Source organism: Miniopterus schreibersii (assembly GCF_964146895.1).
Source record: "Miniopterus schreibersii genome assembly, chromosome: 1".
Taxonomy (NCBI): domain Eukaryota; kingdom Metazoa; phylum Chordata; class Mammalia; order Chiroptera; family Miniopteridae; genus Miniopterus; species Miniopterus schreibersii.
Window position 1 is genome coordinate 138,317,261 of NC_138101.1, and position 144,179 is coordinate 138,461,439.

At 37.5% G+C, this 144,179-nt stretch overlaps 2 protein-coding genes across 2 annotated transcripts; both read right to left on the reverse strand.

Annotated features, from left to right (window-relative positions):
• Nucleotides 1–4,087: 4,087 nt before the first annotated feature.
• AQR (aquarius intron-binding spliceosomal factor) lies at nt 4,088–93,084 on the reverse strand. The gene is made up of 35 exons (XM_081161353.1): nt 92,825–93,084; nt 88,020–88,076; nt 85,017–85,057; nt 79,227–79,262; nt 76,644–76,764; nt 74,512–74,652; nt 72,366–72,434; nt 71,237–71,337; nt 68,607–68,683; nt 65,243–65,307; nt 64,021–64,137; nt 62,586–62,699; nt 60,436–60,539; nt 56,406–56,508; nt 53,793–53,913; nt 50,768–50,909; nt 47,724–47,902; nt 44,532–44,699; nt 42,984–43,153; nt 39,459–39,700; nt 37,390–37,536; nt 36,677–36,746; nt 33,592–33,702; nt 30,979–31,088; nt 28,657–28,792; nt 26,082–26,291; nt 23,929–24,066; nt 20,124–20,195; nt 18,626–18,813; nt 17,857–18,028; nt 15,744–15,914; nt 11,531–11,616; nt 7,502–7,676; nt 5,735–5,848; nt 4,088–4,693 (listed from the first exon to the last, which is right to left on the reverse strand). Exons 1-35 carry the CDS (start codon nt 92,897–92,899, stop codon nt 4,382–4,384), a joined length of 4,455 nt encoding a protein of 1,484 aa, XP_081017479.1. The 5' UTR covers nt 92,900–93,084; the 3' UTR covers nt 4,088–4,381.
• Nucleotides 93,085–99,149: 6,065 nt separating this feature from the next.
• On the reverse strand, nt 99,150–108,437 carry ZNF770 (zinc finger protein 770). The gene is made up of 2 exons (XM_081118085.1): nt 107,998–108,437; nt 99,150–103,601 (listed from the first exon to the last, which is right to left on the reverse strand). The coding sequence occupies exon 2, from the start codon at nt 103,558–103,560 to the stop codon at nt 101,425–101,427; it is 2,136 nt and encodes a 711-aa protein (XP_080974211.1). The 5' UTR covers nt 103,561–103,601; nt 107,998–108,437; the 3' UTR covers nt 99,150–101,424.
• Nucleotides 108,438–144,179: the final 35,742 nt, after the last annotated feature.

Here is a 144,179-nt window from a genome sequence, read left to right on the forward strand (position 1 = left end):
AACATTTCAACTTTTAAAAGAAACAAACATTTAAACAACTGAGAAAATAAGACACACTGGAAATATGAACTGCTCTTCCACTGCATGGTAAGAAATGAGAAAAGCCTACTGTGAAACGCTGAAGTCTAAAATTAAAAGTAAGACAGAGAATGCTCAGTGACCTTTTTGTCGGAGGCTCACATGAAGAAATGTCATGGTACATTGATCAAACTTTTATTCATTTGCATTTTCAGGATGTCGCTATTAATACCACATGACACTCAACAAATTATACACTACAATATGAGATTCTGTATAGATCACTTCACCTCTAGTTTCTTCTTCAGCTGTGTTATTTCAGACTCTGGTTACTTACAGAAAAAGAAAGTATTAGAGTCTTTTTTTTTGTAGGGGAGGAAAAACTTTCTACCTTAAGGTCTGTGGCTGGGGTCTGTGAATTAAACTGACAAACGACAGATTAATACGGGAAAATGCCTATATACTTGTAAACAACTGAACTCAAAACCAGAAGAAAAAAAAAATCCCAAAATGGTCAAGTTTACAAAAGCAAGTTTGATATTTTAAACTTTGCTTCCACAGGGGCTACACAGAAAAGTGAAAACCCAAAAGCAGCCATCAGACTTGGAAGCTAATGAACCATTTTTTAAAAGGGTGATAAATCGTGAAGTAAATAGGCAAATGGAAAGGGAAGTTGGGCTTTTAGGGGTGGTAAGTTGTGGAAAAGTAAATATATGGGGAAACTGATGGAAAAAATAAGGGTTACTTTAAAGTTTGTTTGTATAGACTCATCTTAGTATCATCTGTTTCCAGTGACAGGGGCCAGAAGAGAGGAGACACCTATACAAAGGGAAATTTATGCCCTGCTTTTAGACAGAAGCAGGACAGAGTTCTTCCTGCATCTATTGCTTCTCAGCTGCCTTCAACTCAAAATAATCTTTATGCCAAAGTGACATATTTTAGGGTGGCTTATTATGACACCCTTAATTTTCTAAGAAGCAATTGGTTCAATTGCTCCTATGAAAATATTAACTTCCAACCTGTGCTCTGTGAACCTAGTTCCCTAAGGAGTGTTATTTATTTAAATTAAAAAAAATTTCATCTTGTTGAAAGTATTACAGACGTCCCATTTTTCTCCCACATTGACCCCCTTTTCTCTACTCTCACCCCCCCCCCCGGCCTTCACCACACTACTGTCTCTGTCAATGGGCTATGCATATAAGCATGTAAGTTCTTTGATTAATCTCTCTCCACCCACTCCCCTCTCCCTGCCTCTCCCTGCCTTCCCTCAGAGATCCCTCAGTCTGTTCCATGCTTCTATGTCTCTGGATCTATTTTGTTCATCAGTTTATTTTGTTCTTTAGATTCCACATATAAGTGAGATCATGGGATACTTGTCTTTCTCTGACTGTCTTATTTCTCTTAGCATAATAATCTCCAGGACCCTCCATGCTGTCCCAAATGGTATGAGACCCTTCTTTTTCACAGCTGCGTAGTATTCCATGGTGTAAATGTGCCACAGCCTTTTTATCCACTCATCTACTGATGGGCATTTGGGCTGTTTCCAGATCTTAGCTGTTGTAAATAGTGCTGCTATGAACATAGGGGTGCATATATTCGTTCTGATTAGTGTTTCAGGATTCTTAGGATATATTCCTAAAAGTGGGATCACTGGGTCAAAAAGCAGTTCCATTTTTAATTTTTTGAGGAAACTCCAGTTTTCCATAGTGACTGCATCAGTCTGCATTCCCACCAACAGTGCTTGAGGTTTTCCCTTTCTCCACACCCTTGCCAGCACTTGTCGTTTGTTGACGGTGGCTATTCTAACAGGTGTGAGGTGATACCTCATTGTGGTTTTAATTTGCATCTCTCTGATTATTAGTGACTTTGAGCATTTTTCCATGTGTCTCTTGGCCATCTGTATTTCCTCTCTGGAGAAGTATCTATGGAGTCTTATTTTCTTTCAAAAGTTCTATGGTCAAATAAGTTTGAGAAATGCTAAGTTAAACAGAGTTAAACATGATTTTTTTCTAGCAGGAATTCTCAGAACTTTTAATTAGCTAACAATACATTGTGATTTGATGAAAAGGGAATAATTCATTGTTTCCCAGTTATTTGACCATGGAGCATGTTTTTCAGGGCATATCTTGAGACTAGTGTTTCCTCTAATACATACTGAGAAATAATGGGATCAGCCACATTTGTGTGTATGCGCAGAAGTTTAAGCGGCCACTGAAATAAGTATATGCCAAAAAGGAGAGAGCTGACTGAATGAAGCTGGCAAGTGCCAGTCAGCAGCAGCCATGCTGCATTCGGAACCACGCTCCTGGGGACTGGGCTCTGGTTTGTTCCTGGGAAGAAAAACGAAGGCATCGAAAGCTTCTGGATCCCAATGAATTAAAACCCCTTCCTGGGCACTGAAGAGCGCCAATCCATGAAGGAAAAATGGCTCAGTGCTGCTCCAGTTGTATTATCCTTAAACATCTATTGCATGATTGCTTCATAATTACAAAGACTAACTGTCAAGCATTTTTCACAGGAAGCAAGGCGCTGCTTGGCTGTAACTGCTCTTCTGGCTGGTGCAAAAGGGTCAGCGATTTTTAAAATCTTTATCTTGTTTTAATTGAAGAAACATCTCTAAAAATACCATTCGAGTGGCTTCAAGATGAAAAGGAAAAAGCATATTCAACGTACAAAACTAAATAATGGCAACAATATAGATGGTCTGGGGGTGGGGAGCACAGGATTCGGAGCTGCCGGAAGTCATCAGCAGGTCAGAAGCCGGGCGGCGCCGTCCTTCCCTCCGCAGAATCCCAGTTCCAGCGCGGCCGGCCTCCATGCCCCATGCCACGGCAGAGCGCTTCAGAGGCCCCCGGTCGGCAGGCGTGGTTCTGGATCCTCAAAGGTCAATTGCCGCCGCGTCGCCCTCATCAGCCTCCGTGCTCCCCGGACAGGGGCACAGCTAAGCACCCAAGTCAGAGGATTGGCTGGTGAGACCTGCAGTCCCGAAGCTTCGGGGAAAAGAGGACAGTGACTAATATTCTCTGAGCACCCAGATGCCAGATATTTTTGTACACATTACCTCATTAATAAACAAACAAATCTTTCCCTCATTTTGTACATAAAGAAAACTGGGGCTTAGAGAGGTTATGAAACCAGCCCAAGGTCAATCCAAATGCTGATGAGTAAATTGGGTTGAAGTCTGAGCCAGGTCCGCGTGAGCCCACGGTCTGCTGAGCGGTGTCATGCTGTCTCCTGGTCATGAAATACACTTCATTTTTATATCGGAGCATAACCGGCCTGTTTCTTCCAGGATCTAGCAAAACATCTCGGCTCTTATCACCACCCCAACTTCTAGAGACCTGACAATGTTTAGATCTCATCCATTTGCACAAATCAATGGAGCTATTTATTTTCAACTGCTGGTAATCAACTCTCTTAACTCAGCATTTTGTGGAAAAAAGTCTAAATACTTGAATTGCTTCATTTCACGCTCATTCTCTTTGCGTGCATCTTTTTGGCTTGCTTTTAAAAATAGAGTCCAAATCATCGCATATTCAGATATGAAAAACAGGAGGGAGAGCAATGGGGACACTAATGGGAACTGGCCTCATGGCTCGGGTACCTGTGTGTGCAGTCATCCAAAAGAGGAAACTCTTGAATTTATAAAACAGTCGCTCCGGTGTGCTTGATTGAAAAAAGGAAACAAAACACTATCTTACGACTGCAGACTTGGATTCGCCCGCTCTCCCAGGTCCACCCTGCCTAAGGCTATTTGATTCAGTCTCCTCATTGTTTAAAGTAAGAGTTGATCTCTTAAGTTCCTTTAAAAATTCTGTAGTTAACTGCAACTCACTGGCCTTTCCAGTGATCAAACAATTTAAAATAATTCAAATCCCACCACCATAATCCTTTTTAAAATTTCTTTGACAAATGCAAAGGACTTACCCATCCTCTAGTTAAATTTTGAGCCTGACAGGAAATCAAGCAGCAAAGAAAACTATATGGTGACCCAGTTAGGCTGTGATTTATAGTGTTTGGAAAACGGTTTTTTAAATAGAAGTTCACTAAAAATATAAATTATGTCATATATTCTGTAGAAAATTCTTTTAATGTTGGTATGATTAAAGATACACTCAGTTAATGAGAAAAACATCAAAGGAATGATTATTTGCCCTTCTGATTGAACAAATGAAATGGAGTTGTTCATACACATACAATTAAAAAATATATATCCAAAAACAACAACACTGATATCAGTTAACAAAAACAAGGACTGACCATTATTACCTTCAAAATGGCAGAAGCAAATATAAAATACAAAAAGTAGCTTTACTTTGACTTTACGAATGAAATGTCCTCCTTAAGAAAGGCTAGCATTCAGCTATTTGGTCGCCTCTGGGGCAGGTGTGGTGTCTTGGTGGGTGCCAGCCTCTGGGGGCACGGCCTCAGGTCCTGACGCAGCACCAGTGATCTCCGAGACAGCGGAGATGGCTTCTGGACTGGAACTAGCTCCTGTGTGACTGGGGGTGGTCTCAGTCTGAGAGGCTAATGGTTCTTGGCTGAAGCTGGCATCTGTTACACTGGGTATGTCAGCTTGAGTAGGCATGCCCTCTTCTTCTGTTTCCAATTCTGTTTCCTGACTTTGAACTTCCTCACCTTCCTCTACCATAGCAGGTGGTAGCTGTAAAAAAGTCTATTAAAAAGAAAAAAATCAATATGAACTAACTCAAGTGAAAAAACACTGGCTTATAAAGTTAAGCTCTAATATTAACATTATCCCCCTAATAAATACTGTTCACTCTAGAGTTCTCCATAACACTGCTGGCCACACTGTATTTCACACAAACAACTCTGATGACAACCGCCTAGGTTTTGCTGACTGACTCCAAGAATATGCCAACACAGATATCATAAATAATGATAAAAATACATATTAAATCTTTAGAGAGGAAAGGAATATGAAAGCTATTAGATTTTTTAGCAAAGGAATTTGCTGTCACACTTCTGGAAAAACAGTGGCTGATTAGAACTGACTGACACATTAAATAGAGAAGGGCCGACTTTGATCAAGGAGCCCTGTGAGGGTGGGAGGAACCAAGCCTTAGGAAAAAGCCATGGCAGGGAGGGAGGAGGCTGGCAGGAGACTGTCCCACTTAAACACTGGAGCAGCTCCAGATGCTGAGCCTCGTTGCCTGGAGTAGGTGGGAAAGGGATCAGTGAAAAATGATAATGGATTACCAAGAGGCAAGAGGAAACCTTTGGGAATAATAAATATGTTCACTATCTTGACTGTGATGATGGTTTCACAGGTATATACATGTGTTGGAACATCAAATTGTGTAGTTTAAATATGTGGAATTTAGTGTATGCTAAATTTAAAACATAAAGGTGTTTTAAAACTATGGATGTTATATGAATAATAGCAACCCATTTTGGTTTCGTTGGTTTTCTACAAGGAATCAAATATTTAAAAATTTATTCTGAGGTGAAGGGGAATACAGTCAATAATATTGTGATGTGCTGCACAGTGACAGATGATGACTAGAATTAGTGGGGTGATCACACTGTAAGGTATAAAAATGCCAAGTCATTATATTGTACACCTGAAACTAATATAACCATTATAATATATTATATACCAACTATACTTAAATTTAAGAAAAGATTTATTCTGCATCAAAAAAGATTCTTTTTTCAGCAAGAAGACTAAGAGCCAGTGTTGAGAAAAACTCACCTGATGATAGTGATGTGTGGTCTGTATCAGGTGCATGTACATGTTGTATACGAAGTTTGCCATTTGGGGCATATTTTTTATTATCTGTACTTCAAGAGATGGTCTCTCCCCATTCTAGAAGGCAAAAAAGAAAGTTAAATATAGTGAAAAACACTAAAAGCTAACATTCCAAAAGGAGCCCACATTTCCATTTTATGTGTAAGCACTATTAGGGTCTAGAGGACATAAAGATCCAAGTGTGAGAATCCCATAAAGAATGAAGAGGATTCAATTTGAATTTAGAAAATGTAGAGATCAGGAGGGAGCTAAGTCATTAGCTTTTTTTTTAATCCTTACCCAAGGATACTTTTTCCATTGCTTCTCAGAGAGAGTGGAAGGGAGGAAAGGAGAGAGAGGGAGGGAGGGGGGGGAGGGGGGGAGGGAGGGAGGGACATGGATGTGAGAGAGACAAATTGACTGGTTGCCTCCCACACATGCCCCAACCAGGGCCAGGGACTGAGACTGCAACTGAGGTACGTGCCCTCTATGGGAATTGAACCCAGGACCCTTCAGTACGCAGTCCGATGCTCTAACCACTGAGCAAACCTGCTAGGTCAAGAGTCATTAGCTTTTAATACAATTTCAGGCTGGTAAGTAAAACATGAGTTTTGGTCTACTAACTAATGTATAAGAAAAGGAGATAAGCAATCATTTGACTAGAGAGAAAAACCTACATCGTCTAAAGTAAATGGTCTCTAGTACTGCATATGCTCCAAAGGCAATTCTCAAGGTTATTCAGAAAGAATATGTTAAAACTGTTCTTCCTATTTATGTTTTTCTAAAAAATGAGAAGCTAACAATATTCAGACTGTCAGTCATGAAGGTGAATATTCAAAAAGGAATTTTTACTAATAAAGAATGCTCAGATAGTACAGGATGCTGGCAAGCAGTAGTCTAAAGTGCAAACTCTGACTTGAGTATCTAGTGGAGTCATGTGGGGGAAAATATTAAATCACAGGGGCCCGCTCTGGCTCCACAGGTAGGTTCAGTAAGTCTGAGGCAGAATGAGGCGATTCTAGTGGAGTGGTCGTGGTCTCTCACAACCACCTGAGAAATAATGCTTTATCAGTGCGGGTAAAGTAAACCATACTAGAGTAAAGACAAACAACTTTCCTATTTATAGTCAATTATAAAATGTTTATAAAGTCTCACCCTTTCTTACTACAGGAACAATTCAGAAAACCATAACGGTAAAGAACCTTTATCAAGAAAAAGAATTTCACCTTAAAGTGACAAATTATTTAAGGCACATAAAATTAGAAATATTCAGTACAATAGCATTTCCCAGAATTAAATGGGATGCCTGGCTCGCATATAAGCAGGTGTTTTGATAATGGTCACCTTCTGCAATGGTCACAGCATCTGTGTGCAGGGACTGTCATGCTGTTACAACTGCAATACTGCCTTCAAAACAGGAGGGGTTTTTGTTTGTTTTGATCTGTTTACTTTCTTTCTCATGCATAAAACTGGATTAACAAGAAAACCTACAGAACAGGGCTATTACTGAGATGAAATGAGATAGTGTATGTAAAGAACTAATTGCTTGGTACCCGGTGAGCACTCAATAAGTGTTGGCATATATTATTTTTACATAGAAAATCTAATTTAGTTCCTCAGTGCAAGCAGCACTCTAAACCAGTAATTGGCTGATCTTCCTGATGATGTTCCTAGCTACTGTGGTCACCAACAAGAGAACGCAGCTCTATACAATGAACCAAGAAGTCCTACCTTTCTACTGGTTGGGAAAGGTTCTGTTGGAATTATATGCAAATGAAGTGGGCGGGCCGTGAGCTGGCTAAAAGCTGGAGTTAGTTCAAAACAGTTTTGGAAGAGGGATACTCTGGCAAAGATATAAAGTCCAAGTCTGGCTCTAGACATGGCCACCACTAAGCGACGGACATCCCTTTGAGAAACAAACAAAATTAATTAACATACATCAAGATTAATAACATATTTACACAGCTTTTTCTTTCTCTTACATATTCCACTAAATATTCCTGTTGTGTCAATAAAAAGTTAAATTTCTTCAAAACTTACAGAATAAACATTAAGTTAATCAATGTTATGTGACTAGTAAACAGTGTACAAAGTTAATGCTATATTTAATCTCAATGTTGTTTTTTTTGCGGGAGTGGGGGTGGGAACAGGAGGAGAGGATCACAAAATAACCGATGCACTGATTAACAAGACCTAAATAGCTATTCTGGTATTATGATATAGTTCAGCTGTCAGTCACCACTATTAAAGTCAATCTGAACCAACCCTTCCTCTACTTCTTTACCTACCAAATTCCCAGGCTCTTCAAAGTCAAATTTTAGTTTCTAGATAATTCTCACCACATGGTTTTATACTTATTTGCAATAATAATTACAAATATAAACATACAATATAATGATATAACATGACATAAAACCATGTCTTATTTATGTGTTTCCTCTAGTACCTAGGCTCGATGCCTGGCCTATAATAAGTATTCAGTGTTCACATAAACAGTAATAAAAATGGCTAAATTGAGTGATACAACTATACATATGACCACTTAATGAATTATGTCAGTTTTCTTTATCTTTTAAATAAATGATTTTTAAAACTTTATTTGAATCAAATAAATTTATAAAAGGAGGGCTATATATTAATTTTACCTCACTACTAGTATGTGTTTTAGTAAGAAAAGATAATTTTGGTTTCAAATATAGAGGACAGTTTGTTTTCTCAAGATGCCCTTACATGGCTATTTAAATTTGTGAGTATTTTACAAAAAAGACTTTCATGAGTAATAATAAAATCTGGTAAAATCATCCCTAATCCTTGAAAGAAAGTAATAGTGTTACAGAGATCAAATGTTACAAAGATCATATAATAACCAGGGACACCTACCTACTCCACTTCCCTCACATACACAAAACTATGAGATGCTCACTTAGGTAGGAGAAAACATAACCCTTTGCACCAGCATCATGAAGAAATGTTATCTTCTAGGTTACTGCAAACCAAATTGTTTTTTATTTTCTCTACATTTCCTTAGAACCCCAAGGGGCCATGCTGCAGGTGGGTGGTTCCAACAATGGTGACTAGATGCACAATGCAAGAAATACTTAGCATGAGCTCTCACACAAACATTATAAAGGAAAGTATAGTTAAAACAATGCTGTCAGAGTAAAAAGGATGGCAGTGATGGAAGCAGGACCTCAACTGCTGTCTTCATGGTAACCACTCTGTTACAATGTTCAGTTCTCCCCTTTACATCCAGAGGCTCTCCACCTCTAGGCAGAGCACAGATACAGTGCTTTTGCAGTGATCCTGAACTTGCCCCTCTGAAGACTCTTCTCTCCAGCCCCAGTGCTGCAGTGCAGTAAAGAGGCTCTACAAGCTTGATCTCACCTGCACAGGATAGTTAGACTAAAATCCTCTGCAGAGTCAAACGTAGGTACCTTCTAAGGATATGCTTGGTATCTCCCCAGCTGGACTCTAAGCTCCATGAGGGCAGAGGTCATAAATATTAGAGTTACTTCTATAGATCAAGAATCCAGCACACCAACAAATAATAGATCGACTTAAAAGTATTGGTAAATAAATGACCAAACACTATGAACATGACAAGCTACCAGGCAAAAAAGTAAATGAGTAGACAGGGTTCCCTGGAGCTGTATCTTGAACTCAAGGCAATGAGATTGCCACCTTCTCTCAGTCCCCAGGATGCAGCTGGACAGAAAGAGCACTGCTAAACAACAAGCCCTCGTTCTGACAGAACCCCTGGAGGAGACAACACAGAAAGTGCCAGTGTCACTGCTTTGAACTGAACAAGTCCCGAGCATTTCTACTGGTACCCGGGCTATTCAAATCAGGTGGGGACAAGAACAACGAATGTTGAAAAAGGGACTAGAAATGTCTCATTACTCTGGTTTCCGAATAGCCCTGCCTGTCCTAAGACAGGTCTCTGGCTCCTATACCATTACCTGACGAGTCTACCCTGGATGAAAAAGATGTGGGCAAAAGAAATATGGCAGGCACTGGAAAACCAGAAGGGTTAAACAAAGTTACCATATGACCTAGGTAACTACACCCAAGAGAAAGGGAAACATGTCCACACAAAAGTTTGTACATGAATGTTCATAGCAGCATTATTCATGATGGCCACATAGTGGGAAAAAACAAATATCTGTCAGCTCATAAATGCTGAATAAACTGTGATAATCCGCACCATGGAATGTTATTTGGCAATAAATGGTTTAAGAACATATCATGCCAACAAAGTGTCCAGAATGGGCAAACCTACAAAGAGAAGGGAGAATGGTGGTTGCTAAGAACCTGGGGGAGAGGGAAGGGAGTAACTGCTGGTAAGTACAGGGTTTCTTGTTGGAGTGAAGAAAATGTCCTAAAATTGATTGTGAAAATAGTTGCATAGCTCTATGAATATACCAAAAGCCACTGACTTATACACTTAAAATATGTAAATTGTATAGTATATGAATTGTATCTCAATAAAGCTATTATTTAAAAGAAAAATATGGAAGAAAGTAGGTTTCCTTGGTCTCTTGAAACTTTTAAAACACAAAGTATTAAAAAAACAAAGATACGACAGATTATCTCTGCAAACCAAAATATTCTATGAAGAGTTGGACAAAATTCTAGCTAAGCTACCTAAGGAATTTTGGGTAACTGGAAGCCCAAATAATAATTAAATTGACATTTCCCCTGTATACTTTAACAACAACTGAACCATCACCAGCAACCCCCTAAAGAAGCTGAATGTTCAAGAGCAAATTTTGTCAAATACAAAGAAGGCTGATTAACTGGAAAATGGTATTTTTGCTTAGAAAAATCTTGATATTAGACAATACTGAAATCAGATTTTTTTTAACCCTTCATTTACAATAAACATTTTACCATCATCATCTTTTTTTTAAAGTTTCCAGAAAAGTCAGGCAAAGATAGCACAGAGCTAAACTCATGGGAATTTGGAAAAGACAAAGCACAACGGAGTAAGAAAAAAGGTGGGGAGGGGAAGAAGCAATATTCGTGTACTTACACTGCGAGTTTTTGAGAGATAAAGGGAACTGCTTTTTAGAAAAGTTAGTTTCCAAATACACGCTTGACACTTAAATAAATAAGCAAAAATAAACTGTATTTTCGAATGCGACAGTCTTCAAACAATTTCTTGAAACATGCTATCTTTGCTTACTCTTACATAAAAGTTATTAGTCTAACAGAACCTGATCGCTGAGCTAAGCTCCAAACAGATCTTTACTTACTGATAACATTATGAGCACTTGGAGAATTTTCTTTTTATATGCACCAAATAAAATAATAAAATGAACTCTCCATATAGTTTTGCCATTAAGTCATAAGAGTTGAAGGTTTATATAAAACTAAAAAGATGTTTTGTAATAAGATTTTATTCCCATAAATCTCTAGCACATAAATACATCACAATAAATGATGAAAATAGATTGTTTGTTTTGGCAATTCTTAATCCTGAGGGTACAAATGGTTCCTTTACCCTCTAACAGTGAAGCTGAGAGACTGTGTGGAAATGTCAGAAATCCTGTGCAAGAAAAAATTCATTCTGAAGACAGTTTGTACCACTTTACTTCCCTTAATTTCTCACGGTAAGTTTCCAGCATACAGCACCAAAAGCTGCCATGAGAACTAATTACTCTTCAAACTTAAAAAAAGTAAAACTACTTAGCCACAGAAGTTTAAAACTGAAGCAGATGGTAATATTCAATAATATTATGACAGTTTTTCCTCACATACCTCAGATGGCCCACTGCCCTCGTTCGTACTAGAGACAGAAGAATATAATCATTCTGTTGACCTTGAAATCTGTCAACAGTTGTCACCTAGAAAGAAAACATGGTAAATATGGAACATTTAAAATAATCAATCCCAAAAGAGACATGATCATATACTTGGAATTCAAAAGATAAGTTAATGAACACGAGCTATGAAATAAACCACAGTAACCCGATTAGGCAATATCCCTAAGTTATTCACGCTTAAGGCGTCCATCTCCACCTCTGCTGATAACTGAGTAACTACCTGTGGAATTCACAGTCTTCCCCGCATCCATCTTTACTTCTGCTGATAGCTGAATAACTAACTACCTGTAGAATTCACAGTCTTCCCCTACATCAATCTCCACCTCTGCTGATAGCTGAATAACTAACTACCTGTGGAATTCACAGTCTTCCCCTACATCAATCTCCACCTCTGCTGATAGCTGAATAACTACCTGTGGAATTCACAGTCTTCCCTACATTCATTTTTACCTCTGCTGACAGCTGAATAACATCTGTGGAATTCACAGTCCTCCCCTACTGAACTACTCAACTTCATGAAAGCAGGGAATGTGTTTAGCTCATTACCTGGTATCCCAGTGTGATGCCCAGCAATATAACTTAGTTTGCTCACTTATTATTTAACATATTCCTACTTCTCATGTATAGCATTCCTCTGTCAAAAAATAAACAAGTAATCTTTGTAGTACTTTTTGTTCAGTTTAAAAATACATGCACGCCTGGCCGGTTGTAGCTCAGCGGTTGAGCATCGACCTAGGATCCAGGCCATCAGGGTTCGATTCCCAGTCAGGGCACATGCCCGGGTTGTGGGCTAGGCAGCCGATCAATGACTCTCTCATCATTGATACTTCTATCTCTCTCTCTCCCTCTCCTTTCCTCTCTCTGAAATGAATAAAGATATATATATATATTTAAAAAAGTTTAAAAATAAATAAATTAATTAATTAAAACTGTTAAAAATACATGCACGAGTAAAGAAATTCAGGGAGATTTCAGTCTAATATTGACACTCAAGCATTTATCTCTTTTTCATTAACTCAAAAGAAAATTAAAATGCTTATGCTGCACAACCTACAATCATGATCCTACCTTTAGATGTTAACATTTCCTTTTAAATAAGCTTCACAGAGGTATAATTTCTTACAATAAAATGTACTCATTTAAATGTACAATTAGATAAATTCTGACAATATATACTCCCATATAACCACCAATACAATTAAAATTTCTGAGACCTCAGGCCCCTTTGTTATCAAATCTGTATCCCCCAACTCCAAGCAACCACTGATCTGCTTTCTGTTACTATGCATACCCTTTTTTGTCTAACTTCTTTCGCTCAGCACATATCTCTGAGATTCATGCACGTGTTGTATCCATTAAAAGTTCATACTTTTTTACCACTGAGTAGTATTCCACTGGATGCATACACTACAATTTGTTTCTCCTGCACTTGTTCATGACTCCTGGACTGTCTCTGGTTTGGGGCTATTTTGAATAAGACTGCAACAAACATTCCTGTATAAATATTTTTGGTTTTGTGTCATGTTTTCACTGCTGTTGGATAAAAGCTGGGAGTGAAATTGCTGAACTGTATGGAAAGTGTGCATGTAACTTTATAAGAAACTGTCAAACTGTTTCCCAAAGTTTCTGTACCACCTTACACCTTCACCAGCAATGTTCCAATTCCAGACGTCCAGCCGCTCCACATCCTTGCCAACACTTAGAAGATGTCAATCCTTATCATTTTAGCCATTCTACTGGGTGTGTATCATACCTCGCTGTAGTTTCAATTTGCATTTCCCTGACAACAGATGGTGGTAAGCACGTTTTCAGGTGCTTATTGGCCATTTGTATGTCTTCTTGTGTGAAATGTCAGTTCAATACATTTGCCGTTTAATACTGGGTTGTCCTCATCTAACACTGACTTTTATAGAAGTTCTTATATTCTGGATACAAGTCCTTTGCTCTTGTGTGTGGATGTTATACTGGGAAATTCTATTGCCATCCTGACCATGTAGGGAGCTTGTCTGAGAACTGGGCTCACAAACTGAGAACGGCAGGGCAGAAGGATGAGCTGAAACCTGGTCTTTGATGACATCACTGAGTCACTGTAACCCCACCATGGAGCCATGCTACTTTCATCTTGCTATGGGAGAGAATCACTTTATTATTGGAATTAAGTTTTTCTGTTGCTTATAGATAAGGGAACTCAGATATTGAGGTCCCTCTATTTCTAAACTTTCCACATTTCAAAGTTATTAGTTTCTCATTTTTCACTCTCTATATCCCTTATGAAGTGTTTCATAGTGTCTATTCCTCACAGCAGTCTTTCATTGTCTTCATTTCTATAATTTTGTTTTATTTTCTTCCAGTTCACATTCTGTCTCTTCCTGAGTTCAATTCTATACTCTGTAGTCTTCCCTCTCAGATACAGTTACTTCATTAAGTACTTTAAAATTCAAAGCCAAATATGTACTCAAAATTTTTATCTGTTCTAGGCCAACATGTTCTCTGGAATATGTATCTTGTCTATTAGTTTGTTTTTATGCTCTTGACCTGTTTTTTGTTCCCTATATAAATCGAGCTGGTACTCGTTTCCTTTTCCCTACTATTTCATCATTGAATAAGTGAATTTCCTAAAGAAATCCACTTACTATGCAAGAGATTAGGCTGGGTGAGCAAGACTTTTCTAAAGGCTGGATGCTTTTTACAACAGAAGGTTCTCTTTTCTTCTGCTACTATAGACAGTCTATTTGCAAATAAAGACAGCTCACCTACAGGCTTCTTTGAACCAACCTGGGACCAGGGAGGCTTCAGCTCACCCTAATTCCTGCATCCACTGTTGAATAACAGGGACGTGGCTCTTGTGTTTCCGAGTGCGACATTCACCTTCGGGAAGTGTATATTTGCCGGCACTTTCAAGACTAATCCCCTAGATTCTCTTCTCCCCCCAGTTTCTTCACGATGTTAGTCACCCTACCTGTGCTATCTCATTAAACATGGAGTTTGTCTTCCATTCCTATTTTTCCCCTTACTTTTGGGTTATTTCCAAGAAAAGGTGAAAGAGCTTTTATATAGCCATATTTGCAACCAAAGTCCTAATTTCATCGTTACTAATATGTTTGGTTACCCTTTCCAGTTTTCAACTCTTTATTTACAAAATCAAGCACATTCATTTTTATTTGATATTACTCCTTCACATCTCGTTTGCTGTGAACATGACCACAAAATGTTTTTCCCACTACATTTTCTTTCTGCTACATTGCTAGCATTCAGCCTACTGGGAACATTTAATTAACCCTCAGTTATTTTCACTGCCTAGATCAGCACTGCCCAATATAAATATAACACAAGTTATATGTGATTTTGTAATAGCAACTGGTAATAGTGAGATTTTACAATAGCTGTCTTAGATTCCTGGAGTCTTGCAGATGTCCTCTATCTAGCTAATCCTTCTGGGTTGCTAGTGACTAGATAGTTTGATGTGACCACATGATCATCCTATATTCTTGTTATATAAGACTGACTGATGTGACAACTGTGGATTGAGCAAAAATTATTTTTAAAAGGGATTAAGACTCAACCTCAGGAGGAACTAAGGCAGTGGAAGGAATCACAAAATGTGAAATTCCTTAAATAAAAATGTATTAGCTTTAAATAATTGTGCCTATGTTACTCATAGTAAAAAAAAACAAAAAAACCCTTTACAGAAAAAAAAAAATCTTAGGTCTGGATGCACTGTATAATTTTCCTTTATCTTCAAGAAAAAACAGTCCCCTATACACACACAAGAGGCAGTACAAATTATACCTTTGCAAACAAAACAAAAAGTGATTCAATTCCCATTTCTATTCTAACAGTACCTAAACAATAATTTTGTTATCCATCATTTTGCCAATGAAAGGTTTTAAAAACATTTATTTCTGATTACAATCTATAAAAATCTTCAGTGTGGTAGTTGAGACAGAAGTTCAAAGAAAACCAACAACACTGTCAGTTAGGATTGCCAGAGAATTTATAGTTACCATAACTCCATTTTCTCACATGTCTTAAAAGGAGACAGCAAAGAGACAAGTGGAACAATATAAATAACTCATAATAAATATAAATCTTCCCGTCCTACCAACATCATGAATAAGAGAACATATGCATTGTATTCATAAAAGTACCTTATTTGGTCTTCCAATCAATGGATTGCTCCCGCATCGTCTGTTGATAATGTCACGAATAAGATGCTTCTGCCCATTATAAGTTGTTAGAATACTGATCTTGTCAGCAGGGTAACCAAGTAAACACATGTACATAAAGAGAGCCACCACATATTCTGCCTCTCCAAGGTTCTGTAATGCAAACATAGTCAGACTGAGCATTTATTTCCTTTTCTTTCAATTTCATAGAAAAATGGTTAACTAGCACAGTTTGTTCATTTACCACACTTCAAGAGGTGAAGAGTTAATAATCTGGACAAGTGAGTATCTTACATAAAACTGATGAACTGCCTTATTTTAGATTAACATTGATAAATAAACATAGAGTAATATAATTATTATCCTTTGACAGTTACAATATATTTGTAATATATGGAACATCATAAAATAAAAGTTACCAACTTAAAGACTTAATATTTCTGGGACCGCAAGAATCACAATACAGACCAATAATTTTCTGTTGCAGTGTACTGGAACTAGGGCTATGTGAGAAACATGTAACATAAAGGGGCGAGGTAACGCTCAGAAGCCAGTGTAAAATCCAGTCTAACAGCATATCCATCTAACAGTGTTAACTGTCAATTTCACACAATGTTTTTCCTCCTTCTTCCTATGTCACGGTACTGTTTGTGTTTAGTGTTTGTTCTCTTGTGATGGCCGCCATCGCTACCAGACCACTTTAGGTGGGAGAGGATGTGGCCCCAGGTTGTCAGTCTGGCTGACTGTGAGGTAGGAGACTGGTTTTAGACCGGTGGGAAGGAGTCTAACTAAACTTGAAAGTCAGGAAGCATACACAAGGCTGTTTAGTCCAGTTCAGTGGAGACTAAATTGGAGTACAGATGAGGGAAGTAAAATAAGAATATAAGCATAACATAAAAATCAAAAAAGAAAGACAAGAAGCCGGACTTCATGTCAAGGCAACAGGAAAATTACAGGAGGACCTTCAGAAAAGCCATTTATATTCCGGTGACACTCATACAGTTTGAGTTATCTCTTAAATTTTCTAGTTCTTTGGAAGACAGGAGGGAAAAGAAACCACATGGCTGTAAATTTTATCAATTTTGTTATCAATAGCAAACTACATTTATCTAAGCATCAACTCTAATATAGGTAAAAGAACGTATCTTGTGGTATATATGCTGCCAGACCTTTTTGTATAGATTATCAGTATATATTTCTATATGTATGCGTTTCTCTTCCTTTTTAAAAATAAAATGGACACTATAAATATACTTACAACTTTATTTTTTTCATTTAATACAGCATAAACATTTTTCCTGGCAGTAAACCAAATTATAATGTTATTCTTAGTGGCAATTTAGTACTTCATTACATGGAATAGGTAACAGTGTAATTAATCCCTACTGATTAAGACATTAAGGTTGTTTCTCATTTCCAAAATAATTTGCAGTAAAAGAAAAAGATAAACATTTTAGCATACAAGTCTTTGCAAATTCATCTAATTTTTTAAAGGACAAATTCCTAGAAGTGAGAACACTGTGCTTTTAATACATACTGACAGTCTGTCTTAAAATTACTTTCCTACGAGCCTTGCATGAGTACAGAATTTCCTCAAACCTGCCCCAGCAAAGTAGTATCAGAGGTGAAAATATGTCCCAGTGGTTTGTACTTGCTATAAATCTACATTTCTGTGTGTGTGTAAATTGCATATTCTTGTCCTTACTGCATTTTTCTGTTGGAGCACTGATTTTTTTTAAAAAGCAATGTATAAGAGTTCTATACATTCAGACTTCAACCTACTGTTTGCTAAATGTTGAAAATAAATTTTTTCTCTCAAACCAATATTTTTCTTTATGATTTTTGCTTTTGGTAACAAGCTTAATAAGATCTTTCTCACCCCAATAATCATATATTCATCAATATTTTCTTCTTTCTAGAAAGTTTGCTTATAGTTTCTTTTGTGAATGTATCTTCAATCAATCTGAAATTAAATTTTTGTGTTGTGCAGAGAAGGGGATCTAACTTACCTTTACTCCATGACTAGCCACATGGTTCTGTATCACTAATTTAGGTAGTAATTCAGTCCGGTAAAAGTTTCATGTTTTTTTCTTACCTGATAAAAGTAAGGATTAGGTTCAGACTCTCCCACTCCTTGGAAATCTTCAACATTGATGAGCTGGAAGTCATACAGCAAGCCAGCATTTGCTGTACTGAACTCTGGCAAGAGCTGCACGTGGGGTAAGTTGCCTAGTTTCTTGTATCGCCAGTTGTACAGGTTGCACAAGCTGTCCAAAGACAAATCCCCCCAAACAGGAAACGTTAGCAAGGTGAAAGCCCCTTTAACATACAGAAGGGTTTCTAAGGAACTGTGCTCTTCCTCTTAACGTTCATGTTCCCCAATTTTGTGCTCACCTTTCTAGCAGTAATGCTTCTCCAATCTTTGCCTCCCTACTTCAACTAACCAAATCAGAAGATAGAGGACATTACAGAAATGACAGTTCCCTTGTGCTCTCTGAGGTACATGCTATCTTCACTCGAATTAAAAAAGCAGGGAAAAGTCTATAAATTCAGAAAAATGTTGAGGTATCTGAGATAGAGCCTGCACACTTTATGAAGCAAGAACTGGTATGCTCACCTCTTACTTTTTGCTTCATATTTCAAAATGATACTAACCGTAGACCTTTTGGGGGCATTAAAAAAAGAAGAAACAGTGGAAAAAATAATTTGGTCAATGCACAACCCATGCCAAAGGCAATCAAGGTGCTTTCAGATACTTGGGAGACCAGTTCCTGGACAGCATGAGTGCTGAGTTTATACAGAGATGTTATCAAACACTTGGATTATGGAACTGATGTCCTGGAGTGATCCCCTCCCTCCTTTACCTTGCTCTGGCTCTCCCCTGGGCATCGAGGTCCACAGTAGGAACTCCAATCCGGACAAAGCGAGTGAAGAGAGACTGTTCCATGTTTGAATACTTCTGAAAGGCCATGTTCTTAATGACTGGAGGTAGCTGGTGATGATCACCAATCATAATCCATCGTTTCAGTCGGCTAAAACCATCCTGAGGATTCTAGAAATGACAAGTGAGGAAATGGCAAAATATTCTAATGGATACATTATCCTGCTAGTCTCCAATTTATTGCACAAGATTCTTGCTATTCAAAAAACGGCTTCATTAGCTTACTAATTCTTCATATTCACCAGCTCCACAGAGAGGAATCTGGCAAATTTATAGGATGACTTGTGAATCAAATATGGGTACCATAGCTCTTTGCTGATAGTGTGTGAGGAAGGCTGGGAGATTGAGAAGGTAAGCATGGAATTACCCTATTTTAACAGGTAGAGTAATCCAAACAGATGAGAGGCTTAGGTCAGAATTAAGCAAAGAGTGCAAAGAAAGAAACAGATGCTCATGTGGGGCAATAAAAAGATGTCAAAGTAAACACCTTGTATCATAATTATGCAGAGAGCCAGTTCTGCACCCCTCAACGCAGTAAAAATTATACCTTTTTAATTTCCTATGCTACTATTTCAATTTCCTACTCTATGTGTCTCCTTATTCCTTGAAACATATGTTGATAAAATACATTTCAAATCCCAAGTAACTTGGCTCATAAAACTACTTTTGGAACCCAACTTATTTATCAGTTAGAGCAGTATCTATTCTTAAATTGGGAACTCCACATTTTGTTTTTAATACTTCCATACTAAAGACTATTGCACAATAAGAAACATACTTAAACATCATCATTTAGCTCAAAAAAATTTAGGCATAAAATAAAGAAAAGCAATGTACCCAATAAACATCAAAAATAATTCTGGAAACAATTCTAACAAAAGAAATAAAAAAATAGTCCAGCCAGCATGGTTCAGAGGTTGAGCATCAACCTATGATCCAGGAGACCACTGTTTGATTCCTGGTCAGGGCACATGCCCGGGTTGCGGGCTCGATCCCCAGTGGGGGTCATGCAGGAGGCAGCTGATCAATGACTCTCATTATTAATGTTTCTATTTCTCTCTCCCTCTCCCTTCCTCTCTCTGAAGTCAATAAAGACATTACAAAAAATAAAAAAATAAAAATTGCTTTTCTTCCTTCCAAACTGCATAAAAATGCAATTTTCTTTATTAAAATTACTAAGTCTTTTCAAAACTCATACATAAATTATGAATTTTTAAATAGTACTCCCAGAAACAATATAAACTACTATATAACCAGTGAATGGATTAAAGGAAATTTACAGGTTTAAAACAGAATATCAAACATAATGATGTTAAAGAAAATAATTATGGCAATTAGCACCCCCAAAATTATCTAGCTTTCTGATGCTGCCCCTGGGAATTCTTAAAGCTCTTTCTTTGTTTCAAATCTCAATAGCTTACCTGTAGAAGGAGAGGTATAAAAGTTTCTATCTCCAGAATCTGAGCAGCCTCCTCCATTAAAATGTTGTCATACTGAGAAAGGGAGAAAGAGAAAAGCCTGTCAACAAGACAGCTTGAAAGCCAAACAATACCATCATAACTACAACCATCATGCAAAAAAATCCTAAATAATTTCAGATAAAAGTAATAAATTATTCAAACAGAAAGTTCACGGTCTTATTTATCACTATGCCTCTGCTTCTCCTACTTGTATTTAACCTCAGGGAAGCCCCCCAAATATATAACTACATTGAGAAGATCTTGTATATCATTGCTTGGAATATAACATCAATTCAGTTCTTTATGTTCTACATAAGCAAGAATCAATTTATCATTATATACGAGGTCATTTTCACTGGTACTTCTTTTTCTTTTAAAATTTTAAAAATTAGTTTACATTCAGTATTATTTTGTAATGGTTTCAGATGTAGAGCATACTGGTTAGCTAAGTGCATATTTTTCCTGATAGTTCTAATACCCAACTGGCACCGTACATAGTTATCACAATATTAATGACTATCTTTTTCTATGCTGTACTTTACATCCCCATGACGATTCTGTAACAACCAATTTGTACTTCTCATCCATTGGTACTCTCATCATAGGTAGTATTTTGAGGTAATTTTTCCCCTCTTATGAATCCTACCCAGCACTCAACAATCTCTTTCTGTTTCAGCCCCTGGCAGTCAATATATCACCAAAGTATGTTAATCTTACCTTCACAAAAACCCTCTTGAATCTATTCCCTTTTTTCCATTTCTACCACCACTATCACTCTAGTCTAAGCCACTACTCTGACCACTGCAAGCAATCTATTTACTAGTCCCTCCCCTTCCTGTCTTGCACCACCTAAATCACTGACACAGCAGTCATCCAATCACTTCACCTCCCTGGTGTCACACCTTTCCAATTGCCTTAGGGGAAAAAACCCTTCATATGGCTATATTAAGTTAGGGCCCATGGTCAATCTGGCCCTTGCCTTCCTCTCCTACTTTGTATGTCACCTTCTCCCATTTCATTTTCTCAGAAATGGCAAAACCATCCCTGCCTCTGGCCCTCTGCACATGCTGTTCTCTTTACTGTCTGTCTGCTTGGCTCTTTCTCATTCTTAAGTATCAGGTTAGACCCCACTGTATCTAGGCCTTCTCTGGCCTCCAACCTAAAGTGGGCTCCACGTATTCTTTTCCCTTGTGTCGTAGCACACCACAATTTGTAATTCTGTGTATTTACTTGTCTGATCCCTGTATCCTCCCACTAGCCCAGTGTACAGTAATGTTAGGCACTGCACATTTGTAAAATAATAAAATGTCAAGTATTTTTCCAACATAAGGAAATTTCATTCTCTCTTTGGTGATTACTTCTGTTTTATCTGCCTGATTTTCTTCTAGATCAGTTCTCAACATGTTTTTATCACTCTTTTCTACTTCTGATTCTGATTGCTACTTAGTGTATCTTACTCCTTGTTTTATTAAACACCTTTGAGATCTCACTAAGTACATATTAGAGTTCCTTTGTTTTATGTTTTTAGTTTTCTCCTCTTATTTTGTTTTCTAGGGAAGTGTAAAGTAGGGAGATCATATTTCTTCCCTCTTAATGCTTAACTAACTCTCTCCTTTTAAACTAATTGTTCATATATCCTATATTTCTGTGCTACTCATTTTGATATGCTTGCATCTATATTTGTCCAAGATTGGTAACTGAGCCAGATTTCCATTGGACAGGGTGAAAGTTAAAGTTCAATTCTGCACTGTTTCTTACTGAAAAAGGTTTAGGCATGTGGCTGGTATCTTCTCTAGCTCTATCTGATTCTGAATTTCCCTATTACCATGATTAATTAGGTCATCCTGCTGAGAGCTTAGGAGAAGGAGGAGTTCAAAAAGTCACACTTTCACTGAAGTCCCTGCATGGGCTCTCAGGATCATAGACACACTATGCAAAACAGAACTGGAAAAGCTCAAAGGAGACAGCTTAAAGAGTCTCCTTTTTGGAAAACTCTGAAAATGTAATGCAATTCAACTTATACAAACATATCTACAGATTCTGCTTTTGAAAAAGGAGCTTTTAACCACAAAGCAAAATTATGACAACTATATTGCGAATGTGCTCGCATGTCTCCTTGGGACAGCACAGTCAAAAGACAAGGCCTAACATGGAAATCTAACATTCTTTATTGATACAAATTAAAATAACAAAGGAAATACTAAAAGAGTTGAAAGACTGGATAATTGAGGAGGATCAGGAAGCAGGGGCCTCCTTTTTAAAATTTTAAGCAGATCTACAAGGTTTTTAAGCTCTTAAACCAGATACATGTATAAGTTGGATAAAAATAAAACTTTAAAATTAAAAACATTAAAAAATCTAAGAGATACTATCAGCACTCATGCTATCTTTAGATGTATAGTACAATGTAAGTGAAGAAAATGATTAATGAAAATGTGATAAGCTACAAGTAATATGTTTAAGAATATTCATGAGAGCCTAGCTGGGCATGGCTCAGCGGTTGAGCATCGACCTAGGATCCAGGCGATCAGGGTTCGATTCCCGATCAGGGCACATGCCCGGGTCGAGGGCCTGATCCCCAGCTGGGGGCATGCAGGAGGCAGCCGATCAATGACTCTCTCATCATTGATGTTTCTCTCTCTCTCTCTCCCTCTCCTTTCCTCTCTCTGAAATCAATAAAGATATATTAAAAAAAAAGAATATTCATGAGAAAAGCTGCATGAAAGCATAACTTGTTCACTATAATTGCATCATCTCCCCCTGTAACTAAACTGATAAGATTTAATATCAAATTCAAAGTATATTATATGTCAGCCCCAAGAATAAAATATTTAAGTGAAAAATTCTCACTAATAATTTGCAAAAGGGTAACTTCACACTACCTTTTAATAAATTAACGTATGTGTCCTATCTTGTAGCTGAGGAATCTTTCATCCAAGATAACAACAACTCTAGCACCTTGAATTTATTTAGCACCTATCTTTCAGTTAACGTGTAACACTGAAAAATTTGTCAGTTACTTTCATCAACAACAAATGCTTTGCAAACTCTGAATTCAAACCAGTATACAACCGTATTTTAAACAATCTCAGATAAACCAGCTGCAGGAAAGTTAAATGATTAGCATTAAAATCAGAGTCTAGGTCAGTATCACTAGCAAAGTCACAGAGTCTGCAAATTCAAATTTACTGCTCAGTTATTACATTCCATTTCACCGAGTCACAACACAAGCTAACAGGCTATTCCATGCCCTTTAGGTCTCTGGTTTTTATCATGTGATTAAGTCATTTAATATCTCATCCTACAGTCTAAATAAGAGTATTCCATATCCTCACATGGAGGCTTTTTATTTATTGAATGAACAAATAACGTGTGCTTAATGCAAGCATATAGATGTTTAATAGGTGAAAGCCATTGCCAAATGTTATTTTTATAGCTTTTAGTTCTGTTCAGAGATTTTTCACATATTGGAAATATATTAATGTATTTTAACAAGTATTAAAATTTGGTTAGACAATCAGATGGTTTATAATATTGTTTAATGGGTATATTACTGATTTAGAACAATTACATTTAAGGTCACTAATCATATAAACATAGGAAGTTATCATCACTTTAAGAGACATTTTTAAGTAATTATAAATGCAAACTTCAACGAGTGGTAAGCCAATCTCCAAGGGAAATGGCCTATGTTAAAAAAAAGAAAGCACAAAAAACTAACAGCTGAACAAATGATGAATTAAGGAACTAAAATATAAGTCTTTACCTTAAAACCTAACTTGACTAAATCATGTCGTTTTAAGGCAGCATGAGTACAGGTCATGGCAATAATTTTGGCTTCTTTCACCAAAAGGTATTTAGATCTGTCCAGTCCACTTCGAAGCAGTTCAGAGGCCCTAAATTCCTATGGGAATAGGAAAGGCAGTGAGAGATTATTTTAGAAAAATAAACAGTTTATGCATACATCCACACAATCCAGTTAATCAGACTTAATTCCTGAGAATTTACATATCATACACTAAGCGTAAAGAATCATAATTCTTTTCATTATTAGTTAGGTATTAATTGAATTAAAATAATAGCTGACAGTTAAGTTACAATTTGAACTGTTTTTTGTAAAAGGTAAAACATCTGTAATATTAAGAAAAATATTAGCCCCGGCCGGGTGGCTCATTTGGTTGGAGCATCGTCCCGTAGTACACCAAAGGGCTGCGGGTTCATTTCCCAGCCAGGGAACATACCGAGGTTCTGGGTTCAATCCCTGGTTGGGGCGCTTATGGGAGGCAACCTATTGATGTTTCTCTCACATTGATGTTTCTATTTATCTCTCTCTCCCCCTTCCTCTCTCTAAACATATCCTCGGCGAGGATTAAAAACAACAAATAAACAAAAACCCAACAATACTGAATAAAAGATCAATTACCACTATACTTATCTATTACTCAAGGTGCCTCCAGGAAAACTGAAACTATTTCAAGTATTCATAACAAAGGTGAATTTAATGCAGGGGACTTGTTACCCAGGGGACAGAGGAGTAGAAAGCCAATGAGGGAATGTCGAAGTAACCCAGAGATTAGCAACAGCAGGAAGTTATGACATTCCTCGACTAAGGACAAAGGGAGGAGGCTGCCCCATCAGAGCCCAAGGACAAGGGTACGAGAATAAGCTGGGACCCCAGAGGGCCAGGCCAGCAGAGATAGATGAATCCCATGGCCAAGAGAGGTGGTGTGAAATATCTTGGCTTTTCTTTTTCTTCTATTTCTTCTACATTTCTCATTGGCTAAACCCAGTAAGTCAGCTGACATGGGAAGCTGGGAAATTAAACCTCCAAGGGTCAGCCCCTGACCATGGCAGAGGATCCCCCATAGAGCAGAGCTGGGGAATGGACAAGAGATGGATGTGAGGAGCAAACAAGCCCAAACAGAGTACCTAATAACAACTTTTATCAAATGTGAACATTATATCATACTTACTTCAGACTTTTTAAATAACATCTTCATTTTGTTTTTTAAATAATTAAAACATTACAAGTACAGGTGAGGTACCCTGAATATTCCTCTCCACACTCCCTCCCCAGACAACTACTATAATAATTATAGGCTTTAATCATTTTACTTTGTTTATGTAATTATAAACATACTATAATATTGTTTTGCAGGTCTTATATTTTTATTTATTATTGCATTGTATTATTCTGTATTTACCACCCATCCACCTACCCATATCATATAACAGTATTTACTGAACATATACTATGTGTTAGATACTATTCTAGAGAGTAGGGCTATAATCATATTTAAAGGTACAAAGACAAAAGAGGCAAAGTCTCTGCTGTTCTACCTGGAATAATCCTAAACTTTCTCACTGAGGAATCTGAGTCTGAATGTGATCCCTTTGCAGGATTGTTATAGTCTTCCAATGATGTTTTCTAGAAGGAATGAGAAAACCAGGAAGCACCCCACGGGTCCCTGGGTTTCAGACATATCCTTCTCTGTCCCCTTTGTACAGTGGTGATCCTTATTTCACTTCAGTGATCAGGATCAATCATCCCGGTTAGTCAGCAACCTCACTTTTTGTCCACTGAAAAAAGGGGCGTGAAGAACTTAGAATGGCCTCATGGCAGTCTCAAATCCGAATTCAAAGAACTACCATTGAATCTTCTGATGGAAGCAAGTCTTTCTTAAATATTAAGACTTTTACACAAGAAAAGCCAGAATAATGGGCATTCAATTCATACCTTAATTTTTACTTATTTCTTGAACTAGAACTACAAATATTTGCAATAAGCTCACTTAAAAGTAACAAGCTTGTTTGTCAGATTTTAATATTTCATTTACTTCACTCAAAAAAAACCCCAACAAACCAACAACTAAACTTAAAACCTTTAAAGGAAAGTGAAAAGAACTTGAGAATCCTTACCTCAAGCTGAGTAAAGATTTTCTTAATATGCCTGAAACATCCTTCAGCAATTTCCATATCTTCTTCATAAGATCGGCCTTTAAAAATGGGTTGAGGGGCATTTGCAAAGTATTCGTGAAAAGGGAAGAAAGCAGAGACTTCCGTGGCATCTGGGGAGGCGCTGCCTTTACTTTTCACTTTGCTCATATATTCCTCCCAACGAGACATTACCTATAAAATAAGGGGACTTGACGTTAAATTTGCAGCGAACTATGTTTTAAATGATAAAATAAAAAAGAAATTACTTTACTAAGAATAAGATCTGCTAGGTAAAGGAAAAGAAAGGCAATCTTTAATCCAAAAGAACTATTTCTTATCAAAGTAACTTTTAAGATTATAGGAAAAAAAGTTCCTTTAGTCAAAAATATAGAAAGTGAGGGGAAACCTCAGGGTCATCTCATGGGACTTTATCTCGGACATTTCAGATTCTCCATTTATGCAAGACAGTTTATTATTGAGCCTTAAAACAAATTAAATCCTTATTTTTTCATTATCTCTGTTTCTCTCCATACAGGATTAAGTTCAGCTTTTAGCAGTTTTTAAATCAATTTAGCACTTAACCCTTCTCTCAGACCTTTATAATTTTTCCAATTCTCTTTAGTACATTTATAAAGAACTTCTGATTAAGCCGAGTACACATTTGAAAGCTCATTTTATGACTTTTGTGATAGAGTTCAATTATATCCTGGTATAAAGTTAACTGTGCCTCTACCGCAAAGTTCCTACTTAATTAATCTCAATTTCTGTAATTCTCCTAGGTCTTTTTCCATTACAACTTCAGTGTTTCTCAAAGTGTGGTCCTTAGGCAGACTATCTGAGAAGCTAAATAAAGATGTAGATTCCTAGATGCCACCCCCAATTGAAAAAGACTCTCTGGGGACAGAGCTTGAGAATTTCCTTTTAAACAACTTTCCCAATGTGATTCTTATATGTTGAAAATTGTTGATCTAGCCCAGCAGGGCATGGCTCAGCAGTTGAGCATTGACCTAGGATCCAGGAGATCGAGGTTTGACTCCCGGTCAGGGCACATGCCCAGGTTGTGGGTTCGATCCCTAGTTGGGGGGAGTGAAAGAGGCAGCCGATCAATGACAACTCTCTCATCATGATGTTTCTCTCTCTCTCTCTCCCTTCCTCTCCGTGAAATCAATAGAGATATATTTAGCCCGGCTGGGTGTGGCTCAGCAGTTAAGCGTCGACCTAGGATCCAGGCGATAGGGGTTCGATTCCCAGTCAGAGCACATGCCCAGGTTTCGGGCTCAATCAATGACTCTCTCGTTATTGATGTTTCTATCTCTCTCTCCCCCTCTCCTTTCCTCTCTCTGAAATCAATAAAAATATATTTAAAAACAAAAACAAAAAGATATATTTAAAAAAAAAAATTGTTGATCTATACTGAGAGTCCTCAAGTTCATAGTCCCCAAATTTATTACTTAAGCCTCCATAATTTGTCAATTATTTCTTCTACTTTTAAAAGTAGTTTTTACTGATAGTCTAGTGATTTTTATTTTGTGCCAAATATGCACTTAAGCACGAACTTTACTCCATTCTTCAAAGTTCTAAACAGTCTGAATCTAATGCAGACTACTTTGCAGGATGATGCATATCTTCCCTGTTTCGTAAGAAACCATGAAATACGCTCACTTTAAATGGACTCAACTGGCTTGCGTATCCACTTAGAATGAGTACAAACCCATTCTTTCATATATATTTTAAAATTTAATTGTTATGATTTATACCCAAAATATACAAATAGCATTAGTACAAAGAGATCAAACAAAATTATATAACGATCTTCATTATTTGATTAAGGCTTGGTCCATTTAAAATTATTAGACCAACTGGCTAGTAAAGTTTATTTGTATTCATTTTATTTGCCTTTGTTTCTCATTGGTTTCATACCCAAACTAACCCTACAAAAGCAAAAGAGCATACCTCTGAATTGAAGTCAAAACAATTTTTAATTTAAACTCCTACTTATTTAAATTAATTCTAAAACACAATTTTTGAAAATTTAAAAGGAGATGTTTTCCTTTATTAATTGATTAATATGCATAGTAAAAGTAAGTTACAAACTGCACTCTGTTACCACTAGGTAGCTAGGACATTACCTTTTGTTGAAAGAGTGAGTGAGCAAAGTTAGAAAGAAAACTGAAGGTTACCGGGAACAGAAACATTTGACATTCACAAATACTGCTTTGGTCATTTTAATTTTTTTTTTTTTTTTAATATATCTTTAGTGATTTCAGAGAGAGGAAAGGAGAGGGAGAGAGAGACAGAAACACCAATGATGAGAGAGTCACTGGAGATCGAGCCCTCAACCCGGGCATGTGCCCTGACCAGGAATCGAACCTCGATCTCCTGGATCCTAGGTTGACGTTCAACCGCTGAGCCACGCCCAGCCAGGCTGCTTTGGCTATTTTAATCTATTCACTGAAAAATAAAAATAAGCTTTCAAGAAAGATTTCAAAAACCCATCTCAGTTTCCAACTGAAGACCATATAAGTGAAGCATGATTTAAAACCCCTTAACTTCTTACCTGATATAAAAAGAAATAGCCTGCAGTCTCACAGGTATATGAAGCATCCCCTGGGACCCCTAGGCTTTTCTGCAACCGTTTGACTTCTTCTAACAGCTCTATCCGTCGAGCCAGGACGTAATTAACTCTTCCATACCTAGACATTACAAGGAAGCAAAAAGCCAACATTTGTAATGAAGAGCCTCAAGGAAACTGTCAGCAAAACATTTAAGAAAAGTTGTACTAGAGAATATAAACGACGAAATAAGAAAAAACATAGTTTATATTTAACTATAAGTAGTAGTTCTTGAATCACTTTATACCAAAGTTACTTAAAGTGCACCCTATGGATCAGTGAAAATCTGCAAATGTGCTAGTGGTCTGTAAGAAAGAAAAATCAACGACATTACTAAATACACCATTTAGTTCTACTATCAATTCTTTTTCTCTAACAAGATCTTCACAAAGAAGCAAACAGGTCAGTGCATTCCGGTGCTGGTTCATCTCATCAGACTGAGAACATACAGTTTACAGACTGACTGCCTTGAATAGCATTGTTTTATACTATTACAAAAGTAGATTCGTCTAAAGGCTTTGAAAAGTAATGTATTTTTCATTCTGTCATCCCAGCATGTGGCTTGGTCCCTGCACCCCGTAGGTTCACAAATATTTGCTGAATGAGTAAGAAAACGAAAATTCAGACAGTATATATATATATAAAATGTGGAGATATATATAATTAAGAAAAAAAAGTAGTGGAACCAGAATTGGATCCCAAAGTCTAGACATACTCTTTCCATTACAAGAAATTGCCCCTCATAACCCTCTAATAATGAAAATTATGAAAATAGTGTAAACACTGCTGTTCTCACGTTTAAAGATTCGACAAAGGAGAAAGTTATGTCCCTGACTGCTCCCGAGTTCAGAGTTTCACTTTTGAGGCAACAAGCAATGATCAAGAATAAAAAAGAGGTAAGACATGGTCTATGTTTTTAAGAATTTTCCAGTTTAGAAGGATATAAACATTAGAACAGGTAATTTTTTTCTGTGGGCTTATCTACAGTTTAATCTTTTCCTACAATGAACACATGGTAATGAGAAAAAAATTGGGAATGCTTATAGTCTGTAATAAAATCCCAAAATCTTGTGATACCGTGTTAAATTTAAAAAGCAGTATATAATGGAAGTCTATGTGAAATTTGTTCAATCATTCTGTAAATCTAAAACTATTAATTTAAAACAGCAGTGTACAAAATTATAAACAATAACAAGATTACAGCTGATAATTGAAAAAATTACTATCAAACACCTGTTTTGGATTAGTGAAATTATGGATGATCACTCCCTCTCCACTGTCTCATTAGATTTAAAATTTTTTCTTTATCAAAAATGATATCACTTTTATTGTGAAACAATATTCACTACTTTTCTTTTTAGTTACAACAAAGGTAAAGAAATAAAAGAATATGCCCAATCGATCAAGCACACACTTAACAAGACCTGGAGCTTGGTTTGTGTACCAGAAAACAAAAGTATTTTTTTCCTAGAAAATCAGTAGTACCTAAAATCATTTTAAAATCCTATTTCTGTTCTATTACAATAGTCTTTAAAAACTATACATTCTACTGCAATATAATTGTAATTGCAGTATTTAGCATTCTATCAGCACTTACATGTTCGCTGAATTCGGGATTATTAGATTTTAGACTCTAGCCCTCTAGAAAGTTAGGTTCAATATGAGGAAATACCCATGGAAAGAATTCAGAGTATCTATCACTGGCTGATACAAAATTAAGAATCTAGAGCTCCAAATAACTTAATGTGTACTGTTCTTTGCCCTCTGACTTTTTAAAAGCTAACAAATGTTTGGTGAGCTCTGTAATACAAGAACTCAAAGTAACATAATAATTTAACACTCTTTTAGTTCTTTTGATGTCTATGATCAATTTAGTCAAAGGTCATGTTCATGTTAAAGACTGTATTAAATATGTGCAGCTGTAAATTATGCCTTCTAAAACTATGCTTTAAAAATGGATTTAAATACAAACAAAATGAGCTATTATAAAACAACTTTGAAGGGAAAAAACCAAAATACTAATAGCAGAAGAAATCTGCATGGTAAAATTTTAGTCACTTTACAATATGCAATATTAAAGATAAAGTCCAGCTAAACTGGTAGTAAGTGCCTGAAATAATACTTACAATCCCAAAGCTTACACTGCCATTAATCTTTAATTGCATTTCATTAAATGAAGCAACTTTCTAATTGGTGCCTAAGACATATGCAAAGGGGGTTAAAGATTCTTTAGCAGACCATTTCAAAACTCACCCCCATTTGCTCACCTGCTGAAATCTTTCTCTGTCTCCAGCTCTTCTTCTCCGTGGCCAAGACGCAGGAGGTGGCGTTCATCAATGTCTAAGGCCATGATTTTCTCAAACAACTGGTTCAGGGCCTGGAGAATAAAACAAGGAGGAGGATGGTGAGTTTTAAAGAATCAGCATTCCTTTAAAAGTAACAACCACCAACATTCAGAAGGACAGAAGAGCATAAGCACTGTTCAGTCAGATATGAATCAAACCAAAACACAAAAGTAAACATTTTACATTAGTCCACTTACAATTTAAACAAAGTAGTATTTTTACTGAATTCTGGTATTTCTGCCTATGTATACTACGTCAAATAAATAACTGGAAACCATAAAAGTCATCTATCCACTAAATCTCTGCATCTAACTTATGAAAAGAGAAAAGTCTGGGCTCAGTTTCTGTTTTCCCCAAGTAATAACAATTACCAAAATAATGAATAATAATGCATGCCAAGTTTCATTTTACTCAACGAAATGTCCACGGGTTGCAGAGAACTGGGAAGTTTTTGTGGTTGAAGAAGGACTCGCAGGTGGTGAGTGTGTAGGTAGGACACACCGAGAGGACCACGGAGTGAAAAGGTAAAGTGCATCATTCAAATCTTAGGCTGAAAGTCTACAGATCTCTATACTGCAAGGGGCACTCATTTACTGCAAATTCTTCTGATGGAAGCCATTCAGAAGTCACTCCTTTCTACCTATGAAATGTTCTTATTTAAGGTTCCCTCAAATCTGAGTACTTATTATCTAAACGTATGCAGTTGCAAAGTTTTCCAGAATGGGAAAAGTTTCGTAGTATGGGACCATACACTAATAAAGACATCTTTTAAATATTAGCCTCCACTCAAATATTTCTCCTAATTTACCATCAGTTTAACCCTTCCCAACAAGTCAGCATCTAATCTTGTCAACATCCAGGGTGTATAATGTAAATATAGACATCCTTTGCTATCAAAATTCTACCAATCAGAGCTCAGAAACCGAAGAGATAAACATAAATTTTTAGAAATATTCCCAAGTATCCAAAAATCTTAATATTTTTCAGCCAAAACCAGAGGCCCAACTGATCAGACCATATCACATTATTTTGCTATCCAAATCTTCGCTATCTAAACTCAGGAACCACATAGATTTAGAGGGCAAAAATACTCCCACACTGCAATCTCAGAAAGAACTGCAAGATTTTGTGGTGAGTTAGAGTAATGTTGGAGAATTGCTTGAGTTATTTATATATGTACATCAAGATCTGGCAAACAAAATAGCTGTGAAAAATCAACAATTTGATAGGCATCAAGGAGGAGGATGTGATGATCAAAGAATCAAAAAAGACCCTTAGGAAATAAGTCTTTGGCTATTTTTGCAAAATAATCCTCTCTAATTATGCTATACAAATCAATCATTAATAACGGATACCATAGAAAGTCATTATCAAGTTATGACAAGATTTATTTAAAAATGCATGAATTATTCTTTATTTACTCTAAGAATTTGCAAACAGAAAAAATTACTACAGACTAAATTTTATTAAATAGAAGAAAAAATAAGTCTTTACATATTTGTTTATCAAGATAAAATCTCAATCAACCCCCTTCACTGCACAAGTTTACCACAATATGCGACCATTACTATAACCTTCAGGGATATTAACACATGACATGAGTGGACATAATACTGATTTTTAAAACCTGTAAATGAAAAGTTGACCACAAAACAGAAGAAATGACATTAAGCATTCTAAAAACCCAGTGCTTCTTTGTAGACCAACTTTTTACAGAACTGGTCAACTCAAGTCACCATTGTTAATATGTATTCAGAGACAATAAATACCTTCGGAGGTTCAGACCACCATGCAAGTTTCACAACATGTGTGCCTGTCACATTCTACATGAGGACCAATAAAAGTTACTTGTTTTTCTTCCCTTCTATGACAGTGACAGCTTCAGAACAACCATCACATCACACAGGTAGACATAAAGATACATGTTCAGCCATTATTTACAAGAAAGGAGTTGTATTTTTTTTGTGTTAGCTGTTTATAAAGCTTATATATTGAACCTGAAACCTAAAATAGTCCTTCCATGTAATACAGATATTCATATTTATACTTCATGAAGATTTAAAATTCAATCCAGTATTAATACAGTTTAGACTTAGTCTTTTAGGAATATTTGTTCTACTAGCAGAAAAAAAGCTACTAATGCTTTTTATCTCAAAGTAAAAGCTCTAGCTTAGCACATAAAATGGGAGGGGTAGGAATTTAATTTAATCCAAATATTTGACTACATATCTAAATATTCGTCTTAGCTTTTCCACAACTTGACCCCCTCAATTAGAAATAAAAAATTGTTTTTTTTCTTTTCCTCAATATAGTCTGGTAGCGACTAGTGATGATCAAAGAGTCACTCAACAGTGAATACTATACGCATCAGCCTTTCCTGGTATCCCATGTGCCCATGACCAGGTTAGCACACAAGCAGAAATCTCCTTTGTGCCTCATGCACTGCCACTCCTTTCCCCTCCAGGTCTACTCTATCCATTTACGTGTACACATACGCACCTGTGTGTGTGCTTGCTCTCTCTCTCTCTCTCTTACCTGATTAGAATGAGTAACAATCAGAGTCCTCTGCTCTGGAAAATTGTGGTATATATTGGATATGATCTGAACTGCCACATCTGTTTTTCCTGTACCTGGTGGGCCCACAACCTAAAAAGAAGACGAACATATAGCAAACTATTAAATTATCACATTGTGAAAATGTTAATTCTAAAACTGAAAGATAAAATGTTTAGAAATCATCCAATCTAAACAACAAATAGGAAAAAAAGATTAAAACAAATCATATCCAGAGCCTCATGAATCTATAATACTAAAAGATCTAACATTCATATCACTGAAGTCCTAGAAAAAGAAGAAAAAGCATACAGTTGTAGAAAAACTGTTTGAAGAAGTAATAGCTGAAAATTTCCCAAATCTGGCAAAAGACATAAAAATCTACAGTATCAAGCTCAGCAAACTCCAAACAGAATAATCCCAAAGAAATCTATGCCCAGACACATGGTAATTTACTGTTTGAAAACTAAAGACAAAGAAAAAGTATTAGTAGCAACCAGAGAAAAATGAAACATGACATAGCAAAAGGATGTTTCAAATAACTGTGTAATTCTCATTAGAAACCTTGTAAGTCAGAAGGATGTGGAATAACATTTTTAAAGTGCTGAAAGGAAAGAACTGTCAGAGCAGAATTATATATCCAGTGAAAATATCTTTAAAAAATGAAGGTGAATTAAAGACCTTCTTACACCAAGAAACCAAAGATAATTCATTGCTAGCAGACCTGCACAATGGTGAAAGAAAGTCTTCAGACAGAAAGGAAATGATACTAGAGGAAACATGAGATAAAGAATTAATGGTAAGCATAATAACAGATGATTCTTCTTCTGTGGAGTTCTTAAAAATGTTTGGCCGGGCCGGCGTGGCTCAGCGGCTGAGCGTCAACCTAGGATCCAGGAGATCGGGGTTTGATTCCCGGTCAGGGCACATTCCCGGGTTGCGGGCTGCAGCGATCAATGACTCTCTCATTGATGCTTCTATCTCTCGCCCTCTCCCTTTCTCTCTGAAATCAATAAAGATATATTTAAAAATAAAATAAAATAAAAATGTTTGATGTTTGCAAACAAAAATTATAACATTGCCTGATGGGATTTTCAATGTATTTATATGTAATACATATGACATCTACCAAAAGAAAGGTAAAGGTACTTATATTCTAAGTAGACCATGAAAAGTTAAGTGTGCATACTGTAATTCTCTACAGCAGCCATTAAGAAAGATATAATAGCCCAGGCGGGCGTGGCTCAGCGGTTGAGCGTCGAACTAGCATGCAGGCGATCAGGGTTCGATTCCCGGTCAGGGCACATGCCCGGGTTGCGGGCTCTATCAATGACTCTCTCATCATTGATGTTTCTATCTCTGTCTCTCCCTCTCTTTTCCTCTCTCTGAAATCAATAAAGATATATTTAAAAAAAAGAAAAAAAAAGAAAGATATAATAAAGGAACAAAATAGATCAATAAAAAAATAGAACTAAGCACTATCCAAATAACTCACAAGAAGGCAGGAAAGGGAAAACAGGAACACAAACAAAGGGAACAAACATAAATAATAAAGTGGTAGATCTAAATCCAAGCACATCAGTAAGTACATTATATTGGGCCTAAACACATCAATCAAAAGACAGAGACTACCAGAATGAATAAAACAAGCCCCAATTACATACTGTCTGTAAGAAACTCACTTCAGATATAAAAGGTAGGCTAGAAATAAAAGGACAGGAAAAGCTATATCACATAAACATAATTCAAAAGAAAGCTACAATGGCTATCATATCAAAATAGACTTTAGAGCAAAGAAAATTACCAGTGATGAAGAGAGACATTGCATAATGAAGAAATCATCAATTCATCAAGAAGACATAACAACCCTGAATGTGTATATACATATCATAAAGCTTTAAAATCTATAAAGCAAAAATTGGCAGAACTTAAAGAGAAAGAGATAGCCCAACGGGGTGTGGCTCAGCAGTTGAGCATCGACCTAGGATTCCCAGTCAGGGCAAATGCCCATGGATGTGGGCTTGATCTCCAGTTGGGGGCATGCAGGAGGCAGCTGATCAATAATGACTCTCTCTTTCTATCTCTTTCTCCCTTCCTCTCTCTGAAACCAATAAAGATGTATTTAAAAAAAAGAGAGACAAACAGACAAAAACATAATTATAGTTAGAGACTTCAATACTCCTCTCTCTTAACAGAAATATTAGGTGGAATATCAGCAAGGATAGAGATGTACTGAACAATACTATCAACCAAATAAATCTATTTGATATATATAGGACACTCCTCCACCCCCAAACAACAGAATACACATTCTTTTCAAGTGCACATGGAATATCCACCAAGAGAGATCATATCCTGGGTTATAAAACAAACAAATTAAAAACAAAAAACTGAAATCATATAAAGTATGTTCTCTGACCATAATAGACTTAGACCAGAAATCAGTAACTGGAAGATAACAGAAAATCTCCAAAACCTTGGAAATTAAACACACATCTAAATCAGTTGTCAGCAGACATTTATGAAAAGGGCTAGCAAGTAAACATTTTTAGGCTTTGTGGCCCATACGATCTCTGCTGCAAGTATTTAACCTTTGCTGATGCAGCACAAAAGCGGCCACAGGCAACACATAAACAAATAGGCACATCTATGTTCTAATAAAGCTTTATTTATGAACACTGAAATGAGTAGCAAGATCTCCACAGGCATAAGAAGCCACAAGTACTTAGAAACACTTAAATTCAGTTGGGCTTTTGTGCTTCAAATAGAACACACTATAAAAATCTGATGCTAACTTCTAGTCTGAATCTGTGTGAAAACATGTATAACAGTAATGCTCCTGCCTGGCCGGCATTGCTCAGTGGTTGAGTGTCAATCTAAGAACCAGGAGGTCATGGTTCAATTCCCAGTCAGGGCACATGCCAGGTTACAGGCTCGATCCTCAGTAGGGGGTGTGCAGGAGGCAGCTGATCAATGACTCTCTCATCATTGATGTTTCTATCTCTCTCCCTTCCTCTCCCTGAAATCAATAAAAACATATTTAAACTAAAGTAAATAATGCTCTTACCATAGTTAGCCCAGGCTGCATTCCAGCACGGATGGCCTCTATCTGTGTATGAGTGAACTGAATTGTATTTCTGCAAATTAGAATAGATAAAAAGTTGGTTAAAAACACAGATGAATGACACTTAGTAAAGATTTAGACAACAATGACCACAGTTCTAAACATCTGCTCTGCATTTGTCCCTGTTCTTCTAGTCTCTTCTCCCCCCTCGTGCTGGCCCTTTGTGTGTGTGTGTGTGGTAAAACTACATAACATGAAATCTACCCTTTTTACAAAATTTAAATGTACAGTACAGTATTTTTAACTATAAGCACAATGCTGTACAGCAGATCTCTAGAACTTTTACATCTTACATGACTGAACCAATCTCTTTTGAATGACTCTCTTCACCCCTGCCCTCCCACAGACTAATTAGACTGAAATTTATGGAAAGACTGAAGTTATTTTTCAATACACTTAGTCCATCTTGGACATCATCTAGAGTGTCCAAGTTCTAGTTCACAATCTAACACCAAATGTAATGCCACTGTATTAGTTGTGGCATAGGTACGAGCAGCTGTTATATGTAACACATGGTCATGAAGTAAGAACCCTGGGATTAAGGTAAGGTGGCCCTCTAACAGTTACTTCTCATAGCACCTAGAAATGTTTCTTTTACAAATCCATTTGAAACAGCAAGCTATTATTATTACAATTAGCACCAAGAGTAAAATTACCGTTTGGGTTGGTTGTAGGGATAAGGACCCCGATTAGGAATAACATGAGGCTCAACAATTAAGGTCTTTGCCTCTTCAGTGTCTTCATCTTCCCCATCTACATCTTTCCTTTTCTTCCCCTTTCCACTTCTTACTGGAAAAGTTATCCTACAAGACCAAAACTTTTGTTTAGTTTTACAATTAACAATGATTTATCAAGCACCTGTCTTGTGCATGACATCATATAAAGAATAATCAGGTCAGTAAGAAGCGTGTATGACCTAAAGGAACTCACTATTCATACATAAATTTTGAAAAAGGCAGATTTAAAAGCACAAAAATGGTGTGTGTTCACATTAGAAAAAGTCATTTAAGTGGAAATGAAAAAAGAAACATTTAGCCCAGCCGGCATGGCTCAGTGGCTGAACATCGATCTAGGATCCAGGAAATTGTGGTTTGATTCCTGGTCAGGGCACATGCCTGGGTTGTGGGCTGGATCCCCAGTAGGGGGCGTGCAGGAGGCAGCCAATCAATGACTCTCTCATCATTGATGTTTCTCTCTCTCTCTCTCCCCCTCTCCCTTCCTCTCTCTGAAATCAATAAAGATATATTAAAAAAAGAAACATTTATATACTCATGTCTCAAGTAAAGTGCTATAAAGTGCTTTACATTCCGTCCTTGATTTAATTAGAAAAGGCTTCCTACGAGAGGTGGCATCTAAGATGAATTTCGAAGAGTTCAGACATATAAACATGGGAGGGAAGATGTTCCAGGAAGAAAGAAGTAACAGCAGGGGTGAAGTACAATTCGCCAGTTTTGCTGGAGTGCAAGACACAATTCAAGGCTAGAGAGAAAGTTTGGAGCCTTGTTATGACACCTTTGGAATACCAAGCCTTTAAGGCAGAAGTTATTAGCCTGGGGTCAGGGATACCTCAGGAGACAGCTCTCCATAGTACCCAGGGAAGTCAATGAATAGCCTAAAGTTCAACTAAAACATTCTATATGTGCACTTTTCCCCGTCTTTCTTCCCATTCTGAAAGGATAAATAATACTCCCCAAAATGCTAAGAAACAAAGAGGCTAAGAGGTCAGCCCTTATTTTGATAAGCACAGGAAAAGTCAGTTTTTTAGCTAGGAAATGGAATGACCCCAGCAGTAAAGCATGTAATAGGTTCAAGTGAGGAGAGGCAGGAAAGATACTGCAGCCATAAAGACTGAAGGTGTTGAGGGCACAGAGAGGTTGTAGTCAGGAATAACATATAAAAAAGTATCCTTAAGGCAGAATCTGTAAGACACAGCAGGAGTTATAGGAGTGAAAAGATTCAAAAATAATGCTGGGATTTCAAGGCAGAGTGACTAGAAGAATGATTTTGCCATTAATAGGATTTGGAAAGTATGGAGGAAGACTAGGTTTAAGTGTTAAAAAGATGCATGTCTGTAATATGTAGGATTATTACATTTACATTTAACAGTCAATTATAATTGTATGTTCTAATTTCCAACTAAGAGAATAGGCACTTTCTACCACCCACAGGTGCACAGGGTGCTCTGCCACTAATCATGCTGGAACTAAGGAACAGCAATCAGGGCTTTGAGTACTTTATTCCATTTCTACTCAAAATTTAAAACCAATATTCCTTTATCATTAAATATAACTATACTGTAAATATTTAAAATTTGTGAAAGCAAGCAAGGTTAAAAAAATAATTTTTTCTTAAAAACGAAAGTTCAAAATCACATGGCTATGTGTATTAATTAGGAAATATCCCAGACTACACATAATATGCACACTTATTTCTCCAGTCCAGTGCTATAAATATACTTATGCAGTACTCTTCAGACAAGCATTTACTGAGCCCTTATAAAACATGAAGCTACTTTTACTATGGTCTCAAAATAACTACTACACAAATGATCAAAAATAGAGTGAAATAAAATAAATTTATCCCAGTGAGCATATGGTGAAGGTACAGATTGCCCAAACAGAATCCAGATTTGATGCTCAAAACTTACTTCAGCTACAGACCTAATGGCCTAACGCAGACTGACCACGGAAAAGCTTGAAAGGAGTATATCCAGTTCTGACTTTACCTGAAAGGGGGTATCTGTAGAGCTGGGTCATCCACAGTTACTTTAACATTATGACCAGGAAAGCTGGTTTTCAAATGCTCAATGGAGAGAAATGTGTCATTGAAATCCAGGGTGGCAATCTGATTGGGCATTTTTGAGTAATGTGCACTGCTTGGATCCCCATAACCTAAAATGATGTCATGCAGCCAGGCAGGTACCACACAGTCAGTGTTCATCAGGTTCCGAATAGTCTCCAGCACGGCCTGCCAGTAGAAGAACAGAAAAGGGCCTTGTCAAGAAGACATCTCAAACATTTGCACTTGAGTGGAATGCAGAGCTGGCTGTACTAATCCTGAATTCCCGAGTGTTTCAGGGCAAGAAGCTATTTTTTGCTGGCAGGTGCTTGGCTAGACTGAATCAACAGCTATATTTTAAGCTGATGCCATACACTGAGTTAAACAAAAGACCAAACTTAGCAAGAACAGTTTATCCGTTTGGAGTTCATTTAGACAGAATGTCATAAATGAGTTACACTTGACTTCTGTTGGGTAGGATGAAAATCCAATCAGGTCTATACAACAGCAAGAAAACAGTACTGAACAAACAAACCCTTAAAGAAAATGCTTCCTCTTAGAAACTACTGGAGTTTTCTCCCCTTGATAATCCATAGTTCCTCAATGCTAAGAACACACACAACCAGAAGCACATTAATACATGTCTCAATTATGAAACACATATTAAAATGAGCATTGTTAGAAATAAGAAAGAAAAAATAAAGTGAGAGTGATAAAAATAAAATAAATAAAATTTCAGGTTGAAAGAGAATCAAGACTACAATAAAAGGCCATGACACTAGTTAATACATACATTGTCATAAGTAATTATTAAAGGCCAAGGCAAATTCTGAGGCTTTCCAATAATGATTTCAACAAAATGATCTATCCCACATATATAAACAGAAGGCTAGGCTATTAATTCCAAAGATTAAAATCACCACCACACCACCCCTTTTACATAGTAAATGCTATACAACCCAACAAGATAACAAAATGACAGGCTACTGTACGGAAATCACACTCTGACCACACCGCCTTGTTTTATTTTCTTGCACTTAGCCCTACTTGAAATTCTCCTATTCATGTACTTGGATACTTGTTTACCATTTGTCTCATCACCACTAGACTATGATTTCCATGAGAGCAGGGACACAGGGCAGTTTAAACATAGGGTAAGTAAATGGATGGGCAGGCAAATGAATGTGTTCACACGATGAATAAGGTGAGGGCTCTACTCTAAGTAACTATGATTCTAGTAGGGAGATAAAATACGTCCTTAGCAATGACACAAAGCAGCAGAATGTGGCAAAAAGTAAAAAATACTACAAAATACAATAGGAACACAATTTGAGGTAGGTGAGAGATGAATGTAGGGGAGACTTTTGACATTAGAAAAGGTTTCATGGAGGAAAAGTGGCATTTCAATTTAGCTCAAGTAAAGGATTTGTGAAAAAGCTTTGATTTATGTCATCATTAACACAGTCACAAAAATGTTTCTGAGAAGCAGAGTGAAACAACTGGTGGGAGCACATGAAGAACAGGTGACTGGTGAGACTATGAGAACGGGGTAGGGACAGAGGCGGCTGTTTCGTGCAACTATTCAGGCAGGAAGCTAAGTATTCAGACGAGGACAGGCTGTACAAACAGGAAAAGAGAAGGAAATAAACAAGGGGTGCTGCCCAGGTACACAGTGGAACACCAAAAATACCAAGAGCATTCCTCCTTTCCCAAACACGGGCAAGTTAATCATCCTTGCTTTCTCACAGATCAGAGCCTGAATGCCTCTTTGAACTTCCAGGACACTTCTACCTGCATCCTTCTGGTGGCTTCTGGCACCTTCTAAGCTTTCATGGTGGCTATTTGTCTACATTTCTAACCTCCCTTATTAGTAGTCTAAGCTCCCTAAAGGTATAAGCTGTGTCTTACTCATCTTTATTAGCTCCATATAACTTAGCACAATACCAGACACACAGTAGGTGTTTAAAAAAAAAAAAAAAAGGTCAAATGAATAAATATAAGAAACTTTTTATTTTTAGTAAACTGACTAAAATTCAATCATTACTGAGAAAACAAAACAGATACAGACAAAACAGAGACCTGCCCTCCTAAACTTGTGTTCTAGTATCAGAGAAATAAAGCCACTCTAAAGTCAGATAAATAGCATATAATCATCGGGTATAATAAAGGCTGTAAGGGAAAATAAAGATAATTGAATAAAGAATGATGAGAAAGGGAGATGTTACTTTACATAAGGTTGCCAGGCAGGGTTTCTCTTACGAGGTGACATTTAAATGGAGTTGTCCATATAAAGTCAGAGAACAAGCCATGCAAATAGCTGGGGAAGACTGTCGAGGAACTGAGAACACCCCGTGCAAGGGCTTGGGTTATTGAAGAACAGCAGAGAGGTCAGTGTGGCTGGCGTGGAGCAAAGAAGGAAAAAGTGTTAGACAAAGATGTTGGACAAAGATGTTGGTAGCCAGAAAACAGTGAGGGGGCCTCTCAGATTATGACGACAACTTTCTCCTGTGGTAAGAACCCACTAAAGAGTGTTGAACAGGGGTAGCAGGTACACCTGACATTCTGTCACTACGTGGAGAATGGTGTAGGGAAAAAGCAGTCACAAATGAAAGCAGGGGCATGAGAGATGGTGGCCGGTGTCCTGGACATGGTATCAGTGGAGGTGGTCGGCTGATCAGACTGATGATGCGGGTGGAGCGTGAGACCAAAGAAATCAAGGGTGTTTCCATTGTTTTGTCTTCAACAACAGGGTGGGGTGGGGAATAAATTCCTTTGTATGTGAGGTTTTCTTTTTTAATTACAGCAATGAGTAGAAAAGATAATCAAGTGATAATGTTTAAGAAGCACTGTGTTTGGTGGAGAAAGAAAGGCACTTGTGCAAAAGCTAGTGTTCCCAAATGCAGACCTACTCAATGTTTAAGGTTTATAATACAGTTTCAAACAACAGATTTTAAAATCGTCCTTTACTAAAACTCCTCTTCACACACAGTTATTATAGAAGCAAAACTCTCTAGCCCCAAACCTCCCTTTTCCCAATAGCAAGTAAAGTATAAATGCATTATATCAAGGAGTAACTCAGAGCCCTAACGTTCCATATTAGTATTTTGAGTGATTTGGAAACACACCTACTCTTGATTCATAAAAGAAGTCCCAGTAAACAAATAAACAGGCAGTTTTCTTCACCTCATATTGGGGCACAAAATGAATATATATATAACATACAAAAAGCAAGAAAGGAGCTGACCTTTAAAATAACACATGAATTAATGCATATTTTAAGTTTCTAAATTCATCAAAAGACAATAGATTTAGTAAATAAATTTCCTTAAGTTACTATATTTAAGAGAACTGTTTAGAATCAAAAAGCAGTGATCATAATTTCCTTACAAATCATTTAAACCTAGTATCTACGTATTTGTCTAAAAAGTTTTCAAATTATGCAGCATTTTTAGTTATATATCCCTAAATTTACCTTAAAGTTATTTTCCTTTGGTTTTCTCCTCATTATTATATTGAAAGTTTCATACACATCTTCTGCTCCATTTTGTATAGTATTGGTCATATCTTGTTGATACTGGTTTGGATCCAAAAACACTCTAAATGTCCTTGACTCTCCTCTGAGATTGGGTCTGGGTTCAGGTCCTGAACATTGTGAAAAAGTTTGTTAAACGAAATACTGTATATACTTTTCAAATATCAAAGTAAGTTAGCAGTATTCCTCTTCTAGGAAAGATAAGCAAACTGTCCAGACTTAACTCCAGCCATCCCCCCGACTAGAATGCTCTCCTCATCCATTTCAAATTCCAAAAAGCTGAAAATATTTTCTCCTTTCTCTAAATTGATACTATTTCTTTCTGGAATAGTCATGTACTATTTATGACACAATGCCAGGAATTGCAATTATTTGTATGTGACCTCAATTATTTGCATATAACTCAACTAAAATTGGAGCCTCAGAAGTCAAAGTAGTTTACTTTTGTCAGTCCCTCATTGCTCCTACTACTGCCTCACATGGAGCAACTGCTTGGCCATCACTCTCTTCATCCTGCCACATTCCACACCTAATATCACTAGTATGAAAGGAAGTTTCATATACAAATGGCTGAAAGCTCAGAGACTTTTTCTTTTTGTCTTAGACCTCCAACTCTGGTCCCATTATGTGGCCTTATATTTATTCCAACTCTCCCCCATTCCCTTCTCCTTTCTTTTATTCTAGTGATGAAAGTAGCCTAATTACCAGCACTTTAGCAATGGTGCAATCTTGAAATCACAGGTAATAGAAGCTAATTCAAGTTCTATGAGAAGTTTAGTAAACGAATTATAAAATAAGTACTATATAATTTAATAGTACGAATTTCAAAAAAGTCAGGACAATGTAAGAATTTAAAAGAGAAATCAGTGATAAACCTAAGAACTCAAAAAGCTGACTAATCCTGTAAAGCAACATTTCTAAATGGAGTAATGCTAGCATCCCAGGCAGGACAATTCCTTCTACAAGATAGTCCTGTTTACATGCTTAGCATACCTGGTCCCCAACCAGCAAATACCAATAGCTCACCAACCCCTACACCCTTACCCTAGTCATCTGACAAGGTAAATACCACAGCACATTTCAAATTGCAGGGCAGTGCTACTCCCAATCAAGAACCACTCCTATAATGAATCAAATCAGTAAAACTTAAGAAAAAATTAAGACAAATATATCATTGAACAACTAATTATAAGAGGTTTCAGATGTTTTGTAAAGGCAATATTGTACATTATTATGAAAGGAAGTTTTAAATAAGGATGATTTCAAAAGATCCTGTCCTTTCCAGTATCTAACACAGAAGCTTAGAAACTCTATAGTTTATTTCTAAAACTGGGTGACAGGTACTCTACACACATTTTACATTTAATCCTTTGTGTCAAATTAGTATATAAAACAACTAAAATATAACCTAAGACGCAAAAAAGGAAAAAAGGCAAATGAATTTATCATTATGTACACACACTCTTTCAAAAGCATAGATCACCATACCGTCTTCAATGACACGTCCTTTATCATCCAACATGCCCTGGATTTCACAGCCCCTGACATAAACCAGGCCAACCTGCTCAATAAAAGGCCTCCTCCGGTCAAACTTGGTGCCGTATGGTTTTGTGGGACGCACAGTAATTAAAAAGCACACATCATGCTTACGAAGGCCTGGTAAAACATAAAGACATTTTCACTTAAAAGAATGTCATTGTTTCTAGTCTTTTGTTGGCAATTTCTTATCCTCTTATCTTTGTAATAGAGATATAAAATAATTTTAAATACCAGAGGTGGTCAATGATTATATTTGTATTACAATACAATTATAAGCTTTGCTATAACTTCTAATATTCAATGTTTGATAGAAATAATTAAAATGAAAGTTTCTTTATATTAAAATCTGATACTTTTATGCCATGAATACATTACTAAATAAGCCCTCCAGGTCAAGCTACAGCTTCAAAATTGGATGCTTGTCTTCATTCTTATTTTTAACATTCTTAATAAGTAACCAAAATTATGGCTGGTATATAATCCACCTATATCATATTTAGCAGGCTCACAACATCAGTTTAAACTATCCATCAGTCATTCCAGTAACAGTCTTAAGTGTATTTCACCAAAAAAGGTCAACTCAAAACTAATTCATCAAAGCACAACAGCACTGTTTACAGATACCATCTTGAGAAGATGGCTGAATATATATAGTTTCAGTTGACAAATATGGAAAATTTGTATAAGTGAATGTCAAGAAATAGGAGACTTGTGCCAAAGTCCACGGCTTCTCAGTCATCTGACCAAATAATAAATTCAACTGGATTTCCTGCTCTATCCAAAGGAGAGAGTGGAAGACAAGGGACATAAAATTAGATCACGCAGCATATAATGTTATCTCACTTTATCTTTCTTTTCTGATTTGATTTTGTTAGCCAGTGTATGACATAAATTCAAATTTAAACAGTCTGCTTGCTCATAACCTTGGTAACAAGATACACAATTAAATCAATGTGACTGTGTGGCAAACAGTGCTGAGACCATTCTGGTTTGTTTAATATGGAGTGGGATTTGAGTGTCCTAGAAATAATAACTCTTGATTCAAATAATGACTTTATTTCCCAACAAATTCTATGTAAAGCAGCAGAAGCAACGAGAACTAAGGGGAGCTGCTCGTTCCACTATGACTTTGCACTGCCTGTATGACTTCTGATCTGCATGACCCATTAAAACTTCTAAGGCTTGGAGCCAAAGAAGTGGCCCTGAGAAGTAATTTAGTCTCTACCAATGCCACTTTTTGGTATCATGGAGGGATGAGTGCCTGTTTCCTCCTAAAGCAGAATATTTTACTGTGGAACATTACAGACCCACAAATACCTATAGGTATCAAAAATACCTATAGTACAATGAGCTCAACTACCTCTCCTTTCAACCATTTGCATTCATTCCATCTATGAATGTGCCTTTTGGAGCAGAATCCAGCATTTCAATTTCCTTAATTCTATTTCCCTAATTTTAAATGAGGTCTTACAGGGACGAGAAGAATGTTTCACAGTATTTAGCTTAAACTCTATGAAGCTACTCTGTTTTTACAGGATAATATTCATTACTGTTTACAGAACTTACCTCTCATTTTTTGCCTCAATTTTCTACTTGGTGACTCTCTTTGTGATCACTACTGCTCTGAATTTTGTCTCTGGGCTCCCAGAAAACACTTTTCTCCCCACCATTCCTCAAAATATGAACTGCTTGTCCCACATACCCTATTGTTCTCTGTCCTGCCCATCAAAACTCATCCATTGTATTTCTTTTCCTACCAGAGGCCTATGTTTAAAAGAACAAAAGAACTCTGCCCCCACCTCCCAAGACTGATGTCCTGATAGCAGTCCGCAAAGTAATGGAGGAAATGGATAAAACATCCTTTTTTTCCCTTAACATCATAATGCAGACTTGTCATCTGTCACCTATAAATTTCAATAGTCTTTCAATTTTTTTAAGTTTATTTCCAATATTACATCGAGGGATAGCCAGTAAGTATTTCAGTTTATTACCTACCATGTAAAACAGTGTTTAACGCCTCCTTAAGCTCTAAGGGGTAATAAATGTAAGACCTTCTCCAACAACTTCACACCTTTCTCAAGGTTCAGAAATAATGAAGGTACATTATTCTAGATGTGTAACGCATCAGATTGGAACTCTTTTGAAAAAAACCAGAGCCACAAAATCTGTCACAAACTATACCCACTACAGTGGCCAATTGTCAAACATTTGGCCAGCTCTGTTGCTGGATTCCTTCAGAGTTATGTGATAAATATATCATATAGTCCCTGTGGTTATAAACAGCTATGTCGAGAGCAGTAATTTCTGAAAACTAAACCATTAAGGGACTATCCCTTTCCTTCTGGCATGCCAAGAAGGTGAAAGGAGATAAAACTTACTGGCTACTATTTCTCACAACAAGGCAGCAAGAGCTCTCACAGACAGCTGCGAGGAAAATATGAGTGCCAATTAAAACTCAGTTTATGTGTCATTTCTGGCACAGGTGTTAGCAATGTTTTAACTCTATCTGACTTAGTAACTCTAACATATCTGCCCCAAAATAAAATTAATTGTGGAACTCCCATCCCTTAAATCTTGCCTGGTTAAAAAATAGAAAAAATAACTCATTTAATTTTTCTGCAATTATATTTACCCTTGAGTACACACTAAATTCCTTTTGCGTTCGTCTAATTTGATTTTGTATCTTTATTTTCCATAAATGGTATGCATCCCTATCTTCTTCACTTTGGTTGTTTTTATCTTTTAAAAACATCATTTTTCTTTACTTCCTCTGCTTTGTGTTCCCCCTTTCTTTAGTGAACACTAATAATTTTACTCTTTTTATACTGATCCTACAAATTCATGAATACTACCTTACTAAATTTAAGATTTAAAACACTTTCAGCTCTGCTAAATGCAGTTTTCAAAACACTTTGATATGAATGCTATTTTATGTTTTTATTAAAGTATTAAGGTATTTAATCATTCTTATATGATCCTTGGTATTTTTTTACTACTAATAATTATAAAGACAATTGTCATTCTTTAAATCAAATTTTAAGGATAACATTTACTGAAAGTGCTTTGCTAATTCTCTAAGTAAAAGTCTATGCAATAAACTAAAAAGGTGAAAGGTAACCACCTTTTGAAATGCAAAATTACCTTCCCATTCATCTTTGATGTGATCTCTGACATTCAGATTGATGGTAACATCTGCGCGCACTCGGGTTGGCCAGTTTTCACCTATGTTGGGTTTGGCAACCTCAACCACAGTGAAAGCCACAATGGGCTGAGCCATTCGCGCCCAACCGCCAAATACCACGCCGCCATACTCGGACTGCCTGAAAAGCAAAGTGGATGATTACTAAAACAAAATATAACTTTGGACAAGTAAAACTAGTAAGAATACACGTTTAGCTAGTATTTAAGCCCTAACATTAGTAACTTATTTCTACACTTAAAAAAAATTTAAGTCTCAATGTATATGGAGTATATATATGTACATATATATATACATATATATTTGAATGAAACAGGCAAACATGGTCCAGAAAAGAAAGGGAAGCAGAGGAACATCCCCCCACACCCGCAGATAAGAAGTTAACTCCATGTACATAAGAGCTGAGCCATTTTGTCAAAGAATGAAACAATCCAACACATTTAGTTTTATTTTATATTCTTATATTTTCCCCTTCTTCATAAAATAGTCTCAACTGTTTAATTTTACTTTATGTACCATAAAGTACTTCTTTCTATAAGCTGTTTCAAAAAACATTTTAGAACAAGCTAGAATTAAAAAAATTAAAAACAAGTAAACACATGATAATATCTATGCAAATGCCTTCTTTAGGGTATAATACTTAAATCACTTAAAAGATGCTACCATGGACTAGGGGGACAAGTGATCAAGCTAGTTGTAATAACATCTAACATCCAAACACTCATTCTTTCTTCTTATATTAATCTAAGTAGTGCTTTAATTTTTACATTAAATAGAACGTATGGGAAATCTGTAATATAAAAACTGCAGCAATACTACAAAATTTAAAAGTACTGCCAAAAATGACATGCTTACAAAGATAAACTACATCCTAAGTAAAGGCTTTCTGTCATAACAAAAATTGTAGAACTTTATAACATCAAAGAGTAAAACTAACTAAAAATAAAAACTTTGCCATCCAATTACTTAGTTCACACTGGGACAATTTCTAAAAGGCATTTACCTTGTGTCTAAACCCTTTATAATAACATTCTATCACTGTCCCTGTCTTTTACAACTTTACTACAGTATAGTTTAGTGGCATATACTTCATTCATTGTAAATGTACAATTCAATAATTTTATTAATTCATAAAGTTGTGCATCCATCACCACAATCCAATTTTAGAACATTTCCATCATACTTAAAAAGATTCCTTCTGTTCAATTGTAGTCAATCCCTGTTCTAGCCTCCAGGCAAGCACAAATCAGCTTTCCCCAGTTCTTTCTCCCCCCTTATAAAATCTACCCGCAATATGAGGCATGAAAAAGTACAGATTTCTGCCTCATAAGCACATCCTCTTTTATCCTGCTCAGCAATTTCATCAGTGTGAAAACATGATCACTAGAACTACGCAATGAGGAAAAATTCCTCTGCTACTTTTCTACCTTCAGGATACGTGAAACAGAGAGAAGCCCCATCTCTTTTCGGAGCTCGTCATTTTTAAGTTTTCAACCATGGGTAATTAGGAATGAAAATTTAGAAAAATTTAGTATCACAAGTTAACTACAAAGAGTGACATTTTCTTCTCCCTAGCAGAAAATGTAAGTTAAAAAAAATTCCTTTATTAATAGACCGTAAGAACTGTGTCATTGCTTTATTTGTCATTTAAGTAAAATATAAATGAATTATATTCGATGAACTGCTAGTTAATAAATCGCTACTTTGCAAAATGGCCAAAATTAGGTCTAGAATTCAAGCATGTAAATGCAAGGTTACTGTAAATTCTAAGGAAGCTTTCTAATCAAGCACTCCCCGGGGTCCAAACAATGGGCACCAATTTCAGCAAAGCTGTGGGCAGGGACGATCAGCCAGTGGGTATACAGGCTTCACAGTGCTAGCTAGCCTGCCTCCTGACTCAACTGATTATTAAGTCAAAAATACTTTATGTTGTGTTTCATAGTCTTACCCAGAATAACTATTCACATAATAATTAATCAAAAAACAGAACTGTGTATGAAATAATATACAAAGGGAAAAAATAGATCATAATCACAGTGTCCATGTAGCTTTCTATAATTAGTAAGGGGAGAAGCCTAGAAGATACATACCTCAATCAGTTCACACTCAAAATATGTTAAAGTTTTCAAACAGAATACTGTATAACTGTATATGCATAGATGGTGTAACTATAATGTAACAAAAATTCATTTCATAGATTTTACTGATTTATAGTCACTTGTGATATATAATTTACCTCCATCAATTTTATACTTAGAATGAAATAGTGATTGAGGACATTTACCCAAAGTCAGTCATATCTAAAAAGCAAAACTAACCTTCACAAATATACTGCAGAGCTGTCTGCAATAACAAGAATGAAAGTCTTTTCTTAGCTAAAGGAATGAGTTAGCAGGTGGGAGTTAAGCTCAAGCAGAGAGTTCCTCAAATAACAGGACCTATGAACTGACCCTAAAAGGAAATGCTGATGATTTAGTCTCTTCAAGGCAATTGAAGGGTGGAGGACCAGACAGGACTTTCCCATGTTCTATTCCTTACAATGTGCAGCAACACCCCTCCCCTCCTGCCAGGTTCCTCAGACAGGCTGACTGAGACTAGTGGTGACAGCACAGAGCAGCTGGGGTAGCAGAATACTCCGTTTCCATAAGCTTCTCCAAGGACTTAAACTATCCTGCCCTCGTACAGGCCTGTTGGCCAGCCCACACCCTTTCCTATTTTACTAGTGCCCAACCTACTCCTCTCTCCATTTCAACCTCTCCCTCCCCTCCAAGAACAATGACTTCTCTTTCCTTATCCCCTTAATTTTGTATTTTAGCACTTTTGGTATATTCTAACTCACATTAAAGAATTTCTCAGAGTATCTCCTATTTTGGAGGGCATCTTCATGCCATGTATATCATTTCTAAATACACTTATGAGCTTCCTGACAGAAGTATGTAAGTCACTGTTTGCATATCTTCATTGCAAGTAGAACCAATTTACTAACCAAGGCTTCATTCTGCTGACACTGTCCTCGATGTCCTGCCTAATTTCATAAGTTGACTCTAAGCGGAAGAGATTAAAGTTCCTCAGGAGGTAATCATGAAGAGTCAAAAACTGCAAATTCAACTTGGGAAGAGCAAGACAACCTGAAAAGGAAAATAACATCCATATTTGAATTATTTTTTTAATCAGACATCTACTCTCTCTATAAAAAAGCCATTACAAATTTGGTAAGCATCTAATTTAATGTCTAAAATACAGCATATTTAATAAGGTCTTATTTCTACTTCCACACATAAGTGAAACCAAGTTAACAAATGCTATACATTAAGAATTGAAAATAAAAAATGAACTTCATTAATACAGGTAATCTGCATATCAACGATTCATATCCAAATAGTGCTTCTAAAAAGTATCTGAAGATGCTTTTATACAGTCTCAAGTAGTTTAAAAATTCTTCCTTTACTACCTAACTTATACTTGGCAAATCTTGAAACAAATAATGCCACCATAAAATTAGTCTAAGACAAAATTACCAAGAAAACAATGAATATATTACATTGTATAAATCTATCTCCAGCGACCACTACTGTGCTCTTCTGAACCTGTGCCTTCCTGCTAGACTTTAAGGGTAAGGTCTTGATTGTATATCACTCCTCGAGTCACTTCCCTTCTCTGACTGTTAATAAGCAATATTCTTTCCACTATCCTCACTTTACAGTGCTTCCCTTGAATAATAAGTAATCAAACACTCAGCAGCAGTATCAAAAGGTTAAAAAAAAGAAGAACCTAAAACATATTTTACTGGCAAATCGTATTTTCATCACCCCATCTATACTTACACCAAAGCAATAACACACCTAAAAGCAAAAAACACTGATGGATAAATTTCATATCGTTTATGCTAGTATACTGACTTAAAATCTAATTCAGCTGCTTTCAGGTCAGAGGCTGAGAAAAAGCATCTCCTTCAATAGCGTATTTTTATTAAAAGAGAAAAGACAAAATGCCATCATTTTACAATGCTCGTTGATTTAACAAATCTAGCTATTAAAACAGCAATGACTACTGATATGGCAAAAAAGGAGACAACCAGACATTATGTACCTCCTGATGAAAGTAAATATACTACCACCAAGAATCTTGCCAAAGAGAGAGAACCTCAGCCCAACTGAGCCTATGCATCCAGCTGCCAATTTGCAAGAAAAATAAAGAGCAGAGGGACATGCTGATAGTCACTTAGGAAAATGTAGACTATGGGAAACTATACAGATTAAACAATGCAGGTTCTTCAATAGAAAGAAAAGGAAGGGATATAGGGGGTACCCATAAGTGAAAGACATTTTTTTAAATGTGCAAGACTGACTTTAGTGTCTAGGGATGCATAACTGGGTGATAAAACTATTTTTAAAATGCAAGATAGTGATGGCTATAAAAGCCAAGAAACAAATGGTTACATTCAAGTAGACAGAGGAAGCAGTGACTAGAAAGGGGCACAGAGGAGGGTTATGGGATAGCTGACAAGGTGGTTATATGGGTTTCATGGTGTTTCCCTTATGATAATTATAATTAGTAAAGCTCTATATTTAGTGTTTATTTTATAATAAAAAGGTTTTCTTTACAATTCCTACACTGTATTTTTTTTTTATATCTGTCCCAGTTTTACACTTATTTTCTCTCCTTGGGAGCTAGAAGCAGTTTGGATAATCATGCAGCAATAGCTTTGATCTTTGCCTATTTCACAGCATCAGACACTGGGCCCCACAGCACAATCCCATCCATGGTCAATGAAGAACAGCAGCAAGATGCAGCCAAGTCTCTGAAAATAGCTGTATTAAAGCCCAACCATTTGGCAACTGATATTTTTCTGAAATTCTTTCATTCTATGAAAGGTGTAAAGACTTAAATTCACTAACCATGGGAATGAAAGAAAAGTAATGCTTTATACTAAGCAAAATACGTTTTAAACTCAGACCAACATCACTGAATGGTACCAAAAGCTAACTATAAGACTGTTTACATTTTTAAGGACAAACTTTTTATTAAAAAGACAAAATATTCTTAAGTGTTATTTACCCTTTAGGGACTGATTAGTCAGAGTTAGATGTCATACATATATGGTCACAAATGCTTTTAGTGTGAACAAGTTAGAAAAGTGAGAAAATAATGCATTAACCACTGTCAGAACATTAAAAAGATATGAAGATAGCCTATTCTGAAATCTCATACAATTTTAGTAACTGGGGATACAGGAGTTATGGCTCAGGATATGACCCTGAAGTAACAGTTTTTCTTTTAAATAAATGTACCAATACTCACACTGGCCATGTCTTTAAAATAGTCACATTTCTCCTAATACTGTTGCTCAAAACATTTCCTAAAAATTTTTGAAATATGCCTTCAAAATGTGTGAGAATGCACTTTGGCACATACTCAATTGTGGTGAATTCTCATCCTTAGAGGATGAGTGAAAGCATCTAGAAACAATCTGTTAAAATAGGTAAGTGAACAAACTAGGCAATACCATTTTGAATCAAAACTAAGGGTTAATTATTAACAAATGACAATGTCTTTTTATGGTGGTCATTACCTGGCTTTATAAGGAATTCAAAAGAGCCTCGAAAAGTCTTTGAAAATAAAGCACTACCAATCAAAGCCTATTATAGTGACACAATGAGAAGCTATACTTCCTGTATTCTTGGTCTCCTTACAACACAATTTTATTGCTTTTTAAATATTTTTATTAAAAGAGAAAAGACAATCAAAATGTCACCATTGCTTTATGGTCATATTTCACAGGATGATACACACACATACACACACACACAAACACAGACATACATGGGTATGGTTAAATTTAATAAAAATCCTTAATGCTATATTATTCAAAAGTTTCTAGCTTCTAAAGTTGAACTTGAGGGTACCATAAAATTACCCTAATGTAATAGTGCACAGGAGTATTTTCAATTGCATATGAATTCTAAACTTAGTTTCATGCTACACCTGGATCCTGTAATTCTTTATCATACCTTCCCCTGAATAGTACTCAGTTGGGACAATATTTTCATCCCATATGATTTTCTCAGTTGGATACAAAGGCATCTGGTTCAACTGCTGAATCTGAGAAATTCGACGTTCATGACGAGATACCTAAAAGAACAGGTTCGGGCAGAAAGTTAGAAGCATCTTTATTTAATCAAAATAATTTATGGAGAAACTCACCAAAAGTATGGAATGAGAAGTTCCATGTCTTGCAGTTACTACAGCACTTAACAAGAGATTTTATTCCCTTTTTCCATCCCCCCCCCCCCCCATAAATCAAAGATACAGGAAGTACCAATCGTGACGGTCTTTGGAATCAGACAGATGTGAGTTCAACTCCCAGCACTTCTACATATGAGCTACATAAAAACTGAATAAGTTATTTCAACCTCCCTGATCTTAGTTTCCTTTTCATGGAAAAAGATAAAACATCAGTCACCTCTCAGGTTTCTTATGAAAATGAAATGGAATGCTGTACAACAGTGTCAGAGTGCCTGGCATATGCCAAGATCTTAAAAACCATATAGCACTTAGCATTGGTTTATGTATGAAAAAAAATGGAAGCCCTAAAGTCCTAGGTGATAGTTTTCACTCTTGTACTAACTTGCTAAACAACATGGGAAAGTTTATTAATAAGCTGGCCTCAGTCTAATTTATAATGTGAAAGAGTTGGACTTGATGAACTCTATGCACCCTCTCACTGTTAAATTAGTGACTTATCTCAAATATTGAATTAAGTTTGTTGTCTAATTAACAGGTGCTAAAATAACAGTATGTTTGAAATGTGTGTCACATTTGTTTCAGTAGAGATAGCATTATTTTAGGAAAGAAGATAGTGTGAGATCATCTAAATAATATGCATATTTCAACCTTTTAATCAAAATTTGGATATCAGAAGAACCCAAAGCCTGAGGAAACCCTTTAGTAGAGGATAAATGAAAGATAATGCTGGAGTACTGTAACTTTTAAAAATTGTTTTCTTTTGGTATAACTATTTAAATTTTAAGGATGAAATCTTAGCTATAAGAGCCTAAAAGGCATAGAATCAACTTTATACTCAAAACTATTTTCCATTAGAAAGATTCCTGGAAAAATCCTCATTTCTTTCTACAGTAAGGTTTTATTATTAACCCCTAAAATCTGACTTATGAGAGAAGATTTTACATTGTCGGGAAACTAAACAAGGAATTTTTAGAAAGCACTTGTAGTCAGAGATAATGACAAGTGATTTGTAAGAAAGGGGGCAAAGATGGTGAACACATTTAATGCAAATAAATATATCGATAAAAAGCATTTTCCATGGTGATAGAAAAAAATAAAATTTAAAAAAATAAAAAATTAATTTTAAAAAGTATTTTCCTTACATGAATTAATTTAAAACCCTTCCCAAGGATTTCTCGTTAAATGGCACTTACACACCTGTCACCAGGCTTAAAACACCTGCTACAAAGCTTCCTGCTACTACCCCCAAAACTAGCATATCACCTTTCTTTATACAGTAAGGGATTATATTTTATACTCTGCTTTAAAAGTATCAGATTGGAATAAAAGTCACAAAACCGTGTGTCCATTATTGTTCCCTGTGTGTAAAAAAAGTACATATGCATCCACAGTGCATGTTTGTGTAGGTATAAAAAAAAGCCTGAAACATGAAAAACAACTGAACCTTTTGGCAGTCGGAAACAAAAAAATTAAAACAAGCTATTATTTTTTTACCCGTGAGACTGGCAAAATTAGAATGACTCATAATATTCAATGTTGGTAAGAGCTTAAGGAGACATACTCTAATCCATTGTTGGAGGGAACATATACTTTTGGAGGATAATAAGACTGCATCTTTTATCTTCTAAATAAGCACACACTTCATCAAATGATTTCACTTCTAAGTACCTTTCCTAAATGCCCACATATGGGCATAAAGAGGCATGTACAGGACTGCATCATTATCTGTAATAGTAAACATTGCAAACAGCCTAAATTTTCATAGTGGGAGTATGGTTAAAAACTCATTCATTTAATGAAATATTTTACTGAAATTAAAAATAAGGTATATCTCTTCCCCTCAATTTTGCTATGAACCTAAAACTGCATTAAAAAATAAAACTTTACCAAAAAAAAGAATTAGTTTACGAGTTAAAGCCTTCATTTTCCAAAATGATTGAGAAATCCCTTAGAATTCTTAAACCAAGTTACTGATTATTTTATTTCTAAACATTCCTGAATTTTCTAGTGATAAAGGTATGGCTTAATACTCAAGGTACTATATTTAAATAGCAGTGTGTAACTGTGACCTCTTACAGACAGGAATGGTGTCAGCTACTTATGTATCCCCAATGCCTCATGTAGAAGTTGCTCATACATGTTTGCATGGAATAAATCCATGCCATAAAGCAGTTTTAAGAGGTAAAAAAATTAAAAAAAGAAATCCAAGAGATGAGAAAAGAAATTGGATAAAACCAAATGATATCATCATTTCCAAAAAGGAAATTATCTAATCTTTAGCCAGGAAAAAAATCTGTACCAATCTACATCTTTAAGAATGATTCAGATAGGTAGAGAAAACCACATGCAAAATTCAAAGAACATTAATATGTATTTACCAGCAATTCTAGAAGAAATTCTTTATCAAAAGTTGTGTCTTCAGTTTTAGGAAGAGTTGGTAACAAGCAGAGGTATGATGCCACCTGGTGGAGTGTGTTTGAACTGCAGAATAGAGAATATTCAAATCATATTTTAACAACTTACTTCACTTCTGAAACATGTAATTTTATAGACTGCTTAAAAAGTTTTACGTAGAAAATATAATCCTGTGACTCTGATACAAAATATCAACAATGAAAGTTAAACCCCTAATACAGGGTTCTCAAAGGGTCTTCTGAAAACTTCCCATGGTCCCTGAGATCCTTTTAGGGGTTCTGCAAGGACAACACTTTTTTATGCTAATACTAAGACATTATTTTTTTCACTGTCTTTACATTTACAGTGACAGTGCAAAGCAATGGTGGGTAAAACTGCTGGCACAGATCAAGGCAATGGCAACAACCAGTACTATAAGTAGTGCCTCACACAGTTTTAAAAAAACCACAAAATCCCAGTTTTAAGAAAGTCCTTGATGAATGAGTTATTAAACTTGGACCCCTGAGTATCTGCTTTTTAAAAAGTCTGTGTGACAGAACGGGTAGTCCACCATTTTGTATACAATGTTTACTTGAAAGAACTGACAAATGATGGTTATTCAGACTTGAATAAATGGCACACAAAAATTTAATTTGAAAAAAATAAACCTGTGCCTTCAAGAAAAACTGACAGTATTTGTTGCCAAAGATAAACCTTAAACTTTCATGTGAAAAACTTGAATTTTGTAAAACTTGCATTTGCCACTATGCGCTTGACAGCTTTCCACTACTTACACACAGCTTAACCACCCCCAATCCCCAAATTCCCTCACTCTATCCGTCCCTGGTAATCACGAATCTGTTTTCAATCTCTACATCTGTGCTTTTCCCAGAAGGTCAAGTAAGCAGAATCATGTATTACGTAGCCTGTTGATACTGGTTGCATCTGAGATTCACCCATATTGCTGTATCTTTTTATTGCTGAGTACTACTGTTGGTTCCTTTTTACTGCTGAGTAATATTCCATTATAGGGATATATCACAGTAGGTTTATTCATTCTCCAGTTAAAGGATATTTTTGTATTCCAGTTTTTGATAACTGTAAATAAAGCCACTATATACATTTCTGCAGATTTTTGTGTGAATATAAGCTGTCTTTTCTCTTGGGGAATGTCTGTGAGAACACTAGTCATACAGTAAGTGCATGCTTAACTTTACAAGAAACTGTCAAATTTTTCCAAAGTGTCACTGCCATCTTATGATTTCATTTATATGTAGAATCTTAAAGAGAGAGAGAGAGAGAGAGAGAGAGGAGAAGAGAAGAAGAGAAGAGAAGAGAAGAGAAGAGAAGGGAAGGGAAGGGAAGGGAAGGGAAGGGAAGGGAAGGGAAGGGAAGGGAAGGGAAGGGAAGGGAAGGGAAGGGAAGGGAAGGGAAGGGAAGGGAAGGGAAGGGAAGGGAAGGGAAGGGAAGGGAAGGGAAGGGAAGGGAAGGGAAGGGAAGGGAAGGGAAGGGAAGGGAAGGGAAGGGAAGGGAAGGGAAGGGAAGGGAAGGGAAGGGAAGGGAAGGGAAGGGAAGGGAAGGGAAGAGAAGAGAGGAAGGAAGAGGAAGAAGAAGGAAGGAAGGAAGGAAGGAAGGAAGGAAGGAAGGAAGGAAGGGAGGAGAGGGAGGGAGGGAGGGAGGGAGGGAGGGAGGGAGGGAGGGAGGGAAAACAAGAAAAAAAGCTAGCTAGCTCATGGCTGCCAGAGGGGGGTGGGGTGGGGAGTTAAAAGATACAAACTTCCAGTTAATATAGAACATGGGGATGTAATGTATAGCACTGTGACTACAGGTAACAATACTGAATTACACATCTGAAAGTTGCTAAGAGAGCAGATGCTAAAAGTTCTCATCACAAGAAAAAGAATTCTATTAACTATGTATGGTGATGGATGTTAACTAGACTCATTTTGGTGAACATTTTAATATTTCCAATTATCAAATCACTATGTTGTATACCTGAAATTAATATAATGTCAATTATACCTCAGTAAAAAAATTTTTTTAAATGTTAGGCTCAGAAAGCAGACTACCTAGGTTGAAATCCTTTCTGATACTTGCTGTGTGGCCTAAGCAAGTAACTATTCTGTGCCTCAGCTACTTTATATGTAAAATGACACCTACTCCTCTCACATGAATGTTTTCAGGATTAAGTTATTTACATACTTAGTAGAGTGTCTACCATATAGTAAATAAATGTATGCTATTATTACTATTTTTATTTATTTATTTTTAAATATATCTTTATTGATTTCTGAGAGAGGAAAGGAGAGGGAGAGAGAGAGATAGAAACATCAATGATGAGAGAGTCACTGATCGAGCCCACAACCCGGGCATGTGCCCTGACCGTGAATCGAACCCCGATAGCCTGGATCCTAGGCCGACGCTCAACCACTGAGCCACACCCGGCCGGGCTATTATTACTATTTTTAAAAAAGTATATTAGCAGATAGCTAGGTGCCAGAGAATATAACTTCATAAACTTTAAGCATGCAAAAATTTTCCTAAGTCACACCTGTAATATTACATATAGTAGTCCCCTCCTTATCCACGGCGTATATGTTCTAAGACCCCCATAGGACACCTGAAACTTCGAATAGTACCAAACCCTGTATGTAAAAAACCCTAGTTTTTCCTATACATACATACTCTTATCCTTAATGAACCTCTTGAACTCTACCAGAAATGTGGCAGCAACTATTTCATTGGCAAATGCAGCCTCTCCAGTAATTTTATATCAGTACAAACCTATTCCTGAATCTGTGTGACCATCCCTCACTTGCAGTAAATGCCCTAGTGGGATTCGTTTCTGTGGATCCCTGGCTGAAATCTCTGTGTAGCCTCAATGCTTTCTGGCACAACAACTAGAACACAGTTTCTGCTCCTGTCTCCTACCCACAAATTTAATGCATTTTCTATCTTAACTAAGCATTTATCATGCACTGTGGCCATAACTTTTGCAGTTTGTGATGGAACAGCAAAACTAGCATGCATTTCTTTTTCCTTCTTCACAGTTTCAAGACTCACAATTTCTTTTTTTTTTTTAAATATATCTTTATTGATTTCAGAGAGAGGAAAGGAGGGGGGGAGAGAGACATAGAAATATCAATGATGAGTCATTGATCGGCTGCCTAGCGCGCAACCCGGGCATGTGCCCTGACTGGGAATCGAACCCCGATCTCCTGGATCCTGGGTCTATGCTCAACCGCTGAGCCACGCCCAGCCAGGCAAGATTCAGTTTCAAGGCTGAACATTCATTCTTACCATAGATCTTAGCAACCTCAGCAAATCCTTTCTTATCTTATTAAACCAAGGAAGCCCTTTATGGCTTCTCTTTGGCACATTCAAATTTCCAGCATCACTATTCTTCTATTTTGGGGCCGCTATTAAGTAAAATAACAGTTTCTTAAATACAAGCACTGCAATACTGCAAAAATTAATCTGGTTATCAAGATGGCAACTAAGTGACTAATGAGTAAGTACTGTACTCAGTGTGGATATGCTGGACAAAGGGATGATACACATCCCAGGCAAGATGGAGCAGGACAGTGTGCAATTTAACCTGATGATTGTTTATTTCTGGAATTTTCCATTGAATATTTCTGGACTGAAGACAGCCACAGATAACTGACACCACAAAAGGTGAAACTGTGGATATGGGGGGGGGGGGGGGGTAGTGTATGAACACTTTTTGATTTCTGTTATATGTTGTTTATCGCTGATGGGATACCAAGTTTATGTTCTATTCTAAAAAAAATTTAAGATCCAGGAAAACTTTATGTTATCAAAAATATAATTTTACCAAAAAAAGAGAAAACATGGATCATTATATGTGTGACTCAGAGATACCACATGCTAAAAGCAGCACTAGCTAGTTCCAGTTGTAGTAAATAGGCCAACAAGTGACATTACCTAAAATAGTGCAAAAATGATTAAAAGAAAAAATTAAAATTCAGTTTTCCTCTCATGTTGCCTTACCTAAGAGGTCCAAATAACTTGACCAAGGATTCCCGAGTATCCACTTCTGCCACATTTGAGAGGGCAAAATCATAGAGTTCAGGGAAATGTGCGAAAGCAGCTCTCTAGAAAAAAACAGCAAAAAACAGAAATAAAAATCAATAATTAATGTCTACCTATTAATAGAATCAACTACAATTCATATACACTATTTTTAAAAAATATTAATGCACTTATTTTTCATATGCTTCTCATGTGTGACCTCTGCCTTACTCAGCCAGAAGCATTCAGTACACTGGGGAAAAACTAGAACTGTCCTAGCAGAAATACAAAAACAAAGAGTCGGTGTTCAGTTTTTTATTTCTAAACTTGTACTCTGAATATATAATAAAGCCAGCTTCACTGACCTGAGGGGAGAAAAACAAAACAAAACACTTTATTATCAAGAACTCGCCTAACAACACTAAAAGAAAGTTTTCATTTACAAGGAAAATTCCCACTCAAGGGAGAGCTTGAGAGAAAGGCCAAAAGCATTGTGTGCTTGTGTCCTGCTTTACTTTGGAACTCCGGAAAGAGGGGGCCTTGCAGGTTACACCCCCAACCAACATGGGTTAAGAAGCAAGAAAACAGAAGTAGCAGCATTAGGTTGATTTGATAACATCTCCAGTCTTCCTTAATGCCCATGTGGCACAGAGAAGATCCAGGGGTTTTCATGTACTCCACAGTGGATCATGCAGAAGGATGCCAAGGTTATGGATGAACCTGCCATGGATTACTTCAGGCAATGGCAAAATGAACCTGCAATCCAAACCTGAAGAGTGAGCTAAGCTTGGAAATGAATGAGAGCTCTCAGGAGAGTTCAAGAACAAAGCTGGGGCCTCGTTACCAGGGAAATAGCCAAACTCCTCGTGAACAATTGCTATGCTTTGCCTATGCCAGAACAGACCACATGCCATGCTGGTTATGGTCACTTGAAGGGCAGGGGCAGGACAAAAACAATAATGCTCTGAGAAAAGAGGCAAAAGACGTCTGAGCTGGGACAGTGTGCAGATCACTCCTCTTCCAAACAATGAGGGTTAGTGTCTTCATGTATCCAGGTGCCATTTGGGAAAGAGGAGGGAGAACAGAGACTCCTTGAGAGGTAATGGAATTGATTATGAAAGACAGCTGAACTTAAGTTTGACTGAGTCTTTCCCCAAAAAATGACTTTAGAATAGAAAGATCTGAATTACTTTAAATTGACAAATAAAAGCTTCTTTCTGTCACCAGAGAAAATGGAGCTCCGGAACAAGATTCGAGATCATTAAGAGAGAACACAAAGGTATCTTTTTCACATCTGAGCTGTACTGATAAATTTCATTAGCTGTGTTTATCTTTAAAATGTACAAAATGGCCCGGCCGGGCGTGGCTCAGAGGCTGAGCGTTGACCTAGGATCTAGGTGATCAGGGTTCGATTCCTGGTCAGGGCACATGCCTGGGTTGTAGGCTTGATCCCCAGTCGGGGGTGTGCAGGAGGCAGCTGATCAATGACTCTCATCATTGATGTTTCTCTCTCTCTCCCTCTCCTTTCCTCTTTCTGAAATCAATAAAGATATATTTAAACAAACAAACAAATAAATAAAATGTACAAAATGTTGCCCTGGCTGGTGTGACTCAATTGGTTGGAGCATCATCCTGTACACCTCAAGGTGGTAGGTTTAATTCCCAGTCCGGGCACATACCCAGGTTGCAGGTCTGATCACCGGTCGGGCTGTGTACAGGAGGCAACCAATCGGTTTCTCTCTCTTCTCTTTTTTTCCCCCTTTCAAATCAACAAAAACATGTCCTCGGGTGAGGATTAAAAAAAAATTTTTTTAATAAGAAATAAGTCAAATGTACAATATAGTTATACTACTTTGTCATATACTGAAGCATCTCCTTTCATAAAATACAACTGATATTTAAATGCACTTAAATTGGCCCAGTAACAATTATTTCTGAGTGTCAAATATCAGTACGTAGATTCTCAGGATGAGGCCGATGAAAGAAAGCCATTTTTTTTCATGGGTTCAAAGTTCAAGATGAAAACAGTAGTAACTTAATATCTTTTCTATTTGTTCTATACAAATGCTAAATTATTCAGGACCTGACATTATGGAGCAGAAGCGAAGGCTATCAAGCATTTCAATTACCTGGAGAGAAGTAATTCTATCATAGTGAATGGTGGTCATCTCATTCTCTGTCAGAGCATTTCCAGTCTGGTCATTAATCTCAAAACCAGTATAGAACTTAAGCATGTCCAAAAGCTGAAAGGATATATTTAAATTAATGAAATGTGTGTAACATAAAAGCAAGAGAGCATGAAAGACACTATTTATTTAAAATAATAAACAAGTCCATTTACCTTCTCAGAGGTGCTGAAAAACTTTATAATGTAAACAGTACCACAAACATTTCAGAACATATCCAAATGTGTTTTATTTCTGTGAGAATAGGTACGTATGTGCCTTGTAAATGAATTGTTAAGTCTATTTCATATATATGACCTACTTATCCAGAAAAGAACTTAAACTCCAATCCCAATAATAAGAGACAATAACGATCTAATGAAAGAAAGCCAATCATTTTAATGGAAAAAAAAAATCTATCTACATCACTGCAAATTTATAATTACACCACTACAGGGAACTCAAGTCCTTTACTTAGGCCACTTAGAATTTTCTGAAGGGGGGTTTTAGAATTCATGATTGGAGATACTCTTCTCTATGTGCTGCTTCTATGAGGGAAAAAAGCAAGGTGGGGAAAGCTAAATAATCTATCCCTCTCCTCAGTCTCCATGGCTATCAAGATGTTCTTTGGCTCATTTCCTGCTGCTAACGGAGGCCTGCTTTTCCCTGTGGCGGCAGCATCAACACAGTTCACTGGCTGCCTTCACCCCAAATCTTTACTATCCTTAATTCTAATCTATGGCATATCAGATAGTAGGATTTTAATATGAGTCAAATCACTGGGATTTAGTAACAGAATGAGAAAAAAAAGAAACACTCACAGACATAAGATAAAAGAAGTCTTATAATATGTAAACACATAAAAATTGTATCTCTAACTAGGATCCCATTGACAGACAAGTGTTAGAAGTGTGTTCGAAGGCTTTTCTTCTGGATGACATTTACAAATACAAAACCCTAATACTTCATCTTCCTATCCAAGTTAGCAAATAAAGCATATACACTTCCACACTATCAACTGCCTGCCCCCATCATCTCATGGAAGGAGAGCCATGGTATTAGAGCATAGTTCCCTTGAAATTAATGCTTGTCATTTATTATATTCCACAGTGGTTATGAGGGACTACATCACACATAATTTAGTAAAATAATAATAAAATCACATATGATTAACAAAAGGTTATATCAGTAGTAGAGGCCACCTACATAAGAATATATTCATTTTGCACACTAAGACTTGATTTTACTTAAAAATGACTAATTAGGAATTTTCATTGTTCAATTCAATATAAAGCAAAATTGCTGGTTGTCATGTGCTGGTACTCCTAGTTTCACGGCAGAGAAAAGCTCAATTTAGAAATAAGAATAGTAACTTATGTTCAGATACATCAATGCTCACCTGGGAAAAAAGATGGCCATCCTCTTCCCTATGAACAAGGTTAGAAAGGTAACAGTGAACCAAAAGGTGGGAGTCATCCAGGATGGTATTAAACCAGCGCCGTGTGGGGAGTAGAGCCTAGGAAAAATAAACACCACAGCAATAAGTCTGCAGGTTCTCTGCAGCTGGATGGAGGTAAAAATACTGATAAAGTGTTAATCACATCCAAAGTGCCTCCCAGTCTCCCAAAGACATCGTGCACAAAGCAAGGTCCATGTTGTAAATAAACTGTTAATATTTCTCAAAAAATACAGCATTGAAAAATATCTCAAAGATACCTCAGCCAGTAAGTTTCAAACAAAATCCTATATGAAATGCAAATGTGTACTGTGTGTAGGTTTAAAAATGGAGCTGCTTTGAGAAAAAAAGGAGTGAGGAGCCCTGAGTGCAGGCTCCTTTTTCGGTTTCCACTTACCACATCCCCCAATCAGTCAGCAAGATGATACTTTGAAACTGTGAGTCAGTTTGAAAACCACTAACCTAATCAAACACCCTCATTTTATAGGCGAGGTTACTGAGATCCTCAGAGGTTATGAATTAGTTACTGGCAGAGCTAGAATTTGAATAATCTCATGAAAGACTCCTAGTCCATTACTCTAGTCCTCATGTCAAGAAATCACCCTACCTTTCCAGGTAAGGAGCAAATTGAAAGGATTTTCTTTCATTTTTCTTCATTAAAGAGGAAAAGGAAAGAAAATACATTCAATCTGAACTACATCAACTCTACATCTGAACTTTCCATCAAAATCTTTTACCTAGTCATATGAAACCTTCCTTTTTAAGAACCTTAATTTTTAAAATTGACAACAGCAGCTACATCTTTCTTCATCAACATTAGGCACATTTTTAAAAGTGAGATTATTAAAGAGATGGCCATACACTTGTGACTTGAGCCACTACTGAGAACTCTATGAAGGGGTATTAAAATGTGACAGAAAATAAACTGCCGTTGCTCAACTCATGTTTAATAATGATACTAAATAATGTTTTTTCTACAAACAGCAGCCATCTAAAAACTTCAAGGGTTAATTTAATTGCTTTTGACTCTCTTCATGAGACACCTTTGAAATAGTTATAAACTAAGGACAGTGAGTTGATAAAAAATTATTTCACATATAGTCATATGCTTAATCTTAGCCTCCTTAATGACTATATAGCAGGAAAGTCACTGCACACTTCTTACCTCTAGATCAATCATAAGTTCAATGAATCTTTCACAGTAATGAACTTTGTCCATAGTGACAGGTTCTAGACGTAACAGAGAAAACATGTTAGAATTTCTCACTTAGGTTATTCTGTGGTCCTAGGTCCTAAAATTGGCAGGTATTTAAACAAGCTCACTTGTCCCTTATTTGTCAGGACTGGACTCTGAGATCAGAGGAAGGACCTCACATAGATTTCAAAAAAAGGCAGGCCTGCCCAGCTGGGCGTGGCTCAGCAGTTGAGCGTTGACCTAGGATCCAGGCAACCGGGGTTCGATTCCCAATCAGGGTACATGCCCGAGTTGCAGGCTGCAGCCGATCAATGACTCTCATCACTGATGTTTCTATCTCTCTATCCCTCTCCTTTCCTCTCTCTGAAATCAATAAAGACATATTTAAAAAAAAAAAAAAAAGGCAAGCCTTATCCTTACATTTAGCTCTACAAATATCAGAAAACGAAAATCTAGGTTGGATCAGAAACACATAAAATAAGATTTGCAAAAATAATTTAAAGTGTTAATTTTTTAAAACCTGTACTGAATGATTAGATTTTGAAGAAACTTGAGATATAAAAACCAGAAAGGCAGTTTCATATCAGTTCTTGCCCCACTTTTCTTATTGTCTTCATGTGCTAAGCTTCTACAACTTCCTTCATATGCATAAATACATACACATATGCGTACATGTGTGCATACAAAGATAATGTAGAATATATAGAAAATGGGTGGGAAAGACATACACCAAACTAAAGGGATAATTTTTATGACTTTTTTCCCACTGTACATGTGTTCCTTGACATTAACATGTCAATGACACATAGAGCAATAAAATATTTTTTAAATCATTATCTTATTGTATACTATCCATGAGCATTAATGTACTTTAAATAACATTTACATTTTAGTTTTTAAATAATTACAACCTTGTGACATGACATACTTTCAGAGTAAAAGTTTTTTTCTTCCTAATGCCAGCAAACAGACTACCATTTTACCAGCAAAACCATCCTGCCAAGATTGTTTCAATTAAGGAGGCAATTTCAGGGTCCCTACTGCTGCTTAGTCTAAGGGCTCCCAGCAGCAACTAACGCAGTGCTAGATCTGCAGAAGGCACCCTACAAATGCTTAAATTAATCCACTTATTAAATTCATTTGTATTATACAGGAAAATGGAAGGTTTTATGTCTTGAAAGAAATGTGAATACTTTTGTGACTAACACATGGAAATGTTAACTGGAACTTTTCCATGTCTGTAATCCAGACCCTAAAATTACATAACCATAGAATTTCATAGCTGGAAAAGACTTTACAGAACATCTACTTTAGCTCTGCATTTCCAGGTGAGAAACAAACTGAGGAGCAGAGAAAATGACTTGATAAAAAGGCAGAACAAAGTAATGGCTGATTAGAACTGGAATCCAGGTTTTCTGCGACACAGTCTAGGTCATACAGCTGTTGAAATTAAAGAATTTAAAGGAGCAACTGTTCAATTAAATCCATTCAAACCAGTCCTCTGTTGATATCTTTTGTTCTTGTTAATGATGAAGGAAAATATTTTTGCCGAGTATTAAAAATGTGGGCAAACTCTGTAGTCTGTATTTTTATTTATAACTTGAGAAAATTACTGGCAATGGCTTCCAGTCTGAATACAATGGTTGGCCCTCAACTTCTGAGCCCTGGTGGATAGAGCTGCAAGTTTTGAACTAGTCACTACTGGGTATACTGTTTGGAGTTGAAACCTTGTTAGTAGGATTTCAGACTTCACCATGCCCTAGCATGTGCTCCTTACGTGCACTGCGGTTTCTTTCCTTCTGACAGCAGACCTGACATCACAGATCACCCTACAAAGACTTCCTTTAAAATAACTAATAAGGACATGCTGTTTATAACGACCTCGTAAAATGCAACTATAATTCTTCTTATTCTTTTAAAAAGTAGTTTTCTGTTTCCTCGCTATATAATCCATCCATTTTAATACCCTCTCTGAATTGACACCCTGTTTTCAACATCTTGTTTGTTCCTTTGCAGTGAGTTAATAAATTTTGATTGAAGCTCAAGATCAACCTAAGAAATGTTGTTTTCTGATAATATATACACAACAATGGCAATGGTTAGTGGTTTAATGGTTGCTAACATTACTGCAGGCTCTAGGTTGTTACTTGATCATCAAACCTTTCTAAATGACTACAGATAAACATTTCATAGTTAGAGACATCAATTTTTTATGACCTAATTATTACAGATATTAATAGTTCTAAGCACTCACTATTACTAATAGCTGCAAGAAAACCAAATCTCAGTCCTCTTCTAAGTGTAAGCAGCTTAAATGATTTAAATTTACTAATATTAAGTGACTTAGATTATAAGCATAGGATAATTTTTTCTTTATACTGATGATGATAGTAATATTATGCCCCAAGTCAGGTACAACTGACTTACAGCATTAGTACTACTCCTCACTGAATTATAGGTATGATTTTCAGTTGTAAAATATTACTTGGAGGGTAAGCATTTGTAAGTAATTCTGTTGTATTTTTAGTTTAAACAAGCTACAATCTCCGATGCAAAAATAGTACTATGGTACATCTATAGAGCTGTTCTTAGATTATATTTCAATATTCCAGGTAAGAAACAAATTATTAACCAATAATATATCTTACAGAGCATGTATACACTGTCATTAAGTAAACAACATTCTATTTGCATTCACTAAATGTTTACGAAGATCTTTTAAACCCAGCATATAAGCATCTCTCTCTCTCACACACACACACACACACAACACACACTTATCTATAGTATGCACACACATATATATCTATATATAGTATAACCATGATATATTTTAAAGTGTATACTCTGCATAGTACTTATATTTGTTTCATCAGTAAATGGGGGCCACAATGGAAGGAAATCCTTTCCATTTTGTCTTATACCTTATATCTCAAAAAAAATTCTCCTTTCCCTCTCTAAACAGTGTTTGATGTCTCTTAAAAACACTATTCGGCACCATACTGTAAATGCCATGTGGACAGGGTCTGTGACTATCATGTTTACTACTTTGTCCTAGCTCCTTCTTCAGGACCTGGGTCTTGTAAGTAAGCTCAAAAAATGTTTGCTAAATAAACGAACATTTCAATAACCATGCTGATGCCTTTAATATGGGTGGATTTTTCATGGCAGTCACAATATTCAGATTGATAATATATTTGAAAAGGGGAGGACATATGTTTTGTCATTGCAATTTAAAATCATTCTAAGATCAGTTTTTGGAGTAAAGATTAGTAAATCCCAGAGGGTTATCTAAATAGCTGCACAAATAAGCCGAGTAAAAGAAGATAGTTACCGGAAAGTGGGACTGATTTCAGCACGGAGATAAACTTCTGGATGAGTCGTGAAAGAAATCTTCTTTCTTGATAGGCTCTACAATCACAGATATAACATTGATCAATTATTTTGAAAAATAATTATTTCAAAAGTAAAAAATGTTGAACAAGCCTTTCTCACACTGTTCAGATTCTCCATTTCTCTCTGAAATTGGAGCCATGATTTGAACACAGCTTCCTCCCTGTATGTCAGTACAGCACTAATGAAGAAAAGAAGAGCCTCATCACTGGCCTAATAAGCCAGCTAAAACGGCACCTCTTTCTTCTTAAGGTAAATTTTCACTTGTGATTTAAAGGTCAGGACAAGAAAGTTTTCAAAACTTCATTTATACTCTGCCCTTAATGTTAAAAATCTAATTAAGTATGTAGTTAAAATAAAATGAGCAATTTTATACTTAATATGCTTAAAGTATTAAATATAATAAAGTATTACAATGTATAAAAATCGAATGTTAGTTTAAAAACAATTTCTATTCCTTATTAACTTATAATGCACTATGTATCAATTAATCAACAATCATCAGGTATTAGAGAGCTGCAAATGATTGTACCAGTCCTGCTGGAAATACAAAGGAGGGGAATGACTAAAACACACTTGAAATGACAAGTCTGTAACACAAAGATAATTAGTAGCACTAACTAGCATGTATTTAATAAAAATGGCTGACATTAACTGAGCACTGACAGTGCCAGGATCTGAGTTATTTTAAGTACTTCATCTGAACAATCTCATTTAATGCTGAAAACCATTCTATGAAATAGATACTACTGTCGAGATTTCACACTGAGGCTCACAGAGGTGAGGTGACCTACCCAAAGTTACACAGCAACTGCGTGTGGAACCTAGTTGAGTTACAGAATGACACTCTAAACCAGTGATTTCTAACCTTCATCTCATGACACATATAAACTAATTACTAAAATTCTGCAGCACATCAAAAAATGTATTTTTTGCCAATCTGACAAAAAATAGGTACAATTTTGATTCACTCACACCAGACGGCTACTGTTGTGATGGCTGTTGTTGTAATTTTTATTTGACAATCTAAGGGAAAAGATATCAATGCTACTGACTAAACAGTCATGTATTAAATGTTTTAAAAATTCTTGTGGCACACCGGTTGAAAATCACAGCTCTAAACAACTATACATATTCTAACCTTCACACAAACAGCTGGTGTTTCAATAAAAATTACACAGTGTGGTTCAGGAATTCAGAAGAAGAAAGCACTGTGGCCCAAAGCAGTTGGTCTGGAAGAGTGTTCAGAAGGTTAACCTTCAATCAAATGGAGGGGAGGGGAAAGGGCACTTAGAGAAGAAATCTTTTGAAGAAACAGTGATTTGGGAGAGTTACAAGAAATGTGGCTGTACTGCCACTGTAAGGTTAGATTTTGGCCTATGGAAGTAGGATACCACTGAAAGCTTGGGAGCAGGGAAATGACAAACCAGACACAACTTTCTCTGAAGATGGTGAGTTAGGCTCATCACTGTAGGAAATCAAGAGGAAACATCAAAGAGAAATTTATTGTAGTGGTTTAGTGAAGAGGCTATAAAGGCCTCAATTAGACAACAGCAGGGTGAATGGACAAGAAAGGAGATGAGGGACAAAAGATGAATCCGGTAGGACTGGCTGACTGGATATAAACAGCTAGTCAGAGAATTAGAGTGTTTCAAGCCCAAATGGCTGAAAGAATTCAGAGGAACAGGGCAGAAAGGTGAGTTTGGAAGGAAAAAAAATGGTTAAGCCAAACTGGAGTTCACTGTAATGCACCCCAACAGAAGTATACAGCAGAGTTATACAAAGACAGGAAAGCATGAAAGTGAGGGCCAGAGAGATTTAAGGGTAAATCATATTAAGGTCACAGAAAGACAGGGTTTAAAAAAAGTACTCAAATACTGCAAGGGTATCATGTAATTAGTCCAAAAGGAGTGAAAAAAGGCAGTTAAAGGTGGAGAGGAAAAAGGACAACTGCCAGAACAGCCATGTAGGAAATAAGGCAAGCACACAACTGGACCAGTTAGCCTCAGAGACAGAAACAAACTTCTTAGCGTGTGCACGTCCTTCCTCTGTCCTCCTAATAGAAATGTCTTCGATGAACACTTGCTACCAGGCTCTTATCCAACTGATAATAATTACTATTAAAATGACCCATAACCCTCACTGCTTCTTTACTCCTTATACTTGGCTTGTACCATCTAATATACTATGTAATTCATCTGTTTACTGCCCTCTTCTCCGACCAGAGTGTAGCCCCAACAAGAGCAGGTGTCACTTTCCAGTATGTTCCCCGCTGTATCTACTAGACCACTGTTAAGAGTGAGGAAGAAAAAGAAAGAACAGCTGGATTGAGAGCCTGAAGGCTGTGGGAAAGCTGCAAACCATCCACGACAGACTGTGGACAACAGGCAGGGAGGAGACAACTGGTGTGCTTGTCCCTGGGGCAGAGAAGGGAAAGAAGAACAGGGTAAAACACGTCTTCATCATTTATGTGCTTCAGCACTACGTGAAGGGCATAACAGACCAGCCAGCAAAACCTAAGACCCACAACCCAGCACAATAAACATCATGGGGCGAAGCTTCAGCACATACTGCTCTCTTGCTTTAGGATCCATCTTTTCATCGTTCTTTTTAATCAGGTTCCAGAATTTTCTTAGCTTAGGTGTTTTCTTTAATTCTAATTCCAGTCGTGCCTGAAAGAACAATAATATTAAATTACCAGTCACCTCAAAGTTTACAAGAAAAGAGATCAGTTCATCTACTAGTTTTCTAATGTGTGAATATAATACAGAGCGATGGGATAAAACCTGAAAGCAACAGGACAAAACCTGAAAACTAAGAAACTAGTAACTACATTTTAAAAAACGATTCAATTCTAACATTTGTTAATAGAAAAAACTAAAACAAAAGAAACTGCCTTTTCTAGTCAAGATTTTAAACTCAATAATCATTTAAATTCCCTTATTTCTAAAATTAATTTCAGCTTGAAAAGATGAGCATTAACACTTATGAGCAATATGATTGAAGAAGTTTGAAAACTGAGTCTGAAACAATGAACATAAAACAGTTATACAAGTGAACAAAGTAATGTCCACATCACCATATTCTTTCTTATGGCACCTAGCAGTTTTTAACTTACTTCAACTATTTATATGTGTCTGTTTTCATCCCCTGCAAAAACACTCACATGCAGGAAATGGAATCCTGAATAAAGTATTATACTGAAATTTGAGTTTTAACTTTACTCCCTATGGTCTGTTAATTTGACTTTAACACAGTACATATTTCTAATAAGGATCTGATGAAAAAATGAAGTCATTAATATTAAACATGATTCAGACCTTCTCCTATAGCTGTATGTATGTTCCAATCAAGGAAAATTAAAATTCAATTCTGTAGTGAGTCTCATCCAAAGACATATACAAGAATAACCATACTTTGCTAAATTAAGGCCCTTCTATATGAGCTCAATAGATATTACCTTATTTCACCTTATAATACTGAAAAATATATATTAGGTAAAATATATATTAGCTTGCACATAAGAACTTTAAAACTGAAAAACTACATCTATGATTAAATTAATGTAGAGTAAATCAGATATATATTTTAAGCAGAACAGGGGATTTTTAGCTACCATTCTATATACACAGTTCAAAACCACATGCTGCACTTGTAACATATAATATACACAAGTAAGTTTCTAAAATTAGATACTTACAGGCTGTAAGCCCATCCACATTGGGAGGGAGATAAGCTGCTGTACTTGACTTCGTATCAAGTCTACTTCCTGTTTAAAGCATGAATTAAACAAGTTTATACACACACGAGCATTGTAACCTAAGTCGTTACATACGCGGCACGGCTGCCTTTTTAAGTTCTGAGGGGGTGGGGGGCAAACATGCCATAAATACTTTCAAATTAATAATATTGTAATATTAAGAAGTTCAATACTTTGTTTTAAAGATAGTCAAGCCCTAACCAGTTTTGCTCAGTGGTTAGAGCATCGGCCTGTAGACAGAAGGGACCCAGGTTTCATTCCAGCCAAGGGCACGTACTTTGGTTTTAGGCTCAATGCCCAGCACTGGTCGGGCATGTGTGGGAGGTAACCAATCGATGTGTCTCTCTCACATCGATGTTTCTGTCTCTCTCTCTCTCTTCCCTCCTACTCTCTCTGAAAAGCAATGGAAAAAATATATATCCTCGGGTGAGGATTAAAAAAAAAAAAGTTAATCCTCATTATTTACAAATTCTGTATTTGTGAATTCACCTACTGCAAAAATGTATTTATAACCCCAAATTCAATACTTCCAATGCATTCAGTCAATCACAGACAGCACAGAGCAGTGAAAAACGAGCATTGCCCAACATGCGCATGCCCAGCTCTGCCTTCTTGTTTCAGCTCTTCTATAAGCAAGTGTCCTTTTCCAGGTCTATTTAGTGCTCCTTTTTCACACTTTTGTGTTTTGGTGGTTTTGTTATTTAAAATGTCCCTCCACCACAGGGCTGAAGTTTGGTCTAGTGTTCCTAGGCTCAAAAAGGCTGTGAAGTGCCTTACGAAGAATATGTGTGTTACATAAGGTTCATTCAGACCTAAGTTATAGTGCTGTTTGCTGTGAGTTCAATGTTAATGAATCAACAATATGTACTACATAAGGTGTCTCTAAAAAGAAACACATATAAAACCAGGTTATGTATTGACCGGTTGATGAAAATGTGACAAGAGGTTTGCTGAACCTAACCCTGTATTTTCCCTCAGGGGCAATGGTTCAGGTTTAGCTAATTCAGTGTTCACAGCTACTTTAAAGAACATAACTACTCAGATAATGAGAAATGACAGTATACTGAAATAAAGAAAGCACTTCAATAAGCTAGCTTTTAAGTTAATTAAACCTAGTACCAAACTAACACTAATTAAATCTTGTTTCTGTTCAATTTTTGATAAGGAATTGCATCTATTTATATTTGCTTTGTTTGGTTTAAATACTCAGAAACCTAAGCATATACGTTCTTTTTTACAGGCAAAAGGAAAGAAACCATTATTTGTACAGTTGATCCTGGAAAATATATGGAGTTTGTATGATGCTGTCTTTTAAATGCCGTCTTTTAAAGGTTAATAAATGTTAAAGAGGTAATAGTAACATTCAATAGGGCATTATAAACCTATTTTTTTGTATGCCTTTGCAACCCATGTGAGGCAGTACATGGAAACAGGTAATAACCATCCCTCTATCAACATAAGAAACAACCCCATGCATTCTCCTGCAGGGGTCTAAGTGCACTATCAATTCAGAAGCACTTATCTTTAAATAAATAGGCATATACCTTCAGATAACCACAGCAGGGAAGCACAAATAAAATATTAATTATTGTAAATATTTAATCTTTTACAAGGTAATCTTATGAAGGATTAGAAATGTATCATATACAACCCAAGAGATTTTCAAAGACCACCCACAAGTGGCCCTAATCAATCAATTCAAAACGACTCTCCTGCAGACCTGCCAGCCTGTGCATGAGGTGTGACTGAAGAGTAATGAAACTGTTTTTGTGTGAAGTTGTAGCACAGATCTCATTACTCGAAGTTCCTATTAACCAGACTCTTTGCTGCTCTACCTTGGAGAATTTCAGTTCTCATTATCATTTTTCTTAGAGTCCAATAGAAAATAGGAGAGAGCAAGTCCAAACCTATGAAAAAGCAAACATCTTACAGAGTGGCTGATGAAGAAGTGGCTGAGGTTAAGCTGTTAGCAGTACCCTCATCCCCACTCCTATGAAAGAAGAGTTGGACAGAGGTAATCGCATCTACAGTCAACTGAGGAGAACAGGAAAACTTCAAGTTCCTCCAAGAGAGAAAGTAAAATTACCAAACTGTTGAAGCAGTGATCAAGAAAAAGCAGTAAGACTGTCTGTTCATGGAGTGAAAATTCACCATCAGTTTCAGCCAACGCTGCTTTCAAGATACACTGGAAAAAGAATGGGAAGTGGTCTGGCTTCTTTTTGAAAGTCTGAAAAGAGAAAAAATACAAATTCATTTTGAGATGGCTTGCTCGCCTCTTTTTCTCCCTTAAACAAGCATTGGTAGCCTTTTAGGAGTCTATTTTTAAAAACCCAAATAATTACAAAAAGATTATTTGCTTACTTATAATTAATGGTAGCAAGTCAAATATAGGCTTCTGGACTACTGAGAGTTGCAGAAATCTTTGGCTAATAAAATAATGGGTTTAATTCCTTTATTTCTTCTGTGGATTATGCCAGTAACTAGCTTAGGCTTTGTTGTCTTATTAAGGATCTGAAGTGGTTTAATTCTTCTGATTTAAATAAAACAAACAATGTCTTTAGCAAAAATTATAGTGCTCCCATTCTAATTAATCTCAAGAACAGCCTCTCCTGTTTTATATTCTCCCTTTACTGCCAACATGGAAATAATGTTTTTTAAAAAGTATAAGTAATGTAAAAATGTTCAAGTCTCCTTTGATCTAGCTCCCTACCTATTTCTGCCACATCTCTTTTCTTTCATGGTCCACACTACTTCTATGGTCCACACTGCTTATTTTCATTCACTTCTCTAAAACAAGCTTGCCCCGCAGCACCCCCCACCAAACTGTTACTTCCGTCAAGTCCAATGGACTCTCACCCACCCTCAATTCCTGTTCAAAGTGCTGAAGGCTCCTCTCCTTTGTTGCTTCTGCAGCAGTGCTCCCGGGGTGCCAGTCTCCTTCTTCCTCTGCCCCTCCCACTACTTCAACTGCCACATGCTAATGACTCCAAATACACATCTTCAGTCTAGATTTTACTCTTTAGCTCTAAACCTTACATTCCTCTACCTACTGGTCAATTTCATCTAGATATTCCAAAGGCAATTTAAACTTGATAAATCCAAAACTCAATTCAACAATTTTGTGCCCTCAAGTGTATTCCTAGATCCTCCTTTACCTAGCTGGGAAAATGGCTCTATCATCTTTTATATTCAGTTGCTTGAGCCTGGAAGTTACTGAAAATAGGACCCTTTCTAATACTGCTTCAATTACCTAATCCAATCCATTCCACTTCCTAAATCTCCATGTAACTTCACCATCTGTATTGCCATTTCTCTATTTCAAGGCACCAAAGTAGTCTTTATAATATGCAAATTGATCAGGTCATTCATTCCCTGGCTCAAAAGACTTTCCCTCCCCTTTCCTATAGTAGTTTGAAGCAACTCCAAGAAATCCCTAAAATCTCTCAGTGAGAGCAAGGCCCGTATTTTACTTTGGGCTCTAATCTGCCATAAATGGTAGTCACTTAATGAATATTTGACAGAAGCCACCAGGCTTTTATCTAAAGAGTCTAACATCTTTTCACTTTGGAGATCAGCCTCTCAAAAGAGATGACAAATACCCATGCCTTTTTTTTCCCCCATTTAAAAAATAATGACTGAAAGGAAACTCATTTTATGTTGGCCAAAGGAAACCTAGATTTTGAACCTCTAGTGACCAAGCCCCTATTACACTAAGCACAAAGAGAAAATGTCAGTCTACTAGAAGTTTCAAAACAGGAAAAGAAATCCCAAATTAGAGACAAGGAGGAAACTGAAATTACAATATAAACATGTCTTGACTTTGGAAGCACTATTTTATACATGTGAAACTACAAATATATACTCCCAGTTGTGAAACAAGGCATTGCAATCTTAGCTCACTGAACATTATCTGTTTATGCTAATTAATATAAATGTCACTTTATCTGATGTAAAAGTCTTTATAATCCATGTCATTCTTTGTTTTAAGCACAAAGCAGAAACACATTCATAATTTTTGATTAATAGTAAATTAGTCTGAAGAAAGTACTAAAACCAAATGAAATCTAATATTATTTTTTCACATATGTATTTTCCCCAACATTTACTTTATTATTGGATAAAATTCTGTTCTAAAAGCATTATTTATTAACGGTAAAAATTTCTGCTACTTTGTAATGGCTTAAGTGAGCAGAGCATGAAGTAACTTAAATCTGATACCTCCCATGCAGGGACGTTTTCTCTGAACTTTTCATTCACCATACAACAGATGGACATTAAGTAGGCCTTGCTGGACACTTCCGGAGAATAATTCATCCAGAGGTAATTTTCAAGGTACTGGCTGTAAAGAGTGACAAGGCATAGAATATTTCATTAGTTAGTGAAAACATTTTGAATATCAGTATTTATAATTCGAGAGTCCTTCAGAAATTTACCTGTAATCTAGGTCACTGCTACTTACTGCAATCTTATGTATCTTTGTAGAGTAAAAAATAAAAGTATCTGACAAATATCAGCTTTAAAACAAAATGATATGATGGGTAGTTTCACAGATAAATGTATTAGAGAAATTAACACTAACTCCTATCAAAACCAAGTGACTTCCATAAACTAAGAAAGATACTTAACAATCAAAAAGAGTCTTTGTAATATTTAATTTACAAGATATTCAACATAAGTCAGTTTTCAAGATAACTGGCATTTCCCCCTCAAGATGCCAAAATTCTTATTTTAAGATTTTAATGAAAATATTCCTGAACAAATTACATATTTCTAATTTCCAAAACTTAACTTAGTCATTTCTTATTATTCAGGGTAGTTATAAGCATCAATTACTGTACTAGGCTATACTCTAAAGCACTAAAAAAAAGAAAAAAAAAAGCAGGATTTTTGGTTCCTACATTAAATCATTCCACTTGCATAACCTTTTATTCATCTACATGTGTTTGCTTGCATGTGCACACAAACAGAGTTAAGTGTTTTACATTCTGCTATGAGCTATAATTTTTCTACCACTTCTATGCACCAATGGTCTGCTCATATTGGTATTTCATGAGTCTATCTTTAGCAATCCTTCTTGCTTAGTTTTCGAGAACCTAGCAAACTACGTAAAATAGTATTTTACTCAAAATATGGTCAAAAGGCTTCAAGTTAGAGTGCTCTTTCATATACAAAGTGCACAAAGATTCATTTCATTCCTTTCTTACAAGTTTAAATTCCTTTTTCCTGAATTATATCCATTAGAACTTCTGTTAGCAATAGTATGTTAACAGAGATGTGTCTGGAAAATCTTTATTTCATGACAGTTTAGCTGGTTATAGAATTCTTTCTAGGTTAATAGTTATTTTTTTTCCTATGTACTAATCTCACTCTATTATCTTCTCTATTATTACAATTGAGAATTTTGCATTCAATCTATTTTCCTTCTTCCTCTTTGAGTAATCTGTCTTTTTCTCCAGCAGATTTTAAGGTGTTCACTCTTTCTTTGCTGCTCTGCAGATGCTCTATTCAAAATCTGCATTCTCACACAGAAATTACATAAAAGTTCCTGAAAGGTAACCACCCACTTTTTCAGTTATTAAAAATCGTTCACTGTCATTGGTGCCTGCAATCTGTTCTGTTGATTTCTCCTTCAGTTCCTGCAATGTTCTTGGTATGTGATATTTGCCAGAACCATAGAATTATGGTTTAATCCTAACTGTAGATCAGAATCCTCTTGATTTTGTTCTGTCTTTTTGAAAGATGGAATGATATGATGGAAAGGGCATATTAACCTAAAGGCCAGGGGGTCCAATTCCTAGCCTTAGTGTTCTCCTCTATAAAATAAGGAAGGTCTTACTGGGGTTATTTAGACCTTAAATCAGATCAAGTTTCAATAACAACACACTTCTTAGGATATAGTAGGTAGTCGACTTACTAGTTAATACACAACAACAAACTTTAATTTCTCTCTGTAAAATTCATAAGAACACCTACTTTATGCCACTTTTTTGGTGAGGATCAAATCACTGTGTGTAGGGAGTAGCAGTTTTTAATACAGAGACTCTGACCTCTGAGGCAGACTAGACCTCAAGGTACTGTAGAGAAGCAGAAAAATGAGCTTTGGTGTCAGACACTGGGATAGCCCTGCTAATTACCTAACTGCTTTATCTTCAACACATTACTTAATCTCTATGATCTTAGTTTTCTCCACCACAAAATGGAAAGTATAATACGACTTTGCAGGGTTGCTATGAAAGCTCTGCATGTAAAACATTTAACACTGTGCCTCCTTAGTACAAGACAAGTATTCAATAAATGGTAAAAATTACTATCATCAGCAACAACTTTGGCTTTTATTTCCAGCCTATGGGCCATACCTGGTTGAAATATAACATAATCTACTTCCATGCTCTAAAAATTGTACATTCTCTTTAGTCTGAAATATTTATAAGTGGCCAAGTTAGAAAAAGGCTACCTTGGTAGTAACAACTTAGCTTGGGTGGGAAAAAATGGCTACAGAATGCACTCCAATTTACTCACATTAGGGACCAAAGGGACCAAGTAAGGCTTCAGAAATTGCTCAGCAAACACTATCTTAATCAGTGAGAAACAACTCAACAAACAAGTTATACTGACAATGGAGCATCATCTTTGAAAACAAAGGTTATCATACACATATTCCAAAATAAATCACAAAAAAATATAAACCTTCAAAAATTTAGAATTATTTTCTTAACCACTTACAAAAATGTACATAAAATTTAGCTAAAAGTTAAATCATGTTGTCTTCTCTAACTTAATCAAAGTAGACTTTCAACTCACCTAAATTCCAAGAGCATTATCTTTCTGATGGCAAACCTAAAATTATAAAAATAAATAATAAAAATATTTAAATAGAAAATATAAACATTTGAGTTATTAATGAAGATGTATTTTGGAATTTTTTTTTATATTGACTCACATATCACCATAATCGTATTTAAATATGCACTGATAATTTTCCTTTATATTTTTTGGTTTGTGTTTTGTTTCAGAGTAGTTTATTTTATTTTTAAAAACTGCCCAAGAGTAACAAGTGAAATCTTATCCTACCCATGTAAGAAACATAATCAACACCATGACATACCAGGATATAACACACAGATTCACAACTAAATCATTCTAATCAAAACACAAATGTTCATTAATATTTATAATATTGAACTGCAACAGCCAAATGCTAGCCTGTCTCAATTTCTAAAAAATGACCAACATTATTACATTTACTATTCAAATGGAAACATTCTGCTGAAGTCACATCTTCCTATAAGCACAAGAGACACATGTACATATATCACAAATGTGGGAATCACCTTAAATTCTTAACATTAAGTCTAAAATATTACAAAATTGTGCAGGGAGAATCAGATACCTCTTTTTATTATCTTTTTTTTAAAAAATAGAGGTATTTCATTTTATATGAATAAACCATGATGTAGTTACAGGGTATCTCTCCAAAGGCAAGTGCAAATGTCCACTAATTTAGCTTTATCATTTTGTATATTAGAAACAAAGTAGCCAGACCAGAACACTGCCGCTGGATAACAGCCTCTAGCTTTAAAAATTAAATACGTTATGAGTTTATAATACCCTAAGAGACCATTACCCTGTCAAAATTTTATTCCACTGATTTCTGACCTCTTAGTTTCGCTAAGTAAGCAATGTCACATAACTTTAGTGAGAAAAAAATGAAGATTTTTACTGTGCAAAAGCACAAAGAATACCGCTAAGGTGCTGGCTTCCACAGCCAGCCAGTCCACTGAGAGGATACATAAGCTTATGTGACACCCTCTAGGTCTCCAGCTGCAGGAATTTCACTTTAAATGCATGTTGGACAGCAGAATTCACTCAGAGCCCACTTTGCACATAACTGCAGCCTCATATTTGCAGCCACAAGTAGGACCTCATTGATGAAAAAAGAAAATCCTGGTTCATGAGATAGATAAGTATTGTAGTCATGATTCTGTGTTACCCTGTCAACATCTTTTCTTTTTTTTTTTTTTTTTATGTCTTTATTGGTTTCAGAGAGAGAGGAAGGGAGAGGGAGAGAGAAACAGAAACATCAATGATGAGAGAATCATTAATCGGCTGCCTCCTTCACGCTCCCCATTGGGGATCGAGCCCACACCCCGGGCATGTGCACTGACTGGAAATCAAACCCTGATCTCCTGGATCGTAGGTCGGTTCTCAATCACTGAGCCACGCCTGGCTGGGCACTTGTCAACATCTTTTAAACATTCTAGGACTGTTTCTTCATGTACAAACGAGACTGAGGGGCTAATTTATTTTTATTTTTTGGATACCTGGAGAAGTGAAAAATCTGTCTTGATAGGTCAAGATAAAGCAAATAGTAATCCTGGTGGTATTCATTAAACCTGGAGTTTTATGCTTCTACCAATAATCTCTCTGAGACAGATAAAGTGGAGAGCTTAACTAAAGGTGTACATATAAGATATTAAAATGGGTCTAGGACTAGACACTATGCCAGAAGACATTTAAAGATAAGGATGAAACGTTAAAAGTAAAAATGACAAATATAATTTAAAGGATTTAGGGATTTTTTTTTAAAGTTACTGAGAGCGCGTTTTATGCATGACTCTGTGCCAAGCGTTTAACATGAATTTCATTAAGTCCCCCTAAAGTTGGGTAATTTACGTACAGTAAATTGTATCCATTAACTCTACATCAGCCCGCTCACTAAATTTCATAAGGAAACGCGTGGAGAGGGGCATGCAAAGGGAACTTCTGCTGCTGCTATAACTGTCCCCTGCTCCTTTCTTGGGCTATGGTTGTGTGAAAACATGAGGTCTGGAGCTGTGGAAGCCCCTTTCCATCCACATAGGGAAAGCTAAAAAAAAATTGTTAAAAGGTTGAGAAGAGCCCTGACATTACAAAGTTCTGGTCTACCTACTTCCAGATTTATTGAAAGATGATTAAAAAACAATAGTTGTGAGCAAAAGAAGCCAGCCATGAAAGATTACATACTACGTGATTCTATTTATTTGAAGTTCAAAAACAAGCAAAACTAAACTACGGTGTTCATGTTTGCATACTTACATATTAAAATGGTAAAGGAAGCATGCAAGGGCTTCTGGGGTGCTGACAATTTTTTATTTTATTTTTTTTACCTTGGTGATGGTTATGAATTCCAATAATTCAGAAAGCTATACAATTCTGTTTTATGCCCTTTTCTGTTCTATTTCATAATAAAGGGGTTTAAACAATTTAAGTAGAAATAAATGTCGCCCAGCCAAGCATGGCTCAGCTGTTGAGCATCCACCTAGGACCCAGGAGATTGTGGTTCGATTCCCGGTCAGCGCACATGCCCAGGTGGCTGGCTTAATCCCCAGCCAATCAATGTCGACTCTCGCATCATTGATGTTTCTGTCTCTCTCTCTCCCCCTTCTCCCTTCCTCTCTCTGAAATCAATAAAGGTATATTTTAAAAATAAATAAATAAATAAATAAACGTAACTACTGGCGAAAGTAAATTGCTCTATACTCTATAACTCACTCCCCCCTCTCCTTTTTTTTAAGTATAAAACCCACTTGGATGAACTTTTAACAAGATTAATAATCATACCAAAGTGCCAAAGTGTGCTGGTTCAGCAACCTAAAGGGCAATGAGCCCTGTCCTATTTAAAAACAAAGTATTGGATAGAGTCAGAGACAAGAATTTAATACCTGGCTCTGCCTATGACTACTAAGAAACATCTTGGGCTAGTTACTTGACCTCTTGGTACCTCCATTTCCTCACTCTTAAAATGAGGGTAACACTGACTATCACAGGGTTGTTGTAAGGATAAATAAGCTACTCTATGCGAGGTGCTCAGAGTAGAATCTGGCAGATAGTAAGCACTCAAGAAGTCACAATTATTTTTAATATTATAAAATCAAATGAAAATATATTAAGACAAGCTTGCCAAATTTGATAATGATAAGGACAGCAAACTGAATCAACTGTATAATACATACTACACTTTCTAAGGTTGATAGGCAATATGATATTTTAAGATCTAATTTTGAGATACTAAAACTGATCATTTGTACTATAAGAATGTTAAGAACTAACTGATTTAATTCCCAGATGGCTCGTAGGGACATAGGGTTGATGTGCCAAAAATGATTATTACAAGAATCTTAATGTATAATATTAGGAGTACTTTATGGCTATAAACTGCCTATTTTGATAGGCTACAAACAAGCTAATAAATCTAACATTTAGTCATTCCCCAATAATGAAGATGCTATGAGCACATAATAGCAACAGAGCTTCCACAAGTCACTGATCTAAAAAATAATCATTCAAATTTTTAAATATATACTACAGTTTATGTGTTATAAAAGTGCATTTAACTCTTTGAACTTTTAGACTTAGGGGCAGAATACAATCATTTCACTTGTATTCAAATATTTTAAAATGTGTACAAGATGAAAATATGGCTGTTAAAACTGCCATGATAATTCTAAATGAGCCCAGCTGATGACAGTTACCTCTTTCAGCAATTAAAAATAATGTAGTCAAGTCTGTGTAATTTAAAAATCATTGGCAGCCCGGCCAGGTGTAGCTCAGCGGTTGAGCATCGACCTAGGATCCAGGAGATCAGGGTTTGATTCCCGGTCAGGGCATATGCCTGGGTTGCGGGCTAGCCGATCAATGACTCTCTCGTCATTGATGTTTCTTTCTCTCTCTGTCCTTTCCTCTCTCTGGAATCAAGATATATTTTTTAAAAATTTAAAAAAATAAAAAGAAAAGTCATTGGCAGCTTTTAGTTATACAAAAATTATCTTTGAGGAACAAAGGTCTAAATAAAACAAACCAAAAACACAAGCAATTACTATCCACTGGATTTAAAGCCTACTCTGAAAAGAGGCAGAGAATTAGTTCTGAAAGGTCAAGATTATTTTCAGATTGGTATATCCTTAATATATAAGAAAAAAAGGGCCCTAGAATTTATCTACTTGATCATCTTTAGTTAAGTTTCCTCAGGCAATTTCATCCATACCCACCTCAGACCAACAAGTCACATGTTATATATATCTGCTCAAATGTTGTATCTTCAGAAGATTTTTGCCTGTTCATTCAATCCAAAATAGCAGTCTTTGTCACTGAATTCTTACATTTTATTTAAATTCATAGCATTTACTACCTGTTGATATTACATATCTGTACATTTTTTTGTGTCTAGGCAAAAATTAGAAGGTAAGCTCCATAAGTTGAGACTTTAACTGTCATGTTCACTATTGTATCCTTAGCAATGAAAAGGTGGTTGATACAAAGTAGGCTGAACCCAGTCCTCTCTTCTGAGCTCTACACCTAGATACCCAACTGCTTATTGTACATCTCCATCTGAATGGCTCATTAGCAGCAAAAATTAAACATTTACAAAAGTGACATAATGATCAACACCCAATCCTACCCCAATAACAACAACAAAAGTCAGTAATGGCATCAATAATCACCTAGCAACCTAAGCAAAAAACTCTGGAGTCATCAATGATTTCTCCCATTTCCCCACTAACCACATCCAACCACCATCCATCTCCTCACGTCTCTCGCAAATTGTCAACTCCTCTCCATCCCAACTTTCCACACTAATCTATACTATCATTATCTTGAACCTGACAATGATAATACCTAACTAATTTCCTGCCTCTTACCCCACCAAATTCTCTTTTAAAAATACTACCATGGTGCTTACAATTCTTCAAGGCTTCCCCTTACTCTTCAAATTTAAAAAAATTCTTTAACATGGTCTTTGGCCCTGCCTACTTCTATAGGCTTACCAAAAAATCACTGAAACAAAACTACTACTCTCTTTTTTTGATATTGCCATGGTTTTGCCTTTACACTATTTAGCAAAATTTACCTCTAAAAACTTAAACACATGAAAAGTATCAAATCTGAGATTTTATAAGGTTTGTGACATTCCTAACACGGATGCTTCTATTTCATATTTAGTCAACTATCCTTTTAAAATACGGATTAGGCAGATATATCTAGAGGTGCAGATATGAAAATATACCCAAAATACATTGTTTTTGGTGTGTGTGCGCATGTGAGTGTTTTGTGTGTGTTTCTGGCATGATGCCAAATGGTATGTAGAATATAAAATCTTTCTTGTTAAAAAAAAATCTGGAGTGAAAGTAGACTGGGACATATTTATAGATAAATAAATAAACTGAAGTTAAGGGATGAAAAAGAAGATTTATTTATACTTACACCCTTCTGTATACTGTTCAAAATAATTTTTATTTTTTATTACATACTTACACATTATGTAAAAAATGTGTATTTATTATTTTGTATTTAATTGTTATGGATGTTTTACTTTTAAAATTTTTTAAATAGACTTTTTAAAAGATTAATCCCTCTCCCTCACATTCCTTCAAAAACAAAATAAACCCTTATGACTCTTTAGCAGCTAAAGTTTTTATAGTCACCATTTCCCTGATGACCAAAACAAAAAAGAATAGAAAAATCTAATTATGATCACATTTAGTTAAGAAGTTGGGATAAGATCCAACTTAGTCCCATCTAATCCCTATTTATGAAAATAAAACTCATTCATACCTTGATTTGACAATCTCTTTCTCATATATTTCTTCAATGACCTGTTATTAAAAATACAAAAATGTTTACTGTATCAAACAACTTTTTTTTCAGACCCTAAGTAGTTTTCAATTACTGAGAATTACACAAAATATTTTGGTTTAAGAAAGCTATCAAATATCACTGCCATTGAAATAATACTTAAGAGGTTTCTCATAATCCCATTACATTCCTCGAAATGTGGTAACAGAAAAAAATATAAATAATAAAACATATCTGCATAAAAAGAACCCTACAAAGAACTATTAAAATTATATGTTCAAACCTAAGTGTCCTTTGATGGATGATTGGATTAAAAATGTGGCGCAGCCCTGGCTGGGTGGCTTAGTTGGTTGGAGCGTCATTCCATAGACCAAAAAGACTGCGGGTTTGATTCCTGGGCTGGGCACATACCTAGGTTGCAAGTTCAATCCCCCATTAAGGTGCATATGGGAGGCAACAGGATCAATGTTTTTCTCCCCCCCCATCTCTTTCAAATCAATAAAAAGATATCCCTGGGTGAAGAATAAAAAAAAAAAGTCATACATATACACAATGAAATACTATTCAGCGATAAGAAAAGATGAAATATTTCCATTTGCAACGATATGGATAGATTTTGAAACTATCATGCTAAACCAAATAAGTCAGACGGAAAAAGACAAAAACTATATGATTTCACTCATATTTGGGATATAAAACAGAAAGCAACAAATGAACAAAGAATATAAATAAACAAAAAGAACTCATAGACACAAACAATAGTATGGTAGTTACCACAGGGAAGGGGGCAGTAGTAAAGGGTAAAGGGGGTTAAATATATGGTGCCAGATGATGATTTGACTTTGGGTGGTGGGCACACAATGCAATATACAGATCATGTATTATAGAAATGTACACTTGAAACCTATGTAATCTTATTAACAAATGTCACCCCAATAAGTTTTATTTTAAAAATTATCTGTTTGTATTATTTTAGGGAAAATAAATGTTTATAAGATCAGGATATTTTTTAAAACTTAATTTTACAGTGTATAAATATTATCAGACTCAATCTAATGTAAAACTGTGCTTTCAAAAGTCAGTAAGAAAGTAAATTAAAAGTGTAAAGATATAATAGAAGCAAATGTTAATTGTTACACAGTTTTCCAAATACATATGATAAAGCCTCAGAATTTCTACTTATTAGGTTAGGATGGGCAGGATGGTGTAATACTTAAGAATTTAGGCTCTGGAGTTGGAAGCCTGGTTCAAACCATCCATTTCCAAGGCTACTTCCCAATCTACAAAAAGGATCTAATAATACAAAGTACCCCATGGGGTTGCTGTAAATAAGAAAATGCATGCAAAGGATTTAGTTCAAGTCCTGTCACATGGTGAGCCTTTAATAGTTATCAGAAGTAATAGTAATACTAGCAATAATAGCAAAAAAAAAAACCAAAAAAATTCTGCTGTAAAATTATGAAGTGCTTTAACATGATATAATACATTATTATTTTATGGTAACTATAATGTCTTTTAACTGCTCAAAGTATATTTGTTAAATGTGGGTGGTAGAGGGAGACAATGAGGCAATTAAGTCTTGTTCTATTTATATGAAACGTTCTGTTATTGCTTTTCTTTTTATCAAAAGCCAAATTATATAATGAAATGAAGGGCATAATCTTCCTTTAATAACAACCTATAATAAAGTTCTTCCCTTTTTTTTTCTTTCAGAGAAAGTAGAAGGGGGAGGGAGAGAGAGATAGAAACATCAATGTGAAAGAGATACATCGATTGGTTGCCTCCAACGCCCCCGGACGGGGACCAGGGATTGAGCCTGCAACAGAGGTATGTGCCCTTGAATGGAATCAAAGCCAAGACCCTTCAGTCTGCTAGCCGATGCTCTAACCACTGAACCAAACCGACTACAGCTAAAGTTCTTCTAAACAGGCATCGTTAGGTTCATCTAGAAGTATTACTTAACTAAAGCAATCTGGATATAAATTTAATTTCTAAAAACCTAAATATAATTAGGTTCAACTCAATCTAGCAGTGTCATCAAGATATTTGTTATTAATAAAAAATGTTCCTAGGAACCCCAACATATACAAACACGAACATGTATACAAAGAGCATATAATAAAAGAAAGCAACACTGCTGATAATTAAGAATAATTAATGTATGTCATGTTTATTAATATCCTACTGATGAATAAAACGTGATGGCTGACAAAACAAAATATACTTAAAATATTTAACTCAAATAATGTCAGAAATTTTGTGTTCAGTTTGACTATGGGTGCCTTAAACACCACAATTCAATTTATAATAGCAAAACTTATAGCAAGTCTTTATTGTCCAATGGTATGCGGTATGTCAGCCCTATTTCATTTAAAGACCTCTCTTTAAGAACCTATCTCAACAAGAATTAATTCTACATTTACGAATTTTTTCCTTTCATTCTAAATTGCATCAACTGCACCATAACTCCATTCTCTTATTGATTATTATTGGTCCTTAGTCATCTAATCTTCCACACTAAACAACTCCTTCTTCTACCATTATTAAAGATCTTTATCTCAGTTCAGGAACCTAAAAATAAGAGAGAAAACAATAGATTCTATTCTAAATAAACTGGCAAAAAATTATATGAACATTTCTGTATATTTACAAAGATTTTCATTACATTGCCATTTATAATAATGATAAATTAAAAACAATCTAAGAATCTTAAACAGGAAAATTCACATACTTTTTTTAAAAAAGCTTAAAGGAAATCTAACAAAATGATAGAGATTATCTCTGAGTAGTGATTTTTATTTTCTTTATGTCCTTCTATATTTTCCAAATTTCCTAAAATAAATAATTATTAGTTTGACAATTAGAAAACTGTAGTTTTAACTTTTTAAAAAATTCTGGAAGCTTTGGTTGAATTAGCTTTTAAAAAGAGATACAAAAGAGCATACCTATTCAAAAAGTATGTTGCAAACCAAAAACACTTACCTTTATATCAAAAGGTGATTTTTTCTTGATATGAGGAGCCCAATATTTACATGCTAACTGCAAAAGTAAACAGTATAAACAGTAAATCACAGATTGATACCATTGTAGAGCTAAAAGACTGAGATCATTCAGTGACAAGCTGTTTCTTAACTGGGCACTACTGACCCTGGGGGACAGAGTAATTCTTCCTTCTAAGGGGACTTATATGGGCTTGCAGGCTAGTTCACATCCTTTGCCACAACCCACTACATGCCATTAATGCTCTGCACTGCAACCTGCCATTGTAATTTAAAAAAATAACATACTTTTTAACCACCCATAGGGAAATAACAGAGCAAAGTTAATAACCATAGTCAGACATCTTCAGTATAGAGACAGGGAAAGCCAGGCCTAGAAAGATTAAGTGAGCTGTCCAATATTACCATTAGTTAACAGCTGAGCCAGTACTAAAAACCAGAATCAAATCTTCAGGAATGTTGACTTATAAACCTTTAAATGATTAGTACACACCCATACACACCTGAACAAAACCTTAAAAAACTGTAGTCTATCAGTGGATTATTACAGAGAATAAGAGTTGGTAGGATATATTTCAGTAGATTGTGTTTTACCCGGAAATTGTGAATTTTACACACATATATACAATGTCTCCAGATACTTAGATGGGCTGTACAATATTCAAGAAACAACCTGGTCTTATTGAGATACTGTTTTTTTAAAAAGAATCTACGCTACAATCTCTTGAAAAATAGAAAACTCCAGCAATGACAAACACTCACTGTATTTCTAAAAAGGTTATATGCAGTGTCTGTCATATTGGAGGCACTTAAATAATAGCTAAGAATGGACGAATGAGTAAAATCTGAAATGTTACCTCTCCTATGAGGCTTTCTTCAACTCTACCTGATGGGAATCAACTGATTCTTCCTTCTCTTCATTTTCTAAATACTCTATATAGTCTTCTTTCTGTACTATTAATCATTTGATCGCTTATCTATCTTTCCTGCCCACTTAGTTGGAACACTTAAGAGATGGGACCTTTATTTTCTTCACTACTACAGCTAAGTATCACGGTCGACACACTTAAAGGGCCTCCCAAGCGGCGAGGACATTGGCCCTGAGGAAGTCTCAAAAACATGACAGTAATGGCCGACTCATATGACACTTTCCCAAATTATCAACCATGCTCCAACTCTAAAGAAAACACTTAACCCCCAATTATTCTGTGGTATCCTCACTTCCTCATTCTGCTCCCTATGGGCATCCCAAAACTCAGCCTTCTTTTCCTAACATCACACCATTAAGAAAACTGAATCTGGCCCGGCTGGCGTGGCTCAGGGGTTGAGCATCAACCTATGATCCAGGAGATCATGGTTCTATTTGCCGGGTTTCGGGCTTGATCCCCAGTAGGGGGCGTGCAGGAGGCAGATGATCAATGACTCTCATCATTGACGTTTCTCTCTCCCTCTCCCTTCCTCTCTCTGAAATCAATAAGGGGATTTTTTAAAAAAAAAAAAGAGAGAGAACTGAATCTGATCTGTTTTCTTGGATTCAGGGACTTACAAATAAATATGTAAATCCTATCTTCTGATCCAAACTGCTTACTGTACATTTCTACCTCATTAAAGCTCTAGCAAGCATTTATTAAGCTTCTGTCATGTGTCTTTTTTCTGAGTTTCTCCTTTTCCTTGGGGTCTAATCTGTGACCTCTCAGACACCTCCACCTCCACAAATATACTGCCATCCCCCATATTCTCCGGTCTCATGTAAAATAGAAATTCTTCCCATTCTCCGACTTAGTATAGCTAAGACAGTGCTGATGGTTCAAAATAAATCTTACTGTAAGACAAAAAGGAAGTAAAAATACAGTAGCATAAAAAAAGTGAGCTCAAAATTCAGATATCTAATCTTAAAAGTACATCTCATCATTCATTCCATAATAATTTAAATGCACCTTCTCTGGTCAGGTATTGGGGGTGGAGAGGAAAAGGAAGAAGATGACCACCTAATGTCCTCTCTACTTAGAAAACCTATTTCCCCACCTTCCTATTTATGTTTAAAAGTCCATCTCTAATTGCACTTTCTCAATGAGAAAATTCTTTCCTTAGACAAACGTAATCATTTTAAACATTGTTCTCAAAGCACTTCCCTCACATCACATCACTATTCTGGCATTTATCACACTGAACTACGATGAGTTCTTTAAGCGTCTTAAACACCTTGCTGACCGGCTATTTCGAGCCAGAATTCGCCCGTTCGGCTGGCTACTTTTCCACTCTCTTAAGACTCTACATTGCTTCCAGACCTTAAAGTTACTTAAATTAATGCAATTGCAGACACCAGTTATTTCATGACTGGTCAGCAAGGTGTTTTAAAATCTCCATCCACAGACTGTGAACTCCCTGAAGACAAGGATCACATGTGATTCATCTTTACAGACTAAGGAGCCCAAAACGGTTATCTGTCAAATATTAAGCATTAATGTTTGCTATCATGGCCCAAGTTTGCTGAGAATGTTCATTCCTCCCACTACACCTTAATGCCCTGGTATGTTTATTCATTAATTCACTCCCTCATTCTTTCAGCAAATACATAGCCATCACACAATGTGTCCTAATACAATGCTAGGTGCTGGCAGTACAAGGGGAGTAAAAACAGACATAATGCCTAGCCTCAGCTCCCACAATCTAAAGCAGGATACAATAAATATTATTATATGTTTACAAACAAAATTCTGTAGGACATCTCAGTCAACCCTACAGTTTTAAATACCATCTTGAGTGAATAACTTCCAAATTTATATTCAAACCCATCTTGCCAACGTGCTCTAGACTCACATTCCACAGCCTTCTCAACATTTTCAATTTAATGTCTGCAGGCACCTCATACTTACCATTGCCAAAATAGAAATCTTGACATTCCCCACTAAACTTTCTCTTTCCCCAGTCTTTCCTATCACAGTAAATGACCAAATCATTCACCCAATTGTTCAAACTTTGTTCAGTTTGTCTTTTCTTCCGTCCCTCCACAATCAAGCTTCATCAAATCCTAGTGCCTCTAGTTTCCAGTCTCCTTCAACTTTTAGAAGTAGAGGCAACCACCATCTCTTACCTGGACTAAAAGGTAACCAACCCTATTACTACCTTTGCTCTCTTACCCTCATTCAATTAATTAATGTCACACATTAGCCACAGTGATCTTTCTAAAAAATTATTCACTGGATTGCAATTAAAATCTGTATTTAGAATAAAATTCAAACCTTGTACCTCAGCCTCCAAAACTGTATATGATCTGATCCCTATATACTCTCTGTCCTCATCTCAGACCATTCTCCCTCTTACTTCTTATGTTCACTATCCTGGCTTTCTTTACCTTCACTGGGTAAGACCATTTGCACTTGCTATTACCTGGACTTTTTTCTGCTCTTCCCAAAACTGGCTCTTTTTTTTTTCCCCCATTTAGGTCTTAGCTCAAAAATCACCTCAGAAAGGACTTTCCTGACTGCCTTTCATCTCACCCCAGTCCCTGTCGCATCTTGTTTAATTTTCCTGATAGCACTTATCACTCACTGTCTGAAACTATACTGTTCATTTGTCTGGCTCATCCCTCTAAAATATAAGCTCCGTGAGAGAAGGAAACTAATACATTACTTTTACCACAAAAATACAGGCATATGAAAAATGAAAGATCTAATCTAGTCTAAACTGTCAGGAAATGCCTCTCCAAAGCGATGAAGACAAACGATAGCGAATTAACCATATAAAGGAAGGAGGGGTGGAAATGAGGGTTCCAAGTAGAGGGAACAATGTTGAAAGGCCAGGAGGTTAAAGACTGCAAAGCACATTCAAATAAATGCGCTTCAGTATGGCTAAAGCAGAGTTAAAAGGGGAGAGGAAAGCGAAAGGAAGCTGGATATAAGCACAGGCCAGATCACACAACACTCTGAACATTTGGGTCATTATCCTAAGGGCACTTTAGAACCCTTTAAAGATCTGAAGAAGGTAAATAATATGATCGGATTTGCATTTGTGTAAAATCACCACGACAGCAATGTGAAGGATGGACTGGAGGAGAGCAAGAGGAACGAAAAGACAGGTTAGGATGCTTAGGTAGAGGCAGCAATCACTGGCAACCTGGCTTAAGGTAGCGAGGCGCGGCGAAGCAGGCAGATGGAAGAGGCTATTCGGAATGTAGACATGTGGGGTCGAGGGAAACGGGGGGGGGCTCAAAATGACTCCAAGGCTTCTGCCCTAGCAAATCCGCTGAGACGGGGACCAGGAAGCAGATGGGGTAACAACTTCTGCATCGAGCTATTTGCACTCTTATCCAATAGGGATTAACAATATGCCAAGGGCTACAGGACTGTGCTTCCCTAACTCGAAGCCAGCCGTGTGGTTCACAAAGCGATACAGTAAACAGGTTCTAAACAAACGCGCTCAGACCGCAGAATTGCTCTTCTCACGGGTGCATCTATTTGGAGCGGGTTCTCGTCACTCCACTCAAAAACCCAGGTTACTCTGCGGCTAAAGAAAAAGCCTAACCATCAGTTCAGCATCACCTCTGCTACTACGAAGCCTGGCTGTTCCTGGGGGTGTTCCTGGGGGTGTTCCTGCTCCCGGGAATCCTTCCTCCTACGACAGACTCTACTACAGCAAAGCTCGCACAGTAGCTTTCTTTTTACATCTGTCTTCCCTGGGCTGTGCACTCCTCGGTGCAGGAAGGCCTCTTTCCCCATGACATCCCCGGCATCGGCGCGTCGTCGCCCCTCACCCCCCCCACCGCCCTCCGGACTCGCTCCCTCGCACCTGGGTCACGAACTCCGCGTTGATCTGGGACACCGTAGGGGCCACGATTTTCTTGGGCTGAGCAGGAGCCGCCATGGCAGCACTCTCCGTCCGCTCCAGTGGAAAAAGAAAGGACGTCTCGGAGCAGCAGAGAACCCGAGGCGGCTGCGGGTGCCTAACCACGCGGAGCAAGAGCCCCGCGGCCCGGATACCCTCAGCCTTCACCTGCCCGCGGGGAACGCGTACAGCGGCCCTTACATTCCCCCGGAAGCGGTACGGCCCGAGGCGGAAGTCTATGCAGGTGTTGGGTCGGAGCTAGAGAGGCGAGGCTTCGACCTCCTCCGCGCGCTCCCCTTAGCGGGAAGCTCGGAGAAGACACCCAGCTGCAGGGTTGAGGTCTCCGCAAGGAGCGGGTGTTCTGGAAGGGTTTCCTCTGGGTATGGTTGCGGGGGAGGGGAGGCTTAAAGTTTCTTTCAACCCTACAACAAGCAGTAGGGGGAAAAAACAAAATAAAAACACACCAGGAATGCGGGGCTTGGTTTTAACTGTTTTCAACAGACTCCTGGAGACGTCAGTTGACATACATTGAACTGCACGTATTTATTTAGAGTAAAATTTGATCCGCTTTTAGACACATCCGTGAAAGCATCACCAATGTCATGATAATAAACACAGCTAATGCCCTTATAAGTTTCCACCCACCCTCAAGCAATCGCTGATCTCTGCTGTCACTATATTTGAATAGATTAGTTTACTTTTTATAGATTTTTATATAAGTAATAGAGTATGTACTTTTTTCTTTCTTTTTTCACTCAACATGATTTTGACATTCATCCATGTCGATGCATGTATTAGTAATTTTATTTCTTTTTATTACTGAGTAGCATTCTATTTAACAGACATACGGCAGTTTGTTAACCTACTCATCTCTAGATGAATATTTAAATTCTTATTCTTTTTTTTATTAAATATATCTATATTGATCTCAGAGAGAGGAAAGGAGAGGGAGAGAAGGAGATAGAAACATCATTGGTGAGAGAGTCATTGATCGGCTTTAGCCCGCAACCCGGGCATGTGCCCTGACCGGGAATCGAACCCTGATCACCTGGATCCCAGGTTGACGCTCAACCGCTGAGCCACGCCCGGCCGGGCTAAATTCTTATTCTTGACTATAGTCAGTCCTTGACTATTATAAAGCTGCTATGAGCATTTGTATATTATATATGTCTTTTTTTTTTTAACATACCTTTATTGATTTCAGAAAGAGGAAAAGAGGGGGGGAGAGAGAGAGAGAAACATCAATGATGAGAGAGTCATTGATCAGCTGCAGCCTGCAACCCGGGCGTGTGCCCTGACTGGGAATCAAACCCTGATCTCCTGGATCCTAGGTCGAAGCTCAACAGCTGAGCCACGCCCGGCTGGGCTATATATGTGTCTTAATATAAACATAACATTTTCCTTTCTCTTAAGTAAATACCTAAGAGTGAAATGGCTGGGTCATGTGGTAGGTGTATGTTTGACTTTTAAAGAAACTGCCAGTTTTCCAAAGTAGTAATCATTTTACATTCACACTGGTAATAGCTGAGAATTTCAGTCCCTTCTCTTCCTCATCATCACTTAGTAAGGTCAGTCTTTTATATTTTAGACATTTATATCTCATTGTGGCTTTAATTTGTATTTTCCTAATGACTAATGATGTTGAGACTCTATTTATGTGCTTATTTGCCATCCATACGTGTTCTTTGGGGAAGCCTCCATTCTAGCTTTTTGCCCATTTTTAAATTGGATTGCTTGTTTTCTTATTATTGAGTTTGAATGCACGACTCTACTGTTCCCAAATCCATACGTAAGCAAACATGGATCCCTGGTAAACTTTCCCTGGATGAATACAGGCAAGAAACTGGTAACACTACCTCTAGGGAGGAGCGTCTGGAGGGGGGAACGAGAGTGAGGGAAGGCTTATGTTACATTTATAGCATTTTTAATTTTTGAATTTCATAACATCTATAACCTGTCTGAAAATAAGAAGCTGTGAAAGAAAAAAACAAAAAAGTGTCTGTAGCTTTGGAAATTAAACATGGAGTCCTTTTTTCCATCTACACGCTATCATATAAAGTTTGTTGATAGAACTAGAGATGAAAATTTGCATGATCACGATTTTAGATGCAACAGATTTTGAATATATAATAAAATCTATTGACATTTATTTACAAATATAGTCTGTAAAACAAGAGAGAGGTAAAGTAAGATTTTATAAATAGCTTTTGTGATGACTTTTGAAGTAGATAAAATTTTGATAAGCAAAAATAGCAGGGACAATATTTCTAGTATAGTCACAGCACAGAAAAACTAAAGGGAGAGGCCATGCTGTGGGATGTCAGGGATGAGCAATAAGGGTTACCATGTCAAAGGCCCTGAAAGCTAGGGACGGGAGACCATATTTATTGTGGAAGGCAATGGGAAACCATTGATTGGAAATTTACTTTTGGAAGATGCCTTTTCAGTAGTATATCAGGTTGGTTAGAATAGGTAACACAGGGATGGGAATACCAGTTCAGAGGCTATTGCAAATCTAAGAGAAAAGCAGAAAGGCCCAAATTTGGGTTCTGCCGGTAAAATTGAAGGGAAATAATAAATGTGTTAGACCCTGAAAAGATAGAATAAAGAGAAATTCATCATAATTGAAGAATAGTGGGACAGTGAGGCACAGTAGAGAAGACAGGGTAGAGTAGGTTTTCAAAGGCAAGATGATTCTATTCTATAGAGGGACAGTCTGGGGTAGCAGGGGAAGATCCAGGTGGTGACGAGCAGTTTTTATTCCCCAATTTAAATATTTATTAAATTCATAATTTATCTTATAATTTTGTGGCCAGGAGGATATTAAGCCAATAAGCTTCAGATCATCTGTAGCTTTATAATGATCTGAGAGGTTCTCATTTATAATACGTATGACAAAATGCAGCATCGTAACATCTTTCTCTTTCTTGCCCTCTCGCAATCCCCTCCCTGCCTTCTATTTTCTTATCATTTTTCTTAGCCAAGTTTTTGACTGATGGGTTTGGACATTTTAAAGTTATACTATGTGTATTTTATGATTTTTCCTTTATCTTACAAGCCGTCTATACTTTGTTTCATAAATAGGGAAGGGAGAAAGCAAAGGAAGCAGGTAATCAAGAAAGAAGAGTTTCAAAATCCAAGATTGTCAGAGTGTGAAAGGCTTCAAAAGAAAGCTAAGTGGACAAGAACTTCAGAAAGTCCATGGGTTACACAGACAATAGTGAGGTGAAGGCCTGGGGCAGGGAGTGGGTGCAGGGTGGAGGGGTTAATGGGGAAAAAAGGGGACATCTGTAATATTTTCAACAATAGAGATAAATTAAAAGAAAAAAAGTCCATGGGTTTGGCAATTAGGAGACCATTGGTGACCATTATTAGTTGGGATATTTTTGTTGTAAGAAAATGTAATTCAAATGTGCTTTAAAATAAAGGAAATCTATAGGTATAAATAAAAAGTCTGACACCTGTCATGGTATCAAATTAGAGAAAGCTGTTCTGTACTCACTTCTCCTTCCTCAGCCATTGAAATAAATATGAGGTTTCACTCTGAACAGATCGACTTAGGTCAGTGCTCACTCCTGAGCCAATGACTCTTCCCGAGGTAGTGCTGTGCATTGACTGGCTTAGACTTCGGTTACCTATCCCTGAACAGTCCTGATGAAAAGGGACATATAAATATTTTGACATCTTAGACTGGTAATGACCCATTGCTGAAGCTGCAGTTAAGGTCAGTCCTACCCAGACTAAGGGGCTGATACACAGTGCAGGAGAGAAGACGTGTTGCACTACAGTGGTCATTCGTAGAGTAGCTCCCAAGGACGGTGAGAAAAACTATAGGTAGGGAAGGCTAAGAAGTTAGTGCTTGAAGAGGTACCGAGCAAGGAGGCGCAAAATGAATTTTCAACAGCTTTGACTATAAAAGGCAAAGAAGAAAATATAACAGTAACCAGAATAATAGGTTGTTTGTCCCAGCGGTCCTCTTTTTTAAGCTCGGTGCAGTGGAAATCATTGATTGCCTATCAAATCCTCCCTTCTTTCCAAACACAACTTCAAATTTGACCAGTGTCCATATCATCTTCAGGCAACCATATACCCAAAGGAAGGAAGCTGAGCCTCAGCTCCAGCTCCAGGTAATTCTATCTCTTGTCAGTAGTTGTTTCAGGAATGTGCCTGTGAAGCAGTTCTGGCAGGTGAGAGGTAAGGTTTACTGTAGGCTTCTGGGAAAGTGGTTCCTTGCTCTCGTGAGTTTGTGCATCTCTTTCACCACCTTCCCCACACTACTCTCATGAAGGAAGCATGTGGTGCGACTGCAAACAAAGCATACAAAAACCATAGGGAAATACCCTTGTCGTGAAAGGCAGAGCAGATGAAAGAAACCAGTCAATTCGATTATATGATTTGACAACCCTAGAGCTTACGTAGTCGCTGGACTTCAAGTCATGTAAGCCAACAAAGGTCCCTATTGCTCAAGCAGTTTGAGTCAATTGTTCTGTCAGTTACAGCCAAAACCATCATAACTGAATAGGAAACGTATGGACTGTTTTTTAAATTTTTATTTATTGATTTTGGAGAAAGGGAGAGAGAAATCATCGATTTGTTGTTTCACTTATTTATGCATTCATTGATTGATTCTTGTATGTGCCCTAATCAGGGATCAAACCTATAACCTTGGCGTATCGGGCCGATGCTCTAACCACCTGAGCTACCTGGTCAGGAATGGCTGTTTTTTTCTAGGCAGAGGGGAAGGAACCAATGGAGAGGGAAAAACTAAAGAGACCAGAAAAAGAAGGGACTATTAATGAAGTTCCTGGGACTAGAGAGTAAGGAAAACCTAGTTTCAGAAAGTGGAGGAACATTGTTATTTTGGGGTATATGGTAAGAAAAGGAAGGCATAAAGATAAAAAGACACTTTTGGGTGAAGAGGAGGGAAGTTTTGAGAGTACATTGTTGGACTGGCTTTGACCCCAACACATTAGAAAGCAAACTCATTCCACGAGTGAATAAAAGGCTTAAGTGAAGTTATAGATGTAAAGAGAATGTTAAGAGTTTATAATAATGGCTCCATTCATTTCTTCCTTTGTACATTCAGTATATATTTGAGGATATTAAGATGTACAAACATAACATACAGAAACTGTTTTAAACTGTATGCATAAAACATAAAAAGATGCATCCCCTTGCTTTCCAGAAGACTGTAGTTTAGCTCAGTAGTTTTCAAAGTGTAGTCTCAATACAACAGCAACAGCTAATCTGTATAAATGCAAATTCTCTGGTCCAACTGCCACTGAATCAGAAACTCAGATGTAGTCTGCAATCCATTTTTAACAAGCCCTCTAGACGATTCCAGTGCACACTAAAGTTTGAAAACCACTGGTCAACAGTGACAGTTAAGAGTTATAAACAAAAGGCAGTGGGAGCACAGTGGGTGGAGCACTTGGTAAAATCAGAAAGGCTTCTAGAGGAAGGAGTATGTAAGCTCAAACTTCAAAGAATGCATAGAAGTTTGCTAATGCTGGTGCAAAGTGTTAAATGCTCCATGTCCATTTAATAATACCATTGTACCACTTTTGTTTTTTGTTAGTTCTGAGTTCCTGCAGTTAGCCGTGAAATTCTAAGCCCTTCTAACTGGCAATAGGAGAAATCTCAAGAATTAAATGTTCCCTTTTCCTGAAGCTTCTAAAAAAGCAAATATTCTGCATCATAAAACAGTCCTTGTAAATGTTATTTCTAACAAAGAAATCCTGTAAGATATCCAGGCTTCAAAAACTATTGCTAAAATGTCTGTAATTCTAATTGGCTATCTTACATAACATGTAAAATAAAATCTGTTTTCTACAAGTCAGTTTTGAACACCTGTTTTCTCTCATAATCATGAAAAAATGAATAAAACCTGGCTCAACTAAATTTCTTCTTTGAGGAGTGTGAGACTGCATATCTAATTTAAATCAATACTAAGTAGATAAGACAGAGGCAAGAAGAGCAAGGATACTATGCACTGGAGGAATTAATTCTACATTTCTTTAGTACAAATCTGGAGAGGAAGGCCAAAGAGGACAAATGGGTAGGCAGGTAGATTACGTGGCACACAGTGGAGTTAACACATCCTTCAGCAGGTGATAAGGAGCTGTCAAAGAAACCAAACATGAACAAAAAAGCAAATGATTAAATATCCATGTCAGGAAGCTCAATGTAGGAGGTAAACTGGAGTGGACCTAGGAAAGTATCTGGTAATTGGTGCCTTGATCAGTATTATGTGATTTTCCCTTTAAAGAAAAAGTCCAAACTGTGTAATTTGAAACTTTATTTTAAAAATATTCTGAAATTTGAATGTTTCAAGAATCTTAACCACCACCACCTACTTTTCAATACATACACGTTTTGTAGAACCTACTGCAATACAAAACAAGAACCAATCATTCCACTAACTCAGCCAATCAAATTACTTCTGTAAATAATCATACCATAGCCTGGAATCACCTGAAGGAAAAATTTATCTAATTCTCTTTAAAGATATTTATAAAGTTTATTTTTTCAGACAACCAAAGTAGTTGATTCCACACTAACCATTCTGGCATGCAGCAAATCATCATTTAATATATAATGTTTAATCTTGTCATGAATGTATACAGTTTATTTTCACTCCTATAGTTTCCACAAGAAGCTTGCAGTGATAGTAAAGGTAAATAAGTATTTTGTAACAGGTACTTCAAATAGCACTACAATACATCTTTGACAAAATTTTTACAATATTCCAACTTTCAATATGAAACAGCTTAAAAAGGCATGGGCCAAAAAAAGTACAGTATCACTTAGGCAAATGAAATCTAATAATCATACAAGCACAACACTGTTAAGGACTCTCCCTGTTTGGGCTGGGAAAGGCATATATGAGACATTTACTTCAAATAACATTATATTAGTAGCTTAGGAAAATCCCAAAATACATCATTTCAGACATATAAACGGGAAAAAACTCTTGAACCTGTATTCTTAGAAAATATGAACTCATTTTTACTTGCTTTAATGTAATAAATATGTTTTTGAAAAGTTTTGTCTAAAGTAAATTCTGTAAACCATCTTGCTTGCACTGGAGGAACGTACCTTAAGAAAACCTAAGAGAACTTATTCTTTAAAAGATGATTCTCCTGCACATTTGTAAACACTGGGAATTTTATCTGTACTGTTATGTTTCATCTCTGTAAATTAAACCCAAGCTTCTCAAAATTCACTTGCAAAACACATAAGCAGACCAACCCCTCCCTTTTCACACACAAGCAGTTCAGAGTAAATTCAAAACTTACGATTGTTCATTTATTCATTCTTAATAGAGGGCCTGGCTTGTCACTGTATTTAAGTGTGCTAGAATCAATACCCACCTGTTCTTTTCACCTTAGAAAGATAATGGTTATTTTTTTTATTGCTAGGAAATGCTATTCTTAAAGATTTAATTTAAAATGGCAAATATGAAGGGCAATTTGTGATTATAAGTCTTTTATGGTTTAAGATGAAATATTTCCCAAATCATGATAGTACTGTTTAAAAGAATGATAGCCTCAAATCTATAAGCATCTTGTTCCTATTCAGGAGTAATTATCTTACTAATTAAAATAACAATTTACTAAGGATCAAAACAATACTCTTTAGCATTAGAATCTTATAAAAAATATAGAGGAATAAAAACTATAACTAGACCTAGTCATTGCATTTTGATCAAACTTAACAGAATAGATCTAGTTAAGTCATAGGACCATTCAATTAAGGAGGCATTAAAAGAAAGTTTTACTGAAGTAAATGCAAAAATTCCTGCTATCAATCATTAATAAGCAAATAGACAAATTACATTTACTCCTCTGAAAAGATAACACTGCAAACATATCAAAAAGATTATGGCACTTGTGGGACAATATTCCTGATAAACATGTAAATGTGTGGAGGTGCACCCTAATTATTTTGGGAAAGACAACAGCAGGCTGGGCAAAAAGTGATTCAAATCACCAGTGAAAAAGGAGGTGAAGCTACCACAGAATCCTAAGAATAAATAGCTTGGAAAAGACCAATGAAAATAATGCTGATTCTCCTCCATTTTTCACTTTTATTGCCTTTATATTTTTTAAATTTACAAGAAAAAAATTTTGCAATGGGATTTGAGCCATAGGTGAACAAAACTATGCTTTCGTGTGAAATGTAAAATAAATGAAATATCATGAAGCTACTTGCTGCAGCCAAAAACCAATTTTTACCTCTCGGTATTTTACTATTTCTAAAATGGGGCTAAATTGTTTGTACCGCATCATGGGTTTACACCACTTCCAATAAAGCCAAAGTATATATTACAATAAAATAGATGCTTACTTTATGACATCAAACCATGTTCTTCCTTCTAAAAATAGGGCTGTTCCCAAAAAAACTGTATTGTCTATGTATCTTACCTTACTGTGCAGGACAAGCAACTGCCTATAAATATAATCATTCAACCTAATGCAGGCCTTTTGATAAAAACACATTTAAAATGATACAGGCTTTAACAGCATCACCAGAGACCACAAATGTGTTAATGACTCTGGAAGTTACATAACTGAATTTAAGACAACCGCTTTTTCTTGTGGTTGTTCCTTAAAGTGAGTAAGTTGATGTCTCTTCCAGTGAGGGGCCTGTCTGAATGTTTTGCCACAAACTGAGCATTCGAATGGCTTCTGCCCTGCATGAATTAGATAGTGTCTCTCCAGTTTAGATGGAGATCTAAAACTTTTAGAACAAACACTGCATGGGTAAAGAAGGCCATCATTCCTCTCAGGATGTTCTGAATAACTACAACAATGACTAAGAGGGCTCTGCTCTGATTCCAGAAGGGCATTAGAGAGAGAGGGCTGCCTGCTCCTACAGTGGGCACCAAGAATGAAATCCTCTGATTCTGCCTTAACTTTTATTTCTGATATTTGATCTGACTCTGAGGCCTCACATTTTTGAAAACCAAGAGCCTTGCATTGTTGAGAAGCATTATAGTTAACGTTATCACCTGGATGAATGAAAAGTCTGCTCAAATTGTCTAATTCTACTTGGCAAAGAGATCTTCTATAAGGAATCTTTTCAGTATGAGTTAATTTATGTCTTTTTAAGTGAGCTGACTGTCTAAAAGATTTCCCACAAACAGTACAGCCAAAAGGCCTCTGTCCAGTATGAATTAAGTAGTGTCTCTGTAGTTTGGATATAGAAGGAAATACTTTCTCACATTTGTCACAAGGACACATCTTATGTCCAGTATGCATGTTTTCACTTGGAACTGAAAAACCACACTGAAGCACTTCGCACTTATCAAAGAACTCCTCACCTGATGAACCATAGACAGATATGTCTTTATTATTCACTGAATTATCCATAGTTAACATGTTTTCTGTCGTAAGGATACCTTTCAAGTTTTTCCCCATATTTTGGCTCGGGAAGTGCTTTTGCCAAGAAGATGGCAAAGTCAATGTTTTCTTCTTTTTATTGCCAGCTGTCTTATATGTTCCATGTTTGCCAAGAGAACCCATAAATGTTCTCTGGGTTTGTTCAGGGTTCTGCTCACCAGAAATAAGATCACAATTTTTCAAGAAACCGTTTTTAAATACTTTTTTCTCAGATCTAAAGTTGTCCACTTTCTTACCCCCAACACGTTTAAGCTTGGCCAAGATTTTTCTAACGATGGTTTTATAGTTGAGGCTTCTTTTGAAACTGCTTGGGATTTTGCCGCTTCTGGCAGGAAAACACTTGTGTCCATTGAGAATCTGCTCTGATTCAAAACACTCTTCACACTCTGGACACTGGAAAGGAACAATATAAATAGAGTGGACATCAAGCTGATTATTCTCCTCAGATTCACCTATAGCACCATTTTCAAAACCATCCTGCTTTGCATTTAATTTATTAGGCAGGGGGCACGATTCTGGACTCTTCGCTTTTAATGAAAGAGTCTGAAAAGTCTTATTCCTGGTATGGATTTGTTTATGCTTCAGAAGTTTGCTTTGAATCTTAAATCCTTTTTGACAAAAACAACATTGAAAAGGTCTTTCTTCTGAATGTGTGAGTTGGTGGATTTTTAGATGAGTTGACTGTCGGAAAGATTTACTGCACAGGACACATTTAAAAGGCCTCTGACCAGTATGAATAAGGGCATGTCTATCGAGTTTTGATTGTGATGGAAACATCTTGCTGCAGATTGTACATGCATGAATATTCTTTCTTTTCTTTGTAGGGCTGTAGGTAGGATCAGACTTAGTACACGGGTGCAATGCCCATCTCTCCTCTGTGGTACAAGTATGATACATTCCATACGCTGGCTTTTCTTGCTTGGCCTCCAACAGTCTTCTGACCTGTTTAACATCATTCTGGTAGGTTTCATTGTGAAGGTGTTGGTGCTTCACAAATGTCTTCAGGTTTTTGAAGTGGCGTTGACAAATACTACATTTGAAAGGCAGATTATGAGTGAGTTGATGCCTCTCCAGATGAACTAGTTGCCTAAAGGTTTTATGACACACATCACATTCAAATGGCTTCTGACCAGTATGAATGAGATAGTGCCTAGCTAATTTTGATGGTGTTTCAAAGTGCTTGAAGCAAATATTGCAAATATATGGCCTGTTTCTAGGTAGTTTGTTGGCTACTACACACTGTTCAATCTTTAGCATTTTTAAATTGTTTTCAGCCATCATATTCTTCAATGACATGTTTTGAGGAGCTCCATAGTATTCTTAATCTCCACAGATATCTAAAAAGTTTAAAAAAATGTATTAATTTAAAAATTATTTATATTCATTGAAAAGAAATAATTTAAATTGTCCTTTGGCTAAAGATATTAAGGATAAAGAGGAGATCTGGACTTTTCTTGTGTTTAAAAGTTAATAACCATTTTGGATGAATACTTTAGAATCATAAAACTAATTTCACACATATAGAGAAATGATGAGTCTTTAAAAGAAATATTCAAAAACCTATCTAGTTTAAGCTATATTTCTAATTAAGATGATACATTAAAATGAGACTGAATTGAATTGAACATTAAGTAGACCTTTTAATTCCAATATTCTTAGTTCACTATTAAGTAGATTTGTCAATATTTAGTTGCTTTGTCACTTTTTAAAATTTGGTCTAGAAAGGTAAACAGTATAAGAATTAAAATTTTGCCCGGCCGGGCGTGGCTCAGCAGTTGAGTGTCGACCTGAGATCCAGGCAATCAGGGTTTGATTCCCAGTCAGTGCACATGCCCGGATTGCGGGCTCCATCCCCAGTCGGGGGCTTGCAGGAGGCAGCAGATCAATGACTCTCTCATCATTGATGTTTCTATCTCTCTCTCTCCTTCTCCTCTCCTCTCTCTGAAATCAATAAAGATATATTAAAAATAAAAAAGAATTAAAATTTAAATACTAAAAAGATGTATTGCACTCAATTACAGCATACCATGAACATGATTTGAGAATGGAATGTTTCATTTATCAAAGTTAGATTTCTTAGCCACATTATTAACACTATTTATTCTCAATTCTTTGGACCAAAACATGACAACTAGAAGAAAATGTCCTAGAAAACCTAGATTCTACTCCTGGATTTGCCACCATATAATCTTGGTGGCAAGAAGAAGGAAATACAGATTCCTCATCTCTAAAACGGGGAAAATGCTTCCTGATGCACCTGAATGCTTTGGAAAACTGCAGCAATATACGTGTTAAGGTGTTATGTGGCTCAACACTGATCAGATTTTAAAACTTTATCCTTACCTACGGAATTTCATTTCTAGGGTTTCTAACTAAGAGATAAATACACTAACTAAACTTACAGTTCTTTTTATTTCTCCTTTCCACTTTGTTGTAGAATCCCTAGAAGACAAGTATAGAGGCAATGAACTCCACATACTGGCTACATATACACTTTGTTTTCAGACTTAATATAAAGATAAAACTTTTTCTTCTAATACACTTCTGTAGGACACACAGAAAAGGCACTTTTGCAACCATCTTATACCCTATCTTCCCTTCTTTCATGAGAGACACCAATTTTCTTCTCATCCTTCTTCCACTATTGCATTCTCCTTAAATAAGGGAGTCAGAGGTTTAAATCAACACTAACAAGCAAACAAAAAACATTGTTCTAGCTCTCTCATTCTAATGTTGTATCTCCTAGTTGAGGTCAGAGAGAAGACAAGTTTATCAGAAACTCAGGGTTCTTTTGTCAGTTGATTTATCCAACATCCAACATATAAGCTATTTGCTATTTACTGTCCTCTCCTAGAAGACACCTTATACACAAAATTACAAACACACCCACTGTGTGGTTCTCTTCAGCAATCTGAATAAAACACACACACACACAATCAAAATTCATTTGTTGAGCAAATATCTTCTACTAGTTGCTTTCTCAGTGTTTTTCAAACTGCATGTCACTACCCATTAACAGATTATAAAATCAATTAAGTGGGTCATGATCAGCATTTTTGTTCAATAAAACAGAGAAAGTATAAAATTGCATAACACAGCAATTTTCAACCAGTGTGCCACAGCACACTGGTGTGCTATAATAATTTTTAAAGCATGCAATACCTGACTATTTAGTCAGGGGCACTGACCTATTTTCTCTTAGATTGTCAAATAAAAAAAATGATAACAGCCAACACAACAACATCTGTTTGGTGTGAATGAATCGAAGTTATAACTTTTTTTGGGTCAGGTCAGCAAAATATGTATTTTTTGGTGTGCCACAGAATTTTAGTAATTAGTTTATGTGTATCATGAGATGAAAAAGGTTGAAAATTGCTGGCATACATATAGCAAGGATAAATACTGTTTTGTGAAACTTCTGTAGGAAGAGGTAAAAAAGTTTGTGAAAGCTGTTCCTAGCGTACTTCTTTACACACTAGAGAGAGGAATCCACAACAAATCAATTGCTTTATTCAAAGTGGCTAAGTAATCTATTAAGTAATATCAAGGCCCATGGGATGAGACAGGATTACTAAGAAAAACAAGTGTCTGGTTTTGTTCAGTTGGCCCATATAGTCCCAAAATACTTATCAAAAATCTAATTAGAGGCCAAATGAAATATTCCACAGAGATTTAAGAAAAAATAAAATAATCTGACTGCAAGCCACTATATTAATTTATAAAATACCAAGATATCCATGTAAGTAAAAATCAGCTGTTGGTGCTATTAATAAGCATTTTCCTGACACCAAGTTACAGAAATTACAGGTGAACAACCTCCAAGTCCCTAACCATGCTAACACAGTAGCAGTTATGAAGACTAAAAGTAAGTCATGACTCCAGTGAACTGCCAAGAACTTGGCAATTTATTTAATTCCTGTGGAGCAATCAGGTATCAACATAGTCAACCAAGACAACCAGCCAAATTGAATCAAGCCTTTGTTCGCCTACTGCGACAGTGCAGGAAGGAGGCTAAAAGTACTACTGGCTCCCCAGTGGTTTATTAAATGGAACAACACTAGGTAAGGGTCATGTAGATGCTGTGCACACAATCATCTTACTGCAGAGGAGGCCCAAATAAAAGGCTTCTGCCTGGTTATGGACCTGTGGGCCAGGCCAGAGAGGAAGGACGGACTAGGAGTGGAAAGGTCCTGGGTCAAAATGGAGAAAAGTGCATCAGTCAAGGCTGTCCCCTCTCAATAAGGTCAAGGTAGAGATGCCTGGGAAATGCCTCAGCCACGGTGCTCAGAATGAAGGTACCTGAGCCAGGAATGCAGAATGAGCATGGCTAGCAGGAGGAAAGGGGTGAGTCCCTAACTGCAACTCCCTCCAGAAAACTGCAATGTACTGATCATGCACAGCTCCCCACCTCCCCTACCCAGGCCAGCCAGGCAAAGTCTTGCTATTGTCTACCTTTGGGTATGAAAGATCATACAAAGGATTTTGGCCTGGAGCTAGATTCCTCAATTCCCGTTGTATATTTTCCTTCCTTTTAATAGTGTCTGAAACACTCTTAAAAAAAAAAAAAAGCCACACTAGACTCACACACACACAACCATCTCTGATTATAAGTTATTGACTACCTACATACAGCTCCTGTGCCAGAGAGTCTATGGTTGTTCATCTACCACTAGGACTGGATACTATTGTCACTGGCCTCCAAATCACGTAGGAAAACACTTACTGGGAGCCCCATATTGTTAGGCTACTGGTGGCAAGCAGTGATCTCATCTCCTATTTATAAGTGACGGCTCAGGAATCCTCAGCGCTCCAAGTGCATACTTATACAGGGTGCATATACTTATACAGGGTGCATATTAATTGGATAGAGGTCTAAATCCTACTTCATCTGATTCTCTGTGCTCTCATTTTTTTAGTCAATAATATTTTTAAAAAACAATCCCAAACTTTGTAATTTTTCCTATGTTAAACTGAAAATAAAAATAAAATAGTAAACTTCAATGGTTCAATCTGAACACTATCCCTGACAACAGCAAGATGCGAGCCGTTGACTGTAAAAACTGGTCTCAAAAACCTCCGAAGTTGCTTCAAGGCCAAAAGCCTGTTGGTTTTCTAGCCTTAACGAACACCATTGAAACGAAGTGAGGATCTCACAAAAGTCAATGAAAAAGAAACGAAAGACCTGGGAGAAAGCTGCACAACTTTCACTAGGGGAATAATCTTTGGCGACACTTGCCACAGCCGTTCCCTCTTTCCACTTTCTCCCTCCTCCCCCCACACCCCCGGCCCACTCTCTCGGGCTTGAACCCTCTCCTCTCCTCCCGGGGGCTGCACTGGACAGAGGCTCCAGACACCTGGCCCCTGCCTCATCGCCCACAACCAATAAGCACCGAGGGGTTCAGCCCAGTCCCGAGATTGCAAAATCCCACAGCAGGAAAGGAAGGGCAAGCAAGGGTGAATGAAAACTGCTTCGGCCCAAGCCAGGGATAACATGCCTTGCATGACGTGACCCGTCGCTGCCAAGGAAAAGCATTCTCTCCGGGCCTTCCCCTCGGCGATTCCCACTCCCCGTGAGACGCAGTCCCGACGCGCGGCCGTGGGAAAGGAAAGGGAGCTAAGGTCGTGCCGCCCGCGCGCCGGCTCCCGAGTCCTTTGGCGGGATCGAGGCCGGCCCCACCGTTCCCGGGGCTCGCTACACCTCACGCCCGCGTCCCCGCCGCCCTCCTCACGCACCTGCAGCTGGCCCGGGCCCGGCGACCACACATCTCAGGGACCCGGCGCCGCGGAGGCAGCGAGCGCCGCAGGTCCGCAAGGCCGGCGCGGCGACGGACGAAGCGCGCAGGCGCGGCACTCGGAGGGCCCGGGGCCGCGGTCCGGCTGGAAACAGGCTCCCGCGAACCCGAGGGCCGCAGTTCGCCGGGGCGCGGCCCGCGGCTCTCGTCCGGGAGCAGGCGCTCAGGCAGAAGCGCGGCCCCCGCCGCAGCGCCGCCCGCCCCGCCCGCCCTTGGGGTGGGGGACAGCACAGGAGCGGAGCGGGGCGCGTTTTCCATCTCACCCATAAGCGTCGGCTGGGGGAACCTTGTGGCCCTGACCTTGGGGCTGAAGGCCCGGCTGGAAACTGGCTCGCCCACCTGGAAAGCCCTCGGGGCTCCCCTCTCTCCCCAACGCGGGAGGCCAGCGAGCCACCCACGCCAGGTGCCCTCGGCGCTCCGCGCGCTGTCACCTGGCGGGGGCGGGGCGGGCTTTGTGGCCAGACGGGACTGGGCGCCTTCCCGGCTGTGCCTCTGGCCGCCAGCTGCGCCCCCGCCGTTCCAGGTCCCTATTTTGGCTTTGTGCAGGGTACCCATTTCTGCGCCTAGCGTCTTAGTTCCTTCAGATGGCTCTGACAATCAGACGAATGCAAAGTGCTCAACAGACTGCCTACGTGTGTAGTAAGCCTCAAATAGTTGTTCCCATTTATTAATTACTGTTTTTATGTTACATAGAACTTTATGGAGCGATAGGATCCTATTTTAAAATGAGGAAATTGCCCGGCCGGGCGTCGCTCGGGCTGAGCGTGGACCTAGGATCCGGGCGATCGGGGTTCGATGCCCGGTCAGGGCACATGCCCGGGTTGCGGGCTCGATCAGTGCCTCTCTTATCATTGATGTTCTGTCTCTCTCTCTCCCCCTCTCCTTTCCTCTCTGTGAAATCAATAAAGATATATTAAAAAAAAAAAAATGAGGAAATAAGACCCAGACGTTAAGGAGCTTAACATCACAGGTGGAGGTGGGAGTCGAATACACGAAGTCTAACACCAGACCTGCACTTTTAATTCACAACTGCTTGCAAAATTATAGCTATATCAGCATTTTATGTAGACACAATTAAGGGTTAAATGTGTAGTACAGGCTAGGGTGGCACATTATTACTGAATATGATGCTTACGTATCTACTGAAGATTTTAAGTATAAAAGGCACTGGAAAAGAATTTATTGTAGATTTTTGCAGGCTCTGATTGTAACTGTCTCTGATAGAAGAGAAAATGAGAACAAGTAACAAGGACTTTTTTTTACTGTAATTTTTGCATTGCTTTTACAGGACCACTGACAACAAAAGTTGTTATTTGTAATGTTAAAAAGGAGTATGTTGGGCCAATGAGAAGTAAGTCTATATTGTTGATGTGGTTACATGGAAATGGCTAATAGAAAATGAGCTTTTCCTCTAATGTAGCAACCTTGGAGGAGTCGTGTTTAGGAAAGGTTGAAGCCCCAACTTCCAACAGAAGCAAAGATGGAGAGAAAAGGGGAAAGGCTTAGGTGTGCCCTGAGTGCTAATCCCAGGGTGGGATTCTGTTTGTTCTGCTAACCTTTGGAAACTTGCTCTCTTCTGCAGCTTCTCCTGGGAGCTCAGCTCAGCCAGACCATGCAAACAATTGCAACCATCACCAGCCACATAAATTTTTAGGAGAGATATGCAGACATGAGAGGCTGTTTGTTACCTGATGTGGGGGAGGGGGGACTAATACAGGGTACATTACCTGCAAAATAAATAGGCCTTTGCACCAAGAACCTGAATATGGGGTGTGGACCAGCAATGTTACATGGATTAGCTAGTTTCCAAGGCCACACCCTACCTCATAACCTTCTCCACTTACTTTGACAGCTATCTCAGGCTTCTGGAAAAAGGGGGAGAAATTACCATGAATAAGAGTGATCAGGAAGTTTTTGTTAGGTGAGATTTGAACAGGAACTTAGTAAAGGGTATAATATGGATAAATAGAGTACTGTGGACTGAACATCACAGGGAGAGATGGTAGTGCTGGCAAGGAAAAGTAAAGGAGTCATGGCATACATACGAATTAGTATCTTATCTCTGCAACTTGTTAGTGTGTGTCCTTAAAAGATATTAACCTTTCTGAACCTCTGTTTTGCTATCCGTAAAATGGGGAATATAATTAATCATTCATTTATTTAATGACATATCATGTATTAAGCACAAGGGATTCACTTCTAGGTGTATAAAGATGAAACAGTGAGGCCCTTGACTTCAATGTAGTTTTCAGCTCAGAACATGCGGGCAAAAGAAGTGCAATATACTAAGAGAAGATGTGTATGGGGCAGGTGTGGGAATGGGGACTCTAAATCTGCCTGGGAGCTTCAGGTAGAGATGGTCTTTGAGTGGAGGCTCTAATGAAATGATCCATCTCCCCATCCAGCCACCCTACATTTACTTTACTAGGCACTTGCTATATGTCATTTCCTGTTCTAGGTACTGGAGATAGAGTAGTAGACAAATTAAAAAGTTTGAAGTCCCTGTATTCATAGACTTTGTATTTATAGTTGATATTTTATGTATTTATATGGCTACTGAGAGAGACAATAAGTTAAAGTAAAATATATAATATGTAGTATGTTAAATATTGGTAAGAATCAAGGAGAAAAATAAGCACAGAAGGGGGCTATGAAAATTTGGGAGAGCAAGTTTGTTGGCTTTTTAGTAGATAGCCAGGGGGAGACTTACAAGTTCTGTGACTTTTGAGTTGAGACCTAATAGTAATAATAGAGCCAGCCCTGCTCATTCATGCTCCCCATTTAGAGCACCTACTGCTTACCAGGCACTTTGCAAGGTAGGAAAGACCTTAAATGCCTGGTAGAGTTTTTTTTTCTTCTTCTTCCTTTTATTTATTTTTTTAAAATATATCTTTATTGATTTCAGAGAGAGGAAGGGAGAGGGAGAGGGAGAGATAGAAACATCAATGATGACAGAGTCTTCACTGATTGGCTGCCTCCTACAATCCCCCTGCTGGGGATGGAGCCCACAACCTGGGCATGTGCCCTGACCGGGAATCAAACCGAGATCTCCTGGATCCTAGGTTGATGCTCAACTGTTAAGCCATGCCCGGCTGGGCTTCTTCTTTCTTTTAATCCAATAGGCAACGGGAAATTTTTGAAGAGTTTTGATCACAGGTATGGCATGCATAGATTTGTGTCTTAGAGAACTCACTAGGAAGTGATCTAGGTAATGAAATGGAGGAGGTGAAATTAGAATAGCTGTGCTGGCTGCCTACTCCTCAAATAATTTGGATGAAAATTCGAGTCTGTGGCCTTTGACAGTCTTCATGATACCCATGAGTTCTCACAGTTTGTTCCTAGTGTGTGGTATCTGTTTTCCTCTGGAGTCCTTAATCTCTGTGGACGAAAAGGGGCCACATGCTAAACCCGACAAGCGCAGGGCAGGCCTGCATGGCATCTTGCAAACTCAGAGACCCAAAAGTAAGCATAAAAGATGGTCGGAAATTAAAACTTTTACACTAAAAACAGTCTACGGTGGGTAGTCATGCCCTAAGGCAGTATTTTTCCCTCACAAAGGTTAATTTTCACCAACTTTTAAACCTTCACAACATTTTACAATCCTTTTTACAACTTTCACAAACTTTCTTACCCATTCAGAAATAACCAGCTTTAGAACTCTCTTTTATCCCTTCAAAATGCATTTCCATACCTCATGCCTTCTTTTACCAAAACCATACCATTTCTTTCCAACTAGTTAGAATTCTTAACTCTTAGGAACCTTAATTTTTAAGTGACAGGTAAATAATTAGTATTCCTCAGATTAGCAATACATTTTAAGAGATACATTTTAAATAAAATACAAGACATATTCATTAACAGATTTAAACCCATCCTCTAGATTCCCTATAATAAGAAACCAAAGTAGGCAAACTCAGATTAATATTTCAGTATCCTATTATTTCAAAATACCTAGATATTTAATACCTAGATATTTAATAATTTTTATTATTTAACCCAGCAAAACTCCATAGTTTAAGTTACTAAAGACTTGGGGAAACTGTTTATATATATAAAAGTTTTTACTGAAAAAGTTTATCAAAACCCCTTCATTTTAGTTAGTATCTATTAATTATGCCTTAACAACTTTATGAGATTTTTGAAGCCAATTACTATTTCCGAAGGCATTTTTTTGTTAAATTTTGTAATTCCCTGGCCTTAGGGGGCCTTATGGTGAAAGTACTTTTATTTTTACAGAGCAGGAGTGGTACCCCGTCCTCGCCACTTCCTGCCCAAGGGCATTTCAGCAGCTCGGGCCCTTCTGGGAGAAAAAACTTGGGAGGGTTTAAAAGACTTATTTCCCATATTTCTGAGTAGAATGTAATAATATGAATTTTTGCGCATAAGAAGAGATCTTATCCTATTTCAAAACAGAAACAAAACAACCCCTAAAGTAAATAAATGAGTACTCTCAAAAGGAGGAATAGAGACTTTAACCTTAGAAGTTTTATCTCACACTAACCCAGCACAACAGCAGACAAAGGATTCCCTGTGTTCATAAAGTGGCTGGCAAGTCTCTTCTCTTCCCCTCCCCCCCCCCCCAGGGGTCCAGTCCGCCAGAAGCCGGACAAAGTAGGGTATGCTCCTACCTTTAAACAAATTAAACCAAGCAACAAAGAGACACAGAACAATTACCAGAGACACTCTTATATGTAATATTTACTAGTGCACACAACAGATCATTTATTCATTCAGTTTAATTTTAGAGCCGGCATTTTTTTTAAATTAAAGTATGCAAAATATTATTTTAGGTATCCAAAGACAACTGCATTTTGGCCATTTTAAGTTGATATTTCTAGTTAAATCTTTCCATTTCTGTAAAGCACTTGCAAGTAAAGGCCTCCTATCAGGAGTATTAATAGGGGCTGGGGCTGGGAGTTTCTGACCTTGGAGGCACAATTCCCATATCAATTTCTAGTTTCTTTTTTTAATATATATACCTGTAGAGTCTGAGAAAATCTACTAAGACTTCAGAACAGAATGAGTTCAGCTCTCATTTATACAGTGAAGGTTTTTGTTTCTTAGAAAGCAATTCCAATAGAAAAGCCAGAGTTAAAATCAGCCACCCGTTTTTCCTCCCTTCTCACCTTAGCCTGGGTTCTGTCAGCCGTTAACCCTAGTTCCACCTTGAGGATTTAAAAATACAGCTCAGATTAAGTCTGACCCTCTACCAAAAGCAAGGGAAGGTCCTGGATCCAAGAGACTCAAGTTTACCAAATGGGAGAGGAACTGGCGGCCCTGAACCGCCCTTTGCTGGATGCTAGCACCTGGTCTGGGTCTGAGGCGTGGTCTTGGGGGAGCATCTTTGGAATCTTGCCAACTGCACCAAGTAATGTTAACTTAAGAAATCACTGAAACCTGTGAAGGATTTTTGTGGGTTTATTAGAGCCAAACTGTCCACAATTACCAGGAAGCCAAAACCTCAAAGAATGGCAGTTTTGCACCTTGCTTTATAGATTGCAATAAAAGAGGAAGACATAAATGGGTTATGTGAAATCTCTGGGATTGGATAAAAAGTAAAATGATAGACACATACTTTTTTTTTTTTACGTGGATGGGTACAGGATAATTAACAGTCAACAGTTAACAAGATATCAATAACAATGAGAAGATTCCTGGTCTCTGCCCTGGTGCCTCAGAGGGCCCGGAAAAGGAGGAAATTACTTTGTTTTGCCAAAGGCTTGTGTTAATCAGATATGTTATTTGAGATGCAAAAGACAACCGGCAGGTTTAGTTAAGGTGAAAATTAACCTTTGTGAAGGAAAAATACTGCCTTAGGGCGTGGCTGCCCACCATAGACTGCTTTAGTTAAAAAGTTTTAATTTCAGACCATCTTTTGTGGTTACTTTAGGTCTCTGAGCTTGCGAGGCCGCTACGCAGGCCTGCCTTGAGCTTTTTAGGTTTAGTATGTGGCCCCCTTTCATCCACACAATAAAACCATCCATTTGCCTCTAGCAGATAATAGACTAAAATCTGCACCCCTTAGGAGTCAGTTTCTACCCCCAAGCAATTATCAAAGGAATTTTCCAACAAAGATAACAGCTCTCTCTTCCTATTTTTGGTGAATAAAATCCTCTTCTTTCTATCATATATTTCCTCGAGAAAAATATTTGCAGCCTCTTGTATATTTTGCTACACAACTTTTGAGGGCAGGGTGGCAGGTGCTGGGGTGGGGAGTGATGAGTTGGGACCAGAAAGTAAATGCAGTATGGCTGTATTTTACTTAAGGCAGTTGGACCATCTCCAACTCATAGCCTAGTCCCAGTCTCCTAAAGCATTGCTGGAATTTTTCTCTGAAGCTCCACTGGGGATAATGCCTATTGGGTTTCTGGGTCTAGTAACATAGCAGCATCCTACCCCACCCCATAGACTCCTCTGTATCAGTTCACTGGGGTTCCAGAGTTACCCAGATTGAAGGCTGGATTCCCAGCATAAGGCTTTGACCACATTTGTTCACCCTTAAGTTAGGGCCGACTTCTGGACTCTCACTAAATGTCCCTCTGACTACTGTAACACCAGGATCTAGGCCAACCATGGAGGGAGGGTGGAGTTGTGGCATCTACCAAGCTCTTCTGCCTATGGGATCAGGAGAGCTTGACGCTGTGATCTCTCTCCAATTTCTAGATCTTAATTTCTGGTGGACAGGAGAAAGTTCTTCCCACAAACACATTCTGTAAAACAAAGTGCCCATCCCCAGAAGAGCCAGAACAGACCTAGGCATTTCCCTTCTCAGCCCCCCCACCCCACCCCACCCCCACCCCACCCCCGCCCAGTAGTGCTGTGGGTTTGAAATCCTCTCTGGTGGCTGCTAGATTCCAGGGGCAAGTATATGAGATATTGTTGATCTCTTGTTTAGGGCCTGGCTTCCTAACTAGATAAAAATTCAGTAGTCATGGTTCCTGTTTAAGGCCCAGGCTCTTTCTGGTGTGCTCTCTGACCCAAAGTAGCAACTTGCTCCACAAGCCTAGTATTTCCAAACTGCTTTCCACCTGCAATGTGGAATGCTTCATTGCAAAAGCCTCTTAGGTTTGTTTTGTTTTGTTTTTAAATATATCTTTATTGATTTCAGAGAGAGGAAGGGAGAGGGAGAGGGAGAGATAGAAACAGCAATGATGAGAGAGTCATCATTGATTGGCTGCCTCCTGCACACCCCTGACTGGGGACTGAGCCTGCAACCTGGGCATGTACCCTGACTGGGAATCGAACCTTGATCTCCTGGATCCTAGAGCGATGCTCAACCACTGAGCCACGCCTGGCAGGGTAAGCCTCTTAGATTTTTAACACAAATGCACAGGTCATTTCTCCTTCCTGCTGTTACATTGTCAAAAGTCTGATTTACTTACCACATTGCCAATTATTGTTAAGCATTCAGCTACCCACTGTACCCTGAGGATGCATTTGCAGCTTTGAGGTCATATAAATTCCTAATTCTGGATCCTGAAAACTTTAAGTTAATGATTGTCTACATCCTGATGGCCACCCCTCTAATATTTCAGGGAAATGTAAGGATCTTCCTTTATGAATTACCTGAAAATGTTTATATTTCTTGTGGTATATGGTGTTCACTAGGGGTCTTAATAGACAGTCCCAAGTTTGAATCTACAAGGGACCCTGTCTCAGTAGAAGAATAGGAATTTTTCATCAGCCCTCTAATGAGTTGCATTGTGTCCCTAAAAAAAAGATGTTCCAGTTCTAACCCTGGGTACTTGTGAATGTGACTTTATTTGGATTTAGGGTTTTTGCAGGTGTAATTAAGTATTTTTATATGAAATCGTCCTGGATTTAAGGTGAGCACTGAATCTAATGACTGATATCCTTATAAGAAAGACACACAGAGAGACACACAGACACTCACAGAGAAGACCATGCAAATCTAGAGGCAGAGGTGGGAGCCATGGAATACTTGGGGCCACTAGAAAGTGATAGGGGCAAGAAGGAATTCCTTCTTAGAGCCTTCAGAGGGAGCATGGCCCTGCTGACACCTTGATTTTGTCTTTTAGCCTCCAGAACATGAGAGAATACATTCCTGTTGTTTTAAACCATTCAGTTTGTGGTCCTTTGTCACAGCAGCCCTAGGAAACCAATGAGTCCAAATATTTTTATTTATTCCCTCGACAAAACATTTCTTGAGTACTGCCACGTGCCAGGCAGAGAAACAAGACAGTCTTATAGAGGCTACATTCTGATAGTGATGGTGGTGGGGAAGATAGGAAATAAGCAAGTAAATGATAAATAAACAAAGTAATTTCTAATGGAGATGAGGAGGTTGGGACAGGGTGATGTGAGAGGGAGCTGAGGTATGTGGGGATTCTTTAGGTTAAGTAGTCAGGGAAGGTCTCTGAGGGATGTATGAACTGAAACCTGAAGAAAACGAAAGAGCTAGTGATGTGAAGCTAGACCAATAAAAAGAGAGTTGCAGGCGAATGTTGCAGCTAGCACAAAGGCCCTCAGGCAGGAATGACCACGTTATGTTTAAGGCCGGTGGCTCAAGAATGGCACCCACGGAGGAAGCGGCATAAAAAGGAACGAGCGCAGAGAGTAGCAGGGTCAGATCCTGTGCAGCCTTGTCAATGGCAATGAAGAGTTTGGGTTTCATTCTGGATGCAAGTGAAAGCATTTGGAAGGCTTTAAGAAGGAAAATAGTCTGATTTGGGTTTTAAAATGATATCTACTGCTTCCATGCTGGAGTTAATTGAAGGGTGTGGGGGATTTGTATGGTGTCAGTTTAGCTAAACCAGAATTATGTTTCCCAGTGTTCCCCTCTCTGCATGGTTCACGGTTAGCCAGCCTCACAAGAAGGATTTTGGACTCTGTTTGGAAGGCAGAAAGGAAGCAGTTTTCTATTGTTTCAGCGCTTGGAAGGTTAGAGCAGGGTACAAGGCACCACTGCAATGTATCCACATTATTGCAATCTGCTGGCTCACCTTGCTGTCCTGGGAAACATCCAGCCCACAGCTCTTTCAACTTCTGCCAATTTTTCTCCTTTAGCTTTTCTAAATCCTGGGCCAAGAGCATATTTAGCCCCATGACTAAGGGCATCAGCTTCTCCTGTGTGGCACATGCTCTCATCAGAGTTGGAGGCTCGGAGGTGGTGAGTGACTGACATTGATTCTAACCCATCCTTCTAAGTTCAAGTTTATCCTCATAGATTCCAGCTGATCCTTGCTTCTCCCTCTTCACAGTCATCATCCCTTCCAAGTGCCAGTCCCAGGCTCCTGCTCCAGTTACATACACTGTTTCATCAACTCCCAAAGTTGTATAAGGTCAAAGCTCTATAATAAATTTGTGTATATAAATATGAATTTATTTATATGTTTATTATATAGCAATATAAAATATTTATATAGTTATATTTATATAAATGCTTGTGTATATTAATATATTTATAGAAATATATGTATATAAGTATAGTTATATATAAATGTTATATATCTTATATATTTAAATATATTTCTATTTGAAATAAGTAATATTTTATATATTTAAATATTTATTCTATATGAAATATGTATATTTTATGTATTATATATTTGTCACATGTTTTTGTATATCTATATTTGTATATATAGAGAGATTCTTATGGTTCTGCTTCTCTGACTGAACACCACTGAAGCAGAAGGCAAAAGTGAAAGCAGGTACACAGGTTAGGAGGCCATTAATGTTTAATCTGGAACCAGAGTTCCAGAGATGTCATGGAAATGGACAGAAGTCTATCAATTTAAGAAATGTTTTGGAGGTTATATTAGTTAGGGCTTCCGAGAGAAACAGAAACAATAAGATATAGATATAGAGAGAGAAAACAAGAGAATTATTATAAGGAATTGGCTCATGTAATTATGGAGGCTGAGAAATCCCAAGATTTGCAGTTGGCAAGCTGGAGACTCAGGAGAGCTGATGGTATCATTCCAATCTGAAAGCCAGCAGACTCAAGACCCAAGAATTGCTGCTGTTTTGGTTTGAATCTGAAAGCAGGAAAAGACTCTTGTTTCAGCTCAAATAGGCAGAAAGAGTTCCCTTTGACTAACTTGGGAGAGTTAGCTTTTTTGTTTCATTCAGGACCTCAACTGATTAGATGAGGCCCACCCACATTAGGGAGAAAAATCTGTTTCACTTAGTGTACTGATTCAAATGTTAATCTCGTCCAGAAACACCCTCACAAACACATCCAAAATAATGCGTGACCCAATGTCTGGGCACCAGTCAAGTCGACACATAAAATTAACTACCACAGAGGTGGAATTTACAAAATGTGTATTGGATGCAGGTCTGGCTTCGTGTGCAGTTGCACCAGGCCTCACACAAGGGCTTTGCAGTTAGCTTAATGCTCTGCTGTTACTACCTTGAAATTCTCGATAATTTTTAAACAAGGGCCCTGAATTTTCATTTTCACTGGGCCCCACAAATTATGTAGCTGGTCCTGCTTGGATGTGAGGAGTGAAGGAAAAGAGGTTTAAGGATTACACTTAGATTTTTGGCTTAAACAACTGGGCAGATGACGGTTCATTTGGAGGTGCAATTTGAGAGAGAAAAAAGGATTTTGATTTGAACACGTTAACTTAGAGCTCCTTCTTTTTTTAAATTTTTATTTATTTATTTTACAAAGAGAGAGGAAGGGAGAGAGTGAGAGAAGGAGAGAAAGAGAGAGAGAGAAACATCGATTTGTTGTTCCACTTATTTATGCATTCATTGGTTGATTCTTGAATGTGCCCTGACTGGGGATCAAACCAGCAACCTTGGTATATCCAGACGACACTCTAATCAACTGAGCTACCCAGGCAGGGCTGGAGCTGCTTCTTAAACATTGTGCTAAAATATTTCTTGATTACATCCCAGAACTCATTCCCCTCTATCCTGAGTCCTAGTTAGATCCTGTTTCCAAACCTTGTGGTTAGGGTTTGATTGGCTCTAGTTTGAGCCATGTCCTGGCATGGCAGGCTCTGCCCTATAGGAGCAAAGTAATCAACTAAGCTAAGTAGATTAGTGCCTTTATTTTTCTTTTAATTCTCACCGAGGATATTTTTTCCCATTGCTTTTCAGAAAGAGTGGAAGAGAGAGAGAGATGTGAGAGAGACACATCAATTGATTGTCTCCCCCACACACTCACCCTGACCAGGGCGAGCCTGCAACTAAGGTACATGCCCTTGGCCAGAATCAAACCCGGGACCCCTTAGTCTGCAGGCCAACGCTCTAACCACTGAGCAAAACTGGCTAGGGCAAGATTAGTGCTTTTTGCAATTCTCTTCAACGCTAGATTAAAGAATAAGAAGACTGCCTATTTGAGGAGAGGCAAAGGTTGCAGAAATCGAGCCTAAAGGTTTATCAATCCCAGGCCATGTATATTCAGGGGAGAAATGGGTCATTTCCCCCTGATATCTGCCCTTCCCATTGTCCTGGGTAAGGGCCCTTCCATTTTTTAGCTGGGCATATTGCCTCCTGGTATAGAGACTATAGTTCCCAACCTTTTATGCAGCTAAGTACAGCCATGTGATTATATTCTGTCTCATGAACTACAAGATGACACGTCCTTAAAGGAAGGGGACATCCCGTTCTTTCTCCTTCCCTCCTTCCAGCCATATGAAATTTTAATGCATTGACAGAAATCCCAGTAGCAGGCAGCAGAAAATAATCCTGGTCCTTGGACGTCATGGAGCCATATCAGTTCTGGACTGTCAAACCCTTGTCTTTTACAAGAGAGCTAAATACTATCTTATTTAAGACCAGACTACTATTGATTGCTATTTTGGATTTCTGACATGTGCAACCAATGGTAATCCTAAATGATACAATATCCATATAATTAACTCCTTTTCTCTCAAGGGCACCTAAATGATTATCTGCTTGGTACACACAAGTCTAATTAGAACAATTTTTTTCTTACTCGGGCTTGCGTCATTCAGTCTACATACACACCAGAAACCTTCTTTCCAACCCACATTTTGCTTTGTCTTTGAAGTCCTAAAAGAAATATAGACACTTTGCTAGTATGCATTATTAAAAACACCACTACTTTCTCTAGGGAAGCAACAATTTATCCACATTTTCCTGGCACCAGCTCACATTTCATAAAGCCGAGTTTAAAATTAACCCAAATCATTAAACAACACAGAAAAAAAATTCTTTTTAAATTACACAATAAAAACTGCCTTCTGAGGGACTGAAAAAAAGTGAGTTTACGTGTAATCTCAGATAAGGTGACCAAATATCCCAAATTGGCTAAGACAGTCCCAACTCCCAGTCTCGGGCTGCTCTGGTTTCTGTCTCAGCACACGTCCTGTGGTTCGAGCCAGCTGTCATCCAACTTTGGGACAGGAATTCCTGCCGCTGCTCAGGAGTAAAGTCACTGAAAATGGGGAGAAACTGCACAAAAGCGTAAATGGCAAAAAACTAACTCAACTGTGGTTATATTAGTTAATATTGTGGTTCTTTGTTTGACAATGTTTGGAAGCTTTTGCAGACAAATATTGTTTAGTTTGGTGTCTTCTACACTCTGCATGGCATAATTAATTCATTTCTAGGGTGTGATCAGTATTTTTAAAAAGTGGTTTTGGCTACAATAGGCTAGAAAATGCCAGAATGCATCAAACATACTAAGGATGAACATTTTTCAAAAATTTGTTTGTAAGTCTTTGACACAAGATGATCAAAAGAAGTTTAGAAACCACTATATTTTAGTCATTTATGAGTACACTCACCCATTGTCTTTTTTTTTTAAATAAAGTAATATTAAAAAATTTTAAACCACAAAGTTGGGAAACAGGATCTAAGTAGGAATCAGGAAGAGGGAAATGAATGCTGGGAGGTAATCAACAAATATCGTAGCACAATGTTTCAGAAGCAGCTCTCGCCCTGGCCAGATAGCTCCGTAGGTTGAGCATCATCCTGATACACCAAGGTTGTGGGTTCATAATTATGGAAGAACCGGTGCATAAAATAGTTATATGATATACTCATGAGTCAGTTTGTCAAACTTATACACAGCTTGTTTATAATTGATTATTTCTTAATCTTTCTCCAATTGTTTAATGGTTTCCATATGCTTTCTTGTGCTTTGAGCCACATGCATTTGGTGAACCTTACCTACCACAAGAAAGTGGAAGTCTATAAAGTAAAAATTTATCTCCTTTTCACCACAGCCGCTCTCCCTCCAGCACATTCTGCGGAGGTAACCACTTTTAGAAGGTTTGTACGTATTCTCTCAGACTTCTTCTATTGGTATTCAAACATGCTTGTTTCTTATAGACATAGGAAAACAAATGTTTCTTATGTCATTTTCCTATAAAAATGGCATAATACTATGAAAGTATTATGCAACTTGTCTTTTTCACTTAACTTTACACATATTTTTTCATGTAAATATGTATACATTGGCCTTATTCTTTTTAATGATTGCTTTCTATTCTAGTGCATAGATGTTCTTTATTCTCTTACTGATGGGTAAATTAGTTATTTTTAAGTTTTTAGGATGAAAAATAATCGTTCAGGTTGACATTCCTTACTACTTTTTAGTCATGTGTAAAGGACCTCACTCCCTAAGGTCTTTGGCCAAACGGTTATATTTTGTAGGAACTGATACCTTCTTTTCTCTTAAACCAATTTGTCTATATTAACCTGTAAATGCAGCAACAAAAAGCATTTTATTGATATTTATGCAAACTGTAAAGGTGACTAAGGGAGTTCTAATCTGGTAGAAATCATTCATATCTTGCTATTTTCCCTGTTAGCTCACTGGTCCTGGCTTCTTAAGCAAGGTCATTCTGGAGATTACTCTCATAATCCTCCTTTTGTGCTTACATCAGCCTATCTTTTATCCTAAGAACATCTAAGAGGCACAGACTCTCCAGGTTGAAGAGGTGGAAGTTGCTAGGAGTTAAAAGTGGTGTTTGCACACCAGCGAAGTGACATGCTACAGGGCTGTGACCTCTAGGACACTTTTTAAGTCTTTCCCTCCACCTCCACCTCAAATAATGACCTACTCTGAGAGGAGCAGAGTGTGGTAGTTAGGAACATGAACTCTGCAGTCATAAACCCCACGTTTTGTCAGTTGTTAGCTATGGGCCTTGTGCACATGACTTAACCTCCCTGTGCCTCACTTTCTTCATCTTTTAAAATGAGGAAGGTGCCTAGCTGGCTTGGCTCAGTGCTTGAGCATTGACCCATGAACCTGGAGGTCATGGTTCGATTCCCAGTAAGGGCACATGCCTGGGTTGTGGACTCGATCCCCAGTAGGGGGTGTGCAGGAGGCAGCCGATCAATAACTCTCTCATTGATGTTTCTCTCTCTCTCTCTCTCTCTCCCTTCCTCTCTCAGAAATCAATAAAAACATTTTTAAAAAATGGGGAAGGTAATGCTGCTTCTGCTAATGGTGACGATGGTGATGATGATGATATCACCTACTCTGTAGAGCTGCTATGAAAAATCAAAGATTAGTGTTTGTAAAGCAAAAGCACTTACAGGGTCTGGCACATAATAAGCTCTATACAGTTGTTGGTTAAGCAAAATAATACAATGTTATTGTCACTGTGGTTGTTCTTAGTCTCCTGAAGAAGCAGCTGTTCATGAAACTCTTCTAAAGCTCAAGTAGCTGAAGTTGCCCAAAATATTGTGTGAAAATTTTCCCTTCTCCTCCTCATCAGCCCCTTCACTGTAGAGGTTTCTCTATTCAGTGCTCATGGAAACCCAGTATTTCAGTGGTCTGTTCTGGATGTCTAAACTTCTAGTGAAAAATGATATTTTATTTAGGTTAAAAAGGAAACAGACAGATATTGGGTGTCTGTTTTCTAGATAGTTGTTAGCACATTCTCTGTATTATTAATCTAACAAAAAGAGGGGATTTTCAAAAACACATTATAGAAGAAATTGGGCCAGATTTCAGAAATATAAGTAGAGTGAAAATTTTCTGAATTCTCCGGAAATTTGTGACTTTCCAAACACAAGAAAGTGATATAAAATTCATTTTCAAATTGTGAGGTATATTATTAGAAATACAGTGAATTTTTATCTATCCAATAGCTAATTAACCAGATCTGAAATTTTACAAGTCTATGGTGACTGTTCCTTCCCCACCCTACCCCTGCAATTTCTTGTCTTTTGACCAGTTACAAAGCATAGGTAGTCAGGTATGAAATTGGTTTCTCTTGATATGGTTCAGTTTCCAAGGCAAACTATGTATTTAGTTCCTCACTTTCTCTTTAGTAGGAAGATGCAGCACTAAAGGGCCCTTTCTCCTGGGGGCCTCTGTATTCTCTGGAGTAGTCTGATTGTAGCTTTGGGTTGAACAGGTTGACCAAGTAGCTTCATGTTCTTGTCTGCTCTATCATAATTTAGTTACACAAATAAGTTGAATGTCTTACTTCCTCATATTATCACTAATAGAATTTGTGTTCAATACCAGCTTTCAAGCTCAGCTTCAGCATAGAATTATACTTGTGGGACTGTGGGGGGCAGGATTTCTGATGCTGAAAGAGGTAGGACAAAAATAGCATGCTGTGAGTAACCACTGAAGTACCAATGGAGAGTTGGCTTTCAAACTTTTGGACTTAGATTACTTGTGTTTCCTAGGAATAAAGCTGTTGCAGATACAAGTATAGCCAACTTATAATTGGGTATTTTATGTGTTCATTTGTTTATTTTATATCTCACCTTGTTGCAGAAAGTTAAACAGTTATATGATTCCTCTTCCAGGGCAGAAACAGGAAAAGATGGAGCTCTCATTTTTTTTCTTGCTCCTTGGCCTGCATAGGACTGTGTTTAACTCTGTAATAATTTCTTTTCAAACTTCAGTTGCTTGGGAAACTACATTCTTTGCTCTCCAACTTGACCCCATTTCCTGATGAATAGTCTTTTCATTTCTTTGCTAAGTCCTAAAGGTTTTCACATACTGCAATTTTCTCTGCCAAATAGCTCTAGGCATAGCTGCATATAAAATCATAGGCAATCATAAAACTTTAGATTTTTAAGGAAACTTGGGGACCATTTAACCCAACCCCCTCATTTTACAGCTACAGAAATTGAGTCTCCAAGAGGGTTCACTGCCATCCAGCTAATTTGTAAACTAGGTAGAATTTTCCCAAGTTAGTTTTTTGACTTGGGTAGAATTACAATTAAAACCATTTTAAAGGGCACAAACTTTTCCATCCTGATACTTTTGAACTATCATACGAATAAAATTAACCAAATTTATAAAACCATGAACCCTAATCTTAAAAAACATTGTGATGTGAGAAATAATTGAATGAGGTTTAGAATTAACATGCTTTTTAATAGGCCATTTATTATAACTCTGCTCTCAGATGTAGTAGTTAATTGAGGGGTGGCTAGATCAGCCTACGAAGATTGCTTTGCTTTACCTAATGATCTTTATTTTGGCAGGGGAGGGAACTGAGGGAAAATGGACCAAAACAAATAGAGAGAAATAATGTCAACATGGTTATTGAGCTCAGGTTAGGCTCAATAATCTATTGTCATTACTATTAATATAATATCACACTCTGTGCCCACAAGAGCATAACTCTAGTTTTACAATATAAAGACCAGACAAGAAATTATAAGTTATCTTTGTGTCCAGAAGTTGCATCTAGGTAGAGTCAAAGATGAAAAGTATGTGGCTTCCCCATGCTCTTTCTATTGTCCATGCATTCCACTTAGTGGGCTCTCCTTTGTCGCCACAAATAACAGAGTCTTTGAAGAACCCTTCTTCATGACTGCTTAATGCCTGTCTGTGCAAGACAGTGTATCTCACAAGCAGGCCCATCGCTAACATTTGTGAGCCTGAGGCAAATGTGCAAACAAGTGTCTCCAATGGACCACACTCTTTTCTGTCAATACTCATCTCAAAGAACTTGTGTACACATCTGTAGACTCCACCTTACATATCCAAGCCCTGTCCATAACTCCAAACACAAATTTTACAAAGAGTCTCCTCTTGACCACACTTTGGGCAGTACATTCTACCCTTAAGAGGAAAGAGAGGAGCAGAAGCCCAAGCAGGCTTAGGGCTTTATGATCAGGGAATTCTGGATTTCCTAGGTAGAGAGAGTGTGGCCTAGAAGAGGGAGAGAGGTTTTAGGTGGGCAAATCCTGACCCACCGGTGACTCTGTGGGGAAGAGGAGGCCCAGAGGAGGCCCAGAATAGGAGCCTCTGAAGCATAGGACGCAGGAAAGAAGTCCTGGTTGATTGGACCAAGAGCAGTACTGTTGACAAGAAAACTCTGGGATGGAGCCCTCCTATAGAGGCATTTTCTCTTGGGTTGGACCTGTACGAGGAATGGAAGCAAAGATGTTTGATGGCCATAAGGAAGCCACCTTAAACAAGTTATTTTTTTAAACAGGAAAATTCCAGAGATGTTCTAAAAGAATAAGACTGGCCCTAATTTGTTTGGGTCAGTGGTTGGAACGTCGGCCCAAAGACCGAAGGGTCCTGGGTTAGATTCAGACTAAGGGCATGTGCCTCGATTGCAGGCTCAATCCCCAGCCTGGTCTGTCTCTCTCTCTTTCTCTCTCTGTTCCTGTCTCAGTCTCTGTCTCTGTCTCTCTCTCTTCCCCTTCCACTCTCTCTGAAAAGCAGTGGGAAAAATATCCTTGGGTGAGGATTTATTTATTTATTTATTAATAATTTTTTTTTAAACTGTATCTTTATTGATTTCAGAGAGAGGAAAGGAGAGGGAGAGAGAGAGAGATAGAAACATCAATGATGAGAAAGTCATTGATTGAGCCTGCAACCAGGGCATGTGCCCTGACCGGGAATCGAACCCCAATCGCCTGGATCCCATGTTGACCCTCAACCGCTGAGCCACACCCAGCCGGGCAAGGGTGAGGGTTTAAAAAAAAGGAAGAATAAGACTGTTTAAAAGTATGTCATGTCAGAACTGGGAGGAGTCTTTGAGGTCATCTAATAAAGACAGAATGAGACCACAGAGACAAGCAACTTGCCCAAGGTCAGACTGCAAGTTAGCAATAGGGCTCAGACGAAAACCGGGAATTTGGGCTTCCAGGTTCTCAGCACTGGTGTTTTTTTGCATGACCTGGTGCTGAATCCCTTTGAAGTATAACTTGCAGCAACATGGAAGAAGGATGGCCACAGGGTAGCTCTTCTACTGCAAGTATATCTTTTTAGTGATGTGACAGAGCAGAATGGCAAATACCAACAGTTTTTACAGAAAATCAAAGACCAGTCAGTAGACTGTGGGCTGTGTGTGTGTGTGTGTGTGTGTGTGTGTGTGTGTGTTGGGAGATCAGGTGAATAAAGAGAAGGGAGGCGTTATAATGTAGGGGCAGGTGTCTCCAGGAGGATGCTGAGCGTCAGAGCAGCTTTATGTTTTCTTATGAATCAAAGTCAGGAAGCGATGTTACCAGCTTTGGGCAATCAGCTGGGGAAGTTGGTGTGGTGAGAAAGGTAGAAATGAAGAAGGAAGCTTAGGGACTCTGAGTTACCCCTCACTCCCATTTACCCTCACTTTGGGAATATATATCAACTCCATCCGTACCCTCCTATGCTGTCAGCAATGTTTGTTTTAAAAACAAAAGGCAGGAAATAAAATGTATTGAGGTGGTAAGTGTGGGCTAAGCATTGATTGATAGTTTTAAAAGAAATTAATATTTGTGGTCCATAAAAAGAAGAATTAGACTGAAGGATAGAATTTGTATTCCAGCCCTAGCCTTGCAGCAAGCTATTTAACCTCTGTAGCTCTATTTTCCCAAAGGTAAACTGTAAATAAGAAAGCTAGTTCTTAATATTTATGATAGCAAAAAAATGAGGGGGGAAAACCCAAAGTCAACAACAGGGAAATAAAGTATGAAATATTTATATGCTACAATATTATAAAAAAATTACAGCTTTGAAAATTTGTAGCAATATACTAAACACTCACAACATAATATTGAGTGAAAAAGCATGATTCGGAAACTATATATATTGTTATGCCAATTTTATAAAATGTAGTATAATGCAATACTTGAAACAAATACATCAAAATGTTATTTTATTACCTCTCGGTGTTAATTAAAGATGGTTTTAATTTACTTCTTTATAGAGCATTTTCACTATTTTCCAAATTATGTTTAATAAACATATACTAATTTTATCATCAGGCAAGATGTTATTTTTAATAGAAACAATGTGCTCTAGCCTAATTCATAACGCTGTTGTGAGGGAAATGAAATAATATAAGTTTAAAAGCTGAATTCTGACCGACGTGTGCTAAATAATCCAAGTATTTATGCTAAAGGGAAATGTTGATGTAGGTCTCCACGCACGGCTGTTTTCTTAGCAGTGAGTGGATGTGCCTGGGGTCATCATCCCAGCCATCAGCGGAGCACAGCACATGTGCCACTTTAGAACTGTTCTGTGTGCTGGTCCTGGTGTCCAAGAAACAGTCATATGGACTTGGATCATCACACAGCAACTTCACCGAGTCATCAGGACCGACGGCCAGCTCTGAAAAGTCTTTGTGCCTGACGTGGGGCCTCAGGTAAGGGTGGGAAGTGTGCAGACACACTTTCCTGTGGCTTCCGTCTCAGCCCCTTCTTCTCAGCAGGCAGTGACCACTGTCTCCTGTCATTTTCCATGGAAGCTGCTGATAGGAAGGTGAAGATTCTTGGAAAATAAAAAACAGGCAGCAGTAGGGCTGGGGGTGGGGGTGGGACCAGAATTAGCTTGCATCCTGGTCAGGTAAGTAAGGTAGGTGACCACTACTATTTGTGGACTACTGTGTCAAGTACTCGACAGTCATGATCTCAGTCCTCTGATACAAGGTAAGACATGTTCTTTCTTTCTCCTGTTTTCTTTTAAACTGGAGAAACTGGAACTCAGAGAGGCAAAAATAACAAAAACAAAACAAAAAATCCTTGTCCAAGATTGCACAGTTAATAAATGCTGGAGCTGGAGCTTGAATTCAGATTTTACTGGCTCTGAAATCTGAGTTTTCTACAATAAAGTCCAGTAAGGCCCAGAGCTGTCTGACACCAGATTCGCTCGGGGAGAATTCTGGAAACACAAATTCCTAAATCCTATTCCCTAGAAATTCGGATTTAGTAAGTTGGGAATGGAACCAAGGAATCTGCATTTTTTGAAGCCTCCTTGATTTGCTGCTCAGGAAGGTTCTAGGACTGCTGCTCCAGTCCAGGTTGCTGGTCCGCAGGAACAATGAAGCAGGACGTGCACGGGGCCTGAAGATTCGGCCCAGTGAGTGAGCGGTGCTGGCCCAGCTACTGTACGCTTCACACCCTGCACAAAACCCCTCGCTTGGCCCCTGTTGATCCTTTAGCCTCAGCTGTCCTTTTCACAGGGTCAGAGTTAGGGAAAGCCGGCAATCAGAAAGGGTGCTAAAACGAAACAGGTAAATGTAGCTAGACAGAGGACGTTGTTTTTAGTAGAACACCCCAGAGACAACGGCATAGAAGCTTCTTGCTGTAGTCCATGGAGAAGGGGACTAGCCCCCAGGGAGTTTAATTCCGCAACAACAGATGGTCATTCAGTTGCTTTTAAGGAAGGCAGGTCCTGCAGACCTTTTTTTTTTCTCTTGGCAGGTCTGAGGACAAAGCCTGTCACAGGACCACAGAGGAGAAGCTGAGTGGCCACCAGTGTTCCCCCCACTACCTTTTCTCCAGGCTTAACCAACTTTTCCTCTAAGTAAATATTTAACAAATATATTAAATATATTGGTTTGAAGATGCACGAAATCATTGCCCTGCCTCATGCATCCCCATGTTTTGGTCCTGCGCCATCTCTCACACCACCCCCGCATCACCCCCTCTCTCCTCCAGGTCTTTGCACAACTAGTCCCATTGCTTGGAACACTCTTCTGCTCCCTCTCATCGTTTTCCCTTCACCTACGTTATTATTAGTCTTGCAGGTCTCCATTTAAGCGCCCCTTGCTCAGAGGCTTCTCCAGCATAGACGTTAGAGACTCTTAGAGTGTGTTCTGGCAGCTCTGTCACAGCACCCATCACGGTTCACTGTTATTACATATCTAATTGCCTGTTTCCTCATAAATTATGAGCTCAACGAAGGCAGAGACCTTTTTTGTCTTGTCCACCACTCTTTCCTCATAGCTACTCCCAATGATCATTAAATATGTATTGAGCATTGAATGAACTGAGAATCTAAGGGTAGGTGCACAAGTGCCCCTCACTTAGATGGATCAAAGGCTGGGTTTGGAACAGTTATAGGTTCACATCCCCTCCAGTGCCTGGAATACCTAACTACCAGAGCTCACTCTTATTTAAATTATGGTGCCAAGAATCCGGAGATGAGAATCAGCAGTACAAGGGTCACCCAAGTGTGTGACCTCTGTCCAGTTGCTTAACCTCTGTATCTTTCAGAGCTTTTCTGAGTAGCAAAGGGAAGTGTAGGAAAGAGCTTTGAAAAGAGTACAAATATGAGTGCACAATCACGGAGACAGAGGAGATGGGGTCATCTCTAAAGGGCTGTGGTTGGGACGAAGGGGCCACATTCTGGTTCCCGATTTTCCCACCTCAAGCCATATGTCTGGTTGAATCAGTGCAGTGAGTACAGTGGGGCCCTCATCACCCCCCACTCACCACGGCCATTATCTGGCTGATTAATACAGTTTGTGTGTTATTGCAGGGGAAAGGGGAGAAAGAGAGAGAACAAAGTGGCAGCCTTTGCTGCTGCAAGAATGTGGTGGATCTGTCAAAAACACTTTCCAGATTCCTCACTCTCTAGGGGATAATTTTTCTGCTGGTATTTTGAGATCTCAAAATTAAATACATGTACCAGAACTGCAATCTCCAAGGTGACAGTGCTAGAAATCTCCCTTGGTTTCTTAACATGAGAGGTTTTAAATAATAGTCACCTTAATGAAGTACCATACGGACAACATTTTAGGACAGGCAGTCAAATGGTGGTAAGAAAGAAAGAAAAAACCAAAACCAACTACAAAAACTAGCAAAAGTGTTTCACAATATATACATATACCAAAACATCACTTGTACACCTTAAACTTATACAGTGTTATATGTCAATTATGTATTAATAAATCTGGGGAAAACTAGCTAAAAGAAGTAGGGTTGCCACATTTAGCAAATAAAAATATTTAGGACATGTTTACCTGAAAAAATTATTCCTTGTTTATCTGAAATCCAAACTTAACTTGGTATTTATCAGAAAACCTTTAGTGGAAGGCTTCTCCCCCCCCCCCCCTTAGTTCTGTTCTAATTATTCCATAGTGAAAAAATAAAATGTTCTATAGAAATATTTGTTTTTTAGTATCATTGCTTAAATGAGTTGTTTACCATTTAATGCCTTTAAAATTACACTTCCCTTCAAAATAGCCGTTGTTTTTCACTCATCTTTTTATGTAGATTAGGATTTAATGTACCTTTTCAATTATTTTATATGTTTAGGGCTCTTCTCTGTTTTAACCTTAAATCAATATGGAATTTTATCATTATGTTCCTTTTATAGCATTATAGTTCAATACCATGAATTACAATGTATTATTTGAAGACAAATAAAAGAAATCACCACTTTTCACAGTGGAAAATCTTGGGCACTGGATTTTATTCATTCTGCTTAGCACTCAGTGGGGTTGTGTTTTATTATTATTATATTTTTTTATTGAAAATTTCAAATGTATACAAAAGTAGAAGAAATATTATTATGAACTTCCATGTATCATTAGCCAGCTTTACCAGTTATCATCTCATGGCCAAGCCTGTGTTCTCCATACCTCTAGCCATTCCTTCTCTCTACCTCTCTTATTTTAGAGCAAATCCCAGACATCAAATCATTTCATTGGTAAAGTTCAGTATATATCTCTAAAAGATAAAGATCTTTTAAAAATATCCATAATACTATAATCTCACCTAAAATTTAACAACATTTCTTTAACATTATCAGATATCCAAGGAGGGTTAAAATTTCCCTGATTATCTCCCTTTTTTTGGAGACCTAATTGGCTTTATTAAGCAATTCATGAATTGGGCAGCATCCCATCTAGCAACTAGAAGGGTGCTTCCTATCCCATAATTTTTTATAGCTTGTTTTTAAAGTCTCTTTGTTGTAATTTGTTAATAGGTTCCCCCTCCCTCCCTCCCTCCCTCCCTCCCTCCCTCCCTCCCTCCCTCCCTCCCTCCCTCCTTTTTTCCAATTATAAGCTATTTATTCAAGAAACTAGGTTGTCCAAATGAGTCTTCTACACTCTAGATTTTAAAAATTGTATCCCCATAGTTTCATTTCACATGACTCTCTGTCCCTATATCTCCTATAAACCAGTCTAAGTCAGGTTCAATTTTTTTTGCAAGAATACCCCATAAGTCATGGTGTGTGTTTCCCATCAGGAGGCAAGTAATATCCAGTTGTCTCTCTTTTTGTGATATCAGCAGCCATTGATGATCATGGCCTAGATCCATTATTTGATCAGAAATTTGTGAAATGGTGTTAGTCTTATTATATTATTCTTTTTCTATTTATGTTTGAAAGAACTCTCCCACATCAACTATTTTGTTATCCTGAAGTGTATTTCATGTGGGAAAGTATCATTGGTCAGTTCCCTGAAAAACAGGCTCTGAGACACAGATCCCATGCATGTCTGAAAGGAGGGAGCTCTAGGGGGCAACACTTGTAACAGAGTGAGGGCAGCAGGGCCTGGCTGAGAGAGAGTTGGACTGCTTAATTATTGACTACCTTAATTAAAAAATAGAAACTGAAGACCTTATTTTTTATTGCATTTCATTCATATCAATTTTCAATTCTACATTTACTTAGGAGCTACAACATGCCAAGGGCTGTGCTAATATGATCTGTTGCTGCTCTTCAGGCTCAAATTCTGATCTTTCGCAAGATAGCTGAACCCATGATGGGAGAAACAAGGAGGGTCTGACCTCGATGCTATTCCTTTCCCTTAACTCTTATACTTCAGAAGGTCAGAGGAGACATACCTGACCGCCAAGCTCAAGATACGATTCCTGCATTGTCAGAACAGAGTGCATAGAACATTCGTAATTTAATCTCCTAGGAGGAGACAGGCTGCAGAATAAGGGGATGGTATTCGGACGAAGCTGTCCTGTTGGCACTGGCAAGTACAGCTCTGGGACAAAGGAGAGCATTGAGGGAAGTGCTGCATGGGTCAGGAGGCTCGTCAGCTGTTTTCATTCCATCGAGTGATAGAACAAATGCACATGTACTGAAGCTGAAGCCAGAACACCTTGAAAAGAATTTCCTGGAAGAGTGAGGATCTTAATGTAGAAGACAGTGTAATAGCTTTCTCTGGAATTTGGAAAGGTTCACATCTATACGGGCCATAGATTCTTATCCAGGCGGTAGGTTCAATAGCTAATAGCTGTACTTTGCAGCCCCAGGAGTTGGTAATTTAGTGTACTTAAGTAGAGATCTCCCTGACATTTTTGCATTGAATATCAGAATAAATAGGTAATAGCATATCTATATAACTTGCTAACATGTCATTTAAGCTGCCTGAGGGCTGCTGTAAATTGCTCTGCCACCTTTTTAAGTGAATATACAAATGCTAAGCATCAGTGATAAGATCATCCAGTATTTTATTTTATTATTATTCCTCCCCTCTGGTGCTGAGAAATGAATTGCTTATGGGAGGGAAGGGAGGATTGGCTTAACAACTTGAAATCAGATATACCACACAGCAAATAGGAAGTTCCCATTTTCCTATTTTAGCCATTTTTTATCCCATGAAGAACAATTGAATCTCATAATACGGGAAAGGGCAGTAGTAACCCTTAAATACAAAGTACCTACAGGAGTTAGGTGCAGGTGAGAATAAAACATTGGAATAGACTTGTGACTGGTGACTATCTTACCATTCTTTCTAAAGATCTTACCAAGAGGCAACTAATAATGATATTAACACAAGGCTTACTGTTCCAAACACTTTATTAATGACTTAATGCTGCCTGTCCGGCGTGTCTCAGTGGATGAGATCGACCCATGAACCAGGAGGTCATGGTTCGATTCCTGGCCAGGGCAAATGCGCAGGTTGCAGGCTCGATCACCAGTCGGGGGGGGGGGGGGGTGCAGGAGGCAGCCGATCAATGGCTCTGTTATCATTGATGTTTCTCTCTCTCTCTCCTTCTCCTTTCCTCTCTCTGAAATCAATAAAAAAATACTAAATTTTTTTTTAAAATTAATAAAATAAATAACTTAATGCTTACAACAACTTCATTTTATGGATGAGGACACTGAAACGCTAGGGTTAAAATGATTAGCCCATCGTCACACTTGGAGTACCAGATAGTATGCTAAACTGCCCCTAATGAAATACTGATTTCCTGACTGTATTTGAGTTTGCTCAATACTGTGTTTCTAGGGAAGACTAAATCAGTTTTTGAGAAAACATGGCCTTCAGTCCAATTTCAAATTAGGAAGAATCTTTGGCTCAATCCTTTAGTCTCTAAAAGTCCCCCAGAGCCCTTACTTGGATAATTAGTTGCAAACAATATCAATTATATCTAAGTGGACAAATTTAATTACTACAGAAGACCAATTGATTTTTTAAATTATCATTGATTGCTCAGTGGTTATCTCAGTGTAAAGATTGGTACATTCTGAATCTTTAATTGAATTAGTTTATTAAGTAGTCCAAAGGTTGATGCCAAAGTAAGAGAGGTGAATGTTCCCCTGCTCCCCTTTCTTCTCAGTGAAGGGTAAACACCCTGGAAGCCTGAGACAAACAACAATTAATATTAAATTACTTGCAGGTTTTTTGGAGACTTTCTTTGTTGTTTCAGCAGATTTATTAGAGGCAGTAATCCCCTAGTTCTCCTAATGGTGAGAATGGAAATTGCCATGTTACCTGGGGTACCAGGGTGCTGATATTTTTAATCCTTAAATCAAACTCACAACGTAGGCAGTTAAGATCTTAAGGATTATTGGAAATTGATGTGGATTTAGAACTGGATTCTACTCTTTAATCTATCCTAACCTCGACTCCTTTCTTCAATACCAACTGGTTGAATGATTTGGGTTTTTTTGGTCTCCATTTTCTCGTCTTTAAAGTGAAAATAATCATATCTGTCTTACCTATCACACAAGCCATGCCTATGACAGTGCATTTGAAAATATTCAATGTATGCAAATTCAAGTATCATTCATATTTAGAGATAATCATATTTGCATTATTTTGCTATTAAAAATATTGTCCTACGCGAATTATATCAGTTATCTATTGCTATATTAAGAAGCTACTCCAAAATTTACTGGCTTAAACAACCACTTGTGTCTCAGAAGCCTACAAATCAGCTGGGTGGTCCTGCTGGTCTGTGCCTGGTCAGCTCCCAGCTGGCTTGCGTACGCGGCTCTTGTCAGCCGGTGGGTCAGCTGTGGCCTGGCGGGTCTAGGAGGGCACAGCTGGGATGGTTTGGCTCTTCCACGTGGTCTCTAATTCTTCAGCAGGCTAGGCCAGAGTGGCTGCCATGGCAGAGGCAGAGGAGCATGAGTGCAAATAAGTGTGCACACTGCCTCTTGAGGCCTCTGATAGGAATGGCACCCCATCTTATCTACACATTCTAGAGACCAGCGCAAGGTGCAAAACAGACCGATTCAAAGGGTGGGAGTGTGGAACAAATGCCACATCCTGATTGGAGGAGACATGTGGACCTATTGTAAGGAGGGGGAAAAACAAGCCATTTCTGCAATCGATCTATCACATTGAGTTATATTCAGTTAAAACCTTTGATTGTTTTTATCTATCTCACCGTGGCAGTGATTTTGGACATTTTCAATTTTTAGGTCACTGTGTTATATATCTTTTTATAGAAAGGCTCTATTTATATCCATAACTTGCTGCCTATATATAAACGTAAATTAAGACATTTGAATATGTTTGCAATTATTATGAACTTTTACCTGGAAAGTCTATTAGATATATTCCTATTTATTAACTCTTGTTTGCCATATTAGCAAAGGAAAGAAAATAAGCAGGTGATTTAGAATAATTGTTGGACTTGTGAGGGCCACTGTTTTGCACCATGGATTCTCTGTGGCACTGAAAAAATTAGTCCACTTCATTACTGGTTTGATAAACAGTCAGAGTAAATGAAGACTTGAGACAATATACATGGAAAATCCAGGTCTCTAGCCCTGACCTTGAAAAAGAAGACAGGGTTTTGGCTTTATTCTGTTTGTGCTAGAATGAGCACAATTGAATGTGTGCATTGATTAAATTTCACGAATGTGTGTTAAATCCATGATTTCACTTGGATTTAGGCATTAGGTTGTAGGATCCCAAACATCTGGATGTTTTTTCTCAACAGTACCACATATATGTGTAGAGTAATGTCCTGGTTTTGGCATCTGGTTGGAATCCTTATAAATGCTCTTCAACCAGAGGCACCACATCACTGGGACAGTTCCAGAAGTTTGGCTCAAAAGATGTATTTCTGATTAAGTATAGTTTTATCAACAGTAAATATAACTTACCTGAATTACACATAGGCACTTGGCAATATCTTGTAGATTCTAATATTCCCTTTCTCCATGTTGGCATTGTTTTCAAGAGCATTTAAAATATATTGCCACAACACTTTTTAAATGACTATTGTAATTTAATGTTATATTTGGCAAACACAACCTGAAATGCAGCAGCTAATAGTGCAAGCTCATTTTATTTTCATATCATTGTTAACCATTTTCATGGAATACTTACCAAACCTGTCAGGCTGTTGCGATCTATTTAATGACTTAATGGATGACATACATTGTTCTTAAATTCAATTATACCCTTTGCACCCTTTGAATTAAGGTCATGTCAGCATTTCTAGTACAGAAGTGCCTGGGTTTAATAGTTTTTAACTGAGCTATAAAAATTGGCTTCCAAATCAAATCTCAGTAATAAAGGTCACGGTCTGGGAGAATCTCCCCCCCCCAAATTTGGTGTGTATAATTTTATGGCCCATCTTCTGCTTTTAAAAATAATCTTTTAGGAAAAAGTCCATCATAGTCCTCATGTGGCAGAAGGAAAACTTTAATTTCCTGTTTGCTTCCTAAGACTCGTGTTTTCTTTCTAGATGAGAAACAGTCATCTCTCAGATGATGTGGCTTTTAATACACTGTTACTTTTTGCTTGTGTGACCTCAAGCTATCACTTAGCTACTTTGTGCCTTAATTTACTCATCTGCAAAATAGAATATTAATAGTACCTACCTCATAGAGTTGTAGTAAGCATTAAATGAGATAATAGACATATGTTTCGGACAATACATATTAATTGCTCAATAAGGGTTAGCTTTTATTATTATTAGATAAGAGATTTAATTAATGTGAGTTCACTCAACATTAGAGAAACATCTGAACAGAACAGGCTACTGAGGTGAGATTTGGAGTTTACTGAGAGGTAGGGAAGATGCTATGGCTCTGAGCTAATTATCACCCTGATGTCAATAGTTATTTTATTTTAAAAATTATTATTTTTATTGTTCATCCCCAGATTTGCTTAGGAAGTGAAAAAAATTGTATAAGTGGCTTATTGGCCCTGCCGTTTTAAAACATGACTGTGCTTTTTGCTAATGAAACCCCCCAGGCAACTCCCTGCAGCTGCATATCAGTCTCAAGAAGATGGACATAGCTTCCTGGGCGCAGGAAAAACGCCTCTCCTTTACCGACTTTGAAAAACTTCACGGATATATTTGATTTTGTATCGACCAAGTGGCCATTTGTCCCTGAATAAATGGCAGAAAAATTCTCCTCCAAAAATTGGGAAGAGGCAGATTCACTGACAGAAAAATCTGTCTTCTCTGTTTGTACTCACAGCAGAATCACTGGTTCCTGAGTCGTCACGGCTTCTTTCTGGGCTGAGGACAGGGCCCCGGGGAAGGGCCCACACAGGGCAGGGCAGTGGGTGATGCGTGGGACCCAGGCGGACACTTCAGTACTGCTGTGCCACATCGCAGGAAATCCCAAAATAAAGAACGGGAATGGGATTAAAAAATCCTTGGAAAGATTTTAATTAATATATTTTAGAAACTTTCATTTTAATCTATTCTGTCTAAACACTGAACATTGTGATTCCCAATTCAATTAATTGACTGCGTTTCCAGCTCTATTAACATTCTTTGAACTGCTCTGTTTGATCTGATTGGGAATGAATTGGGTGTTTTTCTCTTTGGAACAATACAGACGACATTCCTAGAACTACAATCTGCTGTTTTCATGCTGCGACTGTACAAACAGAGTCCTAGAGCTGGAACGTCCTGAAGAGCTCATTCCTGTAAGTGAATATGGAGCGTTTGGACCACTTTGTTCACTTAAAAAACTGAAGTAAGGTTGAACAAAGAACCGCCTATGTGTTTCATATGCGTAAAAAAATCAAAGTATAGTTTAAAATAACCTAAAATATTTATTAGCAAAGAACAAGCAAAGTAGATGTCATTCAGTATTCTAGGTAATAAACCGTTTATGACTTGATTTACCATCAAAAAGGAAGTTAGAGTTATATCAAATTCCTATTAATGGTTAAAAAATAATACACAGCATAATTGATCAGGAACCTCAAAGCTGGTATGATTTCTAAATAAATCAGAAACCATCAATTGAGCAGAAACCATCAATATCAACTATACAATGAAGATTACATTGTTCAGTGATCCCTGTTACATCAATACCGGTAAGAGATTAAGACAGGTGATGATACAGTATCTTAGAATGTCATTCCTGTCATTCTAGAAATTCTATGTAACAAATTAACTGCAGAAGTGGCCAGCATAAGTAACTGGCATTTTTTTTTCTTCTAAAAATTCTACCGCAAGTGTAGTTCAAGTGGAGAGGAAAATGTAGTAGTTAAATTAGAATTGTGTACAGAGAGATGGAGATAAATGCCTTAAATCAAAGAGATATTCAGAAGACTGCCCAAGGCCTCCACAGATAACGTTCATGTGAATGGCGCCCCCTGCAGCTGAGCATTGTGATATGGCTAGTACAATGGCAAATTAATCAAGGAGCTGGGGGAAGAAAGGGGAGACAACTGTAATACTTTCAACAATAAAGATAAATTAAAAAAAATAGTTGAGCTTAATGTTCCTTGATCAACAATGAATCTTTGTTAGTCTACTCAATGTCAGGCACAGTGAACAAGATAGCTTGGTGAATTTAAAGAGAATGCAGACTTTATAAAAGAATGAAGAGCTGGCTATGAAATCTAAAGTCAGAAAGTCTGATACTATGTGGTTCTATATTAATTGACGAAAAATATCTAATAATGAAGCTAGAGACAGTAACATATGTACATAAATCTTCCCATCCCCTTCCTTCCTTCCTTCCTTCCTTCCTTCCTTCCTTCCTTCCTTCCTTCCTTCCTTCCTTCCTCCCTCCCTCCCTCCCTCCCTCCCTCCCTCCCTCCCTCCCTCCCTCCCTCCCTCTTTCTTTCTTTCTTTCTTTCTTTCTTTCTTTCTTTCTTTCTTTCTTTCTTTCTTTCTTTCTTTCTTTCTTTCTTTCTTTCTCTCTCTCTCTCTCTCTCTCTCTCTCTCTCTCTCTCTCTCTCTCTCTCTTTCTTTCTTTCTCCCTCCTGCCCCCCTCTTCTTTTTTAAATATGTCTTTATTGATTTCAGAAAGAGGAAGGGGGAGAGAGAGAGTTAGAAACAGCAATGATGAGAGAGTCATTGATCGGCTGCCTCTTGCACCCCCCCGGGCATGGAGCCCGCGGCCTGGGAACGTGCCCTGACCTGGAGTTGAACCTCCATCTCCTGGATCCTATGTTGATGCTCAACTGCTGAGCCAAGCCCACCTGGGCCCATCTCCTTTCTTATGAAAATCTTTACATCCGTTTATTCTCAATTCAAATGATTCTACCTCTGTGTAGCATTCTCTTACTCATAGAAGCAAAAATAACGCTTTGGTGACAACAGAGTATGTGCATATACTTTTGGTATCACACCTATTTCATTGTATTCTAATAATTTGTGTATGTGTTAGTTTCTCTATTAATATCTAGGAGTTCCTTGGGACTGTATTTTTTAATCTTTGCAATACTGGGCACATAGCAAGTCCATAACAATGTGTATTAAATGCATGTGGTTAGTCAATATATGAGAACAAGAAATGTTCATGATTTCTATGATGCTTTTAACTCCAAAGATAAATGGGCTGACAGGCAAAATAAATCTCACAAACCAGATTTCTGTTTACCAAAAACATCTGCCTGTCAGAATAAATTATTTGAGGATCTTCCAAAGACAAAGCTCTAAGAGGTCTTGAAAAGTTGGAGAAATAATCTTTTACAACTAGAGGTGATATTGAATAGAAATAAGATCCAATAACAACTTTTTAATCCTTGATCAGATCCTGTGTCCAAAAATAAAGAAAACTTGAGGAACAAGGGGCAAATCTACATTTTAAAAATCGACTTTTATGTCAGTTAATATTTAATTTGGAAATATGTAACTTTTCTTGCTGTATCTTAATGGGATAAGAAGTAGTGAGGAGGGTAACTGGTGACTCTAAATTGCTTTAAATTCCCTCAGTTCCCCTTCCCACAACCCAGCCTGGCCACATTGGTACCCAGTAAGGTCACATACTTCCCCTTTTAGGATGATAAATATGTTATAGAGGGAGATTTTTAAAAATTAAATCAATATCTGAAAGGACAAAAAACAGAAAATAAGGATTCAAACCATGGGGTATTATTTGTTATTAATATTAGTAAAATTAATATTTTACTAAACTATATTTAAAACTGTTACAAAAACTTGTTTTTCTAAGCTAAATATTTTCTTTCCTTTTTTTAAAAAAATAAGTCTGTATTGATTTCAGAGAGAGGAAGGGAGAGAGAGAGCTAGAAACATCAGTGATGAGAGAGAGTCATTGACCGGCTGCCTCCTGCACGCCCCCTGCTAGGATCGAGCCCGCAACCCGGGCCTGTGCCCTGACCGGGAATCGAACCCTGATCGCCTGGATCCCAGGTCGATGCTCAGCCACTGAGCCATGCCGGCCAGGCTAAATAGTTTCTTTAAGTGCAATTTAATATTCACCCTTGTCAGTTTATACGTGAAACATTTGACCTGCCAAGTGAAAACACTTGATGATTTTTGCCAGCGCGCGCTTGCTGCCATCTCGGTAGCAGGCTTCTAGGGGCCAGGTCGGGCCGGGAACTGATGTTTTGCTCTGCTCTTTGCCGCTACATCGTCTAAGGCAGTTATTCGACCTTAGTCTCAGAGTTCTCATGAACAAAATGAGGATAAGCCACTATTTCACTAGGCTGTATGTCAGTGAAATTATGTGTACAAAAGCGCTTGCAAACTGTAAAGTGCCATAGGACTGTTACTTACGATTATGGCTTTATCTACATAACATCAGGAAAACATCACAGAATAGGGGGAGCCTATTTCTTCTTCCAAATTTGCTCCTCTGCAAGTAGGGAAGATTGTTTTCATTTCCTTCCTTGTCTCCCCATGCCCCCATTTTTTTTTTATTATGGTAAAATACACATGACGTAAAATTTACTATTTTAACCATTTTTAAGTGTACAGTGCAGTGGTCTGAAGCACATCCATGTTGTGCAGCCGTCACCGACGTCCATCTCCAGGACTCTTCATCTGGCAAAACTGAAACTCTGTACCCGTTAAACAATAGCTCCCCATATTCTCCTTCCTGATTCCCCATTTTTGAGATAATTTAGGATTCTAATGCTGCTTCCACCTTATCTTTAACACAAAATTCACCGCCAAACAGAATATAATGGTGGTAATCTCAACTCTGTTTGCTGCCTCCATTGACTTGGGCCTGGCAAGATAGACAGTCAGAAGATGTAGTAAATAAACACTGTAATGCAGACTTTGCTCGATAGGGGAAACTTGCAATTCGGTCACATGCCAACAGGCCTACCATTTTACAAACTTATAGACAAAACTTTTTTTTTTTTCCTGAAAATGTATCATAAGGAAATAACTAAGGATCTGCACAAAGAATTATCTGGCCCTGGACAATGTGGTTCAGTGGTTAGAGTGTCGGCCCACTCACTGAAGGGCCGAGGGTTTGATTCCCGATCAAAGGTGTGTACCTGGGTTGCAGGTTTGATCCCCACGTGCGGGTGGCAACCAATTGCTGTGTCTCTCTCACATTGATGTTTCTCTCTCTCTCCCCGCTCTGCCTCCCTCCCTTCCATTCTCTCTAAAAATCAATGGTAAAAATATCCTTGGATAAAGATTAACAAAAGAAAAAAAGTAAAGAAAGAGAAAAAGAATTATCTGAAAATGGTTAACAAAATGCAAACTAACTAGATCTTCTAAATTCCCATCAACTATAGATCAGCTTAAAAATCGATTGCACATATATACAATAATTAACATATAATCACTAAATATCTTATTACAGAATAATACTTAAAATATGGGGTCAAGCTAGAGTATTAAGTGAAAAAATTTTAGAAGACAGTACATATAATGGATCATCAAATAAATGATAAAATAATATACATGTATTATATTAAAATAATATACATGCATATATGGCAATCTCTGGGTGGCAGAATTATTAGTGATTTTAATTTCTTCTTTGCAAATTTTTATGTTTTGTAATTTTTTTCAGTGACCATATATTACTTTTATAACCAAGAACAAAATGTAATTAAATAAAAACTCAAGCACAGGCCACCTCCAAAGCAAACCCAGCCATGAACTCTGAAGTATTTCAGCTATGAACATTTAAGTAATTGGAAATTGGGAGGACCATAAAAAGCAGTCACTGGGGGCTAGTATTTGAATGAAAAACCCAAAGAGCTTGTTTCAAATCATGTCGACTTTCACATTACTAATATAATTAAAGCAAGTAAATCAGTTGGGCAACATGCCACTCACCCTTCAGACACACGTCAGAGCTGTCTGCATGCTCACTATCTTCACCTTGTGCAATTTTTACAGTTTTTAATATGAATATCAATTCCCTTTTTCATAAACCTAGCCCATAAATGCCACAACCCCTCCGAGGGATTTCCCTAGGCTTCATTTTAAGCTCCACAAGAAAGGATGTAAAAGAGACCTTTCTTTTGTAAAGTGATTCTATAATTCTGTCCAATATCCATCATTTTCAAGGCCAAGTAATCATATTTAATAGATCCTAAATTACATTCTGTCAGGCAAGGATTCCCTTGCTGATATTAACCAGAGAGGAGGACTGACAGTCAGAGGCCTGAAAGTAAGATATTGTTCTACAAAGGGCTTACAAGCTTTCCTTGGCAGGGGTCAACCCCGCCAAGTTTGGGGTGGTACAGGATCTGCACCTTCATTGCAATCCTCGGGCCTTCCCTGAGTTACTCACAAACTAGCTCCCGCTTTCCTGGCTTGAAGTCACTTTTAAAATTAAATTACTTGGCACATTTTTGACCCTTTCCTTTGAGGAAATTGCCATCATGAATTTATTTTTGCAATATTTCTCTAGCAAGACAGCTCGATGTATAAAGCATTTACCCACACGATCTCCATTCTATCTGCTGATAGGTCAACTGAAAGAGAAAAGCTGAATGATGGGAGAAAGTTGGAGCGATGCCATCATGCCTGTGCTGTTTAAATGACTTACAAAGTGTAAGGTTAAAGATCTTTTCTTGACAGGAAAGAGTATAAGGTCACGATGCCAGAAAACGAGTGCGAGGGCAGATTTTTCTTTGAAAAAGGCAGAGATCTTGGACCAGGTTTTCATTAGGAGGCAAGTTCCCATCGTTCCTTCTTTGAGCATCTCAATTGGAGTGGCTTTTATTTTGTGGATGATGCATCTCAAAGATGTTTAAGAAAAAGGATGTGAAGGTATTAAAAAAATAAGCATTTCCCCAAATTAAACAAAATTTAGGTTTTTAAATCTTCAGTTATTAAAGCAATTCAAGCGCAAATCTTCATTCAAAACCTAACTATTGAGCTGCTGCTCTGTGCGTAGCCCCTGCAGGTGCTTTGTCAACATTCACTCATTACAGTCTCACCAAGACTCTGTAACCTACAGATATGTTCACCCCAACTTCAGGGATGGTGCCTCCGAGCCAGCCATTTCTAAAATCTTAGAATGGCGTGGACCCCAACAGTTTGGACCATTCTCGATTTCTGATCAATCTGTCTTATCACATAGAACTCCTTGTTCTTATTTTGGAAAAGAAATAATCCCAACTTAGTTGCTCCAAACTTCAAGATAGATGGGTCTTGACATATCAACCTAAAGCAAACCGTTAAAACGCTGAAGGGTAGAGTAGGAAGGAGCAAATAGTGCTAGTGTTTAATATTTTAAAACAAGGAATGGGATGATGAACACGATGCGTTAAAGGAAGAAAAACTAAACTATTAAACCTTTACCAAGATACTTGTCTTGCGATTTCTAGCGGCAAAATTACTTGCTACAAAGGGACCCATCTGCCTGTCTTCTGGTTGGTTTTCTTACGTTTCTCTCTCCTTTTGTAAGTTCTCAGGTTTCTGTTTTCCCTCCCTTGCTCTTCCTTACCAATTCTTGTTTTCACTCACAACTCTTCCTTATTTCTATCTTACCATTCCTTTCCCCCCATGCCTAAAAAAAGAGTAAAAAATAAAACAAAATAAATCCAGCTTCTGGGCTCGCCCTTTTAGCGCAATAAAACATGGGTGCAAGAACTGAAGGAAGGAGCTGGCTGGTTTCAGGATCCTTTTTCCATCTTTCATCATCATTAACTCCTCTCTGTACTTTTTCTTTACTTCCCCCTTTCCAATAAGTCACTTCCTTCTTTTCAATAAATCTCCAAGGCTAAGATTTAAAAGCACTTTGCCACATTCTGATACGCCACAGTAGGTTAATTTTCATATCAGTCTAACCCAAATTGGCTTCTCATGGACAGAGCTCAGCAGTGACGAACTTGCCTGCCGTGTTCAACAAATGGAAAGCCTGGGTATAACTTGTGTTACCATTTGTTTCCACTGTGGAAATGTTAAGCAAGCTGGAGGGTGGTGATTTATTTAATTTTTTTTTTTATCATAACACAATTACTAGAATAATGAAAATTTCACAATTTCCCTGGGAATGAAGGTGGGTTTCAAAGGGAGAAACCATTTAAAATCTGACCATCAGATTTTCAGTGGACTTTGGTCCATTTTTATTCATTTTGCCAGGACATGTTAATCTGCTATTACTTTCTTCCCTGGGCTATTATATATATATAT

What these genes read in the sequence shown, in the direction of transcription:
- AQR (XM_081161353.1), bottom strand. Translation starts at nt 92,899, where the DNA reads ATGGCGGCTCCTGCTCAGCCCAAGAAAATCGTGGCCCCTACGGTGTCC. An exon ending in ATAATGCTCTTGGAATTTAG is followed by an intron (nt 76,765 to 79,226) that starts GTGAGTTGAAAG and finishes CACTCTTTACAG; the next exon opens with CCAGTACCTTGAAAATTACC. An exon ending in TGTGGATGGGCTTACAGCCT is followed by an intron (nt 71,338 to 72,365) that starts GTAAGTATCTAA and finishes TTGTTCTTTCAG; the next exon opens with GCACGACTGGAATTAGAATT.
- ZNF770 (XM_081118085.1), bottom strand. Translation starts at nt 103,560, where the DNA reads ATGTCATTGAAGAATATGATGGCTGAAAACAATTTAAAAATGCTAAAG.